This window comes from Pteronotus mesoamericanus, unplaced genomic scaffold (genome assembly GCF_021234165.1).
Source record: "Pteronotus mesoamericanus isolate MK-2021 breed Mesoamerican mustached bat unplaced genomic scaffold, CSHL_Meso_final contig_20, whole genome shotgun sequence".
Taxonomy (NCBI): domain Eukaryota; kingdom Metazoa; phylum Chordata; class Mammalia; order Chiroptera; family Mormoopidae; genus Pteronotus; species Pteronotus mesoamericanus.
Genome location: NW_026555085.1, coordinates 97089902 through 97225858, shown reverse-complemented (window position 1 = coordinate 97225858; position 135957 = coordinate 97089902). Strand labels below are relative to the sequence as shown.

Sequence of the window (135957 nt, the reverse complement as noted above, 5' to 3'; positions counted from 1 at the left end):
TGCTTCTTTTGTTTTGTTTTAAGCCAAATGAAAGATGCCTAGGGATGGGCATTCGGGGTGGGGCGGGGCTGAGGGAGGATTGACCAACGGGCAGGAGGAGACCTTTGGCGACGGGCCTGTTCATGAATTTGACCGTGGCAAAGTTTTCGCAGGAGCGAACATACCTCAAAACTCATTGAATTGTACACTTTAAGGATGTGCAGTTTGCTCTATGTCAATGATGTCTCAAAAAGTTGTTTTTATACAATGTAACAAATGAAAAAACGGTTCAGACTCTTCTGTAAAAGACTCAGAGTTAGGAAAGGAGAGGGAGACCGAGAATCAGCGACTCCCGGGACGTGCTGTGCAACAGGGGCGCAGGGCCGCAGGGGCCGAATCAGGAAAAGCCGCCCCCGCAGCCCCCGGCCGGCGCCCGGCCGCAGGGCGGACCCTGGGACGCGAGCCCGTGTCCGCGGGCCTGGCGCTGCCGGTGGCCTCTGCCCCCTTCTGCTTTCATTCCACTCTTTGCCGTAGGGTTTCTGAGCGCCTTGTTCACCTTTCCTTGAGGTGGGAGGAGGTGGGCCTTCCTTGTGTTTTTAAAAATTGCCTATTTTTTTTTTTTTTTTATCAGAGGAGTACGAGAAGGGCTTGTGTTTATTAAACGTAATTCTCCAGTTTTTCTGAGCGATGCTGGGATGTGTAATCAGAGATCAAACTTAACCGTAATCTCTAAGTCACCGCGGAAACGCTCGCGTTTCACAGGAATTCGCTGGAGTCCCATCGCCTCGGCCGCCGGGTGGAACGAACTGGAAGGGGCGCCGGAGCCGACGCTGAGCGTCTGCTGAACGTGGTGTGAAGCGGGGTGACCCCTATAATCTATTACTCCGACGGAGACGCTTTTGAGAGCGGAAAGGGCCACTCTTGGTGTTTATGGTGACAGCACAGACATACACTTGGGACCGTGCCTGGTAAAACAGGACATCCGGTCACCCTAGTCAGAGGATGCTTTGACCTTGGTTTCCCCTTTTCTTGCGAGAGGGTGCGAAAGCAGCGTTCCAGCCGACAAAGGGGGTCAGACCAGAGTTTGCCCGTTGTATGTGCCTTACTTGGGGCTGGAGAGAGAACTGGGGAGGAAGGAAAACGGGGATTACTTATGCGTAAGGACTCCGGGACGCTGGTAACACCAGCTGGCTGCTCTGGATGAGGCCTTTGGGTGAGCCCAGACCTTTCCTTAATTTTTTGATCAGAGAAGCTTCTGAGTGATCTGTGAGCAAATACACTGAGCCTTTTGTACCTGAAGAAAACTTTAAGACAAAGAGCATAACGCTCTCCAGTGCCATCCGTGTGGTAGGCGGAACCTAATCAACAAAACAAACAAGCAAGCAAAATAGAACCAGCGCCATTGACATAAAGAACAAACCCACAGTAACCAGAGGGGAGGAGGAAGGGGGAGAAAAGGGGAAAGAAGGGGAAGGGTCAAGGTATAAAGGACCCATGGGCAGAGCCAAAGGGGAGCAGGACTGAGGGTGGGACGTGGGGGTGGGTCGGATGGGGGAAGGTGGTGGCAGGAAAATGGAGACAACTGTATTTGAACAACAATAAAAATAAATAAAAAGACCAATCGGACTTTTCTTTCATTCAGTTTCCTAAATCTGTCATGATCTTTGCAGAAAGCAACATTTAAGCAGACTTTTTGATTATTTGTTTTGTTCTAAAAAAAAATTACAATTGCTTTTATAGTTTGTACTTCCTTTTTCTGCACCCTTAAAGAGATGCCATTAGGCCTAAGAAGCTAGACTTTGAAAATGAAGGCCTAGAGGGCAATGTCACAGAGATGAGAATTAGTAACAGTTTTCCAGTATGCAAATAGCTTCAATATCCTGCCTGAGTATAAAGTGACAGGATGTCTCCCGGATAACCTCTCAAGTCTACAATAATTAGTTTTTATTACATCGTATGGAACAGCTTTTCCTAACATGGCAGCCTTTTCCAAACACGGTGCTGTACAAGGCTCTAAGTGATTTAATTCTGCTTATCACACCAGCTGCCTCTCTCCATTCTTGCTTAACTTAAACTTTATGTTTTAGCAATATTAAAGTTCTTGTGGTAGCCTCAGTGCCCCCCCTCCAGGAGACTTTAAAGACTTTATGAAGAATTTGTTATCTCCAAGGTCTTTTCATTGCTATGTCCCTTGCCGAGAATATATTTTCTTCTACCTGACTCTAGCTCTCCTTGAAATACTCAGTGGTCCCTGTTTCCCGGAAGCCCTCCCTAATTCCTTTCCTTACTCCTCCGGGGCTGCATTAGGGTTTCTTTTCTTCTCCTCCCTACTACTATGGGTTATATTATTTTATAATTATAAGTTACACATTTGTATCTAACATACATTGAACAAGCATCTAAAAAAACTGAACCTGATATATAATGTTCTCTCTGTCTCTGTCTCATGGACAGGACAGTTGACACAGAGTAGGTGTTTCCAGGGCCCAGTGAAATTGTACATGAACCTGAGAAAACAACCAGTTGAAACATTTCCAAGAAAGACAGGTGGGCAAACGATTCCTGCTGAGAGTACGCATGATGCTGTTTACACGACTGCCCCAGGGCCAGGCCTTGCCCTCCCGTTTCCTCAGAGTAAATATGTGCACATATTGGATGGAAGCAGATGCACAGACTCTAAGTACAAGGGTGTTGCCATCAGATTGGAATAACAGAGGCTTTGTTGACCCCCCAGTATTGGATCTATTTTTAGCTTTCAGTTCATTTAGTGTTAGTTTAAGTTTTCTTGGAACTGAGAAATGCCACATGTTCAACTGCACAGTTTTAAGGGAAATGATGATAATATAATGAAAAGAAGGTGTTGCTTCCAAACTAATATTAATGTACATGCAAGGTCATTTTTTCCAGTGTCCTCTTTTGCCTGAGCGAGCACGGAACACTTTTGCACAGCATCTTTATTCCTGAGGAGGTATACCACCCCGATTAGTGGGTGCCCGAAAAGACTGGGGAGAAAATAGTTACAAAAGTTGAAATATATATATTTTCTCTCTTTTTTTTGTATGAGGGGGATTACAAAGAGTGGTGTAGGTCTGCAGACCATCCCTTTAGGGTTTCTTTGATCCAAGGAGGGCTAGAGAGAGGGCTATTTTTAAATAGAGGGCTGAATTGCTGTTGTAAAAACCCAGGTTGCTGGGTTTTCCCTTAAAACTAGCCCAGGCATTCAAAAGCCTACTGTTTTTCAACTTTCTGAATTCTTGGTAATTATTATGTTTAACTGGTCAACTTTTAAAAAAATTATTATTATTCCAAAGCTGGGAATCAGGACTTAAGTTTTGTATAATCTGTTCCCCAAATTTGTGTCACTAAAAAGTTAGCCAAAAAAGGGGTGATCTACCCTTTGATATTCTGACTATAGCAGAGAGTGATAAGCAGTCCGATGTATTTATTAAGTGCACATGCGTAAAATTATTTTCATCTATACAGTTAATGGAATTTAAGATGGCTAGAATATTCAGACCAAAATTCCAGATCAATTACTCAGAATACAAGCGGGTAACCGAATGAAGGACGATGGTTCTGGATATAGCATTCCAAGAAGCCCAGGGTTGAGTTTTGCCAAAGCTTTCCTTCATACAATCCCCACGTTTAGGAATTACTGGTTCAGTGTACGACGAGGAAGGAAGCATTAGGCTTCTGTGAGATCCTTTCTTAATTAATCAAGGCTGAGGCACCTGTGTGCCTTCTGACTAAACATGCATCGGGCAGGTTCATGACAGGGCCTGCTGCCACGAACAGCTTTCTGTTTGTTGTTGTTGTTGTTGTTTTACAGAGAAATAGAAACTGCCCTGGCCACAGCCCCCTGCTTAGTGTCAAACTCTAGCTGTGCAGGGGTCGCCTCTGCTGGGGCCAGCGTTGAGCACCCAATCCACGGACCAACGTGAAGGGCTTTGCCTCCTACAGGGATAGTAATCAGCTAGGCCCACCAGATCACAGATTTCTCTAAATCTGTAGGAAACGCAGAGTAGAATGCAGAAACGCAGACTGAGGTAAGGTGACGCTGACCTCAAAGGGAGACCACACGGGCCATGGGAGAGACGGAGAGGGGGATTGTCTCAAGATCGGCCTAGTCACAAGGTTTGGAAACAACGACGAGGAGTAAAGCGTTAGGTGGTCCTTGGCAAGTCGAGTCGAGACAGCTGTTGCTTTTGAGCAACACAAACTGAACTGTAATGCCAACTTTTTAAATCATGAAAGCCTCTTATATGCCAAATAATTTATAATTCCTCCATTCTTATACGCTTCTAAAAAGAATATACATTTAATGTGTTGCAGGGGGTTAGCTGAATTCTTAAACATTTTTCATGGAACCTAGGTTCTATGGGAAGGATTGCAAATGAAAAAAGTCTTAAGTTGTGGTGCTCAATTTACAAGGTGTAAGAAGTTTAGGGGACACCTACCTGGTGGCAGACAGAATGGTGGTCTATCCAGGGGACAAGAAGAGTGCTAGACATCTATGCGGTATATTAGCTCTTTTCTTGGTTAAGATAAGATGTTGCGTATGTGGTGGGATGTTTCATCGCAAGTCAGTCCCGGGTGTCTGGATCCATCCTCCATATGACTGAAATTTAGTGGACAAACCCAGAGCTGGTGGCAGAAATTTCTAACATTTTTGTTTTGAAGAAATATTTGAAATTTAGTTAATTTGCTTTTTGGGAACCATAATGAACAAAAATTTTTAGTGTTTTTAAATGCTTTCAATGTATTTGAGACAGTCTATGTATTTAATAAAGGTCACATTGTAAAAAAGTAAAAAAAAAAAAAAAAAAAAAGACCTGCCTAATAATGTCATAGCTTTTAAGCTCTGACACTCACGTATCTTTATATGTCTCCATTTTTCTGGAGGTGGCCTGAGCACATCTCTGCTCCTGATAATCAAGGGTCTGGGACCATACCCACGGGATAAAATATGGCTCCATAAAACCCTACCTCCAAGGAAGAGAGAGCACAGTGGCTAATGAGAGAGTCTTAGTAGAAGGAGAAGTAGAGAAAAAAAGACACAAGCTGCACAGTGTCCGTTCCTTAAAAACTCCAGACGCCGGAGACTCCTGAGCCAGTCCTGATGGCCCTCTGAGACAATGACCTTACTAAGATCAACCGAAATTACTGAAGAGCAATGGCCTAAAGAACTAGAAGTTCTAGGAATTATTTGACCCCGTTAAATAGTTAGGAAATCAACTTTTGGCCAGGAGTTTGAAAGTCTTCCCCAGGATCTTCAAAAGCTTTTGTTTTCCTGGAACTGCTATTTAAAATTCCAAGTATTTGGGTAGAAATTAGAGACATTGAAGATTTGGCAATAATATTGACTTGTTTGGGCAGATGATTAATATGTATTCCATTAAGTTATTTTCTGGAGGGCAGTAAATATGCATTCATGAAGCCTCTCTTTATGAAGCGTGCAAAGAAATTTAATCAATGCTTTGCATAATAGTGGTGGTGGTGGTTGCAGATTATAATGAGAGTGCAGATAATTATGAAGAAGAATGCAATTTCTCTCTAAGCAAAGGACCAATTTGGCTCTCTTAACTAAAGCTATTTCCTAATCAATCAAGCCAAGAACAAGAATGGTCAGGGGATGGGTATTTTATTAGGAGTGTCAAAGATGTGCACTCACCTACAAGTGGCCTTAGTAATTGACTTTTGGATTTCATGTAACTTAGAGAGATATAGCATTGTAAAAAGAGATCAAAAAGATCATACAAAACCAATTGTGTACAGATTTGTAAATTATATAGTAAGGCCACGCACGTCAATTATATTGGCTAAGTCAATTACATGTTATTGCAATTCTAGCTCATGTGCTTGCATGATTTATATTTTACTGAAGCTTTATTTCATGGAGCAAGTTTCAGCACATGGACGTAGTTTCAAGGTAACTCTCTAATCATATTATATAATAAAAAAATTTAACTGCTTTTGCATTTTGATGATACTTCATCCACTTTCAAAGAGGAACCATGTCCAACTTCCTTTTTAATCTGTAAATCTGGGACATTTTTCCTGAAACTAACGAGGAATGGTACATTTAATCACCAATGAGTCACACATTAAAATGAAATGCTAGCTTGGTTTTTCTAACAGTTCCCAAAAACCTCTTTGCTCAATACATTTTTTAAATAAAGATTTTATTTATTTATTTTTAGAGAGAGCAGAAGGAAGAAAGAGAGGGAGAGAAACATCAATGTGTGGTTGCCTCTTGCGTGCCCCCTACCGTGGACCTGGCCCGCAACCCAGCCATGTGCCCTGACTGGGAATCGAACTGAATGACCCATTGGTTCTCAGGCCAGCGCTCAATCTACTGAGCCACACCAACCAGGGCATCAAGACATTTTTATAAGCTCTTCTCACGTTTATGAATATGACAAAAGCATGCAAATGAGTGTAAGTATCCAGGCATGACGTACAGCATGCAAAATATATTTTCAATATAAAATAATCTCACCTTCTTGTATATAACCCGGGTTCCTTTTAGCCAGGTTTGGAATTTAAATCCCTTTGACCTTAAATCTATGACTCCGTGAACCCTGACTATCACAGGCTGTGTTCTAAGAGGGCTCATCCCTCACCAGTTCTGTGGCCTTGGACAGCTGGATCCCGGGCTGCCGTAGCTCTTTATTTCTCAGGTATTATCTGAGGGGTTGCGTAGGTCAGCAGTTTTCATACTGTGCTCTCTGAAGCCTTGGTGAGACTGGGGCTACCCTTGGGGACCTCCAGGTAGAATGCGGGCAGCAGGCACAGCTGTGGGGACTCTGAGCTCCAACGGGTACTTGCTCCAGTGGACCATTTGCCTATGCCTCCTGGGGTTTTTGGACTTCTATGTGGGCTTTCATTTGATGACAGCTTTAAAGCCAAAAAAGGACTTGTAAACCACTGGGCTAGATAAAAATTGAGGTTACTAATTTGTTCTAGAATTAATTTATTCCACTCCAAGCACCTGAATGGGTCTGTCTGGCATAAAATGGCTCTCAATAACTATCTCTTGCATGAATACAGTTTCTGCCCTAAAGGAATTTATAACCAAATGAAAAAAATCTTCTTCATTTTAGGAAATACTGTAGTTAAAATAATGCTTCTTTTATCCTATTGTCATTATACTTTCAATCGTTTCTTAATCTTTGAATTTTGTGAGCAGCAAAAGATAATGTCTGTTCTCCATCTTTAAATGTGCCCACACTAAAATCCAATTCAGATGACTATAAGATGATAAATTGCAGGCTGTGGGATTGTTAGTAGTTTCATTATTAATTTGTGTAGTACTTGTAATAGTGGCAGGTTAGAACACTACTAACCTTACTGTACAAAAATGGGACATTTTTGGTGGGATTAATACAAATCTTTATTAGTAGAGAGAAAGGTCTTCCAATGGTGTGGGCACAAGTATAAATGAGTATATTTTAGTATGATATTTGCATTCCTAGAGAATTCTGTATATATTAAAATGGAGCAAAATACTTTGTGTTTAGAATTAAAAAGCAGTTAGGTTCTGAGCTCAGACTATATAAATAGGTTTTCTTCTTACAGAAAAGTCACATAGGATATGAGACCACTGTCCCTTGTGTAGGACTCTGGTCTTGATCTTTGGCTCTTGTTAATGGGTTGATCAAAAAGTCCATTTAGTTTTTTACGTAAAATAAAAGATATGTTTTACCTTTTCACCAATAACTTTATTGATATGGATATTTTGAGTGTCTCGGCTATCTCCGGCATAGTATATCGTTGACTGTTTTCAGTTAATGTCTTGATTTGATTGCTATCAACTTCAATTGTTCTACCCGATTCTGAGCGTCATCCAGCAAGAATCCTCCAGCATGAAGCTTCGCAAACCAGTTTTGACATGTTCAATCAGTCACAGCACCTTCTACATACACTGCACAAATCTTTTTTTGCATTTCAGTTTTGTTTTTACCTTTCTTGAAATAATAAACTATAATATGCCAAAAATGTTGCATATTTTCTCTCACCTTCAATATTGAAATGGCTACACAAAAATTCATGAATTTTGATAAATTTTCAAAAAATGTTGGCTGATATGACAGCTGTTACACACAATACAATCTAACGAAATTGTTTCGAATGAAGTTAAAGACAACTAAGCGCTACTAGAGCCATCTTAGGGAAAAAACCAAATGAACATTTTGGCCAAGAAAATTAGTATCTTTTATACTTTACGTATTTTCTGTTTTATGCATAACCATGTGGTAATTTTGAAGCCTACTTCGCTACTGGAAGTTCAATAAATAACTTCTGTCTTAGCTGCAGCTACTGTATCAGGTAAAGGGGGAGATGCTTAATTTTTTTTTAATCTAGATAATCATTGTACTTTATAACGAGGGAATCTTTTTTTTTTTTTTTTAGTTTGTCTTTAGTTTAGTTTGTCTTACAAAATAGGAACAAAGGCCTTTGTTCAAAACTTTTGGTGAAGATCCCATACTTAAAAGACTCTACTCCAAGGAAATGTTTAACCAAAGCTGAAGACCAGACCTTCAAGCAAAGTTTAAATGATTTCACTTCAATTCTATTAATCGGTTCAAAGAGATCTTGAAATAATACTGTCCAACCCATGCCACATGCTTTACTGAGTGAGAGAAAGAGGCCTGCTTGCTCATTGAGCTCAGTTGCCTGTGATCACCTGGGCTTTGGGGAAATTACTGGCTTGATTGAAACTCTACTTTCAAAGCCCACTTCCTTAGGCATGGAAACTTGAGTTTGGGATTGATGGCCTCTTGGCTTGTGTGGACTGATCCTCTGGGCTACCCTCTTTCTGATGTGGCCCCAGCTCAGGCCACAGGTAAAATGCGCTTAGTCCCACAGCTGCAACAATACTGTGGGATGATGGTCAGAAATCAGGGACCTGCGACTCCATGGAACATGTAGCTGCCCACAAAACCCACTTTGTGTCCAGAGCCACAGTTTCAAATGCCTGACCCAAGATCCATTTCATGAGGGTTCTGGGATGAATCAATTCATTTTTCTTCAGAGGCTCAATGACCTCAACTCTACAACAAGGACATGGATAGCTTTGCCATGAGGTTGGTATAAGGATTATAACGAGATCATGTTTGTCAGAATGCTTGGTCAGCCACATCGCCCCCTAGACATATATACACTATAGACATATACACACTGCTGGTGTGGTAAGAAATGATGAGTAGGGTAGGTGGTCTGTTGAAAGGATCCAAAACGTGAAAAGTCTGTAGACCCTTGGATTGTGCATCTGAATGTAATAGATGTGTTGTTGCTTTTTCTGATCAGACAACAGAATGCTATTGCTCTCAATACTACTTCCAATGTTCACTTCCCTATTGGATCGGTAGTCGTTGCTTGCTGTCTAGTCTACATGTGATTAAGTTTGGTGCCCAAGAGACAGTGAAGTATGTGCACATTGACTCCGGCTGCCCTTCGTTGGTGTGGGAGCTTTGCCTGGGGCTGACCTTCTTTGGGTTGGTAGAGGCCCCAGTAATTGTCTCAAACTCACCGACCTGGAGGAGACCCAGGCACACCTGTGGATTACTTACCTTGTCGGGCGGTACCAGCCCGGGGGCTAAGAGGGCATGCTTACGCCTGTGATCTCTGTGGCCTGGTAAAGGATGATCGCGGCTCTGCTTGCTGTGTGAGAGTCCGTGATGTGATTACAGCCTCCCTTGACAGATGGCAGGCATGTGTTCCTGCACAACAACTTCGTGCTGGATCATCAAAATATGATTCCCTTTCTGGGATCGGACATTGTAGAATCTTATTCCTAGGTTTGAGGCGTTAGCATCTGTGTTTAATTGTCAATGTAAGCTCTCTCCAAACAAGAGATCTGGAGGGGAAAGAAACAGTTTTCCAGGAAACTGTCCACATGCTGTTGACTTTGATTCTCTATGGTGTCACTTTCTCCCCATGCCCAGCAGTTTCTCACAAACACTAAGTAGGTGTCTTGGGATAATTGGACTAAACTGGTTTGTCAGTTCTGTTCACAAGCTCCTTTCAGTTTGTTTGTTTAGTTGTTGACTTAGCTTCAATTCTGTGCGCACTATGTTAATAATTTCTGTGGTTTAGACAAAAAGCATCAATCACAGTGTTTCTATCATGTGGTCAATATGATAATAGTAATAATCCGTTTTCCAGACTATTATGAATTGGATCCTTGATCTGATTTAATCCTCATAGTGTTCTGAATAGGCATTATGAGCCTATTCATATGAGCCTCAGAGGGGTACAGTAATTTGTTTAAAGCCACATTGTAACTACTGAAGCTGGAATTGGAACCTTGGTGGGTTTCAGTCCAAGTCTATGCTCTTTCCACTCTACCACGCTTGCTGTGGATTCTGTGGTTAGCCTTCACCAGGGCACTGGAAACCAGTAGTATCTAGGGGTTTCAGATTAGGTTCCCACAAGCTTTTCAGTGGTGCAGGAGTGGAGGATAGGATACAGGAGGATCCAGTTTTTACAAACTGACATGGGGAGTATACTATGAAGCAGATTCTCATGAAACACACTAAGCACCCAGGGCCACGTCCAGATTTTTGATAATGAGAAGTAATGCATAATGCACTGAACAGTGCCAGACGTTGACAGGCATCAAGCCTCTGGGCCCTTTTCCATCCTTGGAGCAGCGAGGGTAACTATCTGACGACACAACTCTGATTATGCCTCTACCGCCTGTGTGGAATTTACTTTCGTTTGTGCGATTGTTTCTTCAGTTAACGTCTGTCTCCTCCCAGTAACTCTAAGCTCTACATAGGCAAGGAGTATCTTTTTTACATTTGCTGTTAGATCCCATGCTTAACACCCCACCTGTCCCTGGGCCTTCAGCACACCAGGAATGTTTTGGATCCAGACCTATTATTGACTGTTGGCTCCAGCTGGAGAGCCTAGTACCTGATGTCCACCGGCCGCTCTCTCTCTCTCTTTGTGCAAGATTTTACACCAATGGTCACGCATTCAAGAGCCCTCCCTGAGCACTCTTCTAAAATAGCACTCCCGGCGCCTACTCTAAGTCCATTGCCTCCTACCCTTCTCCTTTTTTATCTTTTTTTAAAACCCTTTTTTCCCTTAGCATGGATCACTGACTGATGTTATGCTGTTAGTTTTGTTTTTTTTTTAATCTATATTTCGCCACAAGAGAGAAAGAAAGAAAGAGCTTATCAAGGACAGGGACTTCAGTTTATTTACCGTTGCATCTTCAGCACTAAAACGGTGCCTGGAAATGGTAGGTGCTTAGGAACTATTTGATCACTAATCAATCGGTAAATAATTCAGTAAAGATTAATCGAATCAATGAACAATTCCCAAAATGTGTTCCTCAATCCTGTCTGGAGCAGATGCCACAGTGCCCGTGCCCCCTCCCCTCGGACCCCTCTGCCTGCAGCTGACGTGCAGGTGATGCTGGCCCACCGACACACAGGCGATGCTGGCCCACCTACACACAGGCAGACACCCCTCCTTTTCTGCATCCTGCTTTCTTAGAGTTGCTGGGTAGTTGCCTCACAGCCTGGAAATGCTGGGGAGTTATAGTCCCCAGGGGCAGCCCTCAGCCAGTGGAGGAAAGCAGTCAGTGGGGACAATTATGCCCCTTCTCCAGTTACTCAGTGTCCAACAAGACTCCATCCACAGCGATAAGTGGCTTGTTAGGCTCTTTTCATGACCTTTCTCTCCTGCCCCTTCACTCTGCCAGCTCCTCTGGCTTCCTTGGGTCATCCCTTAAATAAACTGTCTGTTTCCAAGTCTTTGTTTTGGGGAAACCCAAACCAAGACACTATCTTTTTCAACACTTTATCAGTGGTTCAGATGCTGATGGTGATGGCGTATTTGTCAAGTTCACATGAAAATACTAGCCATGTTTTGTGTTACCATTGGGTTTTATAGTTTTGCTGTTACAAGCTGTTGGATTGGTTCTGACTCCTGATCACCCTATGAATGAGTGATGCCCACAAGGACCTGTTCTCACCAGCCCTGCTCAGCTCCTGTAGACTCATACCTGTGTCTTCTTTTACAGTCAATCCATCTCCTAGTTGAGTTGGTCTTCCTCTATTTCTGTTGCCTTCTATTTTTCTCAGCATTGCTGTCTTTTCCAAGGAACCTGGGCTTCTCACGATGCCCTGAGGTAGGACAGCTTCAGTTTTGTCATTTTTGCTTTTGATGATTTTTCAGGCTTCATTTACCCTAGAACCTACTTGTCCCTCTTTCGGGCAGTCCAGGGTGTCCATAGAGTTCTGCTCAAATTACTTATTTCATAAGAATCAATTTTTTCCTATCAGCCTTCTTCACTGTACAACTTTTGCATCTATACATAGTAATTTGGTGTGTGAATGATCTTAAACTTGGTCTTTAATGACGTGTCTATACTCTTAGTGATCTTTCCTAATTTCTCCATTGCTGCCCTTCTTAGTTTCAGCCTTCTTAATTTCTTGGCTTTCATCCCCATTTGAATTGCTGACTGAAACAAGTTCAGCAAAATCTTTAACAATTCCGATGTCTTCATTGTCTGCGTTAAAGTTGTGTATTTCTTTTGTAGTCATGACTTTTGTTATAGTTTACTAAGTGCTTTTACTCAGGTTGATTAATATATTGCCTAACAGAATCATGATCCAAAGGAGATATTGAAAGTATCTGGAAATATGAGTTGAAATCAATAAGTAAAATCAAGTAGGAAAAACTATAAAAGGCAAACCTTAGGTTTTTAAAAAACCCACACATACACATGTACATAACCAAGGCTCATTCTGGTGGTTTTTCTTCAGTAGGCAGCTTTGATCTTTCCACCTCTAAGACTTCATGATTCTTGTATCTTAAATGGCCCTTGATATTTACACATCTCATAGTTGCGTGTGTCCAGACAACCTCGCTGTGGTCAACATGCTTCACACGGAATCAGCTTCACAAAGGAGGCTTAAAACTGGGATGTGAGTGTAAACGTTTAACACCTGGCTGTCTGATTTGTGGCATATGACCATTTCCATGGTGTAAATACTTCTACCATAGCAGATTTCAAGCTCCCAAGGTGAGGGCACGGCATGTGAACTTGGGAAGAGAAGCACACACTCAGTTAGCTCTTGTGAGCTAGCTGGGGCCAGCTCCTGGGCTCCACTGCTAGTGACGTCATTTTAAAATTAGAGAGTCACTTAATTTTCTTATCAAGAGCTGCTCCAGTTTATCAGAGTCTTGGACAATCACACTGGAGAGTTTTCATTAACTAATTTAATTAAAAGCAAATGACACATACAAATGTAAGAAATATCTAATGAGCATTGGTCTATATCTGGGAAGGTTTGGCTTCTGGCTTTAGGAACAGTAGTCTGTGTAGTTTTGTTCTGGTCTAAAATCCTTGGCCTCTCGGAGACTGTCTAGGTCTTAATAAATAGAGGATTTCACTTGTTAGTTCAATATGTGAAGGCTAGATCTATGCAATTAAAACAGGAAAGACTCTCAAGGTACTTCTGACACAGGAGTTCCATGAAAATGAGACATGTCGATGGGAAGTTAATGATCTGATTAATCAGAACTTTCAAAGCATGCACCCCTCAAAGAACCGGAGCTCACTTTGGGGAGAGCACACAGGGACAGAACATGGCCGAATTACTGAGGATTCTGTCCCAGCAACAGGCTTGGCTCTGGCCACTAACAGACACTCTCCACGGGAGCCCTGGGAGGCATTTCTGCTTGGACCACACCTTTGGGCGTCCCCTGCTCAGGAGCACCCGCATTCGGCAGAGGGCATGGCTGTGCACGTCACTGTAGACACGTGTGTAAGGGCCTGCCCCGATGGGGAGTGGCCTGTGTGCCATGCCCTGTAGTAAACTACCTCTTAGTGACAAAAACCCCAAAGACAGATGTTTCCTACTGAACACAGCTACCACAGAAAGGCCCATGAGAAATGTAAATAAGCAGATTTGGAAACAATATTCAGTTTGTGAAAGGTTTCTCTAGAATAATAGTGTCTCATGATTAAAACCAGAACATGAAAGAAGGACAGCCATGGTAGCAAATGTTCTCATTTAGAAATTTTCCCTGGTACCCCAGACTCAGAATGAAAAGTGACATAAAGTAACAAAAGCAGCCAATTGAAGGACCACCCAAACACCGAGTCAATGATTTTTTAAAAGCTTAGGAAGAAGCCTTTGAGTATTCTTAATTATTGTCAGTTCTCTAGGACTTTGTGTACTCTTGTTGAACTTGACAATGAACAAGAAGCTGATTGTTTGAGATACAGAGCTCTCTATGAAGCTAATATTGATTTTTTTCCCTCTTCTAATATAGTATTTTGCTTGAATCTTTGAAAACTGTAACTCCCTACAGATGCCGTTTGATTTTTCCTGAAAGAATAACCCCCAAGTACAAAGCCAATTAGTAAATCCAAACACAATAATGGTTCTTAATAAATGCCAAATACTTGCCTTGTGTGTTATTTAATATCTCATCTAATGTTCTCGTACACAGACACACACCCTGCCTCTCAGACAGATACTCTTATTTGCAGACTCCTGTTTATAGATGAGGAAATTGAAGCTTGGAGAAGTGATTTGTTAAGGATCATCTGGATAATAAGTGGAAATGAAGAAGATATGATTTGAATCCATGAAGTCTTTTTCTTAACTGTAGCACAAAGTCTTCCTAAAAGAGTCATGGAACCCTTTCCCCCAGACCCCTGTCCCAAACCCAACCGCATTGTGTGGCAGGTCTCTTGTCCCCATTGCTGGCATTTTTATCCTGGTGGAGTCTTATTCAAATCAAAGGTAGCAATAGCTGGGGAAGGAAGCAGAGGGAAGGCAACAGGAGATTGAGTGGTGAGAGTGGAGTGAGGCGGGGGCGCCGACGCTGTCCTACAGAGTACGCCCTGGGTCGTCACGGATGGGGAAATAAAATAAGTTGTCCCAGACACTTTTCTCAGTCTGCCAGGGAAAGGGGTGGCACTTCCCTCTAGTGGGAAGGCCCCCGAGCCCTTCTCTTCAAGTGGTTTTTATTGAGAACCACAGGCACAGAGGTATGGAAGCAAAGCTCATCAATCAATGACAGAAGGCTCTGTTTACAGAAAACAGATAGAGATCTGGGATAACAATTGAAGGAACCCAAGAGATTTGCCTCAGGTCAGAAGCTGTGAATAATGTAAATTTCCTTCCTAGCATGAGCCCAGTTATCATAGCTTTTGAGGGGAAAAACAAAGCATCCTTCAAGGAATTTACTTCTAGGCCTGATTTCCCCCCTCCCCCCACCCCCGGGAAATGCCCAAGGCAGTGTAGGGGTGTCTCCAGTATTGTTTCAAGCCTGAGTCTGGTGGGCAGAGCAGAGCCACCAAGAGATAAGGAGGCTTCTTCCAGATGGAATGAGGACTGCGGCCATATCAAAGCTGAGGGGTGAGGGTCTTTTTCCCTTTCTCTGTGTCCCCCAAGTCCTTCCCATGATGGCCTCTATGTGACTGTGCCTGTCTTAGGTTGTCCCTGCCATCAAGGGGTCTTACCTGTCATTGACTAACCAGCCATCCTTCAGGGCCAAGAAGGGTGATGTGAGGGAGGCAGGGGATGCACCCATGCCAGGGGGACAGGTTTTGTCTCCTCAATGGCTTATTTTCCCAAGGTCTCCTTGCTCAGCTCCAGCCTTGGGACCCTCTCGCCTGTCAGCGAGGCTGCAGTCTCTGAAACCAGGTGGGATGGTTCCCAACAGTGGAGGAGTTAGAGTTAGTATTCAGACAACTGTGCTTGTTATTAATATTTACTATATTAATTTTGTCACCTTCCCCTGATCTCCTTCCCCCGCCCTGAAGATGAACTATGGCGTCAGCAGCTGGGTCCTTCCAGGAGGGTGTGGATCCTTTAAAATGAAGGATGTTCTCCCTGATGGGCTGTGTCCTGGGGCTGGCCTGGCCACTAACTCCCCCTTGCTCCCAGCAGCAGGTACAGAACATAACGATGCCATTATTTCTCCTGTTTCCTAAAGGATGCAATCAAGGAGTGGTTTGATCAGTTTGTTAATTCCACCATTGTTGAAGGCATTAAGTTTTAGTTATCAAAAGACAAAAGAGAGGCCCTGGCCTGGTATCCGGAGGGAGCACTGTCCTGACGGTCCAGTGCTGTGGGTTTGATCCCTAGTCAGGGCACATACAGGAATCAGCCAATGGATGCATAAGCAAGTGGAACAACAAATCAGTGTTTCTCTCTCTCTCCCTTTATTTCTCCCTCTCTCTAAAATAAAATGACAAAAGAGAAGTGAATATCATTCTTGCTTGACTGCGATTGTAATTGATAAAGCAAAGCTTTTTTGTGTTTCTGTAGAATTTAAGATGATTTCTTTAGTGCCTACTATGAAACGGGGTAGCCATGTCCCCCAGGCCTGGACTGCCCCCTTGCTTGATGCCCTGCCCTTCACGCCAGCTGTTGGTCAAGCAACCTTAGGGTACTCTATGGATGCTGCCTGCCAGTTCAGAACTGGGAAGTATAATTCCTTTCTGTTGTGTTCTCTATAAATTGACTCATTGTTGAGGCTTACGGTCAAATTGTCTCTAAAGATTGGTAAGTGCTTTACTGGTGGATTATGAAACTACCTGCATCTGGGGAGCTTGCATTGGTTTGAGCCTGTGTCTGAAACAATATGAAAGAGTGAGGGTTGGTTGATATTTAATGCAGAAACCAGACATCAAGAGAGTTTTCCTAGTAGATACTATCTCAGGACCTCTTTTATCTGTCTTACAATTGTTAGAATTAGAGGTGAGAATTTCCCTCTGTGGACAGGTCCCACTTCTTATTTCTTCTTTTTTTTCCTCTATGCTACACTTCCCTAGCCACTTAAAATGATCATTTACACCTCTAATACTTCGTAGTCACGTGCACTACCATAATGCTCCTTGCCCTCATCCGGTGAGTCAGGCTGGTGTGATTATCCCCCCATAATAAATGAGATCACTCAAGGTCAGAGGGCTTGTGATCACATTATTCACACACGTAGCAAACGTGCTACCAGCCGGAAGCAGGATCATGTGAGTGCACCTCAGTTAATTTTCCACTGGACCCAGGGCCAGCTGGTCTGCTCAGTGTTGGGTTTGGGGGCTTTTGTTTTGTTTCTTGAGGGATGAGATTGTAGTATCAGCCAATCATAAAAACACAAACTAGAAAATAAATATAACTTTCCAGGATGTTAGGAGAGCAAATGTTCCATGCCACCCAGAACAACACTGGGTGCAACCGCATTTGGCACTTCAACAGAAACACATTTGAAATGATGATATCATCACTCCCGTGACATTTAAACAGACCATGTCTGAAGTAACGAATGCATTTGGACAAGTCCAGATGTTATTCTTCTGGTGGGTCATTTCCCCTCATTGTATCCACAAAGCAGTTACTGAAACACAAAGCCGTCCCTGCAGATTTCTGGTAGCTGATTGAAATTTTCCTGGACACTCTTCTACTTCCTTGCAGCAATTTAATTGATGCAGAAATACGAACCGAACGTGCCTGCTGGTTTTGATGTATCCTCAAACTGCAAGATGCTTTCCCCCCGAAACCTAACAGCTGGCAGGCACAGAAAGACCTGAAAATGTCATTGAATAAAGTTTGTTCGAAAAAGTGTCCGCCGCAAAATGTTATTTTGACAGCTGCTTAAGACATAAGCCACTAAAGCAAACCTGCTCAAGCACCCTAAATTTTATATTTTTATACTGATGGACTGCAAGAAATTGCCTTGCCTGACTTGATTTACTGTTCATAAGTTCACACTTTCAATCCTAAAAATTTGTCTTGTATTACAATTACCAAGACATGTAGAAATGCTTAACTGTGCTTTTTATGGAAGTTATGATGGGTTTTAGAAGAAATTTTTGACATTGGGAAAGGAAAGAGGAGAAAAATTAAAAGCAAATCAATTGTTGTACCAGAATGAGAGAACAGAGAAAGCAAAGGGATGGAGTAGGCCGCACGTGTGGAATATTCAGAAACCAAGGGCCTGACACATGCTCAGCTCAGCTTAGTAAATGCTGGGAAGCATGTGACCAGAGCCAGAAGAGAGCCCTCATCTGGGATAAAAACTAGGACCAAGAACAGAAGACAGCTTTCCCTGCGACGACAGGAAGATGTGAGCTCAGGGTTTCTGGTAGTTTTCTGTTTCACTCAGCATTTGAAGAAAGCCCATTGGTTTTATCCAGAGCATAGGGTGTGGGTGTGTGTGTGTGTGTGTGTGTGTGTGTGAGAGAGAGAGAGAGAGAGAGAGAGAGAGGTGGAGTGGGGGGAGAGAGAGGCTATCCTGTGTTGGGATCCCTTGTTTTAGTCTTTCTAGAACAACAGGAGCCAGTAAGTTTTTCTTTCCCAAAGGGTTTGGAGCATTCCATTTCCACCACTTTCCACACGGTGAATAGGTGGTCTGCAGGTGCTCATCACAGTTCTAGCCCACGCCAAATCCACACGTGTACGCACATGTGCGTGCCACACCCTTCCTTTGCAAACTGCTGTCTACCAGAAAGAACTTCATTTAATCATTCATGAAGGCAAGTATTCTTGAACACTTATCACATTGTAACCACTGCACAGGGCATCATAGACAGAGTGAATGAGAGTCAGTCCCTGATTTTTAAGGGGCTTTTTGTCAAAAAGCCAGAGGCTGAAGGCAGAGAGTCATGCAGTTTCACATCGTTGGTCCGGCCTGCACCGAGCACTCAAGGAAGACGTAGGACGTGGTGGTCAGGGACAGCTTCCTGGAGGGCGTTACGTTGCAGTTGAATCTTACTGAGTAAATCAGCGACGGAGGAGAGGTCTTCGGGAATCTGCAAACTGTCACTGTGCCCAGCGCTGGTGGCAAGAGGTGAACCTGGGGAGGGAAGCAAGAGCTAGGTCACCACAGAGTAAATAAATACAGGTATCAATGCCGCGAAGCTAGGAAATATGGAAACGCTAGCAGGACAAAATCGCTTTCCCTAAATGTTTCCCTAGTAGTTGGCAGAAGTCTGTTGTGAACGGTGAACTACAGGACTTTTGGCTTTACATGTGTCCCCATACATCCAAACGCCTTTCTTCACGTCCGACGACTTGGGTCTCGGGTCATTGCCACAGCCGCTGCTCACGCGGTTGCAGCTCGACCCTGAGGGCAGGAGAGCGGAGAGCGCTGGGTGACTTGCGGGAGATTCCTGCTGTCCCCTGATTGCCCCTGGCCAAAGCTGACGGGTGGAGCTTTCTGGGACACCTCTGCTGGCCATTCCGGGCGTGGTCACGGTGCGGTCCTGAGAGGGGCCGGACGGTCAGTCGCAGGACACCCTCACGGTCGGCTGCCCATTGGTCAGCCCCTCTGCTCCCACCCGACCGCAGGCCCCCGCGAGGGCCCTGCCTTTGCTGGCTCTCACCTGGCATGACATTTTGCTATTCATCACTGTTCCTGAGGATGCGGCTCACTATCCTGTCCCAGTCCCATCCCTCCCCTTCCCATGAGGTCCTCACTTTTAGCCTCGTGATGGGAGGAAATGATGAGGGCAAGACAGTTCTTTGCTGCAAGCGTGTACTTAGTATCTCTGCAAACCTTCTGAGGAGAAGGTAACATTTCTACTGGGGCTCTGGATGGAGGCTGGATGGTCAGTCCCTAGAGCTTTAAGCCTGTTTGGCTTCTATTTCCCAGGCAATAAACTTGATGGTCAACAAAGGCCAGATGTGAATAGTTCAGCTAAGTCGTTCTCAAGTCTGAGTGTACATTACAGTCACTACTGAGGTTTTATTTTTCTAGTTTTTTGTTTTTTTTTGAATATTGATACTGGGCCTCAGGCCAAAATACTTTACTTCAACGAAATGAGCATTTGTGAACCTGCTGCCAGCATAAGAACTAGAACTTTACCAGCACCATTGGAGTTTCCTTGTGGACACACTCAGATCCTACCCTTTTACCTCCTAACTCCAGAGCAAGGACTACTGTATTGCAGTTCCTTGTTATTTAAAATGTTTGTATTAGTACACTTCATAAGTACGTACCTCTAAGCAAAATATTGTTTGGTTTGTTGGGAACCTTAACAAAAAATACTTTTTTCCTGTTTAATGACTGCTGTAACTTGCTTTTTTCTCATTCAACTTTATGTTTCTGAAATCCATCCCTGTTTTTCATGAACAATAGTTATCATCAAAGGGACACAGAGTGAGTTGGGAAATACCAGACCCACCTGAGCTGCAAATCCAGCCCATCAGTCCATGGACATTTTCTTCCGTGTGGCCCTAAAAATTCTAATGGGGCACAAAGATGTAAATTTTCACATGGTTATTGTGGGTGGCTATAATCTGCTTTACATACTGATAATTGTTTTTGCCCTCATGTTAACTCCTCCTTTAAATGTGGGCAATGTTCTGTTTAAAAGTTTTACTTCATAGAATCCTTATGTAGTAGTAAAATGTAGCTATTTCAATCAGAGTAATTATACCTCTTTTACTCTGATCTGCTAAACCTACACATGGTCTGAATATTTACAGAACATTTTTCCCCCCCAGAACATAACTAGTGATAATTGTAGGATCAGTTGCCAGTTTAAACCCTAGAATAAATTTCATAACGATACCTGTCTCCTCTCTCCTTTCTGAAACAGGCTCTGGGCCTAGCGCCAGGCCTGGGAATGCCATGGGTTTCCCAAGACGTCTCAGCTGTAGCTGGATTCCGGGGTGTTAGATACCCTCAGTTCCAAAGACACCAACTGGTCACCCAAGCCTGTTCCCATAGGCAAAAGCCTGTGCTTTGGCTCTCCACCCCCCGCCCCCGCTCCCCGCTCCCCGCCCCCGGTCCATCCGCCTGCTCTCGCTTTAGAACAAAGGGGATTCAGGCTCATCAGGGCGTCGCTGCTCTTCAGGATTACACATTAATCCATACAATTACCTGGCAACAATTTAGTTCTCTTAATTGTGCTGAGGCATCCAAGGAATTTGGCGGTGCTGGTGGTAAGGTTGGCATTTGTTTATACCCAAAACATACATCGCTAAGAAGCTTAAGTTAGCATAAACCCAATGAATTTCAAAAATGAAATCATATGCCCAAGCATATCATGACCCAGGTCGAAGTTCTGACTTTTCACAGGGAGTGAAAGGAGCCATCCCTCTTGGGCCAGGGCGTGGGTCAGACGAACACAGAAATGACATCATCCTGACTTCTGGCAGTTGGCCACACATGTCATGCATGGTGCATCCTTACTAATGGAAACAGTTATCTTGTGTCTGTCTCCGTGGGCAAAAAAAGACATATGGTTTAAATGGAATTAAAAGCAAATTATTTTCAAAGACATAAAATCTTGCCTTTGAGAACTGGGTTCGAAGAAATAGTAGCCTGTGCACGAACTGGTTCAGGGAGGATCTGGAGCTGTGTACTCTTCCTCGCTCTTCCCCCACGTGGTACTCTAGGCAGCACTAAATGTGGGGATGTTGCGACAGAGGGGTGCCGCAGCCGAGAACCCCGCAGGGACAGTCAGCATGGTCATCCGGCAGACGGAAGAGGTTCTAGAGCTACACAGCTGGCTGTAAAGTTAACATGTGGCACCTTCATGGCTCACACACCAAGTGCAGCCTCATTTTTTCCCAACGTGTGCTTTGCTTGGTGAAGAAAAAGCACAGGGCATGGAAGGAACTGGAAGGGACTAGAAGGTGAGGCAGGGTCCTGGATCTGATCCTGGCTCACTGTTAACTGGCTCTGTGACTTTGGGCATGAAATGGATGCTTTTAGAAGTTTTAAAACATACATAGATGTGCAACTTTTAAAAATAAATTGTATTTTCCTTAAAAAGGTAGAGGATAGTGGGAAAAATCACTGGTTTGGCCAACAGAGAGGCTGGGATCTGAATCTTGGCTCCGTGCCTGAATTTCTGAGTTGTCCAGGCAAGTTAGTTACATTTTAGGGATTCCAGGTTCTCACTCGTAAATACTAACAGCTACCTCAGAGCGTTGCCTGTGAATTAATGATGTGATACTTGCAGTGCAGCTAAATCATTGTCTAAAAAAATAATGGGTACTCGGCAACCAGTAAGGCTGTTCTTATCCATACAACGGGCAGGCTGGGTAACATGCTCTCCAGGGTCTTGTATTGCTTAGAAAAAAATTCTACGTGAGGTTATCAGCACCACGTTTGTTCCCCAGATATTTGTCCTTACTTCAAACTTTGCAAGAACGTCAACCTCTTTCCACTGCTTTGGAGACCTCTGTCCGTCTCCATGTATTGGGACCACCTTTTACCTAGCTGTTTGATCAAACAAAATGTCCTTCTATTTCACTGGTATCCTTCAGCTCCGTCCGTTTCTCCTCATATCTGCTGTCAGGCAGAACTACTGCTTGGACAGTCAGCATCTCTTCCAGACGTGCACGTCCTACTTTATCGATGGGTCACCATGGATGGACTCCAGCCAGGTGTGCTCACTCCCTGGGCCAGGCCTGCGGCCACCTCTTTCTGTTCCCCATTGTGCCTGATGGTGTTACCATTTTCCAGGTGTGTCGTGGGTGCAAAATCTGAGAGGCACTAATCTACTCTCTACACCACAGCCGAAGTGATCTTTGAAAAAAAACAAACAAACCAGGTTTACAGTGGTCAGTGGCTCCTCATATTGCCTTAGACTCACTCAAAATTCCTCAGCCTGCTGGATAAAGTTCACTTCATCAGCTTTAATTTATATCAGGCTTGCTAGGCTATCTTGAGAAAATATTTTCCAGATTCTTTTAATTCCTTTTTTTCACATACCAACCACTTAGCTTGGGGAAGTGGGCTTATGGAATTCTCCCACGGTACAGAGGAGGGAGACACTCCAGCCCTGATCAGAGGTGGAATCAGTGAGGAGCAGGGCAGAACATTGTCGCGGGGGCGGGTCAAAGAAAAGTCCCCCTTTTCTGGCCCTGGGGCTGGTGGGGATGAGAAGCAAGACAGCGGGCGTGTGTGTGATGGGCAAGGAGAGAAGAGCCCAAAGTTGGTCCTGAGCCCCAAGAGGGTGAGGGGCCATGCAGGCAGCGGGTCGCATACAAGGAAGGGGGCCATTGCCACAGCCACCGTAGGGAGCGGCGTCAGAAAAATAAGGCAGCGGGATACTGTCCGAGGTTCGACCTCAGTTCCTGTGTGGAAACAGGCCCGAGTCAGCCACGGGGCGCCATGAGGCAAGGCAAGGCCACCCACGGCGGGTCCGCAGGGATCCCAGAGCACTACCCCAGGGGAAAGAAGTGAGGCGGAGGCAGCCACGGGGCCCTTCGGTCCTGACGACGCCGGGAGGACCGGTCGCAGGTTCCGCCGACACCGCGTATGACCTGGGGCTCCGGGTGGTGCTGTGTGGATCTGAGAACCCCAGCATCTCCCTCAAGCCTCAAAAGCACATCTGTCCCACAGCTGTGTTCCTATCCACCTTGTAAATGATAAAAGGGGTTCTCCAGAAAGTAGGCTCACAGGGCGATCTGATCATAAATTCCCAACTGGCCACGGCCTGGTGGGTAGTCATGCCCCTGGCCTATAACTTCTTTAGTAAAAGATCCATCTTTGCTTTAAGCAAAGCCCTGTCCTTTGTTTCTGAGCATGTAGGTTAACACACCTTTGAAATAAAGGAGCAGCCACCCCAAGAGAGCACATAATCCTGTTAACTACCCTGTAAGTCAATCCCCGCCTTTCTTTCTCCCACCTTCATGTGACCTTACTTAATATCCCTCCTTAATTTCAAATGTATAAAAGAAAAGGCAAAACTGTAATTCTCCGGAGTCTTTGAGATCTTGTGACCTGGCATATGTCATCAGTTTGGCTCAGATAAACCCATACAAATCCTATACAGTTTTGGACATTTCCTACGTCAACAACCTGGCTAATATTTCAAGAAAGGAGCAGAAGAGGGGGAGGCTGTTTGAGAGAATGAGAATTTTTTCCTGAAAGGGACTTGGCATTCCCTAATCGGCCTATTTAAATTATTGGACTGGGCTATGCTTTCAACAGACTTGAACATTAACTTAATTTGTTTTTCTATTAACCAGACTCAGGAAAAAGACCAAACTAAAGAAATTACATTTTTCAGTGCATCTCAGTTGGAGTGTATGAAACATTTTGCACACTTGCTGTGTGGGTAATGGCATAAAGTAGAATACAAAATTCTGACCCTCCTTTCCTCCCCCCTCCCCCTTCGTCTGCTTCTAACATTTTATAAAGTCAGCGGAGAACAGAGGACAATGTTTTGAAGTCCCAAATTTGGGCAACTGATGGGATGAGCCTATGGCTAACACCTGAGATTAGGAATGTGATTACAAGCTATATTTAGACAAGTTTAACTTGATATGACTATGCATTGTCAATATCAAGATATTTTTTGGAAGTTGGGGATATGTACTCGGAGGTATAGACTGAAGAGCCTTAAAGGTGAGTGATAAATGAAATTATTGGGATGGTTAAGATCTTCCTTGATTAATAGAAACAACACATGTTGATGGAGGAAAGGGCCCGCGAAAAAGACAGAAAATGATGTAAGTGGACATCCTTGTCTTGCTTCTCATTGTAAGGAAAATGCTTTTCGCTCTTCAGCATTGAGTGTGATGTTAGCTGTGGGTTTGTCACATACGGTCTTTATTATGTTGAGTTATTCTCCCTCTATTTCCACCTTGCTGACAGTTTTTCTTATCATCAACGGGTGCTAGATTTTGTCAAATGCTTTTGCTGCATCTGTTGGTATGATCATGTGATTTTTATCCTCCATTTTGTTTATGTGGTATATCACATTAATTGATTTGCAGATATTGAACTAGCTGTAACTGAAAAATAAAAAGATAATAAAAAAGAGAAAAGGGCCAAGAAAGAAGAATATTATCAATAATAAAGTGGCCAATTGGGAAACAGCAAGAGAATGTTGTAGAAGGCAAATGAAAAGAGATTCAAGAGTCTGTGATAATCTGGGTCAAATTATTAATTAATTGTTAGTTCATTCAACAAATACTAAGCACTCCTCATGTGTCTGCGATGGAATTAGGCTCCAGGAACACAAAGATGAAAAGACAAAGCTGCAAAGTAGTTGGGTAGAGTGTGAACTTGAAAAAGGCCACTGGCTTTTGCCCCAGGAAGGCACAGCGCAGTTTAATAAAGTGATGGGATCCAATAAAGCTGCAGTCACTGAGGTGTGACTGGAAGACAGGGAGATACTTCTTTCTAGAAAATCTGCGGCTGGCTAGCCTGGCTGGTGTGGCTCAGTTGGTTGGAGAGTCATCCTGTAAATTGAAAGGTCGCAGTCCGATTCCCTGTCAGGACACATGCCTGGGCTGAGTGTGGTCCTGAGTTGGGGCGCCTACGGGAGGCAACCTATTGACATTTCTCTCACATTGACATTTCTCTCTCTCTTCCTCTCTCTCTGGAATCAATCAGTAAATATATTTATATTTCAAAATTTAAAAAAGAAAATAGAAGAACATCTGTGGTGAAATGCAAGAAAGCAACGGAGCTCGGTGGAGTTCACTTTGGAGAGAAGACATGTCTATAGGGAGAGAAACATGAGTTTGTGTGTCAGCTAAGAGGAATAAACCAATGGGTTAAGTACACCTTTTCAGAAAATGTTTATTGAGTCGATGTTCTGTGCTGGACACTGCTCCTAGGGGGACGGGAGAGCGAGGGAGAAGGGAATAGAGCCCTGTCCCCAGTGGGGCTCCGTTCCAGCGGGAGGAGACAGATGTAAGCTCCCTGGGTGCTTATGTAGGGGAGGGAATGATGGCCATGCAAATGTGCAGGTGAGCAGCCCTCCCTGCCGGGTGTTTCTGGAAAAGATTAGCGTTCGAGTCAGCAGACCTCGTCAAGAGAGCCTCCCTCTCCATTGTGAGCAGACAGCATCCAAGCCATTTGGAGCTCAAGGGAACAAAAAGACGAAGAAAGGGTGGATTCTTGCACCAGTTTAGGCCCTGGCCTGAGTCCAAAGGCCACGGAACCAGACGCTCAAATGCCTGGTCGCAGGAAAGGATGGATGTCCCAACTCAAGAAGAGAGAACAAGAATTTGCCTGCACACACACCCAGAAATAATGTTTTACCATAAAATTAGTTGTCATGGGAAGTTAGTGGAAAGACTGGTTTGGAATAAAAGGGAAGCCTTAGGAGTAATTCATGAAGAAGTGTCTAGAAGCGGTGGGAGGTATGCAAGTAAGCACAAGGGGGTGTGTGTGTGTGTGTGTGTGTGTGTGTGTGTGTGTGTGTGTCTAAGATTTAATAAAGACGCTTCATTTCATTTATTTTATTTTTCCAGCTTTATTGAGATATAATTAACAAATGAAATTGTACCATACTTAAAGTGTACAAAGTGATGATTTGATACGTATACCTTGTGAAAGGATCCCCCATTGAGCTGTTAACACATTACCTTACATATCCACTTTTTCTGTGTTTTCTTCAGTGAGAACATTTAAGTTCTACTTGTTTAGCAACTTTCCATTTTAAACAGAGTTGCCAACTATGGGATACTTCTTTTGAGACATAGTGGAGGAACATACAAACTGAAGAAACATCCCATGACTTTGGCAAACTTCTGAGCCTCTCTGAGCTTATTTTGTAGAGCAGAGCGTGTGGTTGGGATTCAGTCCGCTGACAGGGGCTGAGGCCTGGTGGAATGCCTGGCAGCAGCTCAGGGAGGTGGCCAGTAGGCTGTGCGTGTGGAGAGAAAGAAAGACTTTGCATTGGGCAGAGGAAGCTGGAGGGATTCCATCCCTAGGACACCATTGTCTTGGTGAGGAGGGGGAAGTAATCTTCTGAGAACCAGTCTCAGGGTAGGAGTGGGCTCAGGGATCACATAGGGGGCTCAGAGGAGAGGGCGAACGTTTAAAGAGCAGCCGCTGAGGATGCTGGGGGTGGGGAGGGTTTGGGAACTGTGGCTTCTAAGGCCTTTGATAACTCTGTGCTCAGTGATGTTTTTTTCCCCTGAAGTATTTTTTTTAAGCCAATGGTTTCACCCAAAATGTAAGTCTCTCTGTACTGAGTCCAGGAAGAACAGAAATCATGTTACAATGATAAGGCTTGACAGGAAACAGTACCCAAGAGAGCTGTCCTGCGTATGCTAGGGAGGAGGTTCTCCTTAGTGATGTTATCTTTGCCCTATCCACCCCCGGAACTGACCTGGGTCTGGTCTGCGCGGAAGACTCTAAACTGACCTTACCTTGGAAGCGATGGCACTGGGGAGCCGGGCGTGGAGCCCGTGCCGATTTACTTCAGGTTATGTGGGTTCAATGCGTTTGTGGGTTTTCTGTGCAGAGAGCCATGGATCTGGTGACATCCAATACGAAAGGGCAAGAAACAGTTACTATACAGAATGTTTTGATATATAATTTATATAGCTCAAGGTCCAATTAGGGTATACTTTGATGCATTTAAATATCCAGTTCATTTTTCCATTTAAAAACATAGTTTGAAAGCATATTAATATTCTTATCCTAAAAAAATTACTTGAAATTTCTGCTTTTTTTCTAGTTTACTTTTGTCAACAAATATATGAAATATTGCCATTAAAATATTGTGCTTTTATTTTTTTTAATGTCCACTCTATTTGGATTAAGTCATTAAATGAATTAAACCTCTTTTGTACTTCTCATTTTCTGTATATATAAAAATAAAATATATAAGTATTTTTATGGAGTTATTAATGAAATAAATTAATTTATTTCTTTGTGATAATGATTTCACAATTTTTCTTTTCTGTAAATTGCTATAGCTTGTTTTAATGAAACAACTTGTGAAATTTCCTGAAGTGCTGTTATTTTTTTTTCTTTCTTTCATTTTTCTCACATACTTCCAAAGTTAATTTAAAAGCTTGTAACATTTTTATCTTGGTATCTAACTGTTAAGGTTCTGTTCCTTAAAAAGCTTTCTTGCACAGAAATGTGAAATCCAGAATAAATTTATGGCCTTAGACTTGTGTTTAAGTTAGAAAACAAAATCTATTGCTGATGGGTAAGAAAAAGATCTTCACCAAGAGAGCTCTCTTTGGCCTTTCTGGAAAAGTGATTTTTTCCTGTTAAATAGCCATTTTTGGGAGAGTCTTCAGAAGAGAGGAAGACATTTTATGGGCATTAATGATGCTGTCTTCCTGATTTAAGGTCAAGAAATCTATCAGGCCTCCATATGTTGATGTCCTGCACAGACTCTTGGTTTGCAAATATGGCCAGAGGTCAGAGGTCAGTGTAATTGTGGTCCTGGGACCATGTAGCTCTCTCTCCCTGGTGCTGTGACTCTCTTTGGCAGTCCAGGTGGTTTCAGGTTCTGGACTATTCCTCTTCAGTTTCAGTGAAGTCGTAAGCTGTTTTCTGTAGATGTATAATGGCACTTATGTACTGAGTACCACGTCTATAAACATATGCTATCACATGAACAAACTGAAAAGCAGCTGAATTTGCCAATTGCCAATGCTTTAGCTTACATTATAACACTATTTGCTTTAAGTATTTAAATGGGTTGTTTTTTTTTTTTTTTTGCTATTTTTGGACTGTGGTCAAATCCAGAGTAAACTATGTGAGTATTAATTCAGGCTGAACAAGTATGCATGTTAAATTTCCATTCTTGGAAAAAAGTAAAATAATTCACTGTTTTTGATCAATTTTCTTCTCTTGATTAGTTTTATGATTCAGTCTTTAAATTCTGCTTTAATGATCACAACTTAAATATAGTTTGACATTTGAAAAATGATCACAATTAGTTATTTTAAAGAACATAGGCTTGCGATGGAGGAAAAATGAACTAAAAGCATGGGAAATTCAGATTTTCTGGTCACCAAGGAATGAGCTTTTTTCCCACCTGGCTCAGTGACAACGGGGAAATTTGTTTAGAAGTCAGAGTCAGAGAATCATGAAATTTCAGACCTATCAATAATCTTAAATTCTAATAGAATCTAACAAACTCTTTTATTTTTGTAGAGATGTAAGCAGAGAGAAAGGAAGAGATTTGTCCAAGGACACTTAGCTGTAAATGGTAGAGTATGACTAGGACTGAATTCTCTAGCATCCAAATATAATACTCTGCCTATTGTAACAAATCATTAAGTTGCGGTAGGGGAAATAAAGGGGATTGAGATAGGATTTTTAAAAAAATGATCTCTTCGTTGAGTCCATCCTTTCTGGAACCCAAAACTCAGTACTATCAAGGGGAAAAGAAGCTGAAATTTCCCTGGATGTATTTCACATCCCTGAAGCCTGCAAGAGATTTGGAACCGAATCCCAATTTTGACATTAATGATTCAGTTGAAAGTGTTGGCCTAAATCTGTGGATCTCAGACTTTATCAAGCGTCAGAATCCCTTGGAGGACTCATAAAAAACTAATTGCGTGAGCCCAGGCCCCACGTTTCTGCTTCAATAGGTCCACGTGGAATCTGAAATTTGCATTTCTAATATGTCTGCAGGTGGTGTGAGGACCACATTTGGAGAAATAGTGATGTAGCATCACCAAAGGTCTCTGCGTGAAAAAGACTGCTCCTTCTTGCTTTAACCTCCTCAGCGAATGAAAGTTAATACTTTATACTTTCCTAACACTGGGAATGGATGGGACCAGGAGTCATTTTATTAATGGAACCATTTTGTGAGATCTTCAGTGAAGGATAGAAGTTATTTTAGTACAATATTAATATAGTATTATGTTAAAAGTCACAGATGTTGTTGATAAAAGAATGCAAAATATTTTACATATCTGGCAAAAGGAGAATGTGGAGGAACTTTACTATACTGAGTGCATTATAAGTTTCTCTTATAAGTGCATTGTAAGGCCATGAGTGGCCTTCCCATGGAAGCCACTCTCAAAACAAACCTTGTTTATTTAAATTGGAGCTAGTGGGAGTTCCCAATGAGAAAAAAATAGTTGTAAGATCAAAGCATTGAGTGAAAGATCACACCAAAAAAAAAAATTTTTTTTTTATATAACCACTATCTCAAAAGAATTTTGCAGGTAAGAATTTTTCAGTTATATTTTACTGATGTTCTTTCATAGTTAAAATGGCATAAAGCCATGGTTTTAATCCCACTTTAATACAATATGCTTGGTGTTTTATTGGGCTAAAGGCGGTTCTTTAATGGTAACAAAGACAAATAGGGAAGTTCAAATGTATAGTTAGTTCCTGTTTCTACTACAGATCCACAGTTTTGCCTGTAGCCATTTTTCTGTAGAAATCTTTGTTGGCTGAAGTTGCTATGCTGGGGTTTTAGATATTACGGTTATATTTTGTACTATATGCAATCCAATTGCTAAATGGATGCACTCCTTCCTGTTACACACTGTTTATTTGTTTTAGGCTAGGTTTTAAAATAAATAATCCCCCAAATTGGAACTTGTCCTTTAAAAAGTAAAAATTGCATTTAAGATGTAAAATATACTTCCGATATAAAGTAATTTATTATTTTACATTTCTTTAGTTTAAAAACTATCCCAAATATGATGTAAACCACTTAAAAAGACGTGACTTTCTTTTTCTGGTAAAGATCAAATGCACTGGTATCTACTTTTGTCTTAATGAAATACGACTTTTTAAAAATTTAATCTTTATTTTATATTTTTTCCATTACCATTCAGTCCCCTTATACCTTCTTTCCCCCTGCAATTGCCACGCTGTTGTTCATGTCCATGAGTTTTCTTTCCGTTTTGCTCCATCCTTCCACCCCCTCACCACCCCCCTCCCCGAAATAGGACTGTTGTAAAATGTGAATTTCTAGAAAGGAATAAAGACGAACAGGTTCCTCTCCTTCGGCTTTCTGTTGACTTTATGGCAGAGTTGGTGTTCTACCTGGTCCTGGACTTGCAGAGACACAGAAGGGAGGAGGATGTCCGAGGGAGGGTCTTGCAATGAGAAGTAGCCTGACTGACCATTGTGAGACCACCTGGGAAACGTGCCTCAAAGTAGCGTAGCTGGTGGGTGTCCCGGACGCCGAGTGCCTGGGCGACCGCGTTCCCCATGGAAACGCCAAGGCAAGTTCTCCTCCTGGGGTTCAGCTTCATTGGGGCTCCAGAATTTGGGACTTTTTTTTTTTTTAAATTTGGTTGATTTTTGGTATACAGTGGTTGTGGTTTAAAAGTAAGAATATCAGAAATAAAAAGTTAAGCCATAATCATTTTAAACAGTCAGGTAATGACGAATGTTGGGTAGAGAAATTGGAGCCCACGTATTTTATTAATGGAATGCAGAAAGGTGCAGCTGCTTTGGAAAATAGTTGATACGTCCTTAACTGGTTAAACCTCGAGTTAGCATATAATTGGGCAGTTCCACTCCTCTTTCCCTCACCCGCTATGTTCCTCCTCCACTTCCTCCCCACTCTCTCCTGTACCTCCAGACTCTCCGCACTAGAGTACAAGCTCTGTAGTGTCCAGGCCTGGGCTTTCCAGCCTCTGCTCCACCTCCAGCATCTGGAATGGAGTTAGGCACACAGCAGTCACTCAATGTACTTTTTAGTTGAATAAACCAGTGAGACAGGTGTATTGTGAGGTCGTTAAGAGCACAGGCTCTGGAGTTACCCTGCTTTGGTGTGAATTTTGGTCCAACTCTTACTGTGGAAACTTGCATTGGTTACTTAGCCTCTTTGAGCCTCGGTTTCCTTATCTGGGAAATGGGACAGTAAGAGCACATACAATTTTCGAGTTAAAAAACTTATAAAAAAGTTTTATTAAAAAACGTATAAAAGAAAATGTATAACAAAATGTTATTAAGAATCGACTATATAACAGTTCGTACCAAGTCATAGGGGCACCATGTCCGTAGATAATTAGGATGTGGTCCCTGGCCTTAATGTCATACAGAACTTTCACCTGAGTAGGGAAGCGATCTGGGGAAGCCAAGGGGGAGGCCTGGGTTTGTGAGGAATGAATACTCCACAGTGAAAGAACTTATCACAGCAGCTGAACACACTAGGAATCACGAATTAGCCAAACTCTGTTTCCAGTTTTTAGCAGTAATTTTGAAATGAATCTCTTCCTCTAAAATATCCCATTATTTGTAGAAATATTAATTCCTATGTGTTTCAAGTGGACAAATTTGAATCGTCATGAGAAAATTTTATTTCATGCGTAACCAGTTGGCTTTATTTGAAAACAATGGAAAGTAGTACATTGAACACAGGATATATTAAAAATATGCTTTATTTTTGTCTTCTACTCTTCTTTTAAAATGTATTTAGTGTAACGTATTTTAAAATGTATTGTTTTTCCCCATCTCTGGACCATCACTTGGGCAGGCCCCAAGATTATGGGGCTTGCTCTTGGATTATTATATTTCTATAAGGTTGTGATCATAGTAGCAGGCTGCGCCTCTCTTGAATTAACATTCTTCTTAGATCTGAGTTCTAGATAATACCATGCCTGTGTGTGTGTGTGTCTTTTTATAGTCCTAATATATATAGTCCTATAATCCTAATATTGGGCAAAGGTGCCAGGTATCAGCATTCTGCTTTCAAGTTAAACAGTTTAACTAAAAGCAAATGATCAAATAAGTGTACTTAATAACAACAACTAAACCCCATTTCACTGATTAGCTTCTTAATATAGGACTTGCTACTTAAAACACTATCATGGATTATTGCTAAATCTGTTCAGCAGATTTTGATTATACTTTGTAACATATGCATTTTTTGCCCCCTCTTCTTTTTTTAAACCTAAAATCTTAATGAAAGTATAAAATTTTGTTCTGCAATTTCCTAGTGCATTGTTAAATAGTCAGAGGCCATAACAGCTCCTTATATCATAATTACAGTGTCCACGGCTGCCTGACCCTTGTACCATGTTGTAATGCCTTTGAAATCAGCGCTGGATTCTATTTATTTTTGTATTTCCCCCTGGCTCTTGATTTGTCACATAAATTAGTAGGGGAAAAATATTTCTCAACACCACTTTTTTTTTTTTCCTGGAAGATGATTTACAAAAAAATTAGGTCATTGTCTCCATCTACCCTCAAAAAAGAAATCAGGTTCAATTTATGCCAATGCTGTTTATTTTACTAGCATGAAAGACTGAGAAAAAATAGATGTAAAATCAAGACAGTCTAGGTTCCTTTACAGATAAAAATCACACAAAGACTTTTTGTTTGAATGTTTTAGTTTGGTACTGCCATTAAGTCACTCTTAAATCACTACTCTAGGTGTAGTTATTGTGGGCAAGCATTCAAGACTCGCCGACCTTAGCTCTTCTTCAAAGTGAAGCAGGTCATTAAAAGGGAGAGATGGAAGACACGGGGGAGGAATGCGCGCGCACACACACACACGTGCACACCCATGCATGCACACACGTTGACAAGAGGCTGCCTCTGTGACTGTCCTGCAGGCTCAGCTGGCGTTTTATGGCCTTCGCTGGTCTTGCTCAGGGAAGGGACATGATGACCAAGCTGCATGGCAACGTGTGAACACCCAGCTATGTGCTGTCATTGTCAAAAACAATACAGGTGAGCTCACACAGACCTAGTAATAAACGTAATCACAGAGATGCATGGCAATTAAGCACTAATGTTTAGCATTTTACATAAATTGCTATAATTATTATGGTGTTAAAACAACACAGCTTCTTCATTTCTTGCTTTGGTTTATTTGTAATCAGTCCAGAATGTTCCCCCTAACACATACCATTCCTTTCGGACATCATCATCACCAAATGCAACCGCATTAACTATGAGTACTTGGGATTCCTTTGCCTTCTATGGCATTCCTCCTATATCTCAAACCAAAGTCCTCCCTGTGTCCTTGGACGCACACCCTACCTGCCCCATCCTCCTACCTGGTGCTCCCAGGCTCCAGGGCTGAGGGAGTAAGAGAAGCGGGAGGGCTGTGCGCCGCAACAGTGGTAAATGGGCAGGCAGATAACAGCCTGAAGAGAAGGAGGCCAAAGCTCAGGGACAGTCATAGAGTAATAAAAGGACCCATCGAGGTTAAGGGCTGGCTCCCCTGAAGCCTTGAGTACGGATCAGGTGCGCTGAAGGAGAGCAGTTAGGAAGACAGGTGAGAACCCGCCCCAAGCACCATATTAACCGTTGGCCCAGCCTTTCCACCCAGCCACGCGACACCACAGACTTCTGCCTTGGCTCTCCTTCAGGGCACACAGGGTTTTGGGGCTCCTCTGACACCCCCACTTAGTATGGGGTATGCCTACCGTGAGTATTTTACACTAATGTAGGGGTTAATAACAATAACATGCCAATTTTGTTTGGTGGTAAAGTGTTCTCATTTAACCCTAATAACCCTGTGTGGTAGGCATTATTAACATCTCCATTTAAAACACAATTTTTAAAACTTTAGCTTTTCTGAGGTATAATTGACATACAAACTTGTCATGTATTTAAAATATACATCGTGGTGATTTGATATGTGATACACTGTGAAAGAATTCCACCCCAATCTAGTTAATTATCACCTCTCTTATTTGTCTTTTTTCCTCTCAGAGAGAACACGTAAACTATACTATCTTAGCAAATTTCAGTTATATCCATTTTTGAAACAAGTAAATCGAGGCTCAGAGAAGAGGTGGCCCACAACTAGCTAGTGGTCAGGCCAGAATTCTGGCTCATGTCAAGAAGGCAGAGAACGTTGGAACTTACCCCAGTGAACTCAGGGTCAAACCGGGAGGAGGACTGGGGGTTGGTGCTGTGGAGATGAAGGAAAGGGTGTGGGAAATGGGGGCCCTGGAAGCCACACGGCCGCCCACCCCCTTTTGCTGCATAGCACTGGATCTCTGTGCCGTCAGCCAGGAGCTGCACACCAGGCTGAATCGGGCCCTTCCGGGGGCTACTGCTTCATCTCAGCAAGGCTCTCAGCTGCAGCTGGGAAAAAACCTCTCCTATTTTTGGAAATCTCTACAGTTCTCATTGTAGTCATACTATCCAATTCCTCCTCTAATGAATTTGAAGAGACTGTAAAAATCCTTCAACTGTGTTGACGTCTGGCATCAAATGCTGCTTCTATGAGAAAATTTAAGAAGCTTTCTTTCTCTTGGAATACCTCAGTTCTGTTGTTTTATCTTACTGTCACCTATGAAATATTTTACCAGAGATTATTAAATATCAAACTGCTTCTCTGCTCTTTCTGCTCTTCTCTAATTTTAAAACAAGACAAAAAAGTTCATTTTGTTTTTAAATAGGATTTAAAAAATCTGTTACTTTTAGGTGATAAAATATTCTTGGCTCACTCTTAGTAGGTAGAGATCAGTTGCTCTTCTCATGAATTTTCTTGCTTCTTACTCTTGTCTGTGACCTTCCACGTTGTGATCGTTTTTCTACAATAGGCACCAGGTTTAGGTTTTCATAATGTAATAGCACACCTCTAAATAACCAAATCAGTGGTTCTCAAACTTTTTAATCTTAGGATCTCTTTATACTCTTTTTTTCAAAGACTTTATTTTTAGAGAGGGGGAAAGGAGGGAGGAAGAGAGGGAAAGAAACATCAATGCCTGGTTGCTTCTTGTACACCCCCAACTGGGGACCTGGCCTGCAACCCAAGCATGTGCCCTGACTGGGAATCAAACCAGCGACCCTTTGGTTTGCAGGCTAGCGCTCAGTCCACTGAGCCCCAACAGCCACAGGGATCTCTTTACACTCTTAAAAATTATTAAGAACCCCAGAGGGTACTCATGCAGGTTTATGTGAGGTATATCTACCAATATTTACCCATAAGGGAAATTAAAACTCAGAAAATTATGAAATCTTTGTAATTTATTTAAAAGAGCAATAATAGTGTTAACTGAAGTAACATATTTTTTAAATAAAAAATAACTACATCAAACAAAAAGAATTTACAAGGAGAATGGCATTGTTTTACATTTCTGCAGATGTCTTTAATGTCTGGCTTAACAGAAGATGGCTGAATTCCATATCTGTGTCTGTATTCAATGTGCTGCTAAATCAGACACCATGTAGCCTCTGGAAACCTCCACTGAGGAAAGACAAATAACATCTTTGTTTTATTATGAAAATAATTTTGATATTGTGAAATACCTGAGAGGCTGTTAGGGACCATGACGTGTTCCCAGACCGCATTTTGGTAATCACTACGCTAGATCATTATGATAAGGCTTAAAGGAACCAAAGAGGTCGTTGCTAATAGTCATAGTCACACTTAAACTGCCCCGAAACGTTGGTTATCTGCAGGTATCACTATAAATTATCTTTTTTGTGACTGTGCTACTGGGCCTTTATAGGTGATTTCTTTCTTTCTTTCTTTCTTTCTTTCTTTCTTTCTTTCTTTCTTTCTTTCTTTCTTTCTTTCTTTCTTATAAATTTCATCTTTTACATATCATTAGAAGAGCTTAACATTTGGGAAAAAACAATATAGTATAGTGGTTAAGAAAAATATATAGCTTTACAAGGTGCAGAATAATGTGTGCTACCATTTGTGATAAAAAATAATAAGAGTTGCTTTATAGACTTTCTAGAGGAATATATAAAAAACTGGTAACATAGTTTTTTGGGGGTCAGGAGAGGGGAACAGAATATCTGCAGTAGAAAAAAATGGCTATCACCTATTCATAGTTCATGATTTATTTTTTAACCAGGTGTATGTATTAGTTTCTCAATTAAAATATGTACTTAATAACAAAAGGAAAAACCAACAACAATTTTAGAATCAGAAAGATTTAGCTTAGAACCTTAGTCAGCCACTTACTGCCTACATAAGCTTGGCCTAATTACTTGATCTGTTTCATACTCATTTTTTAAACATGTGAATTGAAGTTATTGATAGTGCCTGCCTCATAAGGTTAGTGGGATTATTAAATGAAAACATAAACTGATATCTTGTCCTTGGCCCATAGGAGCATATGTTTTCCTTATTTTTATTTTGTATCATAATTATCATCACTTTATAAATTAAAAGCTTATTTTGAAAGCTAATGATCATTCTTTAATTTTTCTTTTCTTGGGTGACTAAAGTTTCATTAGATGCATATACTAATGAGATTACAATCATGATCTGCTCACTGAGAGGTCATTTAAAATCCTAGATATTCTGTCAGTTTTTGACTCCATCTTCTTCTCTTTCTGCCTAACATTCTTGGTGCTAGACCTCCATAATCACACGTCTGTACTCACACCTGTCCTCGGTCACCCCTAACCTGCACTGGTACACAGGTCCATTGTTCCTTCAGCCTAGGGCCGAATTGACTTTTTGCATTTTTTATGCTTGAGTGTACTTCATTCATCCCTGTCTTTCCCGTATTGTATTTGGAATCATCTATTTTTAGTAACCTTCTTATTTCTTGATTATTCTGTTCTGCTAGGATATATTTGTAAGTTCTGACTCCTCTGGTTTTGATTCTGTGTATGTTTCAGTACTGAATGCCTGGCTCACTTTCTACTGATTGTACATATGATTATTTACTGGATATTTTCTATCCATCATTTGGACTTGAGCCTTGGTGGCCACTTCACAAATATCTGTCTAAGCTTCAACTGCTACTTCCTGGTGCCTAAGAAATCTGAAGACTCCCACCTCAATAATGTATAGGTTTATATGAGAAGCATATTACTAGGCTTGATGAACAATGGACAACATAGAAATATCGCTCTCTGTTACGTGTGAAGCACACAGTATACTCCAGCAGAGATAGTTCCAGTTGAGACAGCTTTCTTAAAGGACGGCCACATTTTACTTTGGTCTCTTCAGATCATCATCCCTTTACCTGTGTCTGCCTCTGTGTCCAAATTTCTCCTTGTTATAAAAACACCAGTCACGCTGGAGAAGGGCCTACCCTAATGACATCATTTAAACTGGATTCTCTATGCAAAGACCCAATCCCCAAATGAGGTTACCTTCTGAGATGCTGGGGGTTAGGACTTCAACACAGTTTTAGTTGGGGAACGCAATTCTACCCTTCCCAAGCAGGACTTCGGGATTCCAGCTACTTAGAATACGGTCTGAAAGGGGTGGCCTGGGTTCCAGGTGGTCAAGTCCTCCCAGCTCCATAAAGGCCTTCCCTTTGTCGGGAGGGCCAGACCAGAAGGGGATCGCAGGGGCCAAGTCAGCGGCGTGCCTGTTTGCCTATTGGTAGTGCACTCTGCAATGCAGCATATGTAATTACAAACTGTAGCAAGCTCTGCCCCTCCCTTCTCCCCAGAGCACCCGGGGCCTATGCCAGACCGCCAGCACCTACAGCCATTTGCCCGAGGGCTTTCTGTGGGCCAAGGGACCTGCTCTGGGTCAGGGAATTAACATGCCCCTGGAAGCCACTTAGCCCATGACTGGGGACTGTCTGGACCTAAATGCCTCAGCTCGTTCAGTCCTGGTGAGAAATAGTTCCGAGGAAAGGGCAAATATGGGGGTCAACACCAAAGACTTTCGCCCCTCATTTCAAAATGTCATTAAAAGGTATTTGTTTAATGTGAAAAAATTAACACTGAATTATCACGTATATATTTTTCCATTATGTATTTTATGCATGGTCTTCCACATTAAAAAGCAATCTCCAAGAGAACTAACAAGCAAAGCAGAGACAGACTCATAGATGGAGAATAGATGACAGCTAGCTGTGGGGGGAGGTTAGGGCGTGGAGGGATTGAGCAAAAAAGAAAAAGGACTCATGGGCATGGACAACAGTGAGGGGGCTTTAAGAGGACTAAATGGTAATGAGGAAAAAATGCAATAAAGATTATAAAAAATAAAAATGAAAAAATGAAAAAATATCAACTCCAACACCAAAAAAAAAAAAAATAAATAAATAAATAAATAAATAGAAAGCAAGCTCCAAGCCCTGGCCAGGTGGCTTAGTTGGTTGGAGCATCATCCCATATACCAAAGGGCTGCAGGTTTGATCCCTGGTTGAGCATGTATAGGAGGCAACCAATCGATGGTTTTCTCTTACATCCATGTGTATGTCTCTCTCTCCCCCTTCCTCTTTAAAATCAATAAAAACATGTCCTTGGGTGAGGGTTTAAAAAAAAAGCCAGCCCCAGGAAGACAGAGATTTGTGTCCGTTCGGTTGACAGCCGACTGCCAAGCCAACATGGACCCTGCCGTGTGCTTGCGAGCAGCGCTGTGGTGGGGGGCGGGGTGTAAGGGAGCGGAGGCTGACGGCGCTTTTTATTATTATTTTACAGTTGTAGTATTATTGTTATTACTTTCCATTTGTATTAGGAGGCAAAGTTCTAATGACCTGTGATCATGCATTTCAGTATGTTATTTTGTTTTATGATGATTTTCCTTCCCCCCAGTATTATGATTATTTTGAGAACTGTTTGCACCTGGCTCATGATGTATTTTGGTATTTAAATTTCCAAAATAATTGACCAAGGGAGAAACGTGACTGTTGCTAGACTTGGACCCTCAGAGCCCTCCCCCGGCCACAAACACACCCCTCACCTCCCCCTGCTCTCTCTTCCAAATACAAGATCATCCAACAACTCTAATTCTTTCCCCAGGGGCCAAAAATTCATAAAGAATCCATCATTATTTTTCTATTCAAGGTGGAATCCCAAGTCGTCTTCTTCTTCTTCTTTTTTAATGTAACAGACTTATTTGTATGCTATCATTTTTTCTCTGTTCATTCCCTTTTTCTCTTTGTATTTTCCAGGATTATTTTCTTCAAGACGTGAAAGCCAATCTACTTCCAAACTTTTATCCTTTTGAGGTGTTTATTTACTTATGATTTCACGAACCTTCCATGGTTTCCATCCCTGTAAAACAATTCAGCCAGAAAGCTGAATTAATATACAGTTTCCCCAATTCCCTCACGTAAGACCAGTGTAATGATCATGTCTGCTACAGTGACATAGTGACATTTTGTGGGGTAGATAATACTTTCTTTTAGAATATATTATTTTATAATATATTATATTTATATTATAGAAAATAATATATTTTCTTTTAGAATATGTTATTTTATAATATAAAATTTCTAAGAGAAAATATTATATAATTTTAAATATATTATTTCACTGACCTCACCTATAACAATAGGAACTTGTGGTAGGTTCTCAACTCCTTGTCAAATGGATAATCACATACTTTTAAAGCTGTCTTGGACCTGAATGGTAAAACACAGCCTAGTCATTTACCAGGCATTTTTTTAATGTCCAGTGAGTTCAAAGAAAGTAAAAAGACACAATAACCGCCTGGAAGAGCACAGAGGAATTGTACCGCTTGAACAAAGGGTCAATTTAGTAGAGGAGGCTTTAGTTGGACACGGGCAGAAAATAATTAGATTGATTATATGGCTCTTGAGATGCAAATAAGAAAGCTCCCCAGAACAAAGAAAACCAACAGGCTGACCAGTCTGGCTCCATAGCGCACATGGGACGGCCCCGGCTTTGCTGTGCTCAAACTGAACATGGGACTATTTATTTTGGCTTTTAGAGGACTTACCGCATTTTACTCATGTAACAGCCTCTCAACATTTTCCAAATTATCAATAGAGTTAATCACATGCTTGTGAGACCTTTTAGTCCATTCTTCCACACTAGATTCTGGTGTCGTGTGTGTGCATGTTTGGTTATTATTTTGATTTTTGTTTAATTTTCCATAGAGCTCTCTCTTTTCCTACTTGTTAGGTGGTTAACACAATGTGGAGATGATAGAAGTTTATCTCCATTTGAGTCTTTTCCTTTTGTCAACAAATAGATTTCACAGATACTGTATCTATATAATAAAATTATCTTCACATTACTATAAATATTACTAACGTTAGCCCCTTTGATGAAGTTTATTTAGTTCACTACTGATGGAACAATAGTTGAAGAAGTTTTTTACCCCTCACTCTTTGTCTGATAGAGATTATGTCAAATTCATCAAATGATCTGCACATTCAAGAAATGTTGATTGAGCACCTGCTCTGTGCCAGGCATCATTTTTCACTGTAAGTGAAAAACACTACACAAAATACAGACATTTTTTTCTTGCAGTTCCCACATTCTAATGGGATGGGCTTGACAATGGAAAAATTAATAACGTTTGAGATAGTGACATATTATATATTTACGTGATAGAAATCTTAATGGTTCAAATATTTTATATGACTTATCTTTTGCTGCAGAACTTGTCCCCCACAGTTAGCACCTAAAAACAATAAATGCCTATTATCTTACCCAGTTTCAGGGATCCGGGATCAGTTTAGCTAATGGTTCAGTTCGGGGCCTCTCATGAGGTTGTACTCAAGATGCTGGCCAAGGCTGCGGCTACCGGAAGGCTGCCCAGGGCCGGAGCACTGCTTCCCAGGTGGCTGTGGTCCATGGCCGGCCGGTTAGTGCTGGTCCTCAGCAGAGGCCTTGTTCCTCGACCTGTGCGTGGCTCTGCAGAACTGCTTGGGCGTTCTCTCAACATGGAGGCTGGTTTCCTCCACAAGGGATGATATGAGAGGAAGAGGCAAAAGCCACACAGCCTTTAAGACGTTGTCTCAAAGTCAAGTATCCCCACTTCAGCTGCACTCTGTTAGAAGCAACTCACTCACTCAAGGTGGGGCAGGGGCGGGGGGAGAGTTAAGCTCTACCTCTGGAAGAGGAGAGATCAAAGAATTTGTAGATATTTTAAAAAACCATTCTACTTACCCTGAGGCATTTAAAAACAAACAAGTGAAATGGTACGTTTCAGAGATATTTCCAAATTAGTTATGCCATGTTTTATATACATTGTTTGTTAGTATATAATACCTTATTTTACAGCTTTTTTTTTGCTGTTTATTAATATTATTATTGAACAAAGAATCATTGAAAACTAAATTTTTTGAGCTTGATTCTCTTATTATTGCTGTGGTTGCTTTGTTACTATGCTGTCAACACTGTTCAGGGTTCCATTCATGAAAACATTTGAGCTTTAAAAAAATGTTTGGGCATTAGTTGATGAATTAAATATCACATTACTTTACAGTGGTATTGAACATGATTTGTTTAATGACTGGGGAGACTCAAGTTACATGGCTCTGAAGAAAAATAAAGTCCCTTTTGGTTTTCAAATAAGTTACTTTTGGTGGGGCATCTATAGTCTACGGAAACGTAGCTCCTGTGGAACCCAGGTTTGTCTGTGCGTGAACGCCGTGTGATGGAATGAAAATGTGAAATCGTGGTCAGCTGCACTTTAACTGGGAAACCTAGTGAGAAATTGCATATGGCTACTCAAGGGATATCAATAGAGAGACACATGGGTGAAGGAGTAATTCTTGGGCTGTTTGGCTACCAAGTTTGTATATTTGACTGGAGGACATGAGACGTTCCCCCTCCATGGCCCCTGTGTGATGACAGTTCTTCTCTCTCAATGACTGAAATGGTAAATTGGGAATTCATCAGGTTCAGCTTTCCTCCAGGACGGGACTTCCCTTTTGGGCAGTCTTCCATAACGAAGCCTTTAGGGAGCTTCCAAAGTACGGCAGCGCTGCTGGAGATTGACAGTGACGGAACCTCTGGACCTTTGAAGATAAAGGACTCTTGTCATCTCTAAAGGGCTCCCTTTACCAGAAGGGAATGCTTTTATGGTTCTTAGTAAATTAATTAGTAACTGGAGATAGTGCCATTCTTTGAATGGTTCCCACTTTTACAGCCAATAACTGTAGAAATAAGCGCCAGCAGAATAAGTAAGAAAAAAAAAATACAAAAGATAATCAGTCAAATTTCAGACCTTGTCAATTATGTGGAGATTTCATCTCTACTGCTAGATCCTGCCCTAAACAGAAGCTGTCGGGAGAAGATGTTGTTAAAGAGGGAAGGGGTGTAGGAGAGGTACTTTCTCTTTCATTACATTGCTGGGGGGAGGGGTTAGCGCCTTGAATACCTGAGACATTTCTAGTTGTACAGAGATGTGGACTGAGGGGACGGAAGTTCATTGTTTCGGAAAGATATCAGATTTTATACAATGGGCGCAAAATGAAAAAGAAAAACAAAACAAAACAACCAACAGTGCTGAGTAGAGCCACGTTTGTATCCGAAAATTCTTTTGGGTAGAAGGAGGCAAATCTCAGATGTATTTATGCTCTTTGTTAAACAATGTCAAGCAGTATTGAAATAGTTAAATTTATGATGACATAGAGCTGGGAGAGATTTTATAGATGGTTTGGTCCTGACCTCAAACCCACATTCCTTAGTGAAGGGATGTGGGCACAGCTCGGACTAGAACCTTCCAGTATATATTTTTTTTTTTCTGGAAAAACAAAACCACAGATTTTGGATTTTCATTCTTTGTAAAATAGTAATTTAATTAGAGGTCCTTTTATGGATGTGTTTTCATCTGAGGGGAAAAAAAGGTGGGGGGGGGAGAAATGAGAGCCACAGAGCTAAATAGAATGTAAGCTGTGAAAAATCCAGTGAAATTAACTTTCAAACAGTCTTTGCTTGTGAGAATTTCTGGGCGAAGTCTGCTGGAAGTGAGTTAGCAGTTTGAGTCCTCAATGAAACCGGGGCACCTCACTTCACTCCAGGTGCCATTGCTATCTTGGGGATCCACACCCTTGAGGAGGAGCCAGGGTTGGCGTCTGACGACTAGTAATAGTAGTAAGTGCTTCTCTGTGCATGTGCTATTTTTTCATCTGTCTTATTTTAATACTGACATAAGTGAAACCCCCAATTTGACCACCTAAGTATGATTTGCTATCATTATGTTATTGATTGCCTCTGACGAATTGCATACCTTCATTTTACTTTAAAATCTATAAATAATACACAGTTTTGAACCTTCTCCCTTTCCTTGCCTATTCACTGTTGCATTTTCTATTTTCAAAGCCCCCGCCAGCAAGTGAGGCTCCACAACCATTGTGGGCCCCGCGGGCTCGGCAGCAACCAGAAAGGAATCTAACAAGCCCCTCAAGCCAAACTGCCCTCCCGTCCTTCTGCACCCCACAACTGATGTCGCACAACTAGGAAGAAGAATTTTGAAGCCAGAAGGACTATTAAAGATCCTTTGGACCTTTGTAACCTTTGCTGACTCGCTCTTGGCGATGTTGGCCTGCTACGGACTGGTTAAGAGAGTGGGCCAATGAAGCTGGTTGGGACCTCAGAGAGTTCCCCTTCAACACGGGAATTCTCCCAGGAGAGGTCCGTCTCCAGGCAGAACCTTGTTGGAGATGAAGTTCCCTAGGCATAAGATGTGGGCCCAAAGCGGGAGGAGGTGGTTCTGGAGCGGGAGGCGGTACTGAAGGCAAACCTGGCCTCCTGGGCGGGGTAGGCTGGGGCCTCACGAGTGAGGCTATTGCTATATTTCTCCTGATTTCCTGCCCCACTGGGCTGGTCCCCATGTGGCACCCACAGGGGGCGCCCTTTGGAGCAGGACAGAAGTGAAGCCTGCTGGTTTACCTCCCTGGTGCTGGCGGCAGGTACTCTCTTTGCTGCACTCCATGCAGAGCAGGAATTTCCTGGGCCCCCGGTGTCACAAGCTTATCCACCCCAGGGCTCTCTGTGGGCCTCTAAACTGAGGTTCCTGCGGCTCCTGGAAAATCCTCTGCCCCTCCCCGCAACTGCTCCTCCTGGGCTTATGCTCAGGAGAAGGAGAAAAATGTGGAGAGTGGTATAATCCCCTTTCTCTGTAACTAAAAGCAAAAGTTATATGGAACGCAAATGGAAAAAAGAGATTTGATCTGGACTTTTTTTTCCAGAGTGGAACAAACACTGTAAAACAATTACTATTGCTATCATTTGTGAGCGGCTTGTGGGTTTCAACAATCATTTCACTGACTTTTTGGCAACAAGTGTGAGTTTTCCTGTTCAATTAGACCCTTGGGAGTACGCTTAAAAACCTATGGAATCATCTGACTCCCTCCAGGAAAACACTGATGGGTATTCATTTTCATCCTTTCCCTTTTGATGTTGAAGTGGACCGAAATACTTCCTGCTTTTCTCCTGTGTTCTTTTTCTTACCACCTTTTCCCCCCTCCCCAAATGATTATAGTATTTTCAAATACAAGGGTCTAGTTGTGGAAAATTAAGGAATAGGGTCCCATTATAGGCTCAAATGTCTAAGGGTCCCAAATGGGAGGCATAAATGTGCTTTTAGTGAAAATCTGGACTTGTTGATTAGCAGTGGCTGCAGAATTGAAATACCCTTGACTGAATGAAACTAGAAGAAATTTTCTCTTTCTTTATGCAATTGTACCTAAATAGTGAAAGAGCAAACGTCTTGTAGACTGAACCCAAAGTTCATTAAAGCTGCTTAACTATAGTCTGGAGCCTCGTATATTCTATTTGTTTTAAAATGGCATTATAAAATATTTCTGTTACGCCAAACTCAAAACCAAAAAACACAGAATAGTAAATAAAAATTATTTTTATGTTCTTTTTGTTAACACTTTAGAGAATTTTGTAAAATTTGGGCTTAGTGTGTTCACGATACTCAGATCTGTGTTTTACATCTCATGCTACAAGTTTACTAGGCCTAATTAAATTGTGGTTTTATTTCAAGGTTTAGAATGACTTCCATCAATCTTTTTTTTTCTCTTGTCTGTTATTATCAGCATGAAACTTAAGTCTGAAACAAAAACCATTGAGTCTGAAACTCTTGGTATTACATGTACTTGTTGGGAGATTATGAGTCTGCAAACCTAAATGGATACTGTAGGAACAACTGGTGCAGATGGCGGTCTATTCTTTTTGGATTCTCTGCAACTTGATAGCTGGAACGAAAAGTATCATAAATCCGCCGGGGGGATGTAGACTTGATTGTTCTTTCTCCCTCTATAACATGCCCCTTTTGTTGGGTGTTGGAGCACTTGCAGGAAATGGAGCTCAACTCTTTCCTGAGCAATTGCCTCACAGGATGACGCTTCAAAAATACAGCTATCAACCCTGGAAAATGGGATTTACCAGGTCGATGTTTCTCTTTTGGGTTAGAAAAGTTGAATCAATTTCTCTGACTTAAAATAGGTGAGGGTTTTGAATGTTTACTCACTTGACATTGATCTCTGAGTTACAGATAGGGCTCAGAAAAAAAAAAAGTCCATATGTCAGTTTTCCAACTGTAGGATGACTTCATTAAAGTGACCGAATGATCAAAAGAATTCCAATAAGTAGGGCAGCATTTGTGAGACTTAAGAAAACAAACCAAAAAAAAAACAAAAACAAAAACAAAAACAGAGGACTTACCACCTGAATTATCTGCTAGGAAACCTGGCATATTTAAGAAGAAAACTACATTATTTTGGTGGGAAGAATTCAGACCAAATGGAATTAAATGAAAGACAGGATCATCAGTAGTCTGGGTAATTTAGTAAACCAATGACTTTGCAGTGAGGTGATGTCATAGATAAGAATGGGTGTCTCCCAAGATAAAAGATAACATAACTTAAGAGGCAAGCATGAGACAACTATATGTGAGGAAAATATTAAGTAATTTTGAATATTATGAAAATGGAAAAAGCAATCAGATGGGAAGAAACTGATAATCTTAGATTGTGAGATAAAGTGTAGTATTTGGAGCATCTTGCTTTACTTACTCATTTTTTCTTTCATTTTGGAAAACATTGTTTTAGATTGGGGAAAGAGCTTGGGTCTTTACAGATTAATAATTTGTTTAAAAGTTTACTTATTTTGTTCCTCCTCTGTCTATCAAATAAATTCTAGGCATAACCGCTAATCCAAAAGGTTCCATTCCTAGTTCTCAAATGAAACAAATAATAAAATATGGACTGGCTCAAGGTGAGAATATCACATCAATCCTTAAAATTCCCTTGTCTGGTTCCCCCAGCATCCTTTCCTCTGACTGAAGACCACAGAATCCCCATCCTGACAAAAATCACATGATGTTGTTGATCTGTCAGGGCTACTTGTATGTGTTCTAAATCCTCCTCGTGCCTAGTTCAGTGTCTTTCAAGTACTGAATAAATATTTCGTTGATTGAATAAATGACCTACATATGTAAGGAGACCCAAAGTTAGAAAAAGCAGGAAGCTGGTAAGAGAAATCTAGGGGATCTAGAGTCTAGTATCAGTTCTACAAGTTCGATTCAATTTTTAGAGGTTCTTATGTATTGATTTGAGAGAGAGAAAGACTGATTTGTTGTTTCACTTACTTGTGCATTCACTGGTTGATCTTTGTATGTGCCTTGAACGGGGATCAAACCTGCGACCTTGGCATATAAGGTCAATGCTCTAACCAATTGAGCTATATGGCCGGGGCAAAGGTTCAATTCAATTTGAAAAAGGACTCATTCTGCTCCTGGTTAAGTGTCAGGAACTGTGTGTGGTAAACATCAAGGTTCCTAGGAGGAGGTGAGCATCTGAGAAAGACAGCATAGCTGTTTGACTTGGTAATATGTGGGCACGCACACGGTAACCGCACAGCTGCAGTTTAGACCTAGTAGAGAAGAAAACTCAGTAAAGCTGTAACTAATCATTTTGTACCCACTTTAATTTCCAAAGCAATTTACCTAAGATTCTGCCTTTACTATACGTCATCAGTGACTTTGCCTGTTGTCAAGTCAGGAAGACAGGCCTTCCTAAAACTTTCACATGCTAACAGCTGTAATTAAGGTAGAAGGCCTTATTTAAATAGTAATTAGCCCTCAGGACTTGAAGTGTAAACAGAACGCTAATTCATTTAGATAGTTAATTGGTGTTCTGTTTAGAGATCTTACCATGGCCTTCCTTTTTTAGCTATGATATATTTATGTACTGAGTATGGACAGTGTATTGACTCAGTGGGATGAAATTGTGCAAAATTCTTGCCTGACTCCCACCATTTTAGCTTTTAACTCTCTAGTAATGACTAATGCAAATGTATTTGAAAACACTGGGAAAACGTCAAGTAAAATTCTATGGCAAAATCATTAACACTTGACCTCTCTTCATAATTACAGGGAACATGTGGCCCAATATATTTATGTTATTCCAATGTAAGTATCAGTAGATCTCCTTTCATATTCAGGAATATCTTGGTTTGGAGGTAAATTATGTGGTCACTCTAATCATAATAAAAAATGACACAGCAAACAGTGACTGATGTAACTAAAGGTGTGGGTAAGATTGGTTACTTTTTACAGGAGACCCAATGACAAATGTCAAGGTCCTTCACCCTACCTATTGTCATAAAGATGCTTAACAATGGATGTTATTAAGTTTAAAGGGTCATTTTTTTAAATTTTTATTCCTAAAGACAACTACTTTATCAGGAATGTTGTTATTGCCTTTGCAAAATTTCCTGGTCTGCCAATGACTCTTCTAAAAAAAAAAGGAAGAAATTCAAATCATTGCATTTGATAGCTGCATGTCCCTGCGTGCATTGTTGTAGTTCCTTAGTCCTATAGATAAGCTGCATGGAAGGTGGGTCTGATATTGTTTTACTTTTAAAAATATTTATTCTTCCTGTTTATTCTAGCTCACTACACTGTACAACAGATGCTTAGGCTTGCTACGAGCCGTCATTTCAACACGTGCATCCAAATAGACCTGTATAAACAGTACATAACACGCCAATTCGACAAATATTTATTGAGTGCAATGATTGGCACATAGGAAGTGTTCACAGATATTTATTGAATGAATAAGCACCAACCGCACCTCTGAGTCCGAACTACGTTCTACCAGCTACGTGGTAGGGTCTGCCCTCGAAGGGTTAGCAGTCTCTGAGGGGAGGGAGAATATAAATAAATTAATCATAACTGAATGTAAGAATCATTAAGTGCCAAAAGAACCTCCAACAATGAGTGAGTGGTCGAGCTCCCTGGGGCTGGAGGAGCTTGAAGGAGGAAAGGTAAATATTTCATTTTGGATTTCCCCTCAAATCAGGGGTCGCTCTGGCCCTAAGTTGAGCCCCATCAATGTGGATGGGCCCCCGTCGTGTTAGTCGCTGAAACTGTGCACGTGCTATTTTTTGCGGGGGGGGGGATGGGACGGGGGCTGACGACTTCCCAACTGCATTAGCTCACTTTGCAAATATGAATTATTATAATACGGCACTATATAACCAATTTATTATGATTCATTTTGGTCGGAAAGTTATTGCAGTAGCATTCAAAGAGAAGTGAGTTTAAATTATCACTGTCATCCAAAATATAGAGTAAAATAATTTTACCATAAGAAATTTAAAATAAGGAAGGCTTCACTGCAGAGCGATAGCGATACAAAGACTTTGAAACGAACAGGACATGCAGATTCTCTTTTTTTGAGTGTATTGTTGCTCACACCGAGACAGACTGTTCTGCTACCAATAGGACCCGCGCCTCACCCAAGCCAGCGGGCTCTCCAGGAAGCACGCACGGTCTACACCCGCCCCTTGAAAAGGAAAGTACGGCCCGGGACGCCCGGGGAGTGTGTGCGGAGGGCTTAGAGAGGGAAAGTAATCCGAGTCGCCTGTTTGGGGCGGACCCACCTCCTCCCACGAGTTTCGCTGGCCGAGGCCCCGCCTCCTCTTTTATTCCCTGAGCAGCGACCCGAGCTGAAACTTTGTAACCCGAGCGCGCTGGCCCTACTCTACTCTCAGCCCCAGTGCAGCCAAGAGGGAGGCGCAGGAGGTGGGACCTGCGGGCGGGAAGGCTCCGGGACGCCAGCGCACGCTGAGAAGGGAGCCTGGGAGAGCACGCCGCGTAGAGGAGGAGCTGAGCGGGAGAGGAACGCGCGGCCCGAGAACCGGAGGGGGTGGCCCCGGCCGTAGGCACAGAGGAGCAGCGGGGAGCAGCCGGCCAGGGGAGACCAGGGGTCTGGGGTTGCAGCCCCGCGTCCCCGCAGCAGCGATCGCCCGGGAGCAGCAGCTGTGTCGGGCTCCCGGCGGCGGCGGTAGCAGGAGAAGGAGCTGCAGCTGGACGGTGGCAGCTGGAGGAGCAGCTGCACTGCTGTCCCGGGTGCCGGGAGGACGCAGCGCTGCCCCGCGCTGGGATGACCCGCTGACCGCGGCCATGCATCCTTGACGGGGCGCGGGGACAGTCGCAGGGCGCGCCCTCCGGGAAGGACAGTGGACGCGGGCAGCAGCACTTTACCGCCGACTCTAGCCCGGCTGGGAGCGAAGCCTTTTACCATGGAACCCGTGACCAAGTGGAGCCCCAAGCAAGTGGTGGACTGGACTAGAGGTGAGCAGCCGTGGGGGCCCGGCGTCTCCAGTGCTGGGGGTCGGGCGGGCGGGGAGCTGGGATAGGGGGTGCTCAGCACCGCCCGCGGGCGAGAAGCATTGAGTGCAGCGCGGCGACAATGCAAACTTCTTCAGAGTGGCCTGTGCGCCCCTAGTTCCTGTGCCTGCTTCCGGGGGAGTGGGTTGGCAAGCTGAGGAGAACCCCATCTTTAAATCAGGGAGAAAGGATGGCTTTTCTATTGAGGGTGAGTGTTCGGGGTGCCAGTGTCGGGACTGGGGGGGCGCGCTCTCTGCCTCGCCTGGGTGAGGTGCCCGGCGCCCCGACTGCCCGTCCCGGAACGCGAGGCACAAAGCGCCTTTGTGTGGGTGACTCCCCTCGGACCTCGTAAATGCAGCCTGCGCGGAGCAGTCGCAGGCGTGACGGGGCGGTTGGACAGGTATAGGGAGACTCCAGCCGCGCGCTGACCGTCTGTTTTTGTTGGAGAAGGCGAGAGGGCAGCGCCGGAGCCAACGCTGAGGCTTTCGCGCCGGGGAGAAACCATGAGCCAGACTCCCCGGGACTCGGTGACTTTTGCTCCGGGAAGGCGCCAGTACCCCCGGTGGCGCTGCATGTTTAGGCCACAATGAGACCCTGGGAAGAAGTCTGTTTTGAACCACTGACCTGAGTCATGCTTATTTGGGAGGAGAGGAAGCAGTAGGATGGGAAGGAGAGGGGTGATGGAGCAGGGGTAGACGCTTGCGTACTCTGAAATGTCGCGGTTACTGTTTTACTCCCTCTGAAGATTTCCAGGGGAAAAAAAAAAGAAAAGAAAAAAAAAAAAAGAATAGAGGTTTCTCAGGCCTCCGTATTCTTCCAAGAGGACCACGTCCACCAAGAACAGCCAATATTTTCATGGGTCCCTTACCCGCCCCGGCTTCAGCTCAGCATCTCTGTTTCAAGTTACTGCTTTCCACCGCCCCCTTCTTCTATCTGCTCTTCCAGGTGAGGGATGATGTCCTTTCTCAGTAATAATAACTAGAATTGTATAGCGCTTTACAGTGCGCTAAGAGCTCTCTCTCTGTTATTGCCCTTGGTCATCACAGTAAGCCTGTGAGGTAGGTAACACTGGTAAGACGAGGTCATCTTTCAAACTGTCTCACCCGTGACTGGGGCGTAAGTGGACACTGATCCGCTCCGCATCTCACTTCCCAGGCGGGCGGTAGGCAGCGACCACATGGAATGTGATGTATGGATGTGTCAGTGGGGTATGCCTGGCCCTTTCCTGCTCCTCTGGGAAAGGGAAGGGATACACTCTGCCCCTAGAAGAGGTCTGTCCAGTGACCAAAATTTCCTGGGCTCTGAATTAAAACGAAGGAGAACACAACAAATACTTCTACACGGGGTAGAAAATAAACAGCATTGTCAATGCTTGGGACAAAACATTGAGGTAAAAGCCGTAAATACCCAGAGTCTGTTTTGAGAAGGGTTTGTTCCCCCATTCAGGACACTAAGGTCGCCATCTAGCCAACTTGCCCAGACTGAGTTGGTCTATTTTACCTGTATATCATAGAGACAACCTAAGAAACTGATGATTTCGGCCGTCTTTGAATCTGAGAGCTTTTCTATCCCATGTGGTAGCCAGCATCCACACGTGGCTCCTGCGTCCTGGAAATGTGGCCCGTCGGGATTGCGATCCTCTGGAAGTGTCAAGTACAGGTGGCATGTGCATGTGAACTAGCACGTTAATAGTTTTAATACTTATGACATGTTGAAGTGATAGTATTTTGGAAACATTGGGTTAAATAAAATGTATGACTACACTTCATTTCACCTGTTTATGCTTCCCTTCTTAAATGTGGCTCCTAAAAAATCTCACCCATGAGGCTCACATTTGAGGCTTGTGTTTCTGCTGCACAGGGCTGCTCCCCAGCGAAGAAGGGGTTACAGCTTATCGCTCTGGCTTTCCTGACCCTCAGCCAGCCGCCTTGATAATGTACAACCAGAAAAATGCTAACAGGCACACAGGAAGATTATGGAGTGAGATCTTCACACCCTCCAGATTTGTGTCTTTTTTTTTCTCCTTTGGTTCCTCTTGGGATTGGGAGAAAAAAGTGTGAATTCACATCCTGTTATGTTTAACATTTAAAAGGAAGAGCAGATTCAAATTATTTTGATATCCAGTTGCCTTGACGTTATGACTTGGTCAAGATTGCTTTCTTCCAGGGAGAGTTTCCAACTGACCCGACAGTGATTATGGTGTTCCGGTATCTTGGTGCCCGGAGCAGTGGACACTGATTAGGTTGCATACCTGTGGTTAGCACGTGGTAACTTTATGCAGAATGCCTCTGCCCTTTTGGACCCTTCAGTGCAGCCTCAGAGAATGACCTGGATACTCTCTATGTTAGAATCTAGAAAGATAAAAGGAGCAAGAATGTGGCTAACTCTTAGATGACAAGAGGCTACATGCTCCCAAATTGCATGGTACAATACATTACTTGAATATCTCTCATAATAGTAATGTGAAAGTATTTGACTTTTTAAATGAACTATTGACGTATGCAAACTTGTTTGCTTATAGGACTATTTTTAGCTCTCTTTGCTAATCTCTCTACCCAACCCCCATTTTATAAATACATCCTACTGATAAGCAGCTTGTCACGTAGACTTTGCCACTCTTGGTATCTCATGAGCATGGTTGTGGTGGCCACGGGAACTGTAGGAAGTTTTCAATTCAGAACTCCTGTCGAAGTTGTTCAGCAGATGCATGCATTAAGAAAAAGGTTGATGTCTACAGAATGAGTCAATTCACCCAGTTATTATTACTATTAATTTATTTATTTGTGTTAATCTTTAGCTGCATTATCACCAATGTGTCATAACAACAGTATATCCTCACTAAATATTAGCGATGTGTCAGGCACAGGTCTAAGCAACGTATAAGTGTTGGCTCATTCAATAGGCACAACCACTTGAGATAGGACCTATTATTTCCATTTTGTAGTTGAGGAAACTGAAGCACAGAAAGGTTAAGTACCTTGACCAATGTCACACAGCTGGAAAGTGACAGAGAAGAGTTTGACCCTGGGCAGTTTGACTTCATTCCATTTCATTTCATTTTCTCAGGAGGTCTCGCCAGGGTCATGCCTAGAGGACTTGCGATCCTCACTGCATTGATGACTAGACCTTCAGGATTCCAGGATGTGAGTTATTGATACCATGTGTTAGTGGAGGACAGTTGTCTGGTGGATGTGGGTCTCATCCCACATATTTGGTATGTGTCAGGAAAGTTATTTCTAAACCAAATTAATTCATGGTTCATGGCACCTTGCCTTTCAAGTAATTCAGTAAGGGTTTTTTAATCATAATAACTGAAAAACACTCACTGGAACATTTATTAAGTGTCAGACACTGGGTTAAGTGCTTTATTTAGATTTCATTTAATCCTCAAAAAATCCAGTGAGATGTGTGAACCATTATGAGCCCATATTAAAGATGAGGAAACTAAATAGAGAGAGAGAGAGGGAGAGAGAGAGAGAGAAAGAGAGAGAGAATTTGCCCAGTGTCCCATATTTGTAAGTACTGGTGCTCTTAAATGCCCTTCTGCACTCTCTCCCCTCTGTCACTTTGTTACATGGGCCAGCACCAGGCAGTGGAGTTCGGCAGCACCATTGTGGGCTCTGGAATCAGACTCTGGGTTCATATCCCAGTTCCACCCCTGACTGTGTGATCTCATGTAAGCTCTCAATAAATTTCCACTCCTTGTTTTTATTGCTTCCTCTCCTCTTGTATCCTGTAGCTCCAGGTTGTAAATATTCTCTCCAGACAGTCAGGTCTGTCATAAGGTTGACGCCTTCCACTCAGGGGTGGTCAGTGCCCAAGAGATTGCCCTGCCATCTGCTCACCCCTCAGAGGATCCGGGCCAGGACTTGCGGCTGCAGCAAAGGTCTTGGACAGCTGAGTGGCAGATGCCTTTTGCCAATGTCATGAACCTTCGACATATTTTCTTAGCTTTTTTCTTATAACCACTGGATTTCCAGTGAGCATAGCATTAGGACTGGCTCTTGCTGTCAACGGCTGACCCATCTGGCACCTGGTCCCTGGTTGGGCATCTGCATCACCTGGGAGATTGTCAGAGATGGAGACTCGCAGGCCAGTGAATGAGAATCTGCATTTTGCCCAGATCCTGTGTGCTCATAACATGTTGAATAGCACTGGTCTGACACGCAGCTGCAAGCACGTTTTCACACTTCCTGCTGTCTGATCTGACCTGGGCTCAGTCTATTTTACTTAAGTTCTCCAATGATGACACTTAATTTGAGGATGCTTGACATGGCCACTGAGTAAAGCAAGAAGTTAATCTTAGGGTGTGTGCTTATATTTATAAGCACCACCTAGCAACAGCATCAGGTAATTCTCAGCAAGCTTAACTGTGATCTTTCCTCTGAGGTTTCTTACATATTCCTTGGGATTTGAAGAGTTCTCATAACAATTTTTTTTAAAGATTTTATTTATTTATTTTTAGAGAGAGGGGAAGGGGCGGAGAAAGAGAGGGAGAGGAACACTGATGATCAGTCGGTTGCTTCTCCTCCTCCTCCAACTGGGGACCTGGTCCACAACCCAGCCGTGTGCTCTGACTGGGAATCAAACTGGCGACTTTTTGGTTCATAGGCTGGCACTCAGTCCACTGAGCCACACCGGCCATGGCACTGACTCTGTTTTTGATCCTTTCTAGCCTGTTGTGTTCTAGCTCTGCGACCTTCCTCTTCGCACCTTGCTTTCCGTCTTTACTCTCACTTTGTGCTGTTTCTGGAGTTTTCACCACTGGTTTAGCCATACTCTAGGCTCTTAATTAATAAAGCAAGTTTTATTTACTTGACTTCTGCAGAGTTCTTCCAGATTTGTTCCTACTTGACTCTTATTGCAAGCCCAAGACAGGCTTAACGCGCGCATATCTCCTTTGCAGATGAGGAAACAGGCTTTTGGGTGTTAATGAGCTGTCCAAGGTCAAAGGCCATGAGTTTGGACCAGACACCACAGGCTTCTGTTCTGTTTTTCTGCGCAGCCCTCGCGCTGTTCCTCCTCTGGCCGAGGCTGGTGCCCTCCGTTCTCTCCTAATTGACAAGTGTGGGAAACGGACAACTTAGAGAACTTCTGATTTCCGTGTTTCCTGATTATCCCTTTAGGAGTTGTACTCATGAGACATGCCTTTTCTTAATTTTCCTTTTCTGTTTCTTTTTTTAAAAATTCCACAGCTGAAGCAGGACCCTGCATATCTTGGACCTGACTTTTTAGCATTTGTGGTACTTACTGCCAGTTATTTGTTTTTATTGCAGTGTGTTGGGTTTTATTGGTTCAGAATGCAGCTCAGTAATGGAATGATTTCTCTTTTTGACTCTCTTTATCTAATTTGTATTTTTATTCTGAGTGTCATATTACAAACTTTTGGCCTGATACGGTTAAGATTTCTGGTTGGTAGAACCATACACACACACTCACAATATATTTCACTTTCTCAAGCAACACCTGCTCACTTGCATAAGCCCCATGGGTGCTCGCCTTCGATTCTTCACAGCTGCTTCATTTGTGCTGCTTTGGGGGAGGAGGTCAGGCAGTTGGAGTGAACAACACCCAGGCTTTGAAGTAAAATAGAAATGGATTCAAATTCTGTGTCTGGCATTGACGGGTTCAAACGCTTAGGTAAGCGAATTACCTTCTCCTGGCCTTCCTTAGCTTGCTCATCTGTAAAACTGGATGAATAATAATCAAGTCACAGAATTTTACTTAGAATTAAAAGAGGTAATACAGGGGCAGCACTTTGCATGATGCACAGCATGTAAATCTTCACAAACGTATTATTCAAACTTATTTTTGACTAATAGTAAGTTTGGTTGATAGTCACCTTTCACACACTTACTAAAGGTTAATCCCATCCGCCCTTTTATGGGTATATAGGTGGTAAGTTAAATCAACTCCATGTTCTGTCTTCTCATTGTTTGACAGATTTCTCTCACTTCCTTCGAGGACCTCGTATGTCTTAGATGAAGGTGGGGTCGCAGACAGCTTTAGTGGCAGCTCGCTGAGGACCTACTAAGTATCGTAGGTGCTGGCAATCCAGCCATGTTCTAGGTGCCAGGGTCCAGTTGGGTCCCTGCTTTAATGTGGCAGATGTGGGGATGACAAACAGCAATGACATCATCTACCATCACTATAAAAGAGATGAACGAGAAAATATCAGCTGCTGATAAGCTCACAGTAAAGCAGAATGTGGAGGCGAGTGACTGGGGAAGAAGGGGCGAGAGGGGTATTTTTGGATGGTGTCATCGGGGTGCCTCCGGAGAAGATGACATTGAGGCATGATGACAAGGAGGAACCGGCCATTGCAAAATTAGGGGAAAGAGCATTGTAGGCAGAAAAACAGGTAGTGCAAAGGCCCTGAGGTGTGAATGGGCTTGGCGAGCTTGAGGGAAGGAGGTGTGCGGTCACGAAGGGCCAGGCTGGTGGGGTGGCGGTGGGTGCAGATGGGGTAAGAGGTCAGAGCATGTATTGTCTTATGTGGGTCAGGCCTTCGCAATTTTTTCTAGTTGTTTCGGAAAGTAGGGGAGTGACTTGATCTCATTTGCCTTCTTGGGGCAGAAATGAACTCAGGAGTCCAGCTGCGAGGCACTGCAGTGTTCTCAAGAGGATGGTATGTTGGTGGCTCCAGCATTTCAGAAGCCAAGTTCTGGGTACAGTGGGTTCATTGATAGCTTCACATCCCAGTAATTTGAAAATTACATTTGAAGCGGGATCCATCGATAAAACACGTTCTTTCCCTGCCAGTGTGAAGCGAGCTCCCTGCCCTCCCCTCATCCCGATTACTCTCTCGTCGTTGCAAATGGAGAGCGGCAATCTTTCTTTGTGCATTCACATGCTTTGTGCACGTCATTGTTCTTTTCTGGCACATTTTGCTGGGAGCTACAGTTTCTGAAGCTGTTTATTCATCTATGAATAGGGTTTTTGTGGAAGTGGACTTAGCCTAGTTTGTTTTCTTTGACATCAAATGGCTGATTGAACAGTTTTTAACCTGGGATCACAAGGGCAAATGCAGTTGTGTTTATTAGAGCAAAACAGTTCCTTAGAACGTAGATCAGTAGGTTGGAAAAATTAGAAAGCTTTTGCTGTATGAATACTTAAAAAATATTTGAATCAAAGGAAGTGGTAGAGAGAGCTGATTTTAAATATTTTGCTCCCCTGACAGACTGTCTTTACTTTTGCTTCAGTAAATAGAGCCACTATATTTTTGGTTGAATAGATGGTATTTTGAGCAATTTTCAACAGGTAAGAGTTGAACACATTTTTAAACGATGCATCACTGCTCAACAGGGGGAAGCTGGTGGCAGGGAATTGGAGGCAGGTAGGCAGGCGTGGCCTAACCTGGAGGCTTTCTCTCACTACACATCCCTCATCCCTCCACTCCCGCCCCCTCTTAAGGATAATATCCGTCAGCCCTGTCAGAGGAAAACCCCGAAGTGTTCTCCATCAGCCAAGGCCCTGATTCTGATAATCTGAATCATGCTTTCCTGAGGAAAACCGTTTTAGTGAAAGGAAACATTCTATTTCCTATTTTCAGAGATTTGAAGCAGAGGGGAAATTCAGTGCTTTGGTGTTCAGGAGACAATGTGTGTGTGTACATGTGCGCGCGCGCATGTGTCTGTATTTCCAACTTTAACCTGTGTTAACGGAACAGTCTTTTCTGTTCTCAGAGTAATTTTATGTTCCGACGTCTTAAGGACGACCCGGAGTGTGATCTTTGCAGTAGAGGAGAGCTAGCTTAGCGTGGAGCGTGGACCAGACTTTAAGTAATGTGACACCTGTTGACGTTGTCAGCACCATCTTAACATGAATTCCAGCTGGAGTCCTAAACTAACCATGAGCAGATGACGCATCTGTGAGTCGCATTTGTGAAAATGACTGACTGCACTAAAGCCTAAAATGGTTTGTAATAAGTATGTAAAAAAACATAAATATTCCTTGTGAGTAAGACGTCTAGAGACATGTGATGTGAGGTGGTTTGGTTACAAGCAGCCCTAGGCCAAGATGAAAAATCATCTCAAAAGCTGATCTGTAAAGAAAGACCCTTTTTTGGAGGTGGAGAAATTCTTCATTCTTATTTGGCCCTGTCTAATCGGGACACCTAATAAGCGCCTATAAATACAGGATGATTGTACCTGGCTCCTGATATTTTTAAACTGAGGTTGTCAAGAGGCCCTTTCCCACCGGCTGGTCGCTATTGTGAACTACCTTCGTAGGCAGGGAACTTAGATATGTAAATTCCCAGGCCCCACCCCCGACCCAGAAACTCGGGGCGGGGGCCCAGGAAGCAGTGTTTTAACTGGTCCCTCAGGCGATTCTGGTGCTGGCTACAGTTCACAACCACCGGTTTATGCCGCTGGTGTGGAATGTACAAAAATAAGTGGTATTGGTCAGACTATTCCTCATAATTCCTGTTTGCAGTTGGTTTTTAGTTAATATGTACTTGTTGATTCGGAAGAAGTTTTCCTTTGGGGAGGGTCGTTACAGGTTTCATTGGATGAGTTAGTGAACCTAGGTCAGTGAGTGTCCTTTCTGTAGCGTGGGCAGGGAAGAGTTAAATCTGTTACCGCCACCCCCCCCCCCCCCGCCCCCCCCCCCACCGCAGTGGCTCCACCCCAGACAACGCCCCCCCTCCCCTTTTGTTGTGTTTCTCCGTGAGTGCCCAGGCCCAGGAAAACACGGAAGGAGGGCCACGTTTCAGGTCTGTTTAGGCTTTGTGTGGAATTTCCAGACCTTGCCCTAATAGAGGAGCCGAGTGTAACACCCTCTCCCCTACTCTTGTTTTGAGAGAGAGCGGATCATTTTCTTTCACTTAGCACTCACGTTTTGGCTTTGAACAACGCAAGCAGATACGAAGAGAAGTGAGAGAAAGAAAAAGGCGAAAAGAGAAATACTCAGAGTGGCAACTATGTTGCAGCCCCATGGAAAAAGCTTTTTTGTCCTTGTACATGGAGGTTGAATCAGGGCAGACGGAGTTTGGGAGTCCCTGCAGTTGACAAAGGCCAAGGGAGTCCAAAATAAAAAAGATACAGGAGTGAAGGCTGAAGACCAGGAACTGCAGAGACTTGCAACAAGAGTTGCAAACGCAGATACCTGCAGGGTCCAGGCGGGCAAGGTCAGAAATTGAAATGTGGGTCACGTGAGACAATAAGGCGTGGTGGAGCCTGTGACCTATACAAAGTCACACTGCTCTGTTTCTCCTGGCTGTGGACCTACAGTTTCTAGGTCTTCTGATTTTTCTTTTGTTTTCAAATAAAGCTGGAAATCTGGACTTTTGTGTGACACTCCCCATTTTTAGAAAAGTGTCCATAATTTTTTTTATTTTTTATTTTTGCATAGGACAAATAATATGTCAGCCAGTTCCCTCTGTGGACAGCTGTGATCAGGTGTTAATTGTACAAGTGAGAAACATACCTATAAGGTGTGAATACAATGAGCTATATGGTAATTCAACTATTTAATAAATCTGTTTACTATTATAATTCCATTTTGCTACTTAAATAATGCCGTTATTTCTAACATTGATATGTAATTCCATGCGAGTATTGTTAAGCCAGGAACACTCATCTACGCTGAGGAACCCAGCAGGCCATTGTGAGTTACTCTTCAGTGGATAAACAGGAATTTTCCGGTGGTCTGGGAAGCCCAGTTTGAGAGCCTCTGACGTTGGCAGAGTTTATTCTTGATTCACCGGACAGTGGGGAAATAATACAGGGGTTTGAAAGGAGGCAGATTGCCGTGGAACTGTGGGAAGTGGGGAGGAGGGACGGGAGACTGAGAGACCAGTTCCAGGAGGCATTTGGGTGGGCTTCAGGTGGGAACTGAAGAGGCCCAAGCCACAGCAGAGGCCTTGGAGGGGGAGGAAGAGCTGAGAGAGGCACGGCCCAGGAGCAGTCCGAAGTCTGTGCAGAGCTGGAATGTGGGAGCGGTGGGTGAGAAGGGGCCTCAGGTGCCTCAGTACCCTCGTGCGGCAGGACCTTTACAAACGTGTTGACTTCCGAGAGGAGCTGCTTTGTGGGTTCAAGAGTGTGCACGCCTTAGAGATACCGACCTCAAAAGCCATTCTAATTTGTAGACAATGCATCTTGCATGGTACCAACATCTCGCCTGACTTAAGCACTTTAAGAAACAGCCATTCGAAAGTGCCCTCTCTCATAGCAGCGCTATAATAGTCTCCTGTTTTCATGAGGTGTGAGCAGTCTGCAGTTTGGCATATGCAGTGTGTTAAAATAGGGTAGCGTTAGCTGGAATTCAGGGCCTCACACTGGAGTGTGAAATGATGCAATATACATGAACATGACACCCAGAATTATTCCTGTACAGCTCTTTCTAAGTCATGGGCCACAAACCAAAATAGAGAGGCTTAGGATGGCCTGTAAATGGGGATAGAAAGTCGGTGCTGATGAACGCAGAATGCATCTGGAGTCATCCCTGAAGCCTTAGGGAGATAAGTGGTCTGGCCAACATGTCTGACTGCCATTGCTGTGTGGGTGGGTGAACTGGTTCCCTGGGATTACGCCGCCTTTGGGTTGCCAAAGCAAACGGTGAGTAGAAGCCCGAAGGATGTGTAGGGCTCTTCAAGGGCCTGGAATGACAGGGAGGAGGTGGCAGGTGCTTGCTCAACAGGCGCTGCGTGGCTGTTTTCTTATTCATCATTGGCCCAGCCAGCCCTTAGAGATAGAGCTGGTTTCTTCTGTGATTCCCCTCCGCAAAGTTAACCTGATTCTCTAATGAAGAGTAATGAGATTCTTTGTTCAATAGGATCAGCTATTAAATGGTAGATTATTTTTCTTAAAATAATCTTTCCCAACGCTCTGCATGGGGACATTTCCATTCAAACTTGCTAATTTCTCATCTATGATTTTTAAATGAATACTAACACCATGTATGTGGTATTCTGAGATGATGCTACCTGTCACGTTAATTCCAGCTTTGGCCATGAAGTTTTCCATGAAACACTGTATCACTAGGAAGTACCCTCTAATTCTTTATACCCTCAGTCTGTTAAATAGAGTGACTGGTTAACTGATACTTTTACCAACTCTGGTGAGGGTTGACAGTCACCATGCATTCATTCAACAGGTATTTATTGAGTGCCTACGGTGTACGGCACTGTTCCAAGAGCTGAGGAAACCGCAGAGAATAAAATAGGCAGTAGTTCCTGTCTTCCTGCGGCTGACGGGGTAGGCAGACTGTAGGTAAAACTCGTAGCACAGAGAAAGGATATATAACTGCGGGGAAGGGCCAGAGGCGGATGCAGGAAGTGAGTGGGGTGACCAGGGAAAGATTTCAGCGAGCAGTACAGCTGACGTGTGGATGAGTGTGCTTGGCAGAAGGAAAGCAGGTGCAAATGCCCTGAGACAGGAGAGGGCCCAACACGTGGAAGGAACGAGGAGGCCAGCGCAGCCGGGGCAAAAAGGAAGAGCAGCTGGAGAAAGACATCGCAGAGGAGAGGGAGACCCGTTGGTGCAGAGCCTCAGGGATCCTTCTATATATTTTGGCTTTCATGTGTTTTGGGGAGCCGTTGCAGGGTTTTGAGCCACAGAGTGGTATCAGATTTATATTTTAAGATCACAGTGTTGGCTGTGTTGAGAAGATGGAGAAGGCAAAGGTGGAATTAGGGAACCAGTTGAGATGCTTTGGATTAAGATGTGCAGATTGGCAGTTATAAAAACAGGCGCGGAGATGTGAAGTACAGTATAGGGAATACAGTCAATAATGTAATAACTGTGTATCGTGCCTGGTGGGTACTGGAAATATCGGGTGATCACTTCTTAAGTTATATAAATGTTTAATCTCTGTGTTGTTCACCTGAAACTAATATTATATTAATTAAACTATAATTAAAAAATAAAAAAAATATTTAAAAAGTAAATTGGAAAAAAAGGACTCTTTGGCCCAAGTGGTACCTTGGCCACCATGGGAGGTGCCATGTTCTGGGTATTCTGAGAGGCCAGCAGGATCGACCGCGAGTGTGGATTGGTTTGAGAGGACACCCACAAAGTTTCTGGTCTGGGGAGCTGGAAGGATTGATCTATGTAGAGGTGGAAGAGTGCGGGAGGAGAAAGCTAAGGGACAATCTGGGTTTTAAATTTGCCACTCCTCTAAGTCCACTGAATGAAGTAGGCCGTTGGGTATGTGTGTCTGGATTAATGGGGGAGGTTGGGACTAGATAGAAACTGGGTGGCCGTTGAGGTGTGCGTGGCGTTAAATCTTTGGGACTGGATGATATCACCAAATGAGGGCGCAGAGGGAGACAGGAAATCTGGGGCGTTCCACCCTTTAGAAGTCTAGGAGATGAGCAACCAGCAAAGACTGCTGTGAAGTTGCTTCCGGTGAGAAGGAGGAAGCCAGGAGAGGGTGGTGTCCTGGGGTGGTAGGGAGGGAATGTCCCCAGAAGGAGGAGTGATCCGCTGGGCCAGTACCACTGTTAGGCCATACGGGGAGGGCTGAGAATTGGCCACTGTATTTAGCTGTGTGGAGGACACTGGCGAACTTGACAGGATAGTTTTGGAGGGTTGGAGTTTGAATAAATTTCTTGAATTTTCAATGGGAGAAAGGGAATGGCCGTCCCTAGAGACCACCCAATATTAAAGGCTGTTTGTGAAAGAACACAACACTGTTTGATTCTCAGTAAGACACATGTACCGGATGCATTTTATTTTAGTTCTTTAAAAATCTATAGTCAACTTTTGGAATAGATGGCTGATTGGTAATTAGATATTCCATAAATTAGGGCATGTCACGCCCTCCCTGCACTGAGTAACAGTACATTGTGCATTATGTAATCTCTTATTTTAATACTAACACAACCATTGATTTAATGAGCGACTATCCACTGGTGACTTCTATAGAGAAGAGTTACTCAGCAGGAATTCTCTTTCTTGACAACATTTTGTGGAAATGAGAGAAAACAGATTTCTACCTGAGTTCTGGGTTATTCCATACTTTATACATTTAGCTAGAAAAGATATGTGATGGATGGATCCAAAACCTTGGAAGAATTCCTTGATGTTGTTGATTTACCTTCTTTTTAAGGCTTATTTGAAATATTCAGAAGGCCATGTAATCACATATCAATAATGTCTTTTATAGCCCATAGGTAGAAACCATTTGTTAGCAGGAAAATGGGTGCAAGTGGAGATAAACCAGTCAACTTTAACTATAAGTCATCAAATATTTATTGAACACCTATCATTTGTAATGTCTCTTCCCAGTGCAGGGAAGAGAAGGTCCCTGTGTCTTTGGCACATTCTATGGAGTGAAATGCATTGGCAAACTCCCAGGCATTTAAGCTACAGGGCATCCTAGGGGTGCAGAAGAGGAGTATTTAATTCCGATTTGAATGGGTGCAGCATGGAGGGCTTCTTGGAGGAAGCGACATCCAAATCGAGACCCGTAGGAAGATCACGAAGTAGTCAGGTATAAAGAAAATATTTGTCAGAAAACTGAGAGGCAAGAGAGAGCATGGCATTTATGAGCAACAGGTAGAGCTCAATTGTGCTAAATGAATCATGAGGTGAAGGAGACAGAGGTGAGGCTGGAGGGGGGGTGTGTGGGGAAGAGGCTGGGTCGCCAGGGCCCTTTGTACCTCTGAGCAGGTGGAAATCGGGGAAGAACTATATGCCTTTGAGTGGCCTTCCTTTGTAGAGGGAGTGTGTGTGTGTACACATACATAATACAAACACATGTACTCATACATATTATACATATATGTGTATGTATTCTGTGAGATTCCTATGTTATTTGGTTCAGGATTCCATTAGGGAGGCACTTAATCTCTCTTTATGGAACATGGCATTATTCTAGGTTTTAGACCAGGAGTGAACTAGTCCCTGTAAGGCAGGGGAACCTCCGAATCTCAAGGAGAAATATCAGTGAAAGGCTCTGCAGACATTAACTTGACTTGCTGAGTATTTATTTCTTTTGATCTGTGAAATGTGACTCTGATTGGACTTCTCGCATCAGGAAACATAAAAACTTCATTAAAAAAAAAGGAAGGAACTGCCAAGACCTTGACTTGCGTTAAACAGGAGGTGGGAGCCGGGCTGCCAGCAGCGGGGGAGAAGGGGGCGGTGAGCGATGGAGAGGAACCGCCCGGGGTGCTCAGGGTGTGTGCCTGGAGGTCACACCTTGAGCTGTGGGTGTTTTCTGTGTTATCACCTGGAATCTGCTGCTGTTGGGGTGGCTGATTAATGATTAATCACTGTTTCCAGCTCAGCATATAATGTAGTCTTTGTGTGTTCAGAGCCTTCGCTTTAGGCTGACCCAGAGTATAGCAGAGCATTTGTAGGAATTTATTCTCTAGAAGTGGTTAGAAATATCATGCAAGGGTTAGGAAGCCTTCCCCGAACCCTGACTTCAGAAGGATGTCCAAGCCTGTAGGACATACTCCTCCCCTCTTTTGTACTTTGAGCCTAGTGCAGTTCATCCTTAATTCTTGAAAACATGCGCCTTGAACAGTGTAGACCTGGGCCCCGATGAATCACACTTGCTATACCAGCTCCAGAAGCAGCTGCCACATGGGTATTCATTTCTGAGGTCCTGAACTCTGGAAGAACACACAGATTATACTTAAAACTAATGGGGCTTGATTATGGTAGGTTGAAAAACAACGAAATGAGAACCCACCTCGGCTGGGTGTGGCTGCCTTCTCTCTCACTTGCATTGTTTCCCAGCTTGTAGTGGGTGGTTGACTTTGCCACATCATTCCCAGAATTAAACATATACTCAGCCTGGGAAACCTTCTATCTTCAGCAGTCTACAGTTATAATTCAGTGGAATGTGGTTTTTAAAATAATTGAACAAGTTAAAATTTTAGTTTTTAATGGTTACCAATTTAAAAAAACCAGCCAGGTTTTCTCCGCTCACCCCATGATTTGGGAGTATATGATTCCTTGGGGGACATCATAGCTATTTCTTTAATCAGTTTAACATTCTTCTCTGTTTATTGCAGTGATTTGAAACTCTGTTTCATAATTTTTTTGCATCAATGGGTTTGTTTCACATCCCAAGGGTATTTTTGTTTTCCTTCACCTTTCCCTAAAAAGCACCGGAATGGATACTGCAAAAATATTGTGTTAAGGTAGCATGTGTATGGATATCTGTTTTTTACTATTTTCTGATTTAAAAATTAACTTTAACTTGAGATAATATGTAATATTTTAGTTCTGCCATAGAAATTCCGTCTCCTAAAATCATGTTCTAATGAGTCAAGGAACAAAAGATCACTTTCTAGGACTACTCAACAAAAGAAAAAGAAGTGTAAATGCCTAAAAGCAATCTTAGGAATTCAGGGAGAAATCTGAGGATCCAAGAAAAATCTGTCTTATTAAATGCAATTGTGCTAGGCTTCCTAGAAGTGATAAAGGCAGGGAAACCGGTCTTGTACAATGAATTTAATTGCCATCAGAAGATCTGAAAACAATTTTGTGGGTTAAGGTAGGTAATTATCATCCGTGGAGATAACTATGTAACTATAATGTTATAAAAAGCATTATAAAACTATTTTTCTTACAAAAGCAGACTGCATACTTAGATCTTATTATAGTAATTGTTGGTTTTATTTGCTTTTTACACATCCAAAGTTACAATGAAAGTGACATATTGTTGCAATGAGATGTAAGGAATAGAGCTTTTTACTCTTAAGGATTTTGCCTGGAATATGTTTTCATCCTTTCTCTCTGCCTGTTGTATACTCGGAGTGTTTTTGCATGGGTCATTCCTCATTCGAAACATTTGTGGCCACTGTAATATTACGTAGTGGTTAAGACCAGGGTGGGCTGCCTAAGTTTGGATTCTTTATCATCACTTAGAGATGTGTGATGTTGGCCAATTTGTGTACACTGTTAGATCAGCTAGCTTATTTTTAAACTTGCGGTCATACTGGTACTAAACTTTCAGGGTTTATGTTGAGAATTGAGTTAGAGAATGTAGGTGAAACATTTACTGCAAAAAGTGTCAGTGCTTAATAATAATGTTAGCTGTTGTTTTGTTGCATAGATTACAGGGATATCCTGGTGGGAAACTCACATTTCCAACAGAATAGTTTGATATTAAACAAAGATACCCTTTCCTTTACAGATGATAAATTACAGCTGGTGAGAAGAATGGGGGGAAAAAGATGGGGTCCCCTATCCTTTGGGGAGTATGTTGACCTAAAACAACATTGGAAAGAGGAGATGCCAATTCTCCTTCTTGAACTGCAAGAGGTGGATGATTTCTTCAACCTCTTCCAGGTTATTCCGCTAACATGGTGTTCGGGGCCTGACCCATGCTAATTGGGATCTGTAGAGCACAGTCATTAAAAATCAGGAGGGAAGGTTGTCACCAAAGACAGGCCCTTTAAGTTCATGTTTCTCGTATCACAATTAATGTCCACAACTTGTGACATTTCCTGCTTTCCTGTGACTCTGGATAACTAGTGGGTGTGACAGTCATCCTTGGGTGTGTCCACGGTGCAGTGTGCATTCTACTGAGTAATAGTCCTCTGTCATCACCTGGCCCATCGGCCCCAGCGGGAGGCGCCCCTCTTGCCAAGCCCAATTAAGGAAATCCGCCCAGTTTCTTCTCAGGAGCCAAGAAGTTATTTCGCAAGACCCGCTTCCTTACGCGCTGTGGGAATAGCTATCGGAGTGGGGATCACTTCTGTTCTTTAGTCGCCAGAGTGGCTTCCCTCTGTCTCAAAAGTCACAGAGAGTTGCAGGCTTCCTGAAGGGCTTTTAGACCACCCGTGCAAAGGGGGCACCTGTGCAGGGGGGCGCCTGCAGGGATGGGACGCCTGCTGTCAGCGCCTGCACTCGGCCCGGGTTGTGAGCACGACTCGGAGCTGATGTTTGTTTGGAAGGAGTGGGGCTTCAATAAAAAGCTGCAGGGTTTATCTGGGTTGCTTATCTATCCGTGGGCTGGACTCCGGAGCACCTCTGAGCTGGTGACGGTGACGAAGTTTTAATACCTTAATCCATGTGTGGCTGCTTCCTGAATAGGATCTCAGCAGTGATTGATGTGGGAAAGTTGCCTTAAAACTGGATAAATCTCTCTTAGTCAAAGAGTGCCCCTTCCCCGTTGAGAAACTTTCTTTTAGATCTGCGATTTTCAACCATTTTCATCTCATGCTACACCTCAACTAATGTCTAAAGTTTTGTGGCGTATCAAAAAACATTTTTTTTTAGTTGATCTGACAAAAAATAGATATCATTTCGATTCATTCTCACCGAATGGTTATTGTTGTGTTGGCTGTTGTCATGTTTTTATCTGACAATCTATGGGAACAGCGGTCGGTGCCCCTGACTAAACAGTCAGGTGTTGCACGTTTTAAGAATTCTTGGGGCGCACGGGTTGAAAACCGCCGGTCTAGGTGAAGTGCCAACTTAATATATTTACCTAATTATTTTATGGTTCTGTATTAAAAAAATGTATTTGTAAGATATCTATAGCCTCCCCCCAACAACATTACAGCGTTAGAGCTCTGTGTAGGAAGATGTGCTCCATCATGAATGGATTCATGCACAATATATTTTAGATGGTACTAATTTTCAAACTTGTACATCGAATTCAAAAGCTGAAAAAAAAATCCATGGAAAATCCCATAAGGAGAGAGTGAAAATCCAAGCTAACGGCCGCGCTGTCTTCGAAGAGAGCAGGGCCGAGGAGCCGCGCTAAGTCCCCTCCAGAGGCCGGACACAGGCCAGGGGCCGCCGGCAGGCCCGGGTGACCGGCCGGCCGCCTGTTCGCAAGCCTGAGGACTCGGGGTTTGCCCCCGGGGTCCTTCGCTGCTCCAAGCCTTGCCTCAGTTAAGGTCATAGCAGCTTATTTTTATTTGGATATGTTTACTCCTTTTATGTGGGGGGAGGGTGTAAGGGGAAATCGTACTAGGTCTGAGATCGGGGGACCAGGAGGACCCTTGGAGGGAAGGAACCTTAGGGGTCTGGCGGTGCCAGGATGCGCGCCCTGCTGCGGTTTGGGAGCCGGAAGGTGGCCCGTGAGTTAGGAAAAGGGGGGTATTTCTTGACTTCTCCTAGGACGGTGGTTCCACCGTTATGATTTCCCTGTTTTACCCCTCCCTGACTGTAACTCCGAGGGTTGGTGAGGACCCTACATCAGGAAGTCCCAATACACGTTCTGCTGGCTGAATAAATTGTTTTATTTCATAAAGACACTGGGGCCCAGAGAGTTCCACGGCTAAGATGCGGTGGCAGGACTGAAACTGGAACTGAATTCTCCAGATTCCCAGTTCTGAATGATTTCGGTTCTTTTCCCCGCCGCCCTCCACGGTTCCCCGCCCCGCAACCCTCCGTAATTTCCCACCTTGAGGCCCCACCCACCAGCAGTGGGGTGGGCACCACCGCCCTGTTCCTGCCTGCGCCGCAGTCCCGGACCCACAACCCCGGGAGCCTCCTGGGATGCGCCGGGCTCAGCTTCCACTTTCGTGGGTCTGGGGCTCAGGCGCTTTCGGTCTCGCGGGGAGATGCCGACGCTCCTCGTTACACCGTGTGGCGTGGTACCTCCCTAAGGAACGGGTATCGGGTTGGCCAAAAAGTCCGTTCGGTTTTTTTCCATAAAATAAAAGACACACTTTTCATTTTCATTGATTGGGATACTTTGAGTATGTCGGCCGTCTCCTGCTATTGGCTTCTAGTGGGTTGGGGCCAGGGGTGCTGCTAACCATCTTTCAATGCATAAGACAGCCCAGCCCTACAGCAAAGGATTGTTTGGACAAAATGTCCATAGTACCAAGAAACTTTGCAAGCCACTTTGATACGTTCAATCAGTCACAGCCCCTTCTCCATACACAGCACAAATCTTTTTTTTTTCCTTTGGTGTTTCAGTTGCGTTTTTACCTTTCTTGAAATAATAAAGCATACTATGCCACACATGTTGTGTATTTTCTTCCATCTTCAATATTAAAATGGCTGCACAGGAATTCACCAGTTTTGATAAGATTTTTTTAAATGCCTGCTGCTATGACAACTGTCACAATACAATCTAACAAAATTGTTTTGAATGAAGTTAAAGACAACTAAGCACTACTAGAGCCACCTTGTGGAAAAAACCAAATGAACTTTTTTTGGCCAACCCAATGGTTTGTTCAGAAGGGCACAGAATGCTGCGTGTGTGTGTGTGTGTGTGTGTGTGTGTGTGTGTGTGTAGTTTAGGGTCAGGCGTTTGAAGGTGGTTTGAAAGGATAAAGGGGGGTTTGCCAACCAGAACTGCTTCAGGGTGGGGCCTCCTTGGTGGAGAGATTTGGGAAACCAAATAGTCCACTGGCAGGGCCGGAGGGGCCGGTGGTAACGGGATCAGGGCCAGGTGCAGGAATGACTAGGTTGTATTCACATTGTCCGCCGCCCCCAGCCTGCCCCAGAGGTGAGAGTTCATCAGGGACCCTCTGTTTTCTCAGGGGAATGCGAGACGTCTCTGAACATGAGGACTGGTGTCATGATGAGTGTGGCTTGTCAGGTGCCCAGAGGCTCCGAGGCTGAGATGGGATCAGGGAAGAAGGCGCAGGAATAATACTTTGCCTTGTACTCAAAAATCTAAAGGCAGAACGTTCCGCTGGAGCCTTCCCGCCCTACCTCCAAGATGCCATTGGGGTGAAGGTGTGGATGCAGGTTTACATGTTCGGCTTCTGGAACCAGACAGAGCTTCCTTTCAGCGTCCACGGCCTTGGAGGAAACAGATAACGAATGGTAGGAAACAGCTGCTTCTCACGTGGCGGGCAGAATGCAGCCTCATGGAGCAACTTGGTCATCGGAGGAATATTTAACGGAAAGCCCTCGCTGGTTAAACATTTGGGGACTGTGGAATGTGATTTGTTTCCATATACTTATCCCTCTCCCCATTGTCTTTTCTGCTGCCTGACGATGTTACTTTTCTTCGTCCAGTAACACAGAAATTTTTTTTTTAAATCATTACAACTCTAGATATTTTTAAAATTGTTGAATTTTCTTCCTCCTGCTGAACATTTCCCCTTTTTCAGAGTTGGATGTGAGGATCCAACAGAACCCTTCCCAGGCATTTGCATAAATGCTTATACATACTCATGTTTAATGATTTTCATTTATATAAATGAAATCATACATAGTTTGAATCTGATTCTTGGTGTTTTTTAAATTTAATATTGTTTTAAAGATCCTTACACACCACTCTACTTAGTTAAACGCCAAATATTTTAGAGGTGATTTTTAGGCAATCAGCTTAATTAACGTGATCAGTGATTTAGAAATAGCTGTATGAACATCCAGGGGGCTCTGAGGACCAGCAGTGGGTCCTGGTCCACCCACACGGAACAGCAAGCAGATTGAGGCTGTTTATGGCACCTGGTGGAATATCGTGGGTCAGCCTGACAAGACAGAACTGACCTCTTGCTGTGAGAGTGTAATACTGTGGCACCAGTTCTGACTCAAACAGGATCATATCAGAGGGAGAGGTGGTCTGGTATACAATCTTCGAGATCTCTGACAATGAACTAGGGAGAACATGGGACTTGTATCTTTCTCCAAAGCTTGTTTCATAACTTTGCAAAGCCTAAGAGAGATTGGTCAATTTCTGACCCAAAGAACAAGGTGACTTGTTTCAATTTTAACACTGAGAAGTGGGACGCAGAATTGATGAGGGAAACCTGTCGAGGAAGAGGAAATGGGTCAGGCCATTGTTTTGATACATTTGTGGGCTGCTGACATCATGGGAAGCATTTGATGACAACTTGGTAAAATTGTCTTGTACGTCTGAGCCTGCCAAACCCCAGCAGACCACTGGCATTTGAGGCTGCTCCCCGAAGGGCAGTAGCAATTGTCCCAGGAGCAGCAGTTGCCACTGGAATGCCGTCATGATGACCTCAGTGCCTGTTGTTTAGACAAAGGGGGGAGACGCCTTGCTTGGCCTGACAGTTTGCCAGCCACCTGCTGCCATTCTTTTTCTTCGGTGCCTTCTAAGCGACCAGAACGTGGCCTTTAGAAAATAATGCAGATGTGCCTAAAATTGTAAAAGCTTTAAAAATGATGTGATTCTGAAGGACACATGGCAGTATGTGCTGATTTTCCTACTCTTATCTACTCCTGAAGGCATCACCTTTCTTATATTTCACACGGCCAGTTGCTGCCTTACAGAGGAGAGATGGACATTCATGGTCGGTCCCTTAGATACTCCATGGGGGCTCACTGCTACCGAATAAGCATTAGAAAGACCTTCCCATTTCCTGAGGATGAGGGCCTGCCAGGGCCTTACAAAGAATCCATAAACTCTAGATAAGATGGTACATACACAGTTCATTATTTTAACCTGTCTTTCAAGGAAAGAGGAGTATGTGGGACATACATGCATTAACAACATGGTATCTCTTCTGTTGCACATGAAAGTGCTGTTTACAGTTCAGTAACGCCACCGCTTTGACAGTGGACAACGGCGACATGCTCCCTCAATGGTTAATATGGGTTCCTCAGACATAGATTTGTTGTACATTCTGCATTCGTTCATTTATTAAGTATCAACCAATTTGATAACACAGAGAACAGATCGGGGAGACAGCTGTTTCCCTACATCCATCCTGTTCATACCCCCCCAACACCCCAGCAACCCCCGATACCCCCCCCCCCCCCCAACACATTTGGAGGCTTTACTTCCCTGGGGAAATCCCACTCCAGGACAGGAGCTTCGCCTGCAGCAGAGAGAAGGCAGAGCCAGCTGGGGCAGAATAGAAAACCCTCAGCCTAGTGCTTACTGGAGATACGACCTTGAACACTTAGCCTTTCAGAGCCCCATCTTTAAAATGGGGCTAATAATTCATCCTCTCATTGTTATGAGGACGAAGCAAGATGCTGGGAATATGAGTGCCCAGCTCGTGGAATGGAATTCAGAAAAGGCCCAGGAAAAGGTCCTGGCGATTTCTTCCTTTTTCTCTTGTCATTCGTTTGTCATGAAATGAGATTGTTCTGGCCCCAGACGTTCGGGCGCTTGGTTCTCAACACTCCTCTTCAGGGATACTAACTGTGTGTGACAGTCAGCAAAGAGAAAACTTAGTTCTCCAAACATCACCTTTCTGGAGTTGCAGCCAAGTGTGATTTACTTGCCTCCCCCACCACGATCATCACACCGCCACGCAGCCAGTTAGTTCAAGGGCAGAACTAATCTTAACCACAGTGAAAAGGAGTCTGGGGGCACCGGCAATATACAGTTACAGTAAGTGACAAGCACGAAGTCTCAAATTACTTCGGCACAAGGTTTAAATTTCAGAGTCTCTTCCAGGTGCTTCCTCTCGAACCAAAAATGTTAGAATCCCACGGGAAAGGACATGTTATTTTTAAAAATGCTGTTTGGAAACATGTGCACACCAACATTTCACAGTGGGGGAGTCCATCGTTGCAGTTCTACGGTGCACATTCTTGCATTAATTTTTAGCAGGGGCTCGAGCTGTGCGGTAATCATTGTCAGCCCTTGTTTGACTCATGCATTCCTCGCTGCTGCAGTAAGATGTGTGTTTATGTGAAATATGGAAACGATTTCCCGCTCCTCTTTCTTTTGTGCTGGAGTTGGGATGGAGCAGCTGAAGTTTTCCTTTGTTATTTTTGAAGGGTCTTCAGTTTCAGAGCTCTCGCTCAGGCTTGAGGAGGGACAGCTGGCAGCGTGGCCCCGGCTCGGCCTCCTGAGGTCTCGCTGACATTGCTGCTGCCAAAACCTGACCCTGGGTCCAGCATCCTTACACTGAAACCGAAGGCCCTCCCTTCTCAAGCTTTGAGCTGCCCCACAGTGAAAACAAAACACAAACTCAAATAATGGTGGAGGACTTGCCACTGAAGCAAGAATTTCTTACCCTGACTTTGTCTCCTTTATTGAGAGCCATATGTCTTGTGTCCTTGTCTCTGCCTTTTTTCCTTCTCTTTTAACTGCTCTTCTGCTTGGGTCCCATGAGGATGGGGAAGGTGTAGGCTGAGTTTTTAAAGGTCCGGAGCTTAGTCGTAGAAAAAGAAAAGCCAAAGAAGAGTGTGTGCTCCTCCCCCCTTTGAAACCACTTATCCTCCTAAAAAAGGACGTTTTTTGAAATGATCCCAGGCCATAAAAAGAGTATAAGCTGCTTTCGTTGCGTCCAACCCTACATTCTCATTATATCTTGAGCAATCCTTTTAGTGTCTTGGCAGATAGAGTTTCTCCCTTCACAGCCTAATGTTTTTCCAACTGCAGAGTTATAGCTGCTTCATGTGCCATGACACATGGCCAGGTGTCAAGATAATTTTATAGGGGAAAAACTCAAAAAGACTTTTAAAACATGCAGCTTTCAGGGAAAAAAGTCAGTTTTGCAAAGAGTTTACATAAAAGGGCATTCATGGGTTTATGCTTTCCTCTTGGGCAGACCTCAAAGGTGGCATAAAAAGGGGACATGTGTCTCATCCATTCATTAACCGAGTCCCTAAAGGGTGTAGCTGCGTGGAAGGCCCAGGTGCGGGGGACACAGGGGCGAGTGTCACACTCGGACCTTGAAGGAGCTCCATTTTGACTAAGGAGCCAGAGACATGATTAAAAATACATGGTCCAGGTGGCGGGAAGCGGGGTTGATGAGCCTTGCTGGGGTAGGAGGCGGTGTGGCTGGGGTCCTGAGGAGGCCTCTGGGAGGAAGCGAAGCTTCAGGTGAGTCCTGGACGACAGGGGGCAGTTTGTCAGATCAGATGGGAGTGTGGGAGGCATTGCAGAGGCTTGAAAGCGGGAAGCAGCAAGGTGTGTTAGGAGAACAAATCCCCCCTCAAGAGAGGCTGGAGCTGTAGGGTGCAAGGCGGAGAAAGCCAGGCGAGGAGCTCGGCCAGGAAGCGTGGGGCCAGTCTGGGAGGCCTTTGTGTGCCACATGGTCGTGCTAGTGCCTTCAGGACTTTGCTACCCTCACTTGGGGGGCCCTCTCTGATTAGTTTTATTCGTTTTCTCCTTTTCCTGCTTCAATGTTCTTCCTGGCACTTAGCACCAGACCTGTTACAGGTTAGTGTGTCCGTTGCCTGTGTCCTGCCCCTAGGATGGAAGCCCTGCATGAGGACGGACTTTCTGTGGGTGTGACTGTAGCCCCAGTGCCTCCAAGTGTCTGGCTTTGAGTGCTGTTGCGTTTGGACTTCGTCCTCTGAGTGTTGGGGAGTCATTTGCAGGGACTAAATGAGGGGGGGGGTGCGGGTCACATGCGTATATTCGGGTGTTAGAAAGGGTAGGATGAATGATCCTTGTAGCTAATGATGAGTCCTTCAGAAGGGATCTCCTTGGTCTGCGTGGAGGGCCAGGGGAGAAAGCACGTCAGAAGTCCTGTTCCTCAGGCGCCCTCGGATGGGCCCAAGTTTTGTAGACCTGGTTAATTTTCAATAGCTAATACCAATCTCATTCTTCTGGAGATGTTTTAAAACTGTACTAAAAGTTGTAGAGAAGCTCTTGAGAATTATTTTTCCTACTGTACGAAGCAGCCGAAGCATTTGAACAGAGGTCACGGTGTGATAATGTCACACAGCCATGTGCTGTGTAACGACATTTCGGTCAACAAGAAGACACACATACTGTGGTGGTCTCATAAGATTATAATGGAGCCGAGAAATTCCTATGGTCTAGTGACATTGTAGTTGTGGTAATGTTGTAGTGCAAGACATTGTTCACGTGTTTGTGGTGATGCTGCTGTAAACAAGCCTACTGCGGCCACCAGCCTTATAACTTGGTAATGGTAATAAATGGCTATGTTACTGGTTTGTGAATTTACTATATGTTTCATTGTTATTTAGAGTATACTCTTTATACTTAAATAAAATAGTTTATAAAACAGCGTGCTGCAATGTGCCAGCATCAGCCTTGTATATCTCATGTTTACCACGTCTCTTGAGTGAAGCATTTTTTCTTGTACAGATTCCATATCATGTTGTTTTGTACAGTAACATGCTGTCCAGGCTTGTAGCCCAGGGGCAACAGGCTAGACCATACAGCCTACGTGGGTAGCAGGCCACGCATCCAGGCTGGTGTAAGAGCACCCTGTGATGTTCTCACAGGACTAATTTGCCAAAGAATGCATTTCTCAGAAAGTATCCTTGTTAAGTGTCATGTGATTGGGATCATTTTCTTCATTTATTGATAGTTCAATGACAGAATGATTTGAGAAATCTCAATTATCTTTCTTTGAAAGGCATCAAATACTTTTACATATATAGTAAGCATTCTTATTATGTACATGTATGTAATAAGTATGGATATAAAATAAGTTCCTTATGTAAAAATAGGATTTAATAGACTTCAAGATAGCTGAGCTCACACCTATTTGTGTCTCACAGTTAGGTTGTCTGCAAAATTAAAAAAGATAAGAAAATGAACATTCTGTAGTTTTTCTGAGATAACTGATATGTCATCCTGTTTTCTGGGCTTATTGAAGGAATGAACTCTTTCATAGACATAAATTTTCCTCATCACTGAACTTTTATCACTTTAAGACCTGAATATTTTTCATTTTTCATTTATTTTGGATAGAAATCTTTCTAAAACAAATTATTTACTTTCTTGTGTTCATAAACAGAGTGCATTCAACATTCTGTGAATTTTCATAATTATTGAAGCATGGGATTACCGTAAGGGTGATGTATTGGCACTTGTGACTATCTTGGTGAGTGACTCCAGAATGCCCTCTTTTCAAAGGTGCCCACAGTTTTTGGGTAGCAGATTCCTCTACCAGCATACCTCCTGGGTGCATTTTTGAATTTACTCAACTTGTCTCTTTGAAGGCTAGGGAATAAAATGACTTACCTTGCTTTCTAAAATGAGAGTAAATAGGCTTTGGGTGAGGCTCTCTATGAGAAGTCTGGTGAATGTACTATATCATGTAGGCTTAGCTTTTTAAACAAAGAGGACTCATATTTTTCAGTTCTTTCTAAGATTTAACCATCCGTATTTGAAAAAAAAATTATAATATTATTCTATTGGCAATGCTGCTGGGTTTGCAGAGGGGAAAAAAAAATCCCCATGCCTTTCTTACCGTTTGTCTAGAGGGCTCTTGGCCTACCTTTTGGTTCCAAGGTGTACTGAGGTAAGGTCTCTGGAGGTGTTACTATACCAAAGGTTTGTTTTTCATCATCTTTGATAACACTGGTTGTTCGTTGGGCATCCACCCTATGTAAGACGTTGTGAACAACATGGGGAAATGACTTCTTCCTAGAAATTACAATTCTGCTTTGGAAGAGCATCAACGTGGCACTTGGAATTTGTCAGAGGGCACAGTGAGTGGCATGGCCCAATATATGCCTGTGGCTGAACAAGCGTCATCCTCTCTCCGGAAGGTTGACTTTTAACTGAGGAGACAGCTTCCCAGATAACTCCGATGGAGCCGAGGGGAAGAGGCCCCAAGGAAGGTGCCGCAGTGAAATCAGCCCTGTTTGTCAGAGCTGTTGCATGTGGTGTCCAGATTAGCATTCCTAAATTCAAGCTTTTCTGTTCACACCGGGCACGTGGGGTGGACAGCAAGGCCTACAGGAGCTGGGGCAGGTGATCACTTCCATGGGGGGAGGGGCATCAGAGAGTGGGGAAGGGTAGTGTTAGATCTTGACTAATGAGTACAGTTGCTGTATTGCAGAAGGCGAGGGAGGGCTGGCCAAGAGGAGCATAATGCCTAGGATGGGGGAGGTGGAAAAGGGCCAGGTGTGTGTTGTAACTCTGATTTGTTCTGTTCTCAAGAGAACTTGTTCATTCTCCCAGCTTCTCCCTCTGAGCCTCCTGGTGGGAAGACAATGGGTTCTGGGGTTGGATGAACTTGGATCTCAGGACCAGTTCTACCACTTTCTTGGGGTGTCATCTTCAGCAATTTTCTTAGTCCCTCTAACATCAACTCTCTCATAAAAGGCAGGGAGATAATAAGATGGATCTGATGACTCTAGAAAAATAAATGAGTTGCCTTTGACCCTGTACTGTAGAAGCCTAAAGCATGCTCAGCAAATGGTGATTTTCTTGGACCAGCTCCTACTCAGGGCCCCTGTCTGGAGCCTCCTGGTGCCCACAGGCTGTGCCCACTTACTGACTCACTTACAGTTGTCTCAGCAGGTGCAGGAGGAAACAAATTACCTCATCTTCCTACATGGCTCTCCCTTTTCAGATCTGTTCCCCCTTTCATGTTGCCATTTTCAGTCTGATTGGACTTTGAATTCTTACAATTAGCCTAGTTCAGACTCTTAGGGTCATCTTTGATTAATTTTTGTCTTTCACGAGACATTTTAGTCTGTCATCTGTTCCTGTCCATCTCTTTCTCTTGTGATGCCCCGGGTCCCGTCTGCACTGGGCTCACATCACTCTCAAGTGGGTTGCTGGGAGGCTTGTCCGAGGGGGTGTGACGGCAATCAGCCTCGTCCACTCAGCACGTTCTTCAGTTACTACTGAAGTCCCCTCTCTTTCCGTAGTCCTTTGATGTGGCTATACCCCTTCCATCTAACCTTGTTTTTCATTAGTTCTGAGCACAGTAATAAAGGAACATTTTATTTGTGCTTATTGTATGCCAGGTATGTGTTAAAGCTTTATTTATATGAGCCCATTTTTCTTTATAACAGCTCCATGAGGTACTATTATTCTTGCCATTTTGTAGTAGAGGAAGGCGGGGCACAGGGGAATTAAGTGATTGCCCAAGGTTGCGTAACTAATCAGTGTTTGGATGCAGGAGCCCTGGCTCCAGACCCTAGGTTCTTAAGACCTGCTCCATCTTTCTTGAGACTGTCACCCATATGAACTCCTAGAGAGCAGGGGCTATGTCATCCTCTCTGCTTGCCACACTCCATGCATCATGTTGATAGACAGTAGGCACCTACTAAATGCATGTGCTGCATGATTTCCTCTTTTCTCTTCTGAGACCTAGTTCATGCCACCCTCCCCCAGCATCACGGTGGGAAGGTGGAGGAAGTGGTGAGTGCTCTCCTACAATCTCATACAGCTAGAGGTTCAGGTGGCAGGCACCTACCATGGTTCTGACCTTGGTCAGGTCGCGTCCCTTAGGCCACTCCATAATATGGGGATAATAATAATGCCTGCCTCATTGAATTTATATGAAGTGTGTCAGATGCTTTAGTCCTGTGTTTAGCATATGGGAAGTGATAAATAAACATTAGCTTCTACAAATAGTTGTATTATAATGCTCCTTTCTCCCCACCTCTTTCAGGTGGCTTTTGTCTGTTCTTTTAAGCCTATTCCAACTTGTATGTTCTCTGTGTCACTTGTGTAACTTATCCAGCTCACAAAGAACTAGATACTTTTTCCTGTTTGACCACTTATTAACTGTGTGACTTTGAGCTAGTCACTAAATTTTACAAGTCTCAGTTGTATCACAGAGATAACAAAGGGTTTTTGTGGATTAAAGAAGGACTATGTGACTCATTCTAAGCTCTCAGCACACTTTGGTTTTCTTGTCTTTTCCCCTTCCCTGTCGCTTACTCCTCCTCTGCTGACCAGCAGAAACTCTGTAGCAGCTCATCAATAGACTCAAGAATCTAACTTAGTTCTTTGGAAATTACATGGAGGAAAGGGAGACTGCTGTGGTAGGGACTGGACAGGACTGCGGTCAGTTAGCAGGAAATTCATGAAGTTGAAGAGCTCCTGCCCAGTGTCCTGTTGCCTTTTGGAAATGTACTTTTAGGGGGCATGCTGAACATGGCCAACCTTTACACTGACTCACACAGTTTTGACATCCTTCGAATTCATTCATTCACTCAAATAATTCTAGGATACTGACTCTGTGCCAGGAACCACCTTAGATGTTGAGGGTGTGGTGATAGACAAAGCTAACCTGCTTCTGGTTTCCATGGAGCTTGTCATGTTAGGGAGACAGACAGCAGCCATGCAAATATTAAATGATAAAGTGAGATGTGTTACAGAGAGAAAGCAAAGGTGCCATGATGCACAGTAAGCGGGGTTGAGTATTGAGGGCCGGGGAAGTGTTCCTGTTGGAAGGGATGTTTGAGCTGAGCACTGAGCCGGAGTCTCCAACCAAAGAGTCAGTGGAATACCTTCAAATTTCATGCTCATCCTTTTTCTTTAAGCTAAGATGCTATTTGGTATTTTATGAAGCTTGAATGATGACAGCAGTTAGTCTTCAAATCTGGAGGTGCCCAAATATGCTGTCTTTGGTTGTTTTTTATCTAACGTGTGTATAAATAGTACGTGCATTGGGCTGGGCGAGGGAGGCTGTAAGTATTTGATCACAATCAGGCACAGTGTTGTTATTACACTCGGGGCCCGTGCTGTCAGTCAAGCCCATCCAGGCACTTTGTCCCATTACAGGTTGCGTTGTCTGGGCTTGCCTACCCAAAGGCAGGTGCTCTTTATTTTAATCTGTATTATGTATATTTGCTCTGAAAGTTGTTTTTGTTGAAACTTGAAGAGCCAGGTGCTTGCTGCTAGAGCATGGTCAGATGTACTGGAAATTTAAAGACAAAGAACTTGTCTACCCTTTAGCCAAGTGTAGTGGGGTACCACGATATGACAGCTGTTCAGGGCATTGTCCTTTCAAATCCCCGGCATATTTATCACTAGGGAACTCATTTTTTGACATTGTTTTTCAGGAAAGGTATTTCTTGAAATGTTATGGCAGTGTTCCAAAGTGAGGAGCCTCTGATACTTCTAGACAGGATTCCTTCCTTCCTTCCTTCCTTCCTTCCTTCCTTCCTTCCTTCCTTCCTTCCTTCCTTCCTTCCTTCCTTCCTTCCTTCCTATTATTATTCAAGTATAGTTGTTTCCATTTTCCCACCAGCACTTTCCCCACACCCCCCATGCCTCCCACCATCATTCCTACCCCCCTTTGGCTTTGTCCATGGGTCCTTTATACGTGTTCCTTAATGACCCTTCCCTTAGATTATCTGACTAGGTCAAGGGAAGACTCTGTAGCTGGCATTTCGTCAATACCTGTCACTTGCAATTTCCCTTTTAACATGAAGAAGCAGGCCCTGGGAGACAATTACATCCAGCCAACTTTGCTTTTTAAAAAATTATGTTTATGTTTGTGATGCTTTATGTTTATGGCAAGTGATAACTAATTTATAGCAGTGATTTAAAGCCTAATACTGATATTGAACATGAATTGATTTTTAAAAATTAGGTACATGATAGTGGAAATGATACACAAATTTCGCAAAAACATAAAGTTGGTTCTTGAATGACTGAAGTCTGGGAATTACTGCTTTGCTGTAACCTCGATTTTTCCCCTGCTATTTGGCATTTGGTTTCTATTTCTGAGGGCTATTTAAAATTTGGAAGTTAAAATCTGATAACAATAAAATATTATTTCATACCCACTCATATGGCTCTAATCAAAAAATGGATAATAACAAGTGTTGGTGCAGATATGAAGAAATTGGAACCCTCATACATTGCTACAAGGAATGAAAAATGGTGTAGTCCCTGTGGGAAATAGTTTGGCAATTCATCAAAAAATTAAATATAGAGTTACCATATGACTCTGATTCTACTCCTAGGTATATACTCAAGAGAATAGAAAACATATGTTCACATAAAAATCTGTCCGTGAATGCTCATAGCATCATTATTTATAATAGCCAAGGAGTAGAAACAACCCAAGTGCCTCTCTGCTGATGAATGGATTAAAAATTATGGTATAGCCATACAGTGGGGTATTAGCCGTGAAAAGGAATGAAGTACTGATACTTGCTACATGGATAAACCTTGCAAACATTGTGCTAAGCGAAATAAGCCAGACACAGAGGCCTCATACTGTATGATTCCTTTTATACAAAATGTCCAGAATAGGCGAATTTATTGAGAGAGAAAAGAGATTAGTGATTGCAGGGATTGGGCGGAGGGGAGAATGGGAGTGGCCGCTAAAGGGTAGGGGTTTCTTTCTGGGATCATGGAAGTGTTCTCAAATGAGTGGGCACACAAGTTAGTGACTAGATGAAGACCCACTGAATTGTACTTGAAAAAGGTGAATTTTTTGGTACGTGAATTATGTCTTAATAAAAAATCAGGTAGCACACAAATCTGTGACTGGTCATAAACGCCATTGTGTTGTCACCACTGCCCATGGGATGGGACACCTGCCGTTGCCCCTCTGTTATTAGGATTGTGCTTTATCTGATAGATAAAGGCCTGTGTGGCCTTGGAGCCAGAACTCTAATGGAGACTGACATGGGTGGGTTCGACCCTGCTGGGCAAATCATAACATTTTGTTTTTGTCTACACAGTAGTACTCTTAAGATATGTGGGTTATTATACAGGGTCTGGCAGGAATAACACCCTTTTTTATTACAAAATCATAAGCATGTAATTCAGTGACATAACAATATCACACTCAAGCACACCATATGACAATTAAGATGAAAAGTTCAAATTGAAGCTATAAGTTATTACACCCATATTATTACCCTACCAACCACACTCAAACAGGCATTACTTCTGCTGGACCCTGTATATAATTCGTATATAAAAAGGGGGTGGAGACTTAAAGAAGTTGAATGTAGAGTAGGGCCTTGAACCTGAGTCTTTAATACTGTACTTTCTAGTATAATTTATAAACAAATTGTCACACACTTAAGTGATAGGTGACCAAGGTCACAGTTGCAGCATGCAGTTGAACATGAGAAAGTTCACTCTTGCCAGATTAACTCACTTATTTGTATTCTAATTTACCTTTCCATTGATGCCACTTACAAACGTTGACTCAAGATGTTGTTAATAAAAAGAATAGAGTACTTCATAATTTACAAAGCACTCTTAGTTTCAAGCTAAGGAAAATGAGCTTTGAAAGTAAATAACTGTCCTAGGTGCATAGGAAATTAAGAAGTTCAGCTGGATTTTAAATCAGATTGTCTGACGTGTATATAAATACATGTCCACTGTATTTTTGTTCTTCATGTCCTCTGGTTATTTTGGAGTGTGTGGATCCACTTACTCTTTATTTATTCAACAATTACTTTCTGAGTGTCTACTGTGAGCAAGAGTATGTTCACGAGCTCGAGATATGTAGGAGACAACATAGACAAAGGCCCCAATTCTTTTGGTGCAGGTTAGAGGGAGGAGACAAACAGAAGGCCATTAACCTAATAAGCATGGTCATTTCAAATAGCGATGTTTTAAGAAGAAGAGAAAAGTGGTATGACAGAAGGGATTTTGATACATATGAGAAAGAAGATACTTACCAAGAAGGCCTCCTGGTGACTAACAGGATCAAATGTAAGAACAAAGCCTAGAAGCTGTTCCTAAACAGGGACTTCTCCTGGAAGCTGCACTTCAGGGAGAAGACTGTGCTAAACTTCCTGCTGTTTATACTGAATGCCTAGCCGCCTGCACTGAAGTGCCTGGCTGCACTGGGGTCCTGGCTGAGCTATTCCTCGTAAATGAGTTTCTGGAATTGCATTCCAATCAACAGGACCGAAACTTGCCTTGTCCAATCAGAGCTGTGCAGCCCAATTCCCATTAGTATCTTTATCAACCAACCAGAGTGGCTCTATTTGGACCAATTAGGACAGCGCTTTTAGGACCGATCAAATCATGAGGATTTGGAGTCTGCATCTACATGAGGACAGGCCAGCCAGGGACCAGGGGTGGAAACTTCTCTATGTCAGTTACCTATTCTGTGGCCAGGGAGAACACTTTTCCTTTCTACGGAAGACCGAAGATGCATTTCTCCAGCTTGAGCTGAAACATGGAAGGTGACTTGCTGGAAAAGAGCAAAACAGAACAGAGCAGAGCAGGGCGGACCAGACCTGAGCAGAATGGAGCAGAGCTGTGGCCTCGTCCCAGAGCCGCCTCCTGTTTGTTGCTGTTCCACAGCCCTGCTGAATCACAGTTGAGCTCTTTGCCCGGAGTAAAGTTTCCTTCTTAACTACACCCCAAATTGGGGATTTCTTTGGCGTTGAATCGACAACAATGGCTATCAGATGACACATAGGTGGACTTTTTGGGATTGGATGTTCAGAGCGCTTCTCTGAGAGGGGATATTTGCGTTGAGACCAGAAGTACCCAAGAAAGTCAGCCAGGAAAAAATCCTGCTGAAGCCTTTTCAAGGGAGATGAACATTTAATATTAGTGCATATTCTTAGCATTTCCTGTGTTCCTCATAGGATCAAATTTTGCGACTTGAATTCGGTATACACGTGCCATTTTCTCTGTTTTGGCAGAATGTGTAGATACACACACACACATATTAGATATATTATGAATAATAAATATATTATAAAGATAGAAAAGTATCATCCTAGAGGTGTGATTTTCCTATCAGGCATACATCTCATGCAAAATTACATCCTAAGAATAGGACCTATGGTTTTTGCTTGGACGACTAAGTAGATGCTTTGACGACCGTAAGAAGAAAATGGCATTCTCAGTTGTTGGCCCCCCTCAGGACCACCTGTTGACCATATTTTTCATGGGAATCCGTGAAGACCTTTGTAAGCTCCCTCCTCCCATGAGAGCTGTAGGGCAGTGTCTGGTTGGTGCTAAATCTATATATCGAAGTTGGCTCAGATGGAATAAACTCTTTGTCCTGAGGAAAATATCATTTTTTTAGAGCTCCCAAGCAGAAAGCTTTTGTTTTGTTGGTATTGCCATGCCTTTCCCAAACAAGAAAGAGATCAATGAAAGGACAGAGGTGACTTGAGTCAAACATCCTTGAGTTCTAGGTTGGTGGCGGCGGCGGCAGCGGCGGCGGTGGTGTTTGGTGAGGGTGGGACTGGAGGTCCTGTGGGAAAGATTTCAGTACCTGTGTGTTCACTCACGGGCTGGCCTTGGTCATGACTGTCAAGGCTCTTTGGACTCTCCCTGGAGGCAGAATAGCCAGCTAATCTGCATTTACTCTCCCCACAGCTTCCCCTCCCCCCTTGCTGTCCTGCACCTGCATCCTGATTTGTTTTCTCTTTGGTTAACTCTTTATCTACAGCAGCACTCCCACATTTTCTAACCTTCTGTGAAAAAAACCGCGCGCGCACGCACACACACACACACACACACACACACACACACAACAAGTGGAGGAGAATAGCTTAATACATCTTTCTTCACACATCCCTTCTCCCTTCCTCCATACAAGTTTTCTTTCAGGCAGTTCTCAGTTCATTCTCTTAGGGCAAAGCCAGAGAGCCGGCCCATGGTGGAGTGGCCCCCAGTTTTACGTTACTTCCTAGTTTTGCAGCATCCGTGCTTGTGTGCGCTCCTATGGGGCAGGTGCTTCTTCTGATTTTGGTTGTGGTGAGATGCAAGTTGGTGCATGAGCTGAGTGAGCTGGACTATTCTTGACTTCGAGAGCAAACCACAGACGGGTTTGTTTTTTCTTGTTTCTTTTTATTTTCTGTGGCCTCAGGATATACAGGTGGGTGTGGATGTGCACTGACAGCTACTTCTCATTTCCTTTTTCTTTTTTGTAGTATTGTTTCTCTGTGCATCTTTTTCTGGGATGCTAATGGCATACAGAAAACTTGTCTTTTACTAAATTCTAGTTTTTGGAAAATAACTTTGGGAAATACAGGAAGAGAGTTTTGTGAATTCCACAGTTATTTAATCCTTTAAAGGCAGCCACATTTATTGGTGTGTTACTACCCTCTATGGTCACCACTGGCCTAAAGGACAAGTTTCTAAGGCCACGTTCAAAAGTGGAAGAGCTACAAAAGAATTCTATCCAGATTTCTTGGGGGAAAAACATAAAGTCCATCTTACCTGTATCTTAGAGAATTACTAAGAAACGTGGACCACCAAATCCTTGCAGACTGCTTATTGCTAATATACTCCCTGTGTAGGCATTGGTGTCCCCAGTTTCTTTTTTTTTCTTTCCTTTCTTTTTTTTATTGTTCAAGTACAGTTGTCTCCATTTTCTTAATTTTCTCAATTTCCCCCTCTAGGTGGGAGGACCCTTTGTGTTTACGTGGCCATTCAAGTTTCTGAGGGCAATTGCAGGCTTAATAACAAGTCAGCCTAATGACGTGTGTAATTTCCTGTGACATAAATCTGTGCTCTCCTTAGGTCAGTTACAGGGACATCTGTGACCCTTTGTCATTGGAGGAGGGAGAAGCAGTATCTGCAGGGGAAGAGCAGAGACCCTGGCGCCAGTCCCTCCTGGCCTGCGCCCTGGTCCTGTATGGCCTCGGGCAAGTCACCTCTCCTCTCTGTGCCTCAGCTCTTCACCTCTAGTGTGGGGGGGCACTTACGGTCCATGTTTGTGGGAACATTAGGAGGATTTAAGGGGTTTATGTAACGTTCAGTTTGGGGAAGGTGCCTGCCATGGAGTAAGTGTCATTTAACCATTTGCTGCTATTTTATCTATATATTTATATACTTATTTCCCCCAATTCTAGGTTATTCTTAATTTTATGTCACAGAAGACTTGATTTCTTCTTATCTGTAGTATTCGGCAAGCTATACCAATCCTACTGTATTTCGCATTTAAGCATTTAAGAGTTTAGAAGCTGTCTGAAGCCATCAATTTTGCAGGTCTAAGCCCAAACATTTTCCGTTTTCCCACCAAATGCAGGCTTCTTTGCGGTTTTCCACCTGTGTTTGCTCCTGTGCTGTGATGATACCCTAGAGAGGACGCTGGTCCCTTAGGTTTTAGGGTTCCTTCAGGCCTTTGGCTCCGTCAGTGGACTTGAACATTTAGTACTGCATGTCAGTGGGAACGTTTCCGCACGTAGAATTTTTTTTTTTCATCTTAAGTCAGTCCTAGCTGAGCCCTCACACGACCTGTATTTTTGTTAAGAAGGGTACAAAAAGAAGAGTATAATCTTTAACATTCTGCTCTAATTCTGGGCCTATATGATCTTATCACGCAGAACCTCAGAAGCCCTGCTTTTCACCTGCCCACCACCCGCCCTGTTGATGGGCGCCAGCTTTGATATTTGAGCCCTTGACCCTTCTGTTAACAGGGCTTTGGGGACAGCGGTATCTTACTAATGTGAAGATGGGAGGAAGAAGGCAGCGTCTTAAGATTGCACAATGATAGACAATGGCACTGGTGGGACCACAGGACTAATTTTCCAGCCTCCGCATGTCACGCTTTGGGGAGTGGGTGATCTGCTCAAAGTCACAGCCAGAACGAATCAGAGCCACAGGTCCACGTGCTCGCCTTCCTCCGTCACAGTGGCGAGGTAGAAGGAACATCATGCCGCCAGGCCTTGCGGTGGAAAAGAGCCTGGGGTCCTGAGACGCCAGCCACAGCCAGTGCCCAGCAGAGTGGCTGGGGGACACTGGGGCATGGGATGAGTTTAGAGAGGCGGCAGGAGCCAGACAGTCCAGGCTGGACTTGGCTGGACGCACATTTTTAGCCCAAGCGCAGCGGGAAGCCAGCAGGGCGTAGACAAGAGGGTGACATCGACACTGTGTGCTAAGGAGACCTAGGTGGACCTCGAAGGCGTTTGGGTGAAGTCCTTTGGCTTTTTTCACGCATTCATTTATTTCACAAACATTACTGTGCGCCGGCAATGACAAGCAAGAGTCAAAAAGAAGCCTGTACTTTCCTGGCACTTGTGTTCTGATATAAATCTGACAACATTTTTAGGCGGAACTCATGATTTTGGCAATTTCCCAAATTTAGGAATACTTCCTGGGGAAGATAATACTGTGGACTGTTCAGATTTTATTTTCTCTCCAGTTTACTCTGTTCCAGAGGGGCCGCCTAAGTACTTGGGTGTTTCTGAGTCTCTCTAGCATCTTTCATTCTGAACACTTAGGAAATTGAGGACCTGAATAAATTATATATCTTCTACATTTCACAAAATATATAGAGTATTATGTACTTCACTGCGTTCTAAGCCCTTTATAAATATTGACATTTAATTTTCATCACAGGTCTGTGTAGTAGGTGGTAGTATTATCGCTGTTTTACAAATGAGGCAACTGAATGGCTTGTCCCAGGAACCCCATTGGCGAAAAGTGGCGGTCAGGCTCATAGACACCGCGCTGCATTTTCTGATATATATCATTAAAAAAAGGTATTTTTTTAAAATCATAAAGCGTTTTCCCCTCTTGTATTGGGGACTTCTTTGGACGCTTAGGGTTATTTGTGGCCGGGTTTAGAGGCAGCGGGGGAGTCTGGGCCCTCTCTTTCTCGGACTCCCATTCTGTGGAGCCCTGTTTGTCCTTCATGATTCTTTTCACACTGAGTTCTCTGTTTAACCTAATTTGCGGAAACGGAAAGTGTTTAATTATTTCACTTTATTTAGTGATGTCTTTCAGTCCTGCCAGGCTTTCTATACGTTCCCCTTACAGACAGCAAAGAACTGGCACATAGTCACGTTTAACCAATAGGTAGAAGTGTATGGCTTATTGCAAATGCTAAAACCAGTTTACTTGAAATTGGGGATTTTGTTTCCCTCCTTTGTGAGACTGCATAATAGTTTGATTTAGCTATTTATAAATGTTTAATTGTATTTTAAACAATAGGATAAGTGGACAATAGGCCCTAATGTATTGGAGTAATAAAACTGGAAGCACACTATTTAAAACCTAGCATATTCATACATGTATCCCTTGAGGGGGAAGTCTTTAGACCACGCTGGATTCTGTTTTTAGGTTGGTAGCAATAGGGTGTTTTGCTTGGTAATTCTCCTACATCTTGGGAGTCTTTTGATTAGCTGAGATTAGATCATTTATATTCCCTCAGAATCCTCACGGAGATTCTGGCCCCCTTTTTGGGGAAGTGCTCTGTATTCTTCAGTTCTCAGTCTCTGATCATTTTGCACCCTTCTTTCCATCTGGAATTGTCATCACACCTCCCATCTCAACCTTCTCTGTGTCTAAAATAGTTTCTTAATTTTCTAAAGACACTTCTGAAATCCTGCTTCTTCAGTAAACTTTCTGTAGTTAGTTAAAAGAGAAATCTGGCCTCATCTTTATTTTGTATTTTATTATTGAGGGATGAAGTTTAATGAACTTCCATTGCACATGGTTTTTTTTGCTTTAATTTTAATGGACTAATTTATTCTATATATGAAAAACAGTATGAGTCTCAGTTTTATGCTTATTTTTTGAGCAATGAACTTGTTTGGCATAACAAACATGAATTCCAGTTCAATTGGACATTGGGCCTCATTTGTTTCACATAGGAGAGAGTTTATCACGTGTGGATGAATATGAAATAACACGTCATTAGGTTTATGTTGGTTTGCTAGGGCTGCTAGAACAAAGCCCCACAGACTGGGTGGGTGAAACAACAGAAACTTATTTTCTTGTAGTTCTGGAGGCCTGAAGTCCGAGATCATAGCGTCGGCAGGGTTGGCTTCTTCCGAGGCCTTGCTCCTTGGCTTGCAGACGGCCGTCTTCTCCCTGTGTCCTACATGGTCTTCACTCTGTGTGCCTTCTCTTCTTATAAGGATATCAGTCATATTGGATTTGAGTCCATCTAGGTGACTTCTTTTTAACTTGATCGCCTCTTTAAAGATGCTATCTCCAAAAAGTCACGTTATGAGCCACTAGGAGTCAGGACTTCAACATACAGATCTTGGGGAGACACAATTCAGCCATAACAATAGGTAAAGGTAGAGTACATCCTGAAGGAGAGGGGAGTATAGGATGTTTGTTGTAATCCAGCTTAAAGCTGGCTAAGCAATTCAGGGTAAAATTCACACTAATTAGTCTTTTGTCCATACTTTCCCAATTTTTTGGACTGAGTGAGATCTGAAGTACCTTGTAAGTACTTCTGAGATTCTGTGATTCCTGCTTCTTATTTAGGAAGATCATGGTAGAGGTGTTTTTACAATGCTGTGTTTGCTGGGTAGAATGCAGAAGGACAGGGCTTCTGTCAAATACGCCTTGATTTGAATTCGATTTCTTTTCTTCTGTCTGAAGCTGAAGAAAATGACCATAACAGTCCTTCTCTTGGCATCTTACAAGCTCCGTGACTGTGGACAGGTTATGTAGCATCTACGAGCCCTAATTTAGCCATCTCTGTAGTGGGCATAGAGTTGCTAGGAGGCTCTCCTTGGCTCTAGTCTGCTGCCTGCTACAGATGGATGTTATCCCTCTGCAGATGCGCTTGGTGGCCGCAGGGACTGAGATCCAGCCCCTGCAGCCCAGGTGGGGCATCACTGCTGACTTGTGTTGCCTCCCAACCTGCTTGACTCATGTATCTTGGTGACCATTTGTGGCTCAATGTGGTCAAAGTGGAGCTAGTGTTATTCAATGTTCCAACCTCGCTTGCTATGTGATAGAGCCCACCTACCATGTAGATGTTATTTCAGGGGAGATAGATAGTTTGGGTCCAGTTCATCTGGTTACTGTAAAATGAATTGTTTCTTACTTCTTCTTTCCATATTTAATAGCACCAAATAGTTATCAGGAAATTGTTCCTCTTCCTAAATCTTATCAGGAGGCAAATGGGGAAAGTTTGTGGGGCAGAGATGTCATTTAGCCTACCACATCAGATTTTAAGATCCATGAACTTCAGTACTGCCAGAAGTAAGTGCTAGACTTTGGTCTATTTTTCCTAATCCAGAGAGTACCTACAGAGCAGAGCATTTGTAAGGGGTAAATGAAGTGTGTGTGTGTGTGTGTGTGTGTTTGAGGCAGGGAGGGGCCAGCGGTATGCCTTCCACCTACGTTGTTCTAGCTAAAATGAGTTTTTATGCTTTGTGTTGGGATTGAGTTTATACAAATCTGGTCATTTAAAACACTAGATAGCTTTGTTATTAGACTTCAGTAGTTCAATTGACTCAGGTAAAAATTTTTTTTCAGAAAAACCATTGAAACAAGTTGACCAGAGAGTTCTCTGTCCAGGAATAAAGATTCCCAAGTTCTATTTGGCCAACCTATTTTAATCATTATATAAGAAGATTAGAATACAACCCTGCTGGTAGTAGTATTGGACCTGGAAAGTTCCCATAAGCTCACCCATTTCACCGTGCCTTTCTCTGGTACCACTGCTGGTACTTTTCCTTTGGATTCTGTATTCAGAGTTTTTCCATAGCAAGGGACAGGCATGCAGGATATTACTGGGGCATTTTTTTTCTATCTCCCACATAGATTTATTTCCAGAGAACTGATCAGAAAAATGACCGCCAGCATCCCCAAGGTTGTATCTTCATGACTTCCATTCGGAGATGAAGAAAGAGCCTCTGTCTTCTATGTCCATATATCAAATATCAAGAAAGCTTTTAATTGGTTCCACTTGAGTCACATGGTCATCCCAGAAACCTAAAGCTGATTGGTTGATGAAATATTGTGGCAGAGCTTCTTGATTGGCAGGCCCGCTAGAATCACGTGGTCTGGGAGAGGGATGGAGTCCTGCAGGAAGAGTTGCTTAGCAAACAGTCACTGTGCTCATACAGATAACTGGCACTTCAAGTCATTAGGCGTTTAGTGTTTATTCTTTTAGTGGAAAGGGAATGGGAGGGTAATGACTGTAAAACGTAACTGGATCCACTTGGGCATTTTAAGCTGCATATTTCAAATCTGTCTGCAATGAGAAGATGAGGACACACTTGAAAGGTGACCATTAGGTGGGATACAGGTTATAAAGACGATCAGATAGTGGAGCATAACGGGTGATTGCTTAAAGGAACGAAATGACATTAACAGCCCCTTCTGTTTCTATGCCAGGGTTGGATGATTGCCTGCAGCAGTACGTCCACAAGTTTGAGCGGGAGAAGATCAATGGTGAGCAGCTGCTGCGGATCGCCCACCAGGACCTGGAGGAGCTGGGCATCACGCGCATCGGGCACCAGGAGCTCGTGCTGGAGGCTGTCGACCTTCTCTGCGCACTGGTTAGTTCTGCAGAAGACGATCTGTACCGTGATGATGTTCTTTAGAAGATTGTTCTCTTAAATCTTCCTTGTTTGTATTGAGCATATCATTACTTTCTTTATGATTCACTGACGTGAACTGAAGGTAATGTAAGAAGCGAAGAAAAGCTGTACTTTTCCAGATGAAGAGTTGGCAAACTGTAGCCTGTCAGTTAAATGTGGTCCACTCGCTATCTTCGTAAATAAAGCTTTATTGGGACTCAGCCAGCACCACTCATTTATGTGTGGTCTGTGCCTGCTTTTATGCCACAGTGGCAGAGTTATATGTAACGGGGACCACGGGGCGCCCTGAAGCCTAAAATGCTCTCTTGCCCTTTACAGGAAGAGCACGTCTTTTATGGAAAAACTCTGCATTAGTATTATTTTTAAAATCCTTTTTAAAGAATAAAAAGATGGAGATGGTCCTGAATGAAAATGCCTTCTAAATTGCAATGACAAGTGGGTTCTGATTTCCCTGTTTGTTTTTTTTTACCATAAAAAGCATTTTTATGCGTCACAGGTATTTGTGACATTTCAATAACTGATGCCTGTGCTTGAAATAGTCAACCTATGAAATGGTAGCCAAATGGGAAGAGTGTGGACTTAGTTCCATTTTGCAGGTGACAGAGCTTTGGCTTGGCCGTGACTGAGTTCTGAGTCTTGCATAGCACCTGTGGCTGTGGGGGTGGTTCTGAGGCATGGGCTTAAAAACACCTGGAAGGGCATGGTGTTTATACACTGGTTGGCATAGGGTGGGATCCACGACTGTCTGCCGTGGTGCCACACTAAGGATGCAGTTTCCTGAACTGTCAGGATTTGGACAGACTGGGCAGCATTCAAGCTGGGTTAGTAATGCCATGAACCTGAGCCAGGGGTATATACAATTACATCACAGAGAATGGTGGGAAAGAATGTGCTCCCGACTATTTTGCCATTGCAGGTCTGCGTTCCGTTGATTATATAACACTTGCAGCATTGTGCGTATTCTTTTGCTTAAAATGGACAGAGCCTTGTCTTCGGCTCCGAGATGCGCCACTCTTGTTGAGGAAAGTAATGGGGAAGTTATTTGTGGTTGATAAATGAGCTGCCCCGAGGGAGACGCCGTGGCCAAGTGGTGTGAGTGGTGGCCCGGGAGGCAGGCTTTCTGCATTCTGATCCTGGCCCTGCGACACGCTCCTCGCTCTGCGGCCTCCAGGGCAACGGCAGTGTCTGCTTTCCCCATCTGTACAGTATCGCTCTCCTGGATGTGGCCGTGTACCAGCGTGGGTTTTGCACTGCCCAGAAGATATCTAAGAGTCCTGTTTATTATTAAAACTGCATTTTTTTAATACAGTGAAACATGTTTGAGTTCCCTTTTATTATGTTTTCTGGGAACAACGCTTTTCACTCTTTACTGCCCTTGTGTGTCATCTCTTAACTTTGTGGGGGGACCCTGAGGACAGGTAAACCACTTTGAAACCTACAGCATGAGCGGGAAGGAGGAAGGGGGGCTGGAGGCACCTTGTGTACAGCAAGTGCGATAATAAACGTAACAGCTGCCTCTCTTTGCTTTTCCCCCTTCCCTACCTCTTAAACCATTAGACTAAAATGAACAAAGCTGGGTGAGCGCCAGAACCTAAAGCTGCACTTTATCTCCTACAATTTCCTTCTCATTTCCTTTGTAGACAAAGTTCTGACCTCAGACTCATTCTGGACATGCTTGGCGTGCAGAGTGCCAGTTGAATACCTCTGACAGGAGGGTCACCCGAGGGTTGCAAATGAATGTGCCTTTTCTGGGTTGGGGAGAGTTTTTAGAGAGTTTGACTTTTAGTTTTGAAATTATCTCTTTCTTAAATATTCTTATGCTAATAAAAATTAATATTAATTATACTACCTACTTAACCCATTTACACCAGACTGATCTCTGTATCTCTAAGTTGGTGATAATTTTTTGCCCTGAAGAACCTGTCCCTTGGGCAGTTAGTTACTGTGTACTTGCATTTGGCCCTGGTGCCATAGAAGGGGTTTTTATGTAAACACAGTTTAGCGGATGTTGATGTTATGATGGGCAGGAAATGAATAGAATTAGAAGTAAGGAAGGGGGTGGGAAGGAAAAAACAAAATGATCGGAAAGTTTTGGAAAGAAAATCGCAGGTAGAATGGATAGGAATCTAAAATAGGGAACAGCTACTGGTTAAGATTCCAAAACCAGTGAGTAGAGACCACAAATAGCTTAGTCAAGGGGAGAGAGCTGGGAGAGCAACCCCCCTTTGTGAATGTTGACCTTGACTGGCTGGAGAAGTTTAGGGCGAGTCTTTGACTATGATGCAGAACCAGGACCACTTCCCAGGATTGAGTTCAGAGTCCGAGCACAGTTTTCTCCTTCTATCTTTGGGGCAGACTCGAGCTGCTCTTTCTGGTAGGATAGTTGTTAGCCACATGTGACTATTTCAATGAAAATTAATTAAAATAAAATAAAATTTAGTTCCATGTTGCAAGTGCTCAATAGCTACTGTGGCTACTGGCGACCATGTTTGGTCAGTGCAGACAGAGAACATTTTCATCACTGCAGAAAGTTCTGTGGAATAGCATTGGTCTGGAGGGTGTGGTTCAAAGTAATAATGTATAATCGTAACCTATTTTCTTTGCCAAATCAAACAGACCCTCGTTATCTGAAGGCCAAGGGAGGGACAGATGTATTTTTTTGAGGTTGTTGTAGGCTGAGAAAGTGAACAAAGTTGGAATTCGTACACGTGCTAAGAGATGTCACATGTGTGTGATTAAATGAAATACATGAAATGTATCTACCTGCCCAGGGCACTTCTGCATACTCCGTACCCCTAAGTTGACTCATTGTTCATCATTTACCCATAGGGCAAACCTCTGAAAAATGTTACTTTTTTATGGGGAGAAGTTATGCAGGTGGAGTAATCCTTGCTGGCAATTGGTATTTCACTAGATCTTGCTTATGAGCTTATTAAATGCCTTTAGGAAAACTGTGAAGTATATTTCTCAAGCTGTAACTCAATTGACCCAAGTCAATGAGATGGTTGGATTGTGTGTCTCTGATGCTCCTTAATCACAAATGTTAGATCATGAACAGAGCAAGGAGGAATGGGGAAAGAAGGTAGAAGTTGCATAAGATCTCCCTTCACTAATATGTGTGCCAGCAGGCACCAGAAGAGTCAGAATCGGCCTGTTTTCTTGTCTCCTGTCTCATGTGTCATTGCTCTACCAGACCAGGAAATGACCTTTGATGGCTAACTTCTAATGGAGTGACATCTCTCTGGAAAGGTTTTAGTATGCCTATAGGCTTTTGGAGGCTCATTTCATTTCTTACCTCCTTTGTAGTTTCTTGATACTTGAAGCAATTTCCGAAGGAGAAAAGTTTGAGGGAAAAGATCATTGAAAATAATCAAATTTGGTCTGAGAAATTATTTATTTTCTGTCTTCGTTATAGGGCACTTAAATCAATCGTCCTTTCCTGATTATGTTTCTACAGTAGAGGTTGTTTTGAGCTCATATAACCAGTTTCTCGTTCTCTTGGTATCATGGAATGGGGTGGTAGGAGAAAATTTCCCTTCCTTTGCTCCTTCCTCTTTCTTTTAAGAATTGTTTTTTAGTATGGCTATATATCCATCAATCCTTCCAGTCCTGGGATTTGTTTTGGGGTAAAAATAAAAAGAATCAGAGCAGATTGAATGGAAATGAAAAGAACCAGTTAATAAGAAGATACGCTCCCCCATTATTTTAATATCTAAAGTGGTAGGTTTGTAGGATATTGAAGTTTAAAACTTCTTGCAACACTAACATACATTTAATCCCTTTTGAGTTCAGGAAGTAAATGTTGTGTATAGTAACGAAAGTTCCAAGTAATTTATGGTGATGTTGCTATATAGAAAGCCCACTTTCCTGCTTTTAGTTTGGAACTCTTGATATGAGTTGGCAGGCTGAGTAATTGACTGAATGAGGGGACAGTTCCCTTCAATCATAGTCACCAGTCCTTCAGGACAAGCTGTGTCATGTGGCTGTGTATCCATTCACTTGTGAGTCTCATTCTCTGAATTGAAAAAGCCATAATGAAAATCCGTCTCTTTATTTTTGTCTTCTCTATTGAAGGACAATGGTATATTTTAGTCTCTAGAAAAGGACAGTGAGAAAAAAAAAGAATGAATGTAAAGTTTAGATAGAACATTTCTGTTAATATAGAGCACTGATTTTTATTATGAAATTTAGTTTATTTTCAAGGTCTGCAAAAGAGTTTTCAGTTAATGGATCTGGAAGTGTTTTTTTCTTTACACATATATTTGTACTTAACTCTTTGCAAAATTTCTATCTAAATTTAATATAAAGTTAAATATCAGATAAAACCTAGTTGAAGTTTTCATTAAGGTAAAGTCTTAAGTTGTTACTACCACAGTTCATCTCTCAAAAAACCAAAACCAAAACCAAAAACAACAACCAAAAAAACCCAACAACACCCCAGTATGTTTCTGCTTTGTGTGTGTTGATTTTGAGATGTGGCTCACCCCTCCGGGGCATTAGGGATCGGGGGTTACACGTGAGGAGGGGCTGAAGGACAGTCTAGGTACCGGGGACGAAAGCATGAAGAAGAGGGCGGTGTGGGTGGCTCCTCTTGGTCAAGGAGTGTGGAGGGGACACACAGGATCGAGATCCAAGGCTTGTGCCTCCGTGTGCATGGCCTGGGTTAGGACCCCCCTGCCGCTCAGTAGGTATGTAACTGGAGAATTTACCGCCTGTCTCCATCCCCAGGTTTTTCACTTGTAAAAGGAGATACTATCATTCCCACCTGCGCAGGCTGTTGGCCTGAGAGAACTCTGGTCCAGCACTTAGCCCAGTTCCTGGCGTCGAGGAAGTGTTTGGTCATCTTGGCCATTGTATTTGTCCCAATTTTTATGCACAAGTTTTACATGGTACTGCATTCTTGCTTTGGGATGCTATTGACCCAGGGTAATAGACCCCAGAAAAGTCTTCACTTTTTGTTAAAATGACTGAACAGATGATAATATAGAAATTCATCTCTTACCTCCTGCCAAAGTCATCTCAGGTTTATGTGTTGTTTCCTGGGATTTGTTTTTTTATCTGAAAGGGAGTCTAGGCAATATTGTCACATGAAATCGATTTTTTAAAAGCATCAAGTAAGTCGGATGTCATTCAGAAGGAACACGGGTTAGAAGCTCCAGAGACGGAAATTACATTTCAGGTGAATTGACGTTTAGTTCGTAGTGTTGTTTCTGTGTGAGAGTCTCAGCTGATGGAAATTCATATATTCAATCAACATTTTATTGTCTGATGGGCCGGAGATAGCGTAGTGAGCAGCGCCTCCAGGGCCCTGTCCTCATAGACCCGGCATCCCAGGGAGGACGACAGCAGCAAATACTGTGATTCAGAGAGATGACAGATAGGTGAGGTGCCAGAGAGTGACCCCAAGGAGGTATCTGGCAATGTCTGGAGACATTTTTGGTTGTCACAGCAGGGGAGAAGGTGCTACTGATATCTAGTGACTATGGGCCAGCTAGACGTTGTGCACTGTACTGGAATCTTCCCCCCACCACCCAAACAGAGGATCAACAGGCTCTCTGTGTCAGGAGGGCCCATGTCGAGAAACTCTGTAGATGGTCCTGGAAGCCTCAAAAAAGAGAGGGGGCATTTGAGCTCATTTGGGTGTGACTGATAAGGAGCTGTCCCTGCCAGGATTGAGCAGAGGAGCATTTTGGAAGGAGGAGCAAGCAAGAACAAAGTCCCTGAGACAAGAGTGGGCCGTGGGAAGGCCCTTGTGGCTGTTGTGGGTGGGATCAGCACCGTGGGTAAATGATAGAGGGTTTTGTGGCCAGCATAGGAGTTACTTGAGTTACTCAATGGGCTTGTGAGTTACTAAGCTAGTTTGGACATTGTTTTACATTTTTCTGTTTGATTTTGTTTTCCACAGAATTATGGCCTTGAAACCGACAACATGAAGAACTTGGTTCTGAAATTGCGAGCGTCTTCCCATAACCTACAGAATTACATAAGTAGCCGTCGGAAAAGTCCCGGTTATGATGGGAACACGTCCCACAAGCCCCACAATGAGTTCTTGACTTCCGTGGTGGAGCTTATAGGTGCTGCCAAGGCCTTGCTATCGTGGCTGGACCGGTGAGTTACGGGTGCGCTTTACTGTCCTGTGAGAGGATGGCCTGAGGTGCACGGAGACCTGGTCTCCGTCTTAGGAAAATGAACCATTGTCCCTTTCTGGCCCCTTCTACTGGACCTCTCTGGCTCTGGATCAGTGGTGGGTTTTCAGGTCCCCTTTGGAAGTTCCTGAAAAGTGACTAGCAGGAACAAAGTAACCTCAGCTTAGAGAAGAGTGAAACTGCTCAAGTTGTGTATTACTGAGGTTAAACATTAATGATTATTTGGTTGCATGAAGGCTGTTAGTTGACTTCTGAATGGACTTCTCTTGGCTCATTTTTAATGTGTGTGTGTGTGTGTGTTTTTAATCTAGCACTTCTCTATTTTCTATTCAGATTCCTGTTATGTGTGTTCCTTGAGGGGGAAGGGTTACATAACAAATAATTTAAGGTGGCTCGTTGCAGAGCTCAGCTTGTCAGCATAGTTTGGGATCCCAGTGGGTTCCCTGCCCGTACCCTCACACTTTTCTGAAGAGGATTTTTGTTGCTTTCCAGGGCCCCATTTACAGGGATCACTGATTTCTCAGTCACGAAGAACAAAATCATTCAGCTTTGCTTGGACCTGACCACTACCGTCCAGAAGGTCAGTACGTCACTGTCGCCTTCTAACCATTTTGCCCTTCCCTTTCCCTTTTTTCTCTTCTTCAAAGGGTTTACATGAAGGTATGAAGTATCATTCTCTTTCTCTCACTTCATTTCCCCCCCATTAGAATTGGGGAAAGATGAAAGCCTGTAGAGGCATTGTATAAATGGGTTCCAAAAAAATAACCAGTGGCCTCTACCGCAAAGATTACCTTCTCTTATTTTAAAATAGTTGAGTTAATTGTCCTGTACTTTCTCTGAAGTGTTAGAGAACTTAATTTTTTTTTTAAATAGAAATTCTGGAGTAACTAAATTTCACTATAATGTTTATTCTTAGTTTTTTTTTCATTTTGACCTCTTGTGGTTGGGTATACCAGTCAGGATGAGTTAGGTTACGATGCAGTAACAAATAACGTCCAACCTCAGCAGTTTATTTCTTGATTACCTACGTCCAAATGGGTCAGCTTGGGCATCTGCTCCAGTTCTCCTCACTTGAGGATGTAGGCTGGCAGGACAACCAGTATCTCATGTTCCTTGTCCCCTGGCAGAGGGACAAAGGACCTTGGAGGATTTCATACTGAGAAATGTTCTGGTTTGGAAATGATACATGCCAATTTCACTCACAGCTCATTGGCCAGACCTGGGGCCAGGCAGATTTATATCTGTCAACCTGTAACTGACTAGTTTCTGTGACCTGAACTTTAAAAAACTTTAATCTTAGGTCATCAGCTCTTAAGATCACTTCTTATCATATTCCCCAGCCTCTCGCAGACACTGTGAAGTATTTCTGAATTGAATTGAGGCTTTAAAATGTAAAGAAGAGGTTGTTCTTTTTCCAGCATCCACTTGTTTCTAAAAGTCTGACTCCACATTTGCTCCCACTGCTGATTTGGCAAGAAGTAAAAAAACGTGCTTTCCTCAGCCCTGCCCGTGCCGCGTAACAGATGCAGTTCTGGAAAGCTGTGTGCTTTCCGTTTGTTCCTAGAACACGGGGAGCGAAGCCCGGCTTTGCTTGGGGCAGCTGTTTGAGGTTCAGTCTTGAGCAGCCATTGAACTGAAGGCGCACGTGACTTCATCGTATGCTTTCGAGGCCATGTTCTTAGAAAGGATCTTGGAGCAGCTATAGCAGCTCTGAGTTTCTGCTCTTTTTAATAATGTATAAGGTAATTTTGACTAAAACAGTCTGATACCACCTGTGATACATTAATCACACAGCCCCAGAATCCTGGCATTTGTGGTGGGACACATTTATTTCTCTGACACCTTGAGCTTTCTGTTTCTTCTCTGCTTCGCTCTCCCCACTATATTCTGCCTCATGTTTTGATTTTTTAAAGAATTTTCTGGTGATCAATTAAAATGACAGTGTAAGAGTTAACGCTAAACATTATAATTAGCAAATGGGAAAGTTTTGCTCATGGATACGTCAACTGATGGTCACTGACACCAAATCGATGCCCAACAAGAATCCCCAGTTTGGGGTGCAGGGAAGAGAGAGACTGTATTTGGTGCAGAACAGCTCACTTGTGATACTGCGTGACTGTGAGGCAGCCCTAGGGCCAGGGCCTTCTCCGGCCAAGCAGCTCTGCCCCTCTCCTCGCATGCCTGCTCCACTCTGCCCCGGTCGGCCTCGTTCCGTGCCAGCCTGTTCTGGCCTGCGCTGGTCTGCTCCCCTCTGCTCCAGAGAAACATTTTCCATGTTCCAGTTCAGCCAGGGAAATGCAGTCTTCAGAGTTCAGTGGAAAAGGAAAGTGGGCTTTCCTGAGTCCCTGATCTCTGACTGGTCTGTCCTCCTGCAAATAACGACTACAAATCCTTGCAGTTTGATTGGTTCAAAAGGCACGAACAGAACAGTGCCACTCTGGTTGGTCAGGGTTGCGCAGCTCTGATTGGATGGAGGAAGAAGCCTCAGTCCTGTTGGTGGAAAGAGGGTTCCAGAAACTAGTTTGTAGGGCTGGCTCAGAGGGCAGAAACCCAGAGCAGCCAGGCAGTTTAGTCCAGAGGCGGGTAGTTCAGTGCAGGCTTCTCCCTGAAGGGCAGTTTGCGTGAGAGGCCCTTGTGTAGAAATGGCTGCCTGGCTTTGATCTTTTAAAATTTCAGTCCCGTTAGCCACTGGAGCCCCTTTTAGGAGGTATCTTCTTTCTCAGGGTTCACAGGGGCCTCTGTGTTTTATTTAAAGGCTGATTGATTCGGGCTGCCCTCGCTGTAATGTAGGGAGAGGAGGAGAGGGTGCTGAAGCGAAGGCTGAGGTGGTGTTTGCTTTCAGAAGATGAATCTGCTTTGCCTAAGCAGGTTGATATTGGCTTTGTAGGTATTTGGGCTAATCCTTCCATAAATATTTATTCAACACTTTCTATGTGTCTGCCACCCTTCCAGGCAGTAGGGATATCAGTGAATAAACAGATAAAAAAAGTCCTTGACCTCATGGAACTTACAGTCTCTGGGGGAAAGAGGAAACGAAAAGATTAAGTAAGCAAAATATATATCAAGTTAGACGAAGCTAGAGAAGTTCTAAAGAGGGAAGGTACGGGAAGTATGGAGAGTGGGATCCAGTTTTAGATACGTGGCTAGAGTAACCATTATCGCCAAGGAGACACTTGGGCAATCCAGTCGGTGTGACTGCTTGTCTGGATGGAATGGGCTTACCACGTTGTCTCGGGTGGTTTCTTCATAGCCGTAGTGGTGGTTGCTCTGGATGATGACGAAAAAGTCTCCCCGTGGAGGCTGAGGCCTGGACCCCGTCACGTCAGGAGAAGGGTGCCCACAGAGCCTCCTCTGCAGGCTTGCCCCTGCTCATTGGGGCCTCACAGTGCCTGGCACGCGATTAATGATGATTTTTAAATGTATGTTTAAATGAATGAGATAACACATGACAAATAAGCTGATGAGAATTTTACTCTCAGGAGAACTTTAACCCAAATTTAAGAGATACAAGAGGTAATTGTTTTTATTTGTTTGTAGTTTATTTTGTTCATTTTGTTTTTCCTTTGGTGTTCAGGGAACGTACAGTTCAGGGACAGATAGGTTCAAATCCTGTCTCCACCTTGATTAGCCCTGGGATCTTGGCCAATGCACTGAAAACGTATGAGTCTTAATGTTTTCATCTGCAAAGTGTAAATGCTAACATTTACCTTACCAGATGATTCGGTAGGATTTCTACAAGGTATTGTTGAGGAAGACAAAGGGGAAAAAGTGTAGTAGGAGGACAAATTGTGACCAAAAAACTTTTTTAGTGTATGTATGTATGTATTTGGAATATATACATGCATCCAAAAAAACTGTACACAAATGAATATATAAGCACAGTTGGCAGTTTGGAAGAAAAATTGAGTTTATCTTAGTGGGGAGAGAATTAAAGAGGAAACATGGGAGCCAAGCCAAAAAAAAAAGAAGAAAAGAAAAAATTTTTTTACAGAAAGCATGTTTATCACACTTATTCATGTAAAATTAAAATTAGGGAAATGATATATAAACTTTGATATCTAAAGATCATGAGGACGATTAAATGATATATAGCATATGTAAAGCACCGTGCCCACTTAAGAAATAGTAGCCTATCATAGCAAATATAAAAATCTTGCCTTGTACTGCGTTTCTGGAACCAAATTTGATGTTTAAAGGAGAGGAAGTTAACAAATATGTTTCCATTATAATCTAGTATGTTTTGGTCTATTTAAATTTAAGCAATTTTTAAGGATTAAGGAATACTATTTCGTAAACGTAGATTGAAAAAGCATGATTAGCTCTTGATGACCATGTATTTTCTATAGTAGCTGGAGAACACATGCTTTGGCAAGTGGTAATATTTATTCATGCACATGTGCATTAGAAATGACAATTCGTACTAAATAGTTGAATGTCTGTTTCAATGGCAGTTTAATGGCAGCAGCAGATTGGACTCGATCTCACCTTCTCATACAACTAGGTGAAGCAGAGTTTTTTAACCTTTCGGCAGAAGGTGTGTTGACTCTTTTGGAAGAGACCTGTCTTTTCCACTCATTCCTTTAACCTGTGGAATCGAAGGAAGAAAAGTTGCATCTTTATTCCAGTGACAAGGAACTTGTTCTCCTGGAGTCTATTCTTTGTGCCTCTATTTGTGAAGACAGGCATTTGCTTGTCCCCTTTCTTCTTTCTCTCTTCTCTGTGTGGCCCTTTCCCCCTCCTCTTCCTGGTCCCTTTCCCCCTTATGATAATGTGTAAGTCCTGATTTGAAGGAAGGTTCTAAAGTTCTGTGGTTGTACATTGATAAGGAATCTGCACACTGCTTTTAAGTGTTCATCAGCTACAGTCCTACACCCGGTCCAACACGGACAGATCTTCCATTCAGTTTTCAGGCTGTGGTTTCCAACGAAGGAAACGGAGGTAGGAGGGGATTGTGGTCGATACCATCAATCCATCCTCCCCAAGGGGCGGTGACATGAACACTGGAATCACAATGGCGAGAGGTGAAATGACAGGCAGGTGCTGACTTCCAGTGTGGAAAGGAACGAGAAATGTAACGCCCAAGAAAGCAGAGTGGGGACAAAGGTAGCCGTGAAAGCAGGCAAGGAGAGAGGCTCGGGGCCATTTGTTGAGTGCTGATTGTGAATCAGTTGTGTGCTGCATGCTTGACCTGTGGTCATCACAGGTAACTCTCAGCAGCTCTCTGAGGTAGGTCCTGTCATCCCTGATTTACAAAGAAGGGAGCAGACAAGGGGACGTTGAAGGCAGAATAGGGAAGAAGGCGGAGGGAAGGGGCACCTGATGGCTGCCCAGGCTGGGTCTCTGCCAGGCAGGCTGGCCTGAGTCTGCTGATCCAGGTGACCAAGGAGTGGGACAGAGCTCAGCCCCCTTGTCTGGCTCCTGAGGAGGTAACTTGCTTCCAATACTCCTTTTTTCCATTCCACGGCCTTCACGCCAAACAACGTGAAGTCACCCTGCAGCTGTTTCCTCCCAGGAGGGACGGGTGTGGGAACCCCCCAGGCATAATGGTGGAAGGTAAAAAGTGAGCCTTTTCACACGCTGACTTGAATCATTCAGGGAGGCAGAAGAGTTTCTTTCGCCCGATGGCCCTATCAGAGGGAAAGCTTCTTGGATCTGTCAAAGAATCAAGTACCAGGAACCGTGAGGTCACACATCCACCCTGAGCCTCGGGCCCCGGGGCGTGGAGGGGAGCGCTCGGCCTGTGGGCAGCTATGTCACGAGGATGTCAGCGCTCATAGCATTTTGGGGTTTGTACTGAAAGATCATAAACGCGAATTGTTAGTTCCATTTCTAGCATAAGACCAGACCACATGAGGGTTCTGTTTTCCTGCAGGTGACATTTATTTAATAAATCTGCCCCTCAGGTGGTGGCGGCAGGGGGTTGAACCACCACAGTAGTTGATAGTTGTGTGCCCCACACAGATTGGAGGAGGAAAAACACATTTTTGAGCTCTAATTACTCAGGTTTTACAGATGTTGTTCTGGTAGTTAGAATTTTTATCAGACTCACGCGTGTAAAAATACACTTCTAAATTTCTTTTTCTAAGCTTTTTCTCACTCGGCTGCTCTTTTCCTGAGAGCTGGTGTAAATGTTGGGAGCAGTGAGAAGCTATTACTGTTTTGCACATTTTTACTGAGCAGAGAAAATTTTAAAAAATTTCAAGAAGACACTGAAAATCTGATCATAAAATCGCATAGGATAGAAATTGGTCGCTCTTTCCATCCCCACTACCACGTGACCTCAAATGACTTTTTGATGGAAGGGAAACTCTGACAGTTCCAGCAGAGTTGATCAATAACTTTCATGTACATAAAATAATCAACATTTCAATAGACTGTCCCAGTTTGGGACTATACTTAACGGTGCTGAATAAACGCTGAAGAATGTAGTTGGTCTCCCTTGTCTTCTGCGTGCTCCCTGCCTCCCGATTAGAATCCTCTGCTGCAGGCAAGTTCTAGAAACTGAGAATCGCACACCGGCAGTTTCACTTCGGCCCCTTCTGGCTAGGACAGTGGTGATTCCTATAATCAGCTCACCAGGTTCATACAGTTTCAAGTCTTTTGTTCCTAAGCTGAGTAAATAATGCTTTGCGTTCCAGCCCTCTATTTAAAGTCATTAATAGCATGCCTCAAGACCGTGTTTTTGGCACGGTGTTAAAATGAATGTTTTGTTGAATCTTTTTCATCTTTTAAGGAAAGAAATATCTGATTTAATCTCAGTGGTGCTTAAAATAAACTTTTGTGGCTGAGCCCTTATTTGAAAGCTATTCTTAGAGGCAGGCCCAGGGCTAAAGATGCCTGGCTGGTTGGCCCAGTGGTAGCTGAGCCCTGGGTCACATCATTAGGTTTGGGGACTATGACTTATGGCTTCCTACTCTCTGCACGGTTTGGGCAGTTGGTCGATTTCAGCTCAGTGATTGTAGGTTTTCAGGTTAATAATTGGTCAGATGGGTTCCTGGGATGATAAGCTCCTTGGGCCAGGATTGAGCAGAGCCTAAGAGGGGTTAAGTGGCCATTCCATCCGCACTTGGCCCTTTCTCTCCGTCCAGGTCTCTCCTCTGTCCACCCGTCCAAGGTGGTCCAGGCTGCAGGGTGGGTGGCATGCCAGGCACCACTGGCTCTAGGAAATATCTAGAATGCTTAAACCAACAGTTTTAGAAAGTTTTTAGTTTTTAATATTTAGTTTTCATTTTTCTTCTTTCCTTCTTTAGGATTGTCTTGTAGCAGAAATGGAGGATAAAGTTCTAACCATAGTAAGTATATGTTCTCAAAGTTATTGCAAAATTCCTTTTCCCAAAGCAGTGAGAATAACTTTAATTAAAGTAAATACACTGTGGTCAATTACTTCAGGATAGACTTCGGATTATTGGCTTTGGGATATGGGTCTATTAATTTAGATGGAAAGAGGAGAATAAAAGTTATTTAACAAGAAGACCAACTACTGTGAAAATTCCTCTGCTGAATTTGGATATATTGGGGTCTCTCTTTTGCTTTTTTTTTTTTTTCTATAAACATTTCATCAGTGTGCAGTTATACTTAAATTGATACCTAACCTGTTAATTTGGGTTCTACTGATCTGCAGATTTTGCCTTAAGGCCATTTTGGTTAAAAAAATATTCTTGGCAAAAACTTTATGATGGAGGAGGAGGTACTGTGACCGTTTAACAGCATTTTGTAACTATTCATCATCACTTCCTCCTTTTGACACAAGCCAGCCTGTGCTCTTTTGATAAGGCCTTCCTCCTACTGATGTTGAGGAATTTAGCAATGAAACTGCTATAAATATATTTTCCATAAATAGGGAGGCTAAACAAATTGGAGGAATTTAAAAAGTGTTACTTGTTGGATTCTCCCCCTTGGAAAGAAATTTACCCTTTGGAATTTCCTGATTTTTTTGGTTGTTTAATTTTGAAAGGTTATAGGGATCTGATTGCGGGAAGTAACCGCACGTAACCACTGTGATTTCCACATGGACACCATGTAATAGGGACCCTCATGTTGTCTGTAAAATTTTACTTTGTCATGGCTTGGCATTCAAAGAATGCAAGCGTCAGATCATCATCAAAAAGATCGTGGATCTGAATTCAAAACATAAAACTATAAAACTCCTAGGAAAAAACAAACGAACAGGAGATATTCTAGGTGATCTTAGGTTTGACAATGAGTTTTTAGATACAATACCAAAAGCATGAACCATGAAAGAAAAACTGCTAGGGAGACTTTATTAAAATTTAAAACTCTGCTCTATGAAATGCAGTGTTAAAAGAAGAAAAAGATAAGTCCCAGATTAGGAAAAATACTTAAAAAAAACACACATCAGATCAAGGACTTGTATCCAAAATATGCAAAGAACCCTTAAAACTCAATAATAAGAAAACAAACAGTACAATTAAAAAGTGAGCAAAAGATCTGAACAGACATCTTGCCAAAAAAGATACACAGCTGGCAAATACGTATCTGAAAAGATGTTCAACATCATGTTTCATTAGGGATTCTAAATTAAAACAACCCCACCGTATGCTTAGTAGAATAATTAAAAAGCAAAACATGACAACACTGAATGCTGCGTAAATGTGGATGAATGTGGAGCAACAGGAACTCTCACTGCTGGTGGGAGCGCAAAACAATACAGCCACTTTGGAAGACAGAGTGGCAATCTCTTAAAAACTAAACATACTATTACCCTATCAGTGAGCAGTTGCAATCCTAGGTATTTACCCAAATGAATTAAAAACTGATATTTACAAAAACTTGCACAGAATGTTATAGCAGCTTTATTCATAATTGCCCACATTTGGAAGCATCCAAGATGTCCTGCAGTAGGTGAATGGATAAACAAACCGTGATACATTCAGACAATTTATAGCTGAATGTTATTCGTCAATGAAAAGAAATGAGCTCCCAAGCCATGAAAAGATATGAAGAAATCTTAAGTGCCTATTACTAAACGAAAGAAGCCAATTTGTGCAGGCTACATATTGTATAATTATAACTATTTGATATTCTGGAAATGGCAAAAATTGTAGAGACTAAAAATCGGTGATTGACCGGGATTCACTGCAGGGCTGGGAGAGGGGGCGGGAGATGACGAAGTGGAGCACAGGGAATATTTAGGGCAGTGCTATTATTATGTATGACATTGTGATGGCAGATACATGACCTTATGCATTTGTCAAAATACATAGAACTGTACAAGAGAGAACCCTAATGTCAACTCTGGACTTTCGTTAATAATAATCTCTCAATATCGGTTAATCACCTGTAACAAATATAGTACGCTAATGCAAAATGTTAATAATATCTTATTATCACTAACTATATTATAACTATTGGGAATTGGGTGGGAAAGAAAGTATTTGGGAACTCTGCACTTTCTGTTCTATTTTCCTGTAAACCTAAAACTGCTTTAAAAAACAAAATTTCTTGAAATTAAACAGGTGCATGTAAAAGTTTTTAATCTGGTCAATATCTGGTATGCAGAGAATGGGAATAATCACTAAAAAAATACAGGTGGTTGGGAATTGAGTCTCCTTAACTGCTAAAAGGGGGTTCCTGCCCAACCTGTGTTCTTCAGTGGTTGCACCCGAGAGAATATAAAAGCTGCACGTTTCAAACAAAGCTGAAACAGTGGCACCGTTCCTGCAGATGGACAAATGGAGTCCAAGTGCCATGTGTTCATTGAACAGTATTATCAAAATGATTGCTGGCCAGAGCTAAAGATTATAGATGAAGTACTCTTCATTCTAATGAACAAACCGAACTGACAAGCAAAATAGAGACAGACTCACAGGTAGAGAGCCGGCTGAGAGCTATGGGGTGGGCGTTCAGGGGTGGAGGGATCAAGCAAAAAGGAAGAAGGACTCACGGACATGGACAACAGTGTGATGATTGTGGGGGCGAGCTGGGTGTAAGGGGGATAAATGGTAATGGAAAAAGTACAATTAAAAAGTTAAAAAATAAAATCCAGCTCACGATAAACTTGGGTAGCGAATGAGCCTTTCCTAACTTTTTGCCTCTCCAACTCCAGGTCAAGGTTTTAAACGGCATCTGCGACAAAACAATCCGATCGACCACGGACCCTGTCATGAGCCAGTGTGCGTGCCTGGAGGAGGTGCACTTACCGAACATCAAGCCCGGGGAAGGCCTGGTAAGAATTCCAACAACACGCATTTTATTGTTAAATAATAGCACATCGTCATTTATTAATTTTTTTCACAATGCCGTATTGCTTTCACTATAATTCCAAGTAAAATTAAATTAGACTGTCTTCCATCATGTAGTTAGGAATTTGCCATCTTGAACTGTTGGTATGTTTTTTTTTCCCTAAGATTTTTAAATTTATTTTTAGAGCGAGGGGAAGGGAGGGAGAAAGAGAGTAAGAGAAGCATCAATGTGTGAGAGAAGGTTGCTTTTTCGCATGCCCCCAGCTTGGGACCTGGCCTGCAACCCAGGCATGTGCCCTGACCAGGAATTGAACTGGTGACCTTTTTGCTTTGCAGGACAACACCCAACTCATTGAGAGCCACACCAGTCTGGGCTTGAACTGTTGATAATGTTTTATGTCTTCAAAGTATAAAAAATGAATACAGTTTTAAAACTGTCCATTCGTATCTTGGAGGAATTGTCTTAACAGTTCTATCTGTAGGACTTAGCAATGCAGAGAAATATAAAACATTTACAGAAAGTAAAGAAGGTCTCTGGACACAAAAAAACATGTGTTCTGAGAAGTCCCTGCTAGCACCTAGGATGGATGTGAGAAGAGGCTGCTTTGAAGAAATGATTCTTAAAACACCACTCAGAAATATCTCCATCAGTAATGTACTGTAGCTCTGTAATCACGGGACCTGAGAACACATACAGGTAGATGCCTAGGTACCTAGATCAGCACTGAGACATCTGCTGAAATGAATTCGCTGAAATTTAAGTGGAGGGAACTGAGGCCCATTGATGAGCTTAGAAGCTTTGAGTCAAGGTTTAATCCCAACCCTCAAGTGACTTAACCTCTTTATGTGTGGGTTTCTATATCTGTCAAAAGTGAATAATAATAATAGCAACTGCCTCTGCGGGGTGTTGAAAGTATTAAGTTAGGTGATGGATGCTGAGCATCAGGTGCTGAACATGTAGTACATGTGCGGTAATTGGGGGCTACAACTACTGGGGCTGCAGATGATGGTGTGGAGGAGGAGGAGGAGGAGGAGGAGGAGGAGGAGGAGTGCCTAGGGGAGATATCAAGGCAGCCTCTGCTCTCAGATAGAAAACCTGATGTCGACAAGCCCTCATTCTTAGCGAGTAGAAGTATGTATACGGAGACTGCAGGGCTTCAAAGTAATTGATGGGTTATAGGAGACCGGGCTGGGAAGGCTTCCTAGAGCTGAGTTTAAAGTTACGTATTGAAGCAGAGAAACGGCCCGAGTGGGCAGAAGTGGAGCTTCCATTTCAGATGGTAAAGTTATATTTCAGATGGTAAAGCACAGGCTCTGTGCAGAGGGGCGCCACACGTAGGGAGAAGCTGATTCCTCTGAGAATGAAAGTAGGAAACCAGAAAGGAGAGGGATGGGGCGAACCCTGCAGGTGTCGTCTTTGAGGAGATTCTCCTTGTAGAGTGGTGTCGGTAGCTGAGCAGGGCAAGTTCAGGGTCAAGGTGATTTCTTGGGGAGAAGCTACGTTATTATGATTTTGATACCAGGGTGAGCAATTACCCTTTGCCCAATCAACTCTTCTCTCTTTCTCCTTCTTACAGAAGTTTAATAAACATCTTTTATACATGATGTGCAAAAGTGCAGAAATGTGTTCTTGATGACAGGGCTAACTCACAGGAAGGAGTGTATTTGTCTTACGTTTCCCTTAACACGGGGAGGGGCTTGCTTCTAGTTTACTTCCTATGTTGTGTTATTTAACAAATTTGTTCATACATCCTGGTCTGGGTTGTTCATGGCTTGAGTAAGTCAACCTGCAGTGACTGCTGATACCAAATTTAACTGAATGTATTGTGTCACTAGACAAAGAGATGGCCAGGAGAGAACAGTCCTTGTTTGAAAGGCCTCATTCATCCTGCAGGACTGGGAAGATTCTTTCCAAGTCCCCAGAGTTACGGCAAAATTCGGTGTGCCTGGTAGACAAATGACAATATCAAAGAGATCTCGTTTCTGATTTCCCTCACTAGTATTTCAGTTTGTTTAGTTCTCCTTCACTGCTCTGAGGGTCTTGTTTCATAGTGTTTCAGGAGGCTTAACACTGAGCACTGTTCTGCAGGGACTCCCTTTAATGTTTTATAAGTTCAAGTCACACTTGTGGCTGTATTTGTAAACATTGGAGTAATGAGTTAATATTATCTGTGACTCTCTCTAGGGCATGTACATCAAATCAACCTATGATGGATTGCATGTGATTACTGGAACCACAGAGAACGTAAGTCCCTGTCGATTAAATGTAAAAGCTATCAGATGTTTACACAAATTGGACACAGAGTCCCCATACTTTTCGTGTAAATGTGTACATGCTGTTTTATTATCTGTAGTGAGAGCGCAGGCGCCTGTTTTGTTTATTCCTGTTGCTAGTGCGCTGCTTATCACCAGCTGTTGTCAATTTATTATTTAAATCGCCCTTTATTGCTCTTGTTCATGCACCTTGCCCAGTTTTTACCCCCACCATTGTGTTAATTATTCCTTTAGTACCCTGGAAGTATTATTGCATAAATACAAAAACAGTGATCTCTTTGTTGTTGAGAATCACTCTTATAAGAACTGGAATTGGTCAGCATATGTGTCAAATATGGTGTTTTTTTGGTTCAATGGAATTTATGTGTCACCAAAGCAACTATTTTTGGATTTTTGCATGACAAAGATTCTTTTTATAGAGCTGTATTTCATAATATTTGGCATGATATCAAAATTTAGGGGTTTTTTTTCCCCCTTAATCTGTTGAATAGGAAAAGCAAGGCTGTTTCTACTGTGAGACTTTGTACACTATTATCTTTCTTTTGGAAATTCTGCTACACGAATGACATTTCTTGAGCCTCTGAAACATTTTGAATTTGTGAAAAGTAGAGCTCAGTGAATGCTTTCTTTTTGCAACCTACAATATGGTGAGCTTTTAAATGACATTGGTATGAAGCGTAAAATGTTTGACCAGCTTCCAGGGTCTGTGAAAAAAAAAAAGTCATGTGTCTGGAATTAATCTACTATTTAATCAATTAAGACAAGAGGAAATGATTTCTTAAAATAGAAAAGATTGGGTATCTACTTCTCTAATCTGTGTGGTAGAAATACGTGTTGAATTTAGGTCTTTTGATACAATAAAATGGCATGATCTTTAATGAGGGTTTGTGACACACACTTGGTTTTGTAGTAAGAAAGTAATGGCATTGCTTAAGGCAGTCAATGAATTATAAATAAATTGTGTAGTTCCAGCAGACAAATAAGCAATGTCTTTTTAAGCATTCTCTGTTGAGCTACATTGAGAACAGACTGAGAACCACTAGGGGTTTCTATATCACCTCACCTGATAGGCAAAAACAGCACAGGAATTTCTTTTAGGCTGAGGATGGTATAAAAGAAAAGAAAAATGCATGGTGCCTCACACTCGTCCACCCTTATCCTTATCTGAGACTTTGTACATTTCAGCTGAACCATGACAGGAATATACTCATGGACCACTCAGGGCATCATTTGAGAGTTGAATGGATTCAGAAGGGTAGTGAATGTCAGCTAAACTTTTGGAGTTGGTTTTGTACCTAGCAATTTGGTGATTGCATTAACAACCAGACCTGTGTGGTTCCAAATCCTCTCTGGTCTTCTTGAAGCAATTCCTCTCTTGGATAAATGTTAAGTGTGTAGAACACTGTAATGTTGCTACCAGAAGGCACACAGATTTTTCATCTTCAAAAGGCACCCTCCTCCTTTTGTTTTAAGGATCAGAGCTGCATGAGGAACTAAACGAGCTGCTTTTCAATCAAATGAAATATCAAATATAACAATATGTTTTCCTAAAATTCCTACCAGACTCCTAAGACTGGGTGAGTGACTCAGGGTTTGCCTGGATGTGGTTGGCACTAGCGCAGGACTGCGCATAAGTCAGCCAGAGAGAGGTGATTTCCATCCAGTTAAAGATCAAGAAATGGGCACTTGTCTTATTCTGTTGGGTAATTCATTCGAGAGTGTCACTCACTCTTTCAGACATTCAGCTGTGTTCACTGGGTTCCTGGCATGTGCTGAACACTTACTAAGTCCTGCAGGTGAGGGTGGGAAGTGAGGTGAGAGTCCACGTTTCACGGGCTTAACCTGGCTAGTTTATCCTTCATGCTGGATGGAGACGCCAGCTACAGGACAGCTTTCGAGCTTAAGGCCACTATGACTTCAGAGTCAGAGTGTCTTAATGGAAACCCAGTGGGGAGGGTGGCCGAGGACGGAAATCTCCCGTTGCATTGCCAAGTCGATGGTTTGGTCTCCGTATTCCTCTATCTTGGGCTCCACGCTGAAGCAATGCCAGAGGCCATCTCAGTCCTCCAGGCCTTTGTTTTTTGTTTTTGTTTTTGTTTTGTTTTGTTTTTGAGGTTATCTGAGAAGCCATGATCATTCTAAGATCAGACTAAACAATATCTAGTGATTCTTTATCTAGCTTTTCTTTTCTGATGTTCAAGACCTTGACAGGAGCCTTGACAGGATGCCCTCCATACTCCTGTTGCACCTCCCCCGACCCCGTGAGATGAGGTGGGAATTAGATTAGCTTCTGAAGAATGGACACATTCATCTTCAGGTTGTTGCCCGTCTGCTGCTGCTAACCAGAACAAGCATCGTTTTTCAGCAGCCGGGCTCATGGTGAAGATAGGCAAGAGCTATTGCTCTAGGGATAATCGGGGTATCAGGCTCTCTCTTTACCAGTGTTCTGCCAAGCACAACTCTTAATCACTTGGTAGGACATTTGAGAAATGAATGTGTGAGGATCCTTAGGAAGGGAAGTCAATTCAGGACATTGGGGCTTGTCTTTTAAGATTGCACATCTGTAAACAGGGGCTTTCTGGCCTTGGGGCCATCTTTTATAAGGTGAAGCTTACCTTAAAGGAGTCTGTAGCCCAGGAGGATGAACTGGAAAAGTTGCTCTGTAGCTGTGAGTTAAGCAACCGACACACAGGGGCAAAAAAGAGCACTGATACATTCATTTATTTTAAGGGCCTCAAGAGAGAGATTCCAGTTAGGCCATCTCCCTCTGGTCCCCACGACACTAGTCTCTCAGGTGAGGCACTGCTGGTTGTTATGGCAGCCGGTTCAGTGTGCTTAAAAAATAACAGCCACACCTGTGCTTTGTGTTGGACCTAGATAAATCAAAGGGGATGTTTCCACAATTTACTGCTGCTTTTGCTCAGGTCTAGTTGGGTCTATCACAACAGTTGGGTGAGAAAATTCAGCAAGTGTGTCTTGAGTTTAGTTGCTACCCCCCTCACCCTGTTCAAAGGTGTTAATTTTTTTTGAGGATAGTTGTAAATTGTTTGAGATTCAGGCAGTTACATCAGTTACCAAATATTCTGGCCTAGACAGCATTTGATTATCATTTGAAATCAAAGGTTGATCCTTTCCTTCTCTTTTGCTCATAAAAGATATCTTAATCATAAACAATTCTAGTTTGATTAAATGAACAAGAATGCTACAGCTGAAACATTCGACAAGTAGATTATATCAATACATCTATATATACATGCATATGTGAGTACATCTGTATTGGCAAATTGATAAAGTATTCTTTTGGAAAGGAAAGTCTAGAAGTTTGTTTTGATACTCGAAACATGTTTATTCTGAATTAAGCCTGAAAATGAAAAAAATTTAAATTTATTGTCTCTAAAAAATTTCTGTTTTCACGTCTTTCTACTTTAATACCATTGGGATAAGATGTAAACAAGATTGAGTAAAAATAAGATTTAGCTTTAGTAATTGCTAAAAAGGAAGTGGATGACAGAATTAGAGTTAAACAGCGGGTCAGCTTTTACAAAATTTGTTCTGATACAGGTAAGGTAATGTATTTTTAGGCGAGCCAATGGCTTTTATCAGCTCATTGTGCCCAGACTGTGTCCCACTCTCCCTGACAGGTGACATGAACCCCACAGTTGTAACTGACAGATTATCCGTTGTAACAGACCACTGATAAAATAGGTAACACAAGTTTTAATATACCAGGTTCTACAGACAATGCAGTCTCAGGGGACTCACGTACATTGTCTAATGTTTCTTGAGAAAATTACATTTCCATTGCTCATTGTCTATAGAAGAAAGAAGGAAGAAGAAACAAAAGCAGAAAGAAACACAAAGCTTGAAAAATAAGGCAAGTCTCTCTCTTTGTTTCTAACAGTCTCCTGCAGACAGATCTCAGAAGATTCACGCTGGTGATGAAGTCATTCAGGTTAATCGGCAAACCGTGGTGAGTTTCCCACCGACACTTAAGACTCAATATTCCTCTCTGGAACTTTTAACTAAATCCAAAGCCATTTTGCTTGAATTTTTAAAATTTGCAGTTTATATCCGATTTTCCATACTTTTAAGTAGTACTCAGATGAACATATTTGTATCCGCCTATTTGTGTCTCTCTATTTGCTCACAGCTGATATCCTTGAGATCCATTCATAGGTTCGATTTCTTTCCTTATTCATGAGTGGGCCCCCTCTCCTCATCTTCCTCTCTGAAGGTGGGATGGCAGCTGAAAAACCTGGTGAAAAAACTGAGAGAGAACCCGACCGGAGTGGTGCTCCTGCTGAAGAAGCGCCCCACGGGCTCTTTCAACTTCACTCCTGCGCCTCTGAAAAACCTGCGGTGGAAGCCGCCTCTCGTGCAGGTATCTGGTCTGTTCCCACTGTCTGCGTAGGCCTTCGTCTGGTATCAGGGCATGAACGGGGCTCAAAAACAGCCAGATTAATATCGGAAGGAGATCGGTTGCAGGAGTTTGTATATGCGTAATCTCTCCTATAATCCTACTTATGTGAAAACAGGCATTCTAGGTCTGCCCTGAACAGCGTAGTGCCCACTAGCCGCGTGTGACTGCTTCAATAAAATTAAAAGTTCAGTTCCTCAGTCTCACTAGCCACACTTCTGAAGTTTCATAACCATACATGGCTAGTGGCTGCCATGGCTGCAGGGAGTTCATTCTGAGTCTTCTCTCATTTCAAATGCACCCTGATATGTATCCAGTTTAAACCCTAACCTTGGAGGACCGTGTGGGGCTGAGTCAGGGGTGGGGACCGTGGGAATAATCCACACAGTGGCGAGAAGTATCACTCTACTGTTCAGACATTGTTTAGAATTGCCAGTCTTGGGTGATAATAAAAAGCCGACGGACTTTTAGTGAGTTTTATTATTTAAATTCTCTACAAACAGTACACTCCTTTGTTGCCTACACCTTGGTGGACCGTGCCCGCTGACTAACCCCTCATTATGCCATTGGTCCTTAGCATTTCTTTCCTAGACCATGAAGGAAAAGCAGTGACATTTGAATACCCTTTTATAAGACTGGGATTGCAATTTCTATGTAGCTGTGGTTTTTTGCACATCTTCAAATGGAAGAACAGTAGTAATCTCAAATCCATACGTTTGGATACTTCATGCTGCACAGAGCACTGGGAGGTGGATTAAATAACAGGGCGTGGAGGGTGGAGCAAGGAGGCACATGGAATTAAAACCCCTTCTTAAATAATAACTGAACATATTAACACACCCCAGCTGCTTCTGTGTGCCTTGCTCAGTGCAAGGGGTAACATCTTTAAGTTTAGAGGGGTTCTCTGAATGCGTTACTTAATATCACAAAACTCTTACTTCATGCCTAGTAGTTGGCGGAGTGTCTGCCAGCTACTAGGTGCACAGAGCAAATGGCAGGCTCTGAAGAAGGAGAGGTGGAGGTGGGCCAGGTAGGCGAAGGCTCCGTGCCCGTGAAGATGGGAGCACTTTGGAGCCTGGAGTGCTGGATGGCATTTGGTGGGTGGGAGGCGGTGTCACAGAGCAGGTGAATGCTGTTCTGTAGACACACCCCCGCAAGTGCCAACAGGGAAGGGTGGTGTCCTAGACAAGGTTTCCTAGAAGCAGAATTTGTGACAGAGATTCTTGTGAAACTGACCTTTCAGGACATATGCTTCAGGTAAAACCTGTAAGGGAGGAAGGGAGACAGTAAGGAGCAGGAAGCCAGCAAGGTGGTGTCTCAGGTAAAGTCTAGCCTTGGCCTGTTATACAGGTGTAACCATGGAACAATAGGCACCTGTAGCTGTTCTCAAGGGGAGGAGCTGTCTGCTGAGAGCTATTCTCCAGAGAAGGGAACAGTTGTGAACTTTCAGCAGCCAACTCATGAGCTGGGTTCGCTGGCTGGCAGAGGGGCCGTGGGTATATAACCCTACTGCAGAAATGTGTAGGACGGGACATTCCCTCTGTGTCCCCCGCCACCCCATGCAGGGCAGGCGAGGAAGCTGGGCTGGTGGGCTGAGATAGTACAGACCGCCAGGGTTAGGAGTGTGGACTTCATCCACAGGTAATAGGCTGACAGTTGTTTTTTACATGAATATATGCATTAGTTTTGTAGGGGTGCCCTAACCAAGTACCACAGATTGGGTGACTAAAGCCAAGTTCCTTTTCTCGCAATTGAGAAAACTAGAAGTCTGGGGTCAAAGTGTCCTCAGGGTTGATTTCTTCTGAGGCCTCCCTGCTTGGCTTGCAGACAGCCACCTCCTCCCTCTGTCCTCACCTGGTCTCCCCTCCGCGAGTCGTTGTCCTAATCTTTTCTTATAGGGACACCAGCCATCATGGAGTTAATGAGCTTGTTTTAACTTCATTATGTCTAAAAGGCCCTATCTGTAAATATAGGTACATTCTGTGGTACTGGGGGTTAGGCCTTCAACACAGGGATTTTGAGGGGGACATAGTTTAGCCTGGGACATAATTTAACAGAAGAAACACCAGGTGGGAGCTGCTGTATGTCCAGGTGATTGGTGCTTTGGTTCTGGGAAAGGCTGGTGACAGGGTGATTTCAGTGAAAAACTAATGTACAAGGCTATTTGGAAGGAGACTTACGAAGTGGCATAGCATAGTGGTTAGGAGAGGGCCTGTGCAGTTGAACCCCTCAAGTTCAAATCCCAGCCCTGCTATTTATTAGCTGTGGGACCTTAGACAAGGTACCTATCTTTTGAAACCTCCCTCCTCACTCATTATTAGTGTGGACTGTTAGAAAAGGCTTCGGGCTGAGAGATGAGGAAAGCCAAGATGGCAGGTGTGAAATGTGACAGTGACAATGAACCTGAGTGGCGGTGTCAGTGACAGAAATTAGAATGTGAGCAAAGAGCCATCTGGAAAGCAGAGATGATCACTCGTTTGAACATCACAGAGTTTGATGCGATAGAGGAACATTCAAGTGGATGTGTTCAGAGGCTAAATGAAAATTATTTCTAAGTATAGTCTAGCGTTAGACCCTTAACCTCTGGACGCTCGCTTAAGAAGGGCGCGCTTCCCTTGTCTCCTGTTTTGTCTACCTTGATGCCAAGTTCCATTAACTGTGGAGTTTGGGGGAAGAGGTGATACTGAGGGATGAGACACGCAACTTTGCTTTTGACCCAAGGAGAGAACCGCCCTCAACATGCAAAAGCACTTTATAGCTTAGGCACCACATGTTCTCGCGATGCCTCAGGACATCTGCGGAATCTGAACGCGGGCAGATGAAGGCTCCGAAGACTCTCTCAGCCCCTCCCCGTGGGTCGCTGTGTGTGTCATTCTGCAGGGGTGTTGACGCCAGGGTGCCCGCCTTTCCTGGGAAGCAGTGTCTGTAATTCTTGTCAACATCGTGAGTGTTGTCTCATCACTGTCATCGTTCTGTTTTTGGGTCGCAGTCGCGGTCAGCGAGGGTTGCTGATTCAGAAGTAACCATCATCGGTGTTGGAATTTTCAGAGCGCTTTATCGGTGGAAGTACTCAAGTTTACTTTTCTTTAACTTGCTGAGGACCTGGATCCTGGCCCCTGTGTGTTTAGACCTCATCCAAGATAAGCAGATTGAGATGTTAATCAGTGACCCACTGAGTAGAGTTGACTGTTGACGTGTTAATGGCCAACATCCAGGACAGGGTGCTTACGCTACAGGAGACAAAAGACTGAGCCCCCGATTTTCTGTCTCCCCTGAAAATCGACTGTCACTCCGTGAGCACTGGCTATTCCAGTCCTGCTGGTCCTTCGAATCTAGTTCACCATCTCATTATGGGGACACTTTGGGGTCTTCCGTCACCATCCATCACCACCTGGGCAAGGTGGGGTTTGCAGTGCCTTTTTCTGTCTGTCCAGGGCCCAGCACAGTTCTCATGTGGTGCCTCCCTGGCTTCCATGCATGTCCCCATGGCTTGACTTGGAGATTCCCTTGCTGCTCCTTTACCAACTAGAAGACAATTACTGTTGTTAGTCTATAGAAGAGAGAAGACTGAAGGTCTCACACAAGATCTTTTTTATTTATTTATTTTCTAAGTATATTTTATTGATTATACTATTACAGTTGTCCCTTTTTTTTTCCATACAAGGTCTTAAAAAAATAGGTCTTTTGATGCCAATAGCATAATTAAAATTAAGCCGTGTGGATTTTATATTTTTAAAATTAACATGTATGAATGTGTATGTATATGTAACACTAAATTGAACAGTGTAAAGTCGTGCACTTCCTAGGTGACAAGCAGGAATCTAAGAGCATGACATACATTATCTCACCTAATGCTCATAGCTACCCTGGTTGGTCCTATTCTTGTCCCCGTTTATTTCTGCTTTTCAGATGAGGCCCGGAGGAGTTCCTTGACTTACCCAGAGGGAGACACAGCTAGTTCCCTCTTACCCGCGGTTTCCCTTTTTGTGCCTTTAGTTACCTGTGGTCAACCATGGTCCAAAAACATTCCGTGGAAAACCCCAGAAATAAACAGTTCATCAGCTTTAAGTTGCTTGCCCTTCTGAGTAATGGGATGCAGCCCCTCACCATCACGCTCTGTCCTCCCTGGGACATGAATCTTCCTGTATCCACGTCGTGCGTGCTCCCTGCCCTTTGACACTTCATAACCTCCTCAGTTATGAGATTGGCTGTCAGATATATTGAGAGAGAGAGAGAGAGAGAGAGAAAGGGAGGAGGGAGACCACGTTCACGGAACTTTTATTACAGTATATTGTTATAGTCATTCTATTTTATTATTACTTACTGTTGTTAATCTATTACTGTGTCTGATTGACAAATTAAGCTTCATCGTAGGTATGTATGTTTAGGAAGAAACATAGGACATACGGGGTTCCTGTACTATCTGAGGTTTCAGACGTCCACTGGGGTCTTGTAGTGCATGCCCTGGGGTAAGGGGAGACTACTGCATAGCCAGCGTTGCACCCGGATTGTCTGACCTCTGAGCCCACACTCCTGGTCGATGGTAGTGTTGTTCAAGATTTGTATTCACCGACTCATTTAATCCTCCCTGCCACCCTATGCAAAAGGTGCTGCCAGTGTGGCTCTGTTCCAGAGGAGGAAACTGGGGCACGGGTATTTTAAACGACTTGCTAAGAGCTAAAATTTTAACCCAGGCATCTGGTTTCCGAGCCTCTGTTTCTCCCTAAGTGTCTAGCTTGTCAGAACTCCCAGTTAATTCTCAGTGTCTCAGAGAGGAACACCTGCTGAACGTTGCTAATAGCTGTAAGCACACGGCCACCCACGCCTTTGCCGCTTGTTTGTGCAGAGGGCGGTGCTGGCTTAGGGGAGGGGGGACTTGCCCTAAGAATGACATCCGAGGTGACCTCCGCCCTTGTGCACTTGGCTCCTGTTTCAGACCTCGCCTCCGCCCACGACGACCCAGTCCCCCGAAAGCACCATGGATACCTCGCTGAAGAAGGAAAAGCCAGCCATCCTGGATCTTTACATCCCTCCTCCGCCAGCCGTACCCTACTCTCCCCGGTACGTCACTGTCCGTTTTGTGGCATGCGCGTCTTTTCGTCGCGGAGATTCTAAGCGCAGGTGGGACGATCACAGGGCTCTCGAGGGGAAATGCTGCTGAATCCCAGCGTGGCAGCGTTGAGTCTTAAAATCATTGTTGAAGAGTGTGATCCTGGGGGTGGAGGTGGGGTGGGGATGATGCATGTGGGCAAAGGCGCAAACTTCGGCTATAAAATAATCGAGTCCTCGGGAATGTCATGTAGGACGGTGACTTATGACAACAGTGTACCTTGTTACATGCCAGTTGCTGAGAGAGTAGACCTTGAAATTCCTCATCCCAAGAAAGCAAGACTTTGTAACTATGTGAGGTGATGGGTGTTATTTAAACTTACTGTGGGGATCACTTCTATATCTAGCTGTCTAAAATCATTATTTGTACACCGTGAACTAATACGATGATATGTCAATTATATCTCAGTAAAACGGGGGGGAAATCTGTGATTCTTCAGGGGGAAGTGCAGGGACAGATCTAGGTTTCACGGGCCTTGTCGCCTCATAGTTGGGTAGGGGGAGGCTCTTCATGGAAGTACGTGCTCGGGAACATGCTGTGGTGGCTCCGCCCTGACACGGGAAGGGGCTGTTTGGGGTTCCCTGAAGCTGAGTTTCATGCACTACATGGTAAATCCATCTCTGGGGAGGAAGATAATAAATATTTTTGGGACATTAACTAAAGTTACAGCTTTATTTTGCGGAGGGAGATACGTTCTTTGTAGCACTTAAAAAATGCAGATGTGGATAATGCTATATTTGTACATGTGTGTTTACGTGTGTGTCTATTATAAATTCTTAAAGGTCATTGCTTTACAATGGCTGTCTTTAATGTTACATGGTATAATGGGGATGGTCGCACTCGATGTCATATAGGGGATCATTTAGATATGAAATGTAGGCTCATTTATGTCAACTTACATATTTACGTAAGCTGATAAAACCAGGGGATGTGGCTCGTTCATTCAGTATGCATTTATTACTTGGTGTTAGGCCTGGGTTACCATATTACATGTAACAGATACAGTTCTTGCCCCCAGAGAACTGCCAACCAATGTCTTAGTCAGCTATTCGAGAATAAATTGAGAAATATATAATTATGCTATAATGTTTCATAAGACAAAGTTCAGGCTGAACTTAGAGCAGCATTTTACTTTATATTGGAGTTTCTCATTTGTTTGTTTTGTTGTAAGCTGAACTGCTGGCGTCTATTGGATTTATTCCTGGCACAAAGAAGAATTAATGTCATTTACCTCTTCTTTGACTCTTGGTTTGCCCAGGACTCCTTACAGCACATAGAACAGTCACCTTAGGCAAACGGGGCATTCTGGTTGGTAGACAGGACTCTCTCTTGTAGTCACAGGCCAGAGTCATGTGGCCATGGGATCTTAACTGTGTTTAAAGCGACAGGTTGTCGCCTTTGCACACGCAAACACGAGAGTTTCACTGACAATGAGTGTATGGGTTGTTCTATCAGAAATTGTAGGGAGGACATGCCCCAGCCCCTGCCCTGAATGTTCTTGTCTGGGTCTCAGCGAGGCGTCACCGAGCAGTGGCAAGAAAGAGGGTAAGGTACACGGGGAACGAGAAGAGGAACTGGGGCTTTTGATCTTCTTGAGGGAGGCACGTATGCATGCGTGTGCTCACACACACCATTGATGGGGGATAGTTTCCGAGGAATAAAAAATGCAAATGGTTACGGAGAACAAGTGGTGAGTCATGAAAGTTTTGTGAATGGGGAAGTCGTACGCCAGGTTTAAAATGTGGAAGGAGATGGGTTCGTGGGGGAAGGGGTGCTTAGGCAGCCACTCCCTGGGAACAAATGCCACGCAGGCTAAGCTGGTCTCCAGGTGGGTTTGGACTCAGCTGATTCTGTATTTTTGTCTAGTAGTTTTTACAGGAATCACCTAATGGAATTTATTAAATGCAAAAAACGTAACCAGCTCGTCACTTGGACTCAACTAAGATTAATTTTAACTTTTATCATAGGCTGACATTTAGGAGGAATACAGTTGCAATCAAAGATCTAACTTTTGCCAGTTTCTTTACTTGGTTCAGAAAAAAGACACTCCCCGTTGAGGACTACAAAGGCCCTTTGTATTTTTTGACATAATATTCAAATCTGACAACTCCGTTGCACATCATGTGTCCTTTTTTCCCCCTGAATCTTGGCAAAGACACTACTCTGGGCATGAGAAAAATGGTTCACCTGATCACACCTTGACTAGAGATCCCTGCAGGAAATAGGCAGTTCCATGGCAGGACAGGTATATGGCGAACCAGAGCCATCTTCTCAAAGGTGTATTTGTACCATTGAACACCTTTGGGAAAAAACTTCACTTCCCCCTATTTAGTAGGATCATGGTATTTACTCTTACTTAATAGGATCTTTAGGTATTTGAGGAACAACTAGGTTTGAAAAAGTCATGTTTTTCGCCCCCCAGGGGAAAAGGCAATTTACATTTTATGTCTGTCTCCTGTACAGTGATTCTTGAGCATGGGAGGAACTTTGTCACCCCCTTCATTATTGCCCACTGTCTTCCAGGGATGAGAACGGGAGCTTCGCTTATGGAGGCGTCAGCAAGTGTAAACAAGCCGTGCCTGCTGCCAAGGGCTCGGAGTCCCCAAACTCCTTCCTGGACCAGGAGAGTAGAAGACGGAGATTCACCATTGCCGACTCTGATCAGTTGCCTGGGTATTCGGTCGAAACCAACATTCTGCCCACAAAAATGAGACAGAAGACACCATCTTATGGTACGTTTGGGAGTGTTTGTTTTGTTCTGCCGTTTGCTGTTCTCCTCTTCCCCACCCCCTTCCTTATTTGGAACTGTTGGGTGAATTTGGCAGACCCTCAGGGTAATCTGAGGAAAACATAAACCTCAATGAAATTCTAAGTATGAGACCTTTATTCATCTCTCTAAAGCGAAGCCTTGTTGAGTCATTGCTGTGCCTGGCATCAAAGCCCAGTGGGTGAGATCATGTTCCGGTTTTAACTTTCAGAGCCTGGGCTTTAACTTTGGAGTTGCTTCGCTTTCTACACCCACAGGCTCAGGTTCAGCACGCCCTTGTCCTGACGCTGTGCTGCGGGAAGCCAGTGCTTTAAAACACTAGCCCTATTTTAAACTTTGTTATTGGTTCTGCGTAAGTGAGTGTGACATTGCGGGGGTGGAGGTCTGCGTTACAAATAAAGGGGAAGATTCTCTGAGCCAAAAAGTCACCCACTGTCACTTTCCTTCCCCTCCCTCTGAAGGCAAACCCCGGCCTTTGTCCATGCCTGCGGATGGGAGCTGGATGGGGATCGTGGACCCTTTTGCCAGACCTCGAGGTCATGGGAAGAAAGGCAAGTTCAAGCAAATCATGTGCAAAAAGGAATCGAAAAATCCAGGCCCTAGTTTTAGCCCTGTGCCTAAATTTGTTGTGATAACTGGATAGAGGACTCGCCTCTCTAAGCTACATCTTTTCATCTCTAAAATCAGGAGAGCTGAAGATCTCTCAGATCCTACTTATTTCTAGAATGGCAGAATTATGCAATGCTATTAGTGATTATAAATCTCCTAATTAGCAGTGGGTGCTTTGAAAAGGCTGTAGACATTAACGGTCCAGTTTCTAAGCAAGTAGAAATAAATTATTCATTATGTAATCTCATCCTAAATTTTATGGCTATGATTATTGGAGTCTGTTTGATTTTTCATGAACAGGCATGGATTTTTTTTCCCCCTCCCCAGTCCTTCCTGTGTTAGAGAGTAATTACTGTTGGAAAGGAAATTTGTACTTAATTAACCCTGTAATCATTTACTGGTTATTACACCAGTCTTGAGGGAAATGTTCATAAATACTCTAATTTTTTGCTAGTTTTTATTTGATGATATCAGCACTGGCAGGATATTATAAGATTGCTTTTGCAGAGCTAAAACAAAGCAGGTGACAAGTTAAAAGTCCAGCAGGTTTTAGATAGTAAAAGGAAGAAGAAAACATTCTGGAAGCCCAACTTTCAAAGTGATCAACCTCTGACATCTCCTTGGGACTTGTTAAAGTTTGTCACCCAAGTACCCGAATCACCTGGATTATGCTAATGTGGAAAAGGAAAAGGACACCTGTCTAAAGTCCGGAACACCTGTAGTTGACATGTGACAATCTGTGGAGCTGTCAGCAGGTGGCAGGCTGTCCTTTGTTTAGATTTGAAATGCCAACGTCCATGTTGCCATTCTCTTAGCCTTTTAAGCTCTGAGGTAGCCTTTTATTTCCTTTACATACTGAGCGATGGGCTGGGGGTAGGGCAGGGCATGTGAAATCATTAGATAGAAACATATGTGAACCCCTGTTCTACCTTCCACGTTTTTCTTGTATGATCATTTTGGAATGAAAGGTGCCTGCACATTGCACATATTAATTAAAAAAACAGCTTTATTGAAGTATAGCTTGCATATACTGTAAAGCTCACCCTGTAAAGGTGTACAGTTGAGTGGTTTTTAGTATATTCACAGAGTTGTGTGTTCATAACCATTATCTAATTCTAGAACATTTTATCATCTCACAAAGAAACCCCCAGGCCCATAAGCAGTCACTTATATCATTTGCTCCTCCCTCAGCTCCTGGGAACCCTCCTTTCTGTCTTTATAGATTTGCTTTTTCTGGACATTTCATATCAATTGGCTCATATAATATGTGGCTTTTTGATAATGGGCACTTTTTAAAAGTAGCTTTCCGTCTTTGATTACAAAAGCAAAATGAGTACAGTGAAAAATGTCTAGAAGGTACGAGAAAATAAAACCCAGCTGTAAATTGCTTCCCCAGTCTAGAAATAATCACTATGAATATTTTGTGTACCTTCCAGTTGTTTTCATATATACAACTATACATTTAGAAAAAATGGGCAGAGTGGCTATTCACTAATGCTATGTAAGCTGAACATTATCTGGAATATGCTTTTTAATAGCTGCATTAGTAATCCACCTTATGGCTATAATACCTATTTTTCAGTCATTGTTGGGCATTTAGGTTATTTCTGTTTCTATCTCTATACTCCCATCATAAATAATGCTTCAATAAGCACCCTCGTACATAGATCTTTGCACTTTTTTAGGAGTAGAATTTTTGGCCAAAAGAATGCCAAAGTGCCCTACATTGTAGATTTCTATTCAGCTTCACAAATACCCCCCTTATATCCCAGGGGGATCTACCCGCATCTTGGGTGGGATCAGTCTTTCTTGTTTGGAAATGTCCCGAGCATCACAGAGCATTAAATTTTTGGACCTTATCCATGAAAGGTGACTAGTGCCTACCCTTCACTCAGGGTGACAACTGTAGGCACCTCCGCCTTTCTGAAGGCTCCTTAGGGACACTGCAGGATAAGACACATGTTCTAGAAGCACATGCTATGTGTTGCAGGCATTGTGGAATGACAGATAGGGAAGGAGTGATGGAGTTATACAGCTTTCCCTCTTTGATTTTTGGTTTCAAGTGTAATTATGAAGATTCTTGTACTGGTAATGAAGGGCAGGGGTCAGCGAGGCCTTGTAGCCGATCTCGGGGAGGGGGGCAGGGTGTGGCACGCATGATCAGTGAACGTCAGAAGTTTAGGTAGGCTTCAGGCCCACTTCACAGTGTTATGTGGTGGGTGGCTATTTTAATGGACTTGTGGTCTTTGTCTGAAAACAGGGGAGGAGGCCCTTTGTCGATACTTCAGTAATGAGCGGATCCCTCCCATCATCGAAGAAAGCTCCTCTCCCCCATACCGCTTCTCCAGGCCCACCATGGAGAGGCAGCTGGTCCGAGCAGACTACATCCGAGGCAGCAGATGCTACCTCAGTTCAGATCTCCATAGCAGCGCCACAATGCCGTTCCAGGAGGAAGGGACGAAAAAGAAATCCGTCTCCTCCGGGGCCAAGTCCTCGTCTACAGAACCGTCCCTCCTGGTCAGCTGGTTTACTCGCCTGAAACTGTTGACTCACTGAGCCCTGCGCTCTCCAGACTCCCCGCTGCCCCTGCTCCCAAGTGCCTTGCTTCCTCAGTGGACGACCTGTTCTGATTTTCATGCACAGTATTATGTAGACACCTTTTGCAAATTCATTTGATTTTATTTTTGGAAAATTGTATGTCGTCCTTCTTGGAATGTTGAAGGGAGTGGGCGGGAACAAGTCCAGAGGGTCTTAGGTGCTGGCCTGTGGAGGCAGAAGGAGGAGATGGGTAGAATGGGCATTTTTTGCTTCCTTAGAGTCGGAACATGGAGACACACTCCACAAACCAAGCCTCTGCATAGGCGGAACTGGGGCATTGTTCATTTTGGGGGCAGGAGGAAATTGGTGCCCATTGTCACACAGATGTGTTGGATTGTGGTCCAACTTGTCCACCTGAAGAAGCCAGTGGAGAAAACATTTTCATTCTGATTTTTCAAGCTACATACCACATGTGTCAGTGTAGCGGCAGCTTTGACTCTGAAACAGCGTGTTTCAGAAGTGTCTGCCGCTCTTTCCGAGCAGAGGTTTAAGTGTAGACCTGTTACACTTGGTTCATCCCCTTTTCCTAACAACCCCCAGGTAGGTCGATTAATGCAGAAACACACTAAATAGGGTTTATTACACACAAAGAAGTGTGTGGTTCTGAGGCACGTCACTTTATAGATTGTTGTCTTTGAGGGCCTAGAAGCTATGAGATTTGCTGACAGCCAAAGTATCATTAAGAACAATGAAGCGACGGGACTTAAGTTTCTGAAAGATGCATCAGTTTCCATTTTGACCTGTTCGGTGTCTATCTTCCAGAAAAGAAGGGACAGTTCTTCAATATTACACATTTTGCTAATTAGAAATAACTTGGAAAGTCTCATGGTCACAGATTTTCAAGTAGCATCAGGTATTTTGGAAAAGTGTGTCTGGATATTAACTCTTGTTTAAACTGAATGTATGATATTTTGTTAGAATGAAAAAGTACTATCTTGTTAATTTAAGTGTTTTAAATATAGTTGTATATATTTTCTTACTCCTAGTTACGTGTAATGGAACTTTTTCTGTTTTGTGCCATATACTAAACTCACGAAAAAGAGTGTTCAGGGTGTTTTCAGATTTACAAGGGACCGCCATGGCTGTTGCCACCAGGAGCACTAATGTTAAAAAAACAAAATAAACCCTCCCAAGAATTTGGGATTTGATGGATTAGAAATGGGGGCATTGAGGAAGCAGGTGTAAAGTAACATTACATTTGAGGAATTTTCTGAGACGTTTTTCTCGCTACAGCTCGTATCCCCTACTCAAAAATACATGTCCCTCCCATACCCCTGAAGTATTTATTTTGCCGAACTTCCTGAAATTCGACAAATTGGAGATCCCCTGGAGTGACTGGCTACCTTCTCTTGGAACTGACTGTGGTGAGGTGAAGCAAACGAATAGCCCTCACGGATTAGTGTGAATTCAGCCAGGCATGGTCTGGAACCCCCTAAGGGAACTGCAGTTGAGAATATGGGTGTTTTCATGGGGGGACAGAAAGGAGTTTGTCAAGCTGTGGGTAGAAGAGGCTGGGATGTGTGATTCCTTGGGAGTTCAATGACACCATGTAAGGGCCCGGCGTGGGGGCGGGGAGGTCTGGTAATTGGGCCCCGGGAGGCAGCTGTGGGAAAGGAGGAGCCACAGCCCTTGCCTGCTTTACTGTCAGCATGTGCTGGCGTCAAGCCCAGAATGTGGGGTGGCAACGCGTCCTCTTACTTCCTGGGTAACGGGAGGACCGACTGGCAGCGCTGTAGTCTGGCTCAGTTATGGGCAAAGTAGCTTTGGAGGGCAAGCAGGAGATTGGCTCCTTTTTGTGGAGAAAAGGCCACTCGTGATCAACTGACCATTTTCAAATGAATTTGCAGAAGTCAGCCTCCATTCTAGGCCGTGCCTGACTTAAATTACTGTACCAAATGTTTTCCAGACTGTCCCCTGGAGTCCCAAGGAAAGGCCAGAGGATGTTCTGCGTTCTCTACCTTCTTTGGTCAGCCTCCACAGATTCATTTTTGTTTCTATTTGGGCTTTTCTCCTGAATTGTGTTTAAGAAATAGGTGGCTGCTAAAAGAAGTTTGTATACATCTCTCCTGTCGAGATATAGAAATGAGAGTTTAATACTAATTTCTTAGCAACTAACAGAAACTGCTTACCCCAATAGTAACCCACATTGAATAGCGGACGGGTGTTAACATATGAAGATGCAGAATGACACTTTTTGACATGATACTTTAAAATAGTGATTTCTAAAAATACTACCAGCCCAAATTCAACACACACCTCTTTTTGAAATAAATATAACATCATTACAATCATTAAGTGAAAATCAAGGATGATAAAGTCTACCTCTGTACACAAAACCATCACCCCACTCACTATGCCAAAATAAAATTAATAGGCAATATAACTGGCCTTGATACCACACACATCAGTTTAATGTCCTAACTGAAATACAAATATCAATATTAAATATTATGTAATGAAATAATTATTTTCATGTATAAATGTGCAAGCACAGTTGTATTACAAGATGTTGGGAAATAATGAAACAAGGCCCATACTTGTACCTCTATGTAAAATCACCAGGAACGTGACAGCTGCAAATGCAGACCAATACAGGCCAGCCAGGCTGGCAACTCAGTACCAGGAATGGATGATGCCAGCAACAAGGTTTTCTCAAGTGTGGCCAACTCTCGATGAGGCTCTAGACAAAACAAATCCGCAACCGCGGCCAACACGCACAGAGCGCCCCCTGGGTGCCTGCTCTGAACCCTCGCAGCTTTGCCCGGTGGGCGCCCCTGGCGTTCCCATTTCCCGTGCGGGGAGTTGTCCAAGGGTGTGCAGATGATACCAGCTGAGCTGGGGTCAACGTTCTCTAGTTTTGGTCCTTGCTCACCTTCGCCTTGATGCTCAGGCTTCCCTCCGTGTATAGAATATTGATTGCTTTTCTGAAAAATCCAACACACGTTAAAACTGGGTAAAAGATTCCCTGTGTGCATAGATAGGTAAGATTATAGCCTCACGTGATTCTAAACCGGGTTTCCATCCACATGACTACTTGCTGGGGCAGTTGAAAGCTGTGCTGATGGGGACGGTTCTTTGTTGTGAGGGGTCTAACCCATAGGGCTCCTGCAGCACCCACGTTCCACCTGTTACAGGGCTTGTGATTCCATCATTAGCACCTCAAAAGCCCTCCTATTTCCAAAGTTGCCTCTAGGGAGCCTTACTGTCCATTGAGAACAACGGATTTAAAACACCTGTATCATCATTAAGTAGTGTTTTTCTCTTCGTGTTATGTGTTTGTCAATTTTCTACTTCTGCTTCTCTCTCCTTAGTCCTCTCCTCACCCAAAGTTTTAGAATCAGTTTTCTCGGGGTTGTTTTTGTTATTGTGTTTGCCCCCCCCCCCCCCGCCCCCACCACCCCCCATACAGCAAGTGGTAGCCCTCAGAGAAAAATAAGATGTATTTACACCTTTCATTGCCTAAAGAACTTGAGCAAGTAAATCTCTTTGCTTGACCTTTGAATACTACCGGCAAGAATAATCCTGAAGTTGAGGTTTTGGCCTGATTTGGATGTTTCCAGCTTGTGCACCTGTGATCAGCCTGTACCCGCAGGCCATTCACTCTCCCCCCCGCCCCGCCCCGCCCCACCATGGACAGACTCTGCATCATTTCCTTTGGGGTGAGCCAACCACTGCAAGCTACTTCCCTGGAGATCATAGGGAAGGTGGGTTTCTGGTATAGCCACTTTTTGGCTTGGCCAATGAATTTAATTTTATTCATTTTTGGAGTTACTCTGCTTGTGTAATTTTTTATAGGTTTATGCTAATCGCCTGGAAGTTGAGTATTTAAACCTCTATTGATTTAAAACGGGCTTAAGGAGTACTCAGAAGCTGAGGTTTCTTCAACTGTGTGGAAGCCTTTGCATGGTGGGTCTGGCCTCGTAGGACCATAGTACACATTTACTGATACCTAAAGGGACTTACAGATTTTATAACCTGTAGGACATGGGATTAGAAAATGTGTTAATCTTATTATAAAATTCACCTTACAGTTTTCTGGAAATTTCTCAACTGCTAGGTTTTGTCTTCAGAGTTTTTTTAATGTTAGCCAGAATTATTGCTGGAAGGGTGCTGACTTAACAGTTCTTGACAAAAGCGAGGTTCAGCATAAATAAAGGAAAAAGAGATTACATGAAATTCAGATTAGCTAGAAGGTCATGTTTTTTCCTAATTTTAGGGATGTGAGGTCTGCCTCAAACTGTGCGTGTGAGCATGTGTATAAAAGAGAGTTTTTTCTTACTACAAAATCCCTTCTGCAATAATGGCCTATGGCTTACTGATCTGGAAAGAGGAGAGATAAGATTTTGTCTACAATCAAAATAATGTCACTCAACCCGGAGGTTGTCATATAGCATTTCAGAACCTTTGAAGCACTGATTCTGCTTCCCTTACATAGAAATGCACATGGTGCTGGGTCTCTAGGAGCTAGATCCCAGTTTCAAGCTGACCATCCCTAGGCATATTCTGAAATTTTATGGCAGTGTTTAAAAGCTCATCTTCTGAGTTGATCAGCTGTTTATGTGTGCTGCCAGTTTGCAATGGACTTCAGGGATTAAAATGTTGAGTATACCACTGAAGGAAGTGGGTTTGAATCCTACATTCTCTTCTGGGGACCCACCAACTGCTCCAGAGCCACTGCTCCGAGGAAGACAGTTCACAACCCGAGGGTTCAGGTCGGGCACGCAACCAAGTAGCTCACACACTCTACTGAGCTGCTTGTTTCTCTAAAAGGTTGTGAAACCAGTGCTGTAGGGGCCAATGAAGATATAAACCTCAAAGGTATTTTAAGAAGAAGGGATATAGCCTTCCTCAAATCCTGGCAGCTAAAGTTATGAATATTCTCATCATTTCCTCTTCCCTGTCCTGGAGCAAATGTTTCTGGAGAAATGATGAAAAGGAGAGAAAGCATTGGGGAAAAATTATTTCCCCTTGTTTTTCCACTGACCAGACCTATTATGTGGGACTTAGAATGTAACTTTAATTTTAGGGTGACAAAGATTGGATTTTACAATATTCCTTCAACACTTTGACAAATCTTGGTCTGAATGTTTTATCTTTACATGAAAGAGCTTTAAAAATCAAGTTGAATATAAGGTAATATTGTCTTTGAAGTAAGATGCTGTCCTTTTTTTCCCCTGAAGATTTTATTTATTTAGTTTTAAAGAGAGGAGAAGGGAGGGAGAAAGAGAGGGAGCGAAACGTCAATGTGCGAGAGATACATTGAGATACATCGATTGGTTGCCTCTCGCTCCCTCCCAACCAGGGACCTGGCTCTCATCCCAGGCGTGTGCCCTGACCAGATATCAAACCAGCTACCTTTTGGTTCTCAGGCCGACAGTCAATCCACCGAGCCACACCAGGCAGGGCAAGAAGCTGTCCTTTTATTTTTGTGGGGGTTGGGTTCTATTTTCTTACATATGTATCTGTCATTCCAGCTGAAGCTGTGTCAGGATAAGAGTGGGTGGATTTCAAGAATTAATACAATTCGGAAGTCTGACTTTTGGGAATTGGCTTTGAGTAGTTAGAAGCATTTGGGGGCTCAGCTTTTGAAGTCAGATAATCCAGCTGTTCCACTTTATCGCTTACAAGCTCTGCACGTTGAAGCTGGTTACTCCTCTCTCTGCTCCCCAGTCAGGTATGAAATGGGGATAATAATAGAATCTACTTGATTGGCTTAGAGTATTAAAGGCATTAATGTTCGCAAAGTCCTTAGTGCAGTCTACCACAAGGTAGTTAATAGATGCTGATGCTGACTCTTGCCAGAATATGCTAGCTGTATATGCCTCTCAACCTCTAGTAAACAAGGCATTCAGAGAATAGTCAGCAGGGAATTGCTCATTCTCTTGTCCCTAACCAGCAAAATAATGCCATTGTCATGCTGTCAGAAGGCTGCTCTGTAGCCTGTGGCCTGGAAATGTCGTTATTGGTACCAATCTGAGTCACTTAGAAGTTTGGGCTGAGCCGGAACTCAAGAAACCACTTAAGTCCACGATTGGACTCACTCAGAAAAATAGAGGATTATTTTAGCATTGGCCTGATTTATCATTAGCCTATTTTCTCTCTTTAATCCCCTCAGCCTTCTTCAACAACATATTGTAAGAAAACAAGGGAAATCAGAGCATTTTCCCTATCTCTTAGTGGCCGAATAATTTTCTCCTTCCATCCCCGGCCTGAAGTGGTACCTCCAAACTTACTTCCGGGCTTCCTATGGTTAGAAACAAGGGAATCGTGTAGACTGGTACATATTTTGAAATTCTCATGAAAAAGAGCTCTTACATGAATATAAAACTAATGGAATGTGTTGCCCTTGTGGAAGCTAAAAAGAGACTGTCCTGAGGGATGCCTCTCCCTACGAATGCTTCAGTAGGTCCCTGGAGAAGGAGGGACAGAAACTGCGAGGGGGACAAAGGGACCTGGAAAATGGTTGCGAGGCTCGGCTTTTGTTCGGTTTCTCTAGGGGTGCCTCGCTCACCCCGACCTGGGCATGCGCAGTGCATCAGCCAGGCTGTGAGCGCCCCGGCCAGCAGATGCTCAGCTGGCACAGATATAGCAGTCGTCAAAAGTCGTTTCCGGGAAGGCTTCCGTGGACAGAGATGGGTTCTGGTTGCCCGGAGCCGTGGTCTGTGTGTCTGTGCCGCAGCAATAGGGTGGAGTGTGGCTGCACTTTTTAAGGTGAATTTCCCAGCCCCGTCCTTGCTTGAGCTCTCGTGTTGTCTCCCCGCTCTGTTAGGTGGAACCACACGAAGGAGTGCATGTTCAGCCCTATTAAGATAAAAACGTACATCATCAGCAAGTCTTATAATTCAGCCTAGCAGATTGCAAATGCGAGGAGGGAGACCATGTTTTTTTCTTCCTTTTTCTTTCTGACAAAACTCAATCCTGTTCTGTCCTGTGTCACAGTTGCATCCGGGGAAGGACACAGATCCTTCCCTGGATCTCACCTTCACATCCCTGGACACTTAATGCTAACTCCCAAATTTGATTTTTCTCATTGGTTTGTTACCTGGGAAATAATGTGTTTAATTCCTAGGGAAAGGGAGGGCACTCATGGTGGACTGACTGAATTGGCATTTTATATAATTTGTGCTCATGGCAATGCCAAGGATAGACAAGGGCTGGCCATGGGCGTTCAGATCAGAAGAGCTATTAAACAAACAAGCAAACAAAGCCGCCTTTCCAGATTTCTCCTCAGTGAAGGGAAGCCGCTGAAGCCCCCTTAGAGTGTGTTCTATTTGGTGACGTTAATTGAATTATAATCTTTAGACAACATGAAATACAAATGCTAGGGTGCAAGATTTGGTGAGTGTGTTAGTTTTAACTGACACTCAACTACATAATTTTAGCTAATGTTCTTCCTTACACCCCTTATGTGGCTCTTAGTTCTGTATTCTTCAGTCCTGAGGATGGGCTCATCCTTCTGAGCCCCATCCCTGAGGCGACTCCCAAGCCTCTTCCTCTCTGTGAGGCTCTTCTTGGCCCTACTCGGGACACAATTAATTGGTTTCTCCTGTTTTTCTATAGCATTGACTCATCCTGTTATTAGCTGTTTGGCTCCCTGGCTTGAATTATGAGCCTTTCTAAAGCGTTCTTGTGTAGCTCACATGGTAGGTAGTGCAAATATTATTGAAGTAACTATATGGTAAAATTAATGACCTTGCAGTAGAAAAAAAAATTAGAACAAATATTAACGTTTTCTGTTAAAAAATTTATATTAAGGGATTTTTTTTTTCAGACTACTACATATAGAATTTCATTACATTGGCTCTCATTCTAAAGAAAAACATTATACCAGGTGTCAGAACTCAATCATATTTATAGGAAGAATAAACCTTGGCCATTAACAACAGCTTCTCTGGTTACAGGATTACAGTAACTGCTGAGAATGTAAGCTTTCAGGAGTCTACAGAGGACTCATTAAGACTTATATAGGCAGTTTTAAATTAAGCACAGAAAAAGTAATAGTGGAGAGTGGGGGCACAAAGAATGTTTCCATTAATCTGCACAAGACGGAGGGCCATTCCAGTTGTATGATGTTTGGTTGCAGGAGAGTAATTTGGACCTTCGAAAACCAAGTATATAAATACCGAGGCTGTTGACTAGACAGTGAAACATTGCTCGGAGCCTTTATCCCAAGAGGGTGGGTGATGGAACCACTGAGAATATTGTTGCTGTGTTTTAGAGACAACAAACTGATACCATTGAAAACTCGAGAGTCTAGTTTTAAAAGAACGCGGTCCTTTGCTTATTGCTACTGTGAGCTCACCGGAGTTTGTGAGATTCTACTTTATTGACGTATAAAAACATGCAGAAATTCTGCACCCCCAGGCACCTCGCACTCCCAAAAGATGATAAGAAGCAGGAGGTCTTCAGCTATGATGCAGTTTCAACAAAGAGAAAAAAAAGAGTAAGGGGAAGAAATACCAAATAATTAAATAAAGAAACTCCTTGCAAATCTCAGTGAATGATAATGACAATTACTGGACCATCCTGTGGTTGTTTTTGCCTGACGAATAATACATCTGTGTACTTTTATTAAAAGCACTCTTGTAGAAGCATCTAAAATGTAAACACTGATTATATGGGAAATGGGATTGAATCCCATTCTTGGCCATGGAAAATGTGTGGTTACACAAATGACAACGCTCTGCTGTTGTCTCCTGTCCTGGATGTGGAGCACGGGCCCTAGGTGCCCCAGGCCCCCCAGTGCTCCCTGCGGCATTTTTCTTCTTGCCTCTTTTCACTTTTACTGTGACTTTCAGCCTCTTGCTCTGCTCTTTCACCTTTTCTTTTCCTGATGCACTTCAAACTGCCGTCGCCACTGTTGCCCGGCTCTGCTCTCTGTGCTCAGTCTATCTCCCACTCTGGCTCCTGTGATGGGAGAAAATACAGCACATTTATTTGACAATCAGAGAATAACAGCAAATAGTCCAGCCCATGCAGCTCTGCAGACGTAGGCTGTCAATGGGTTGTTCTTTTGAACAGCGTGGGGAGATGAAAACACATTTGGCAAGGAAACTAAGAACAGAGCTGGGCAGTTATCTGATGGCTTTTCTAAAGTTCAGGAAGGAACAGCGGTCCCTTTGTTGAGCCTTTTTACTGCTTCTTTGTTTTCCACTTCATTGATTTCTGCTTTTTTATTTTCTCCTTCCTTCTTGTTCCTTTGGGTTTATTCTGTGGGTGTGTGTTTAGGCTTGTATGAGGCTCCTGCAGTAACAATGCCAATATCTCAGTGAGAGAGCACTCTACACGTTCACGTTCTCCTCGTGCAAAGTCCACTGTGGGTGTTCCAGGTTGGGCAATGCTCTCTGTCAGCCCTCCTCCAACTAGTGACTCAGGTCACTCCTATCTTTCGATTCCTCCAACTTGGGGCTTCACACTTACCCTGGCATTAGCCACCCAATGGCATGGGGAGTGGAACTACAAGTTTCCCTCAAAGCATTACTTTTGCTGTATTTCATAACGTTTGATATGCAGTGCTTTCATTATCATTCAGTTCCAGCCAATGTTTGATTTCCATTATGATTTACCATTTGGTCCATGCCTCATTTCAAAATTTATGTACTTCTATGACATTGGGATAGGGAAGGATTTCTCATGCAAGACAATGAAAGGGCCAACCGTAAAAGAAAAGACTGATAAGTTCAAACTACCATAAAGTTAAGAACTGTGCATCAGAAGGTGCTGTAAAGAAAAATAAAAGGCTGCACATTGAGAATAGAGAACAAATCCGTATAAACATGAGCAACAAAAAGCAATGCAAAAGGCCCATATGCACATGGAGAAATATTCATTAGCCATCAATGGAACTCTAAATCAAAATCACAGGGAGATACTCTTCTATACCTAGTTGACTGGCAAAAATGAAGTGACTGGCAAAAATGAAGTAACTGGAAAATACTAGGATGAGGTGCTGAGAGGATCAGTGGGACCCCTATGCATTGCTCATACAAAATCAGCATTGAATATGCCTGTGTCATAGGACCCAGCCATTTCACTCCTGGGTATATATTCTGGAGAACAAAACTACCTGAGAGGTAAATGCTAAAATGTCCAAGGCCCCCAACAAGATGGTATCCCAGAAAAGGGGCTGGGTTCTTGCGGAGCCCCATGAAAATTGGCTGTGACCCATTATTTAGGGTAATAAAATCTGTCTGAATGCAAGGCTTAGATTTTATTTTCCTGGGGCTACCCAGGGGAGGGAAGGGCTGGTCCTTCCCCGACCATGGACGCTGATGAAGTGAATCATGCTGCCAGGTGGCAGTGTCACTCAGCTGCGAACACACAGTGTCACTCATGCTGCCTGATTAAAGAAGGGCCTGGTTAGAAGCCCCATAAGGTTTGGGGAGTCTCTTCTGGAGTCTGAATTTGGGTTCTCGTCGACCTCTGTCTACTGCCTGAGATGAGGTAAGGGGAACTGCCTTTCCTCTGCTGCTTTGTTTTCTGAGTGTCCCCAGCAAATGGCCCCTGGAAGGCATATTGGTGCTGCTTGGCCATCTGCCTTTGTTTGTACAACACAACCTAATGTCCATCAGCAAAATAACATAAACATTGTGGTTTATTCTTACAATGGAATAATCTGCAGCAAGTGCACATGGATGAATTATAGTAGTTTACATCAAAGAGATGAATTTTATTAACAATGTTGTGTGGCAAAAGTGTCAGAATTCAATATATTACACTCTTTATAACTTTCTAAAACAGGAAAAACTAAAGAAAATATTGTTGTCACTACCTGTAAGTAAAAAATGGAGAAAAAAGGAGTGTTGAACACTGAGTTCAGGATGTTAGTTAGTCTGGTGGGTGGGCAAGAGCATGAGAAAGGAAGAAACCCATAGGTGGACAGACAGCTTGTATCAGCCCAATTCTTGCTGGAGTCAAGGATAAAAGTATTGGTGCTTTATTGGGGAGGTTAAAACCCAGGGAAGCTGGAGGGGGAAAGAGGGGAAGTGAAACAAAAAATACAAAGCTCTGCAGAGTGATGGTCTGAATTGTGTCCCACCTCCCACCCCCTTCCAAATTCTTCTCTTGAAGTCCTAACCCCTGTTACCTCCGAATGCAATCACATTCGGAGATAAGGTCTGTAAAGAACCAAAGATGGGGCCTGGTCCAGGATGACTGGAATCCTTATAGGGAGAAATCTGGACACAGATGTGTGCAGACATGTGTGAAGACACAGGGAGTAGATGGCCAGCTACGGGCCAAGGAGG

General features: G+C 43.3%; 1 protein-coding gene across 1 annotated transcript; it reads left to right on the top strand.

Annotated features, from left to right (window-relative positions):
• Positions 1-49610: 49610 nt before the first annotated feature.
• On the top strand, positions 49611-125538 carry CNKSR3 (CNKSR family member 3). The gene is made up of 13 exons (XM_054570134.1): positions 49611-49834; positions 90383-90546; positions 96494-96696; positions 97227-97314; positions 103985-104026; positions 106801-106920; positions 109122-109181; positions 113112-113180; positions 113445-113591; positions 118564-118688; positions 121261-121469; positions 121966-122055; positions 124374-125538. The coding sequence occupies exons 1-13, from the start codon at positions 49783-49785 to the stop codon at positions 124667-124669; spliced, it is 1665 nt and encodes a 554-aa protein (XP_054426109.1). The 5' UTR covers positions 49611-49782; the 3' UTR covers positions 124670-125538.
• The last annotated feature ends 10419 nt before the right edge of the window (positions 125539-135957 follow it).

Bases quoted from the DNA above. Each gene is read 5' to 3' on its own strand.
- CNKSR3 (XM_054570134.1), top strand. From the start codon at position 49,783: ATGGAACCCGTGACCAAGTGGAGCCCCAAGCAAGTGGTGGACTGGACT. The intron at 90,547-96,493 runs GTTAGTTCTGCA...TGTTTTCCACAG, and splicing joins TCGACCTTCTCTGCGCACTG to AATTATGGCCTTGAAACCGA. The intron at 104,027-106,800 runs GTAAGTATATGT...CTCCAACTCCAG, and splicing joins AGGATAAAGTTCTAACCATA to GTCAAGGTTTTAAACGGCAT.